The sequence below is a fragment of the Esox lucius genome, chromosome 11 (genome assembly GCF_011004845.1).
Source record: "Esox lucius isolate fEsoLuc1 chromosome 11, fEsoLuc1.pri, whole genome shotgun sequence".
Classification (NCBI taxonomy): domain Eukaryota; kingdom Metazoa; phylum Chordata; class Actinopteri; order Esociformes; family Esocidae; genus Esox; species Esox lucius.
In genome coordinates, this window is record NC_047579.1 from 9,135,813 (window position 1) to 9,257,912 (window position 122,100).

The 122,100-nt window shown below is 44.3% G+C and overlaps 6 protein-coding genes across 11 annotated transcripts; 3 read left to right on the top strand and 3 right to left on the bottom strand.

Moving 5' to 3' along the window:
* Nucleotides 1-330: 330 nt before the first annotated feature.
* rogdi (rogdi atypical leucine zipper) lies at nt 331-11,403 on the top strand. The gene is made up of 11 exons (XM_010873874.3): nt 331-589; nt 1,417-1,488; nt 3,341-3,423; nt 4,169-4,223; nt 4,782-4,862; nt 5,098-5,193; nt 5,441-5,539; nt 8,171-8,284; nt 8,404-8,453; nt 9,115-9,241; nt 10,506-11,403. Exons 1-11 carry the CDS (start codon nt 515-517, stop codon nt 10,545-10,547), a joined length of 894 nt encoding a protein of 297 aa, XP_010872176.2. The 5' UTR covers nt 331-514; the 3' UTR covers nt 10,548-11,403.
* A 4,512-nt stretch (nt 11,404-15,915) lies between these two features.
* smim22 (small integral membrane protein 22) lies at nt 15,916-20,366 on the bottom strand. 3 transcript variants are annotated; one of them, XM_010873875.4, is made up of 4 exons: nt 20,130-20,366; nt 19,054-19,204; nt 18,764-18,831; nt 15,916-16,566 (listed from the first exon to the last, which is right to left on the bottom strand). In XM_010873875.4, exons 1-4 carry the CDS (start codon nt 20,241-20,243, stop codon nt 16,519-16,521), a joined length of 381 nt encoding a protein of 126 aa, XP_010872177.3. In that variant the 5' UTR covers nt 20,244-20,366; the 3' UTR covers nt 15,916-16,518. The 3 variants fall into 3 exon arrangements, with proteins under 3 accessions (XP_010872177.3, XP_010872178.2, XP_034151433.1); XM_010873876.3 differs by having other exon boundaries at nt 19,054-19,188; nt 20,130-20,207; XM_034295542.1 differs by having other exon boundaries at nt 20,180-20,201.
* Nucleotides 20,367-20,642: 276 nt separating this feature from the next.
* On the top strand, nt 20,643-37,972 carry cog1 (component of oligomeric golgi complex 1). 2 transcript variants are annotated; one of them, XM_020050775.3, is made up of 17 exons: nt 20,643-21,005; nt 21,501-21,611; nt 21,719-21,852; nt 21,964-22,145; nt 23,227-23,403; nt 26,365-26,521; nt 27,055-27,265; nt 27,480-27,834; nt 28,140-28,612; nt 28,852-28,998; nt 29,154-29,315; nt 29,681-29,805; nt 31,460-31,568; nt 35,837-35,946; nt 36,159-36,240; nt 36,369-36,406; nt 37,614-37,713. In XM_020050775.3, exons 1-16 carry the CDS (start codon nt 20,697-20,699, stop codon nt 36,375-36,377), a joined length of 2,853 nt encoding a protein of 950 aa, XP_019906334.3. In that variant the 5' UTR covers nt 20,643-20,696; the 3' UTR covers nt 36,378-36,406; nt 37,614-37,713. The 2 variants fall into 2 exon arrangements, with proteins under 2 accessions (XP_019906334.3, XP_019906333.3); XM_020050774.3 differs by lacking the exon at nt 36,369-36,406 and having other exon boundaries at nt 20,644-21,005; nt 37,614-37,972.
* A 115-nt stretch (nt 37,973-38,087) lies between these two features.
* rgs9a (regulator of G protein signaling 9a) lies at nt 38,088-58,155 on the bottom strand. Of its 2 annotated transcripts, none has more exons than XM_010873879.4 (17): nt 57,900-58,155; nt 54,107-54,203; nt 53,162-53,212; nt 52,823-52,929; nt 50,986-51,037; nt 49,030-49,088; nt 48,854-48,930; nt 48,585-48,666; nt 46,318-46,380; nt 43,966-43,995; nt 43,523-43,584; nt 43,085-43,198; nt 42,130-42,245; nt 41,180-41,267; nt 40,886-41,047; nt 40,403-40,485; nt 38,088-39,392 (listed from the first exon to the last, which is right to left on the bottom strand). In XM_010873879.4, the coding sequence occupies exons 1-17, from the start codon at nt 57,963-57,965 to the stop codon at nt 39,337-39,339; spliced, it is 1,365 nt and encodes a 454-aa protein (XP_010872181.1). In that variant the 5' UTR covers nt 57,966-58,155; the 3' UTR covers nt 38,088-39,336. The 2 variants fall into 2 exon arrangements, with proteins under 2 accessions (XP_010872181.1, XP_010872180.1); XM_010873878.3 differs by having other exon boundaries at nt 40,909-41,047; nt 57,900-58,153.
* Nucleotides 58,156-59,059: 904 nt separating this feature from the next.
* On the top strand, nt 59,060-86,960 carry gna13b (guanine nucleotide binding protein (G protein), alpha 13b). The gene is made up of 5 exons (XM_029123555.2): nt 59,060-59,469; nt 69,922-70,148; nt 80,423-80,473; nt 82,293-82,493; nt 82,590-86,960. Exons 1-5 carry the CDS (start codon nt 59,187-59,189, stop codon nt 82,959-82,961), a joined length of 1,134 nt encoding a protein of 377 aa, XP_028979388.1. The 5' UTR covers nt 59,060-59,186; the 3' UTR covers nt 82,962-86,960.
* A 7,314-nt stretch (nt 86,961-94,274) lies between these two features.
* Nucleotides 94,275-103,124, bottom strand: slc16a6b (solute carrier family 16 member 6b). Of its 2 annotated transcripts, XM_010873881.4 has the most exons (6): nt 102,365-103,124; nt 100,615-100,867; nt 99,358-99,501; nt 97,960-98,088; nt 96,862-97,800; nt 94,275-96,641 (listed from the first exon to the last, which is right to left on the bottom strand). In XM_010873881.4, exons 2-6 carry the CDS (start codon nt 100,850-100,852, stop codon nt 96,349-96,351), a joined length of 1,743 nt encoding a protein of 580 aa, XP_010872183.2. In that variant the 5' UTR covers nt 100,853-100,867; nt 102,365-103,124; the 3' UTR covers nt 94,275-96,348. The 2 variants fall into 2 exon arrangements, with proteins under 2 accessions (XP_010872183.2, XP_019906349.2); XM_020050790.3 differs by lacking the exons at nt 100,615-100,867; nt 102,365-103,124 and adding an exon at nt 98,395-98,449 and having other exon boundaries at nt 99,358-99,493.
* Between the last annotated feature and the right edge of the window lie 18,976 nt (nt 103,125-122,100).

The following is a 122,100-nucleotide window of genomic DNA, read 5'->3' on the forward strand; positions in this document are numbered from 1 at the left end:
ATAATTGTGACTAACGCATCTACAAATAATTATGAGTAGTAATCAATTATAATTGTAGACTGGGCATGCTACAGTCGTTTGAATCCCTTTGAACAAAGCAAATTATGTGGGGGGGTATAGTTTATTTAAATAACTTCTATGTAGATTGTGGTTGAACGTGTAAATATCTAAATCTACATCAACTGTAACTGTACATCAACTGTAAGTGTAAGTAGATTAATGTGTTTCTCCCAACAGTGGCATCATTAGACGAACCACAATTTGGGTGTGTACGTTTACTTAAAGAATAAAGATGACTCTGATCTGATTTGGGAACGGGCCTCTTACCTCTCCTAGACTGCTGCAGAAAACGTTTTGGTGTGACGCAAACCAGAAGCTGAAAGGGATTAGGGGGCGGGACCAATAATAATTGTAAATGTGTGACTCGAAGACAGTTTTCTAAATGTAAACACAGCCTAATAAAACGGGTTGCAGATCTTCTGTTTTACTTATTCTCAGCTGTTTTACAGCGGGGATGCTTAATCAACAAAGGTCTTTATCTGAACTCCCAAAGATGTCGGGTGCAAGCCAAGCTGAGAGAGCTGTTTTGGTAAGCAAATTTGCAGGAGGTCGGGATCATGACAAGCTAGCTAGCTAACGACATGGGTTAACCTTGACTGGCTAATTTTTCATTAACGTGTTACTAGATATTTGTTTACCATACTACGTCATTGTTAAAGGTGTGTGTTTTCTTTTGCTGTCTATTGCATGATAGAAAAAAAATGGTACATTGCAAAGAATACATCTCTTTCTGCCGTTCGTCTCCAGTAATACCCGGCGTTACTGATGTTTGCGAGGCATTTTTTAAGACAAGCAATGAGTCTTATTATATTCCTGTTGAACAATTCTGCAGCCTACCAGATGCTCGGTCACTGTTGTCCTCCCAACCCTATATATTGTTAGCCTGCTGTACGTAGCTCTACCTACCTACCAACCTACATACATCCATAGGTGCAAAGTGTCACATTCAGCCAACTTGCTTCTGTATACGAAACAGCTTTCTGTTTAATATACAGAAGCAAGCTGTCTAATTTCAGATAGTAATGTGTAAGCCTATATATATTGTACTCCAGAACATCAATCTGCATGTTTGTGTGTTGCATCCTCTCAGAGAATATTCCTAGCATGTAACTAGGATGAATCATTCTAATCCTATGATTCCTCTATTCAGGGTTGAGTCACCTCAACTTTGACATTCTCTTAATGCCAGTGGAATTTGAATTGTAATCATGATAATGTAATCATTCTTAAACAGGACAAGTCTATCTATGTATCTCCTATCTCTGCTGAACACTGCAGCAAACATCCGTTTCTTACTCACAGTTCATCTGTTTTTCCCTCTTCATCTCTCCCCTCCCTTCTTCTCTACCCATCTAGGAGGAGGAGTTTAACTGGTTGCTGAAGGAGGAGGTCCATGCCGTTCTGAAGCAGCTCCAGGATATTCTCAAGGTATTGACTCCATGCAAGCACCAGACATGTGACTCACCTCAAGTGACTGTAAGAGGATTTGAAAAAGTAACTTTTTGCCACCCCAGGAAAAGAATGACATGCTGTCCTGAAGCTGCTTGTAACACAATTCCAACAGGATGCACGTGTAGACAAGTCAAAGACAGATGGGAATGTGACTTAAAGGAATTTCAGGAATCCTAACCTAACAACGAATGGGGTGAAATGGGAAAGTGACCTGAAGATTGGTGTCCAGTGGCACCTTCTTACATACATTTTTGATTTCTCTTGTGGATTGGACCTAGTTGTGATACAGTGACCTCGCAGGAGGAGTCTAGAATGGATTATCATTGTTAATAATGAACCAATGTGGAACACAGCTGCATTCCAAGGCATTTCATCATGGTTCTGTTGATTTAACTAATGGTGTTGTGAGTGAGGTTGTTTTTACTCAAGAATATATATAGTGCCTTGAAAAAGCATTCAGACCTGACCAATTCTCTGATTTGACTGAGTTACAAGTGGTACATTGACATTTTATACTGTTCGATATTTGAAAACACTCAATTATTGAAGTTTTATGTTTGGAAAACTGAAAAGTATAAATATTCAACCCCCTTTGCTGTGAAAGCTCTCAGTTTACCACTGACCTCAATTTGAATCATTACATTTGCTGTAAGTTTCTGGAGACAAAACCTGTGTTGAAAGATCCATGGTCAGGCTGTGAATCTGAAGGAAAATGAAGACCAGTGAGCATTCTAATAGAGTTAGATGAAATAAGTAAGGTGCATAGATTAGGAAATTGTAGAAAATAAAATCCAGTTCTTGGATATTCCAGTTGGATCAGTAATCAGGATGTAGAAGCTGCATTACACCACCCAGGCACTATGATGAAAAGGCTCTCCCTCAAAAATCTGCATTCAAACAAGGAGGCTTGTGAGAGAAACCACAAAGAGGTGAACAATCACTTTGAAGGACCTACAGTGTTCAGTGGCTGAAAGTGGGGTAATGGTGTACTGGTCAACCACGAAGAGCTCTGCATAAAACCAGCCTATATTGGAGGGTGTCAAGAAAGAGACCATTACTTAAAAGGTATTATCTGAAAGTGATGTGGAAAACCATTATGTGTAGTGCAAACCTAGCACTACCAACACCTGAACAAATACCAGGAATGGAGGTGGAAACATCATACCATGGGGATGCTTTTCACCAGCAGGGACGGGTATTTTGTTAAGATTTAAGGAGGAATGGTTGGAGCAAAATACCAAGTTAAGCTTGGAAGGAAATTCACCTTTCAGCTTGATAATGATCACAAGCACAAGACCAAAGCAACATTGAAGTGTCTGAAAAACAGGTGAAGGGGAATGTCCTACAGTTGCCAGATCAAACTCCTCATTTAAATCCCATTTAGAATTGGTGCCACTCTATACATTGTGGTCCACAAGCGTCATCCATCCCACCAAAACAACCTGAAGCAGATCTGCAAAGAAGAATGGGCCAAGATCACTCAAACATTGTACAAAAGCTGGTACCGGCAGTGAAAGGTGGCTCTACATAACGTTCTTGTGTAGAAGTTAAATACTTATGCAAGCAAAACAAAAGTCATTTTGTTTTTGCTCAAGTTGTCAGTACAAATGAGAATTTCTTCTCAGTAGGCTTACCTAGTATATTTTACAAATACTTACATAGGAAATGACCTTACAGTAATTCATTTTCAGTAGTAGTATTTCAGTGTAGAATGACATTTCAATGTACAATTTGTAATTGCATAAAATCTGAGATTTGATCAGTGGTATGAATACTTTTGTATATGTTTGAAATCATTTTGTACCTAGACTGCGTACTGTGTTTGCAGGAGGCCTCCAGACGGTTCTCCATGCCCAGCCCTGGTCTGGAGAGTCAACTGAAGCAGGAGAACTTCATCCTAGGCAGCTCAACGTAAGAGTTGGCAGGGTTGTTTAGTTGATGAATTTGTCGGTTTGAGGGATTGATAACGTGAGCGTGTTTCTATGCCATAATAACAACATAGCATGTCTTGATTTATAACAACACAACAACCAATCTAAGGCCTAAGAAATAGAGCCTACATTATTACAGAACAAAACACAGGACATTTTAAGAGTGCCTAAAGATGTGACATAGATTAGAACAACGTTTTATAATCTTTCATTCCTTTGCATGTGAAATCCACTGTCCAAGCATCCACTGTCCAAGCATCCACTGTCCAAGCATCCACTGTCCAAGCATCCATTGTCCAAGCATCCATTGTCCAAGCATCCATTGTCCAAGCATGTTTTTTCGTTCTTCTGTGACTAACATGAATTAGTTTATAGAACAGGAAAATAAATCCTCATTGATGCCCTGTCTCAATGCTTTTGTGTACGTACATACGCAGGTTCGTGTGCGTTAATGCGCATGGTTGTATATGTATTTGGTGTCCTGTAAAACATAAGTCTGTAAAAAAATAACTTACAAAAAAAGGGAACCACACATTACACCACTTTTTTTGGTTTGCAAGCCAACAACAATAACAGCATTTTCTTATCTGCTTCAATCAATGAGATGAAGTCATACGACATGGGTCAAAGGGAGTGCTGGGCATTAGGGTAAAATCTACTATTTCGGACATGACCAGTGCAATCGCTTCTGTCTTGTGAGTCCTGCTGCCATGTGCTCTTTTCAGCATGGACCAAGTGAAGGGAGTGCTGACACTACAGGGAGAAGCCCTCACTCAAGCTGTGAGTACCTTGTCAATATTGCTGCATGGAAGGGACAAGTTAGTGTTTGCGGCCTCCACCCCAATCCCACTATCTGAAAACCTTGTGAAGGGCTGCCTTAACTGCTCGCCAGCCTCCATTTCCCACATCCAAAAGCCGTGAAGCTAATTTCCTTTGATTGAACACACTTTGCTGTAGGGTAATAATGGTACATAACTTTAATGATTACATTTATAAATACAGCGTTAGTACTTTTTAATACGACATTTGAGTGTGACTAAATCAATGGGGAGCATGATTTCTAGAACTCAAAATAGCTGGTTGCTTATGGTTGACTTATTTACTAGTCCAAAATTCTTTACCGGGGGCTAATTTACTGCCTGTAAAAACTGTAAGTGGACAAATAAGTGCTCAGGTACATTTTTAAATTGTAAGTTGTGTATTCCAATTGTACAGCGAGTTGAGGCAGACTGAGTCCCAAAACACTTTGCACGCATTGGGATGTTGACCATAACTTCCCTGTTAAACAGTTTAAAGGTCAAGTTCTTTGTATAATTTCCCTCCTTTTGTCTTTCACAGGACATAAACCTAAAATCTGCTAAAAGCAACCAAGTAATGCATTTCACTTTCAGGGAAGAAAAACAGTGGAAATTGCAACAGGTGTGTTTTTGTGTCTTACATTTCGATAAATGATGATAATGTCTTTTGTGAGTAAAATATACATTCACAGTTGTAGTATTTGGTAGATTGACTTACTTGCTCAAGGACAGAACTTTTTTCCCTTGCCGACTCAGGGATTTGATCTGGCAACCTTTTGGTTACCGGTGCCGGGATGTAGTATGTGTATAATACAGTCGCTGTCTGTACCGACTACATTTCCGATCCCCCCTCTCAGATCCAGGATGCTAGAAACCACGTAAACCAGGCCCTGCAGCTGCTGAGCAGTAGAGACGACAGCTACCATTTTAAGACCGGGGCTGAGGTTAACAAGGTTGGACAAACACACACTAAAGTCTACCACGTTATCTCTGGGAGGGCAGTTGGGCAACTTTTTTAGTTTTAGAAAACAAACTGATAATTTCTGTAAGAAAATGATTGATGGCTTTCCTACATGCTGGAGCTGGTAGTTGAATTGAGGTCAAGACACAACGATGGCTCCACCAAATACCATTTTGTTAGGCCAGTACATGTTTTTCTCTCTTACTTAGCTTGCGTTTATTCTTTTGCTGTTGTTGTAGCTGATGGATGCGGTGATGCTCCAGCTGACGAGGGCTCGTAACCGCCTCACCACTCCCGCATCCATGACCCTGCCGGAGCTGGCCACCAGCAGCCTCATGGTCAGTTTACCGGTCCACTACGCACACCAACGTCTCTCTGTCTCTCTCTCTCGTCAGTATTCATTTTCAATTTAAAGGGCTTTATTGACCTGGTGAAATTACATTGCCAAAGCAAGTAGGAAATTAGAAAGCTATAATAAACGAGAGAGAAACTAGGCAAGCCTAGTTCCACTGGCACACGAGGAGAAGTGAATGTGGTCAGCCAGGGAGGGGGCTTGAAGATTTATTTACTTAAATCTTAATTTTAAGCTGTATTAGTTCTGGTTTATTTTACTGCTATAGGTGGTTTCCGACAGCAAGCAGTGGACGGGGCGGCTCATTAATTTTCATGGGTCCTTAATGGTGAGCGGAATACTTCCTAGGCAATGATGGATCTACATTCTATGAGGCCCCAGGGCACGAATGTCTTTGGAGGCCACGCTTCACTCCCGATCTCCCACGTTTGTCCCCCCATGTAAAACCGCTTATTTTCCTCACGTTGATAACGTGGAAATTATTGGGACTTTTTCCCCTAATATCACCTTTTGTCCATCTATAACTCATGATTAGTCTCTAAGACAAAAATTACAACACTAATATTACTTATTGGATCGATGCTAGATTAGACACTTTCACAATTTATCAACTTTAATTTGATTGGAAAAAATTTACTTATCAGAACGCTTTTATTGGTTTAACACAAAAACATGATTTATCTTTCATTTAAAATTAGTGGCCTAAAGTGTTCTTCCTGCATTATGTCTGCACAATTTTACTGGTGTTAGGAAATTACAAGGCATAATAATCAGAAGCATTATTATAGCGTACATGTTGAAAATTATATAATGTACTTTTATATCAAGTTAATATCAGGTAAAATATTAGAAAATACATTTACTGTAAGTCATTTAGCAAATGCTTTGCTTTATCCAAAGTCACTTGCAACTAAGGCTGAGAACAATCATAGCGTATAACACTTACAAAATAAGTTCTAGACACCAATAATAATAATCAATATATATTGTTTATTATTATTCGCTCAAATTCATGGAAATAAAGTATCTTATAAAAATGTACTGTGTATATATATTATTAAATGCATAATATTAAGTAGATATCTAACAAACACTAGTATTAGTTGTTGGGGCCGAGGGGCCCCTGTATATGCTCGTGGAGCGACCCTGGTATGGGTTGTGGAGGAGTCCTGCTAAGAGTAGCTGGAGGGCCCAGGTCTGGTATGGGTTGAGGTGGAGCTGAGAGGCCCTGGTCTGGTATGGGTTGAGGTGGAGCTGAGAGGCCCTGGTCTGGTATGGGTTGAGGTGGAGCTGAGAGGCCCTGGTCTGGTATAGGTTGAGGTGGAGCTGAGAGGCCCTGGTCTGGTATGGGTTGAGGTGGAGCTGAGAGGCCCTGGTCTGGGTTGAGGTGGAGCTGAGAGGCCCTGGTCTGGTATGGGTTGAGGTGGAGCTGAGAGGCCCTGGTCTGGTATGGGTTGAGGTGGAGCTGAGAGGCCCTGGTCTGGTATGGGTTGAGGTTGAGCACTGGTAGTCAGGGGTCACTTGATGGGCAGAAGGGTCCACATATTCAAATGCTATCGTCAAAATATCTACATTTTGCATTCACAGTAGATTTTTCCAGAGGCCCCTAATGGTCAGAACTACCTGGGCCAAGGCCCCGTTTGCCCGGTCCATAATCTGGCCCTGTTCTTAGGTGGAGAGGTCGGCAGTGCCCTTGAACCCTGCTTGCCATGTGGGGAAAATAGAAACATTTCCATTAGGAGAAAATGGTGGAGAAGCTAATCTCAGTTAGCTTTCGTCAGTGGGGGACAACATGGACGATGTTGTCAACACGAGCAGGGACTTTATCCTACATCACCTTGATAATGCAGAACCAAATTGATTAGCTTAACATCATAGTATATCAAAATGATCACTGCAATAACATTGTATTACAGACAAGTTAGCCTGCTAACTGCTGCCCCAAACCTAACTAGCTAACATCAATAGCAGCTATATCCTGTAAGTTAGTTGAATGGACTGGGTCCAAAAAAACACCAATAACAACACTCATCAGTCATTATATCAGACTATATTCAAGTGCTGATTGGTCAATAGGCATATTCAACTTAAATAGTGTTATTTAACACGTTTATTTTGAGACTCCGAGACCCAAACGGCGTTCCATGCTTGTAGATTTTAGCTCTACATTTCAAGGGCCTGTAAACAGGACTATATTTTCGGTGAATTTCATTCCACTGCAGAGAATTCAGCCGATGCGATGCGGCTGTACTTTCCTTCTGGCTTGTTTGCATGGTTTGCTGTATGTAGCTACTGATGCCAGCTTATCCTCAGCTAATCTTTCTTGTCCAAGGCCAGATTGGATACCCGGTCTACTGGGTGGCGGTCTGCGTCTCTAACCACTACGCTTTTTTTACAGTGGGTAGTCAGTCAGTCAGAGAGATTTTCTCTTCTTGGCCAGTTTTGCTTAAGCAGTCAAACACATTTTTTTTAAATCTATAAAGTAACGGTTCTGAAATTCCAGGTAAAAATTTGTTTCCACTATTTGTGAAGGATAAAGTCATTTTGATTGTTATTACAAGCTGTCTTGCTCTCTGCCTTCCTTTTTTCCCCGCTCTCTCACACATCCCTGCTCCAGAAAATGTTCTCTCCCCCGATGCCAGGGGACGTGATGGTGAACTTCTACATCAACCTGAGTAAGCTGTGTCTGACCGTCTACCACATCCACGCCATGCAGCCAAACACAACAAAGGTAAACCCCGCACAGACTTGCGTACAAAACAATCCCACTACTTTTGTCTGTCTGACTGGTGTGTGTTGTTCTGTGTGGATGCTTCACTGTTTATTTCTTTTCCTCTTTTTCTTCAACAGAACTTCAGGCCATCTGGCAGTTCAGTTTTACACAACCCCGGAGCGATGTTGTAAGTTCCAAATCACCCCCTATGCCCTTTCAAAGCCCACTAGCTCCGGTGAAAAGGAGTGTTTTACATAGTGGTGCCTGGGATGTGCGTCACACCACTGAGGAATACTGCGGTGTTTAGGTGAACATCCCCTGTGAAAAGACTGAGGTTCTCATTTCCAATTTTTTGGCCCTTCTCCAGTATCGTCATGTAGAACCATATCTATAGCCCTGTCTCATCTCAATGGATTGAGGAGAGTTAAAACAAACAGGCGTTCATCCTCCTAGGTAATCCCCATCGGGCCATAAATCCCCCACCCCTGCTCTTCCAAACAATAATTTTCGGAAATCAAACAAGGGAGGGCACATTCACCAACCTGGCAACCTCACCTGAAGAAGTCACCAGAGGATAATGAAACCAGGAAATCCCTGCAGACGATTCCTCTCTGCTTCCTGGGCTATTCTGGCTAATATCCAACGCTTGTGTGGTGTTCCCTTCGCTCCTCTGCCATCGGCGCAGTCGAGGCATGAACCTGATTTTATTCATTCCCTCATCAACATACGGTTCACTTTTCCCATTTCATTTTCAGCCTCTCAGGATTCTAACATTTTATCCACAGAGTGACAGACTATTGCACTTTTTTCCCTTATTTATTTTCTCATTCCTCTCTCACTCTCCCCAGTGAGCTGAACAACGCCAAGTTTGAAGTGAGCCATGTCCAGAAGGTGGAGTGTGTGGTTCCCTGGCTGAACGACACCCTGGTTTTCTTCACCATTTCACTGCAGCTCTGCCAGCAGCTCAAGGACAAGGTGAGACGGCATTTTCGGCTTCTGCCATATAGAAAGTCACTCCTTTGGTTTTGGAGCTGTTTGGCTAATTGGTTCTGCCTTGTGGATGGATGCATGGAAGAACACAACACAAAGACATGTCAGCAAATATATATACACACACACACACACACACACACACACACACATTTAGGAGAATGTAAGTCGTGACCTACTTGACCTTTAGTCCATTCAGCTTTCACTGGGGCAAAAGGGAAACCGGCATTCGAAACAATAACAATGTAGCTCCCTGCCCATGTTATTGTAAAAAGCTGAGGAATGGTGCTGGTGAAATATAACCATTCTGTGATTAATAGGCATGCTTATAGATACAAATACTGACCATCCATGATATCATAATTATAGTTTAAACCATGTTGAGGCTGTATAGTATGTGTACATTGACTGTGTTTCAAGACTTTAGAGTTAAGCAGGCCGAAATGTTGGGTTCTGATAGGCTACAACAGATGAATTACGGTCATGAGATACAAGTTACAAGTTATATTCTTCCAGAGTCAATGATTAATACACATCCAAGTCTAAACATGACACTTGCCCTTTAAGATGAAGGAAGGAAGAGGCTCTTCAACATTCAGTTAGGACACACATAACAATGTCTTCCTGTAAATAACTATTTATCCTAGAATTGGTACTGCTGTCAGAGAGTTAGAGGGACTCCACGTGTCCAGAAGAGATACTAAGGAAGTGAATAAGTAACTAGTATTGATGCAGCAATGGTGGCTGTAGATTATTAACTTTGTTCAAGCTTGTAGGCAATGAAATGAATGTAACCTGTAGAATTAGAAAATAACAAGTGTTGTTTTGCTTCTGTGGAAACTACGTTATCGACACACATTGGGAAGAATCTGAATTGATTGAAAACCCAAGAGGTTGCATGAAACAAAAACCATGGAGATGCTGCTTTTGTGATCTGTATCATAAAGCCTTGCATTCAAAAGCTTCTAGTTTATGGATGCAAAAGCTAGATAAGCTTGCATAATGATTATACCAAAGTTTAAATGGATAACAGAAACAATGTTTGAAGACCAGGCTAACTGAGTGACTAGTGCACATGCTGAAATGCACCTTGGGTATTCTAATACTTCTTAAGTCAAGAAAAGTTACAGGGGCCCTGGCTGCAATGGTTGTACACGCAACAATTTGTCTACGTTTAGGTAAAGACACTTCTGATTGGCTTACAATGTCATGCTAAACTGGGATCATCTCTCCTTTTTCTGTCTTGTAGATTGCAGTCTTCTCTAGCTTCTGGAACTACCGGCCTTTCTAAGCACCTGCAGCTGTCTAAAATAAGACTTTGAAATGGCCTTCTTTCTCCATCCATCCAATCAACCAACCAGTGCAGATACAAGGGATGTGTTGACCATTGATTAATTTAATTAAGGCACTTAAAAAGAAAACTAATATTATTTTCATTGAATTAATTGTGAAGACTTGAAGTGTTGTTTGTATAATTTACAGAATAGCCGGATCACCATCTATGTACATTACCAGTGTTTCATGTCCCAGGTTTCAGGGACCATTAAATGTTATTGCTGCTTTAACCCCCTACTAAATCTTACCTCTGGACAGGGTCTGGGTTAATTCCAAGTCAGTAGTAGTGTATTGAAATGTATTTTATTTTCAGTATTACACTCCCTGAATGTAAATGGAATTGACCCTTCATAGCCTTGAGGTCTGTACCCATCTGTTAAGATCTGAGAAGGATTCAATGCCAAAGAATAGGTTAGAGGACACATTCCTATATGGCCCATCTTTGAGTCTCTGAGGGCAGGGACATCGTCATTTCAGGCATATTCCAGTTTAATGTAGTCAAGTGGGTGGGATATATAACTTCATCCTTTCTGATCTGACGGTTGGACATGACTCAGACTGGGTCATCAGGCAGAATCAATCAAAGTCCCACCCAGTTTAAGCAGTTAGGGTTAAGTTGATTATTAAAATGGAGGATGCCATCAAAAGTGATTTAGATGCAAAGATTTTAAGAACTACTGCCCTCTGACCAACTCTGTGGAGTAAGCAATATGGCAAAGCTTCTTCCTAGCCTATCGGGTGAAAGCAGTATGGCAGTAGGTCCTACCTTGCACTCCGATAGGCGAAGTGGATGTTTCATGATATTGTCTACACCAATCAAATCCTCTCAGAGGTGCATAGGGAGGGAGTAGGGACTAGTACTTTTAATTGGTGTAAGTGCATGTATCTCCATCCCTGTGTAACCAAGGTTTTGTTGTACAATTTAAAACTCTGACCTCTTTGTTGTATGTTTAGAATTTGACCTTATTAATCAATAAGGCAGCTTGTCCTGTTGTGTTGGCCTGAAGCACTTCTGTTACTATTCTTCTTCCTCTCCATAGAGGTAGATGTTATTACCTGTACCATAACCATACGCTGCTGGCTAGCTTATTTCTCATTCAGTTTGTTTATTTGGGATAGGGACTGACACCCACCCACTGACACTTCACTTGGGCTGCATTCACAAAGGCAAGCGAATTCCAATTCTTTTTCAGACTAGTTGGTTATTTGACGAAGCACATCAGACACTACTCAAAGGAAACCGGTTTGTAACATGGTGTTGATGTTCCATTACAGAACATAAAGCAGAGATTCAAGGAATAAAAAAGGAAAACCTTGATTCACAGTTTTAAATGGTACATACTGTGTTCATACCTTAATGCTAAGCTATATTTCTGTTATGACTCGTTCTGTTCGTTTTAATATTTCCTTGATTCTAAGAACACTGTCTGCTACTGTTTTTATTATTTATTGCATTTTTTCCTTTTGCACATATGTTACTTTGCCTCCTGTGAAGGGAATATTAATTCCAGTGCTGAACAAAATGACGACTTATTACTGCAAGTGTTATCTGAAACTAGTTTGAGATGCGTATGTGTAAATGTTGTGAAGCATAATCTTATCTGTGCAATAAATGTTACACAAAATGTGGGAAAAAAGGTTTAGTATTTATTTTGCCACTCAGAAGACAAACATTCAATAAGTATATAGTAATATTCAAATGTACCTGTTTTTTGAGGACTAAAGGAGTCAAATAATATTTATTATTGACAATGCCACTTTTCAAAACTTTTTTTTCATAAAAAAATTACTTCATAATATCATGTGGTTTTCCATGAGCACAGGGGATATGTCCATCACTGCAAGTGCGAGGCCTTTAGCCGCTGATTGGCCAAACCTTTTACCTTTGCTGGTCATGGCTAGAAGAATATATTTTAAACTAGCGATAGATTTCTCTGCCAGTGAGCACATGTACAAACTATGTTGTCTTCTGGGAAACACCTGTTCAAAACTATATTAAAAATGTTTCTTTCAATTGGTGAGCAATATATGACTTGGAATAGTGACACATCAGGTAGCCAACGTTAATGTCCCTGGGATACATAACGACGTTGACCAAAATGTGTGACCTTGAGCGCTGCCTGTTAGTGCAGCCAGTATCAAGGCAACTAAAGCGCTGTACACTTGGCTGCGGCAGCCACGTCTGTTGGCTCAGCCCCCCTAATGGGATTCTGAAAGCAGATTTTATTTCCATTTGCATTCTCCGCTATACGCAAGAACGATTTAATTCCTTCGTGAGTCATACTGCCAAAAGAGCGCTACGTTCTGAAACGAGCAATATACAACTCACCGCTATTAAACAACTTTGTTTTCGCTTTATGAAAACATCTGCTTTCGTTGCACTTGTTTCTTAAATCTACACTAGGTAGGATTTTCAATAAAAAAAATAATTACATCATTTTGCAGTTACTCACCAGTCAGAAACCCTAACCCAATGCCCGATAGAGAATGAAGTTCCGAATAATATGTAAAATAGAATTTCCTGTTCCAAAAAAAAAACGACCTCCGAGTTCTTAGCCTTGCTAACGTTAGCTTAGGGTTCCTGGTTGCTAGCTATAGAGAGGTCTCTAGCTGCCATTAGTTTCTTACAGTGAATGAACTTTGCTCCCTATGGCGTACTTATGCTATAGTGTACACCGGTCAACCATAGCATTATGATCACTGACAGGTGAAGTGAATAACAATGATAATGTCAGTGAGTGGGATATATTAGGCAGCAAGTGAACACTGTCCTCAAAGTTGATGTGTTAGAAGCAGGAAAAATGGGCAAGCATAAAGATCTGAGCTAATTTGACAAGGGCCAAATTATGATGGCATGTGGGAAGCGAAGGCTGGCCTGCGTGGTCCGATCCATCAGACGAGCTACTATAGTTATACTATAATTACTAAAAGTTAATGCTGGTACTTATAGAAAGTTGTCAGAATACACAGTGCATCACAGTTTGTTGCGTATGGGGCTGTGAAGCCGCAGACCAGTCAGGGTGCCCATGCTGACCCCTGTCCACCGCCTACAATGGGCATGTGAGCATCAGAACTGGACCACGGAGCAATGGAAGAAGGTGGCCTGGTCTGATGAGTCATGTTTTCTTCTACATCACATGGAGGGCCGGTGTGATGGAAATTCCATGTATCGACACTCGGAGTAAGGGACACAGAGACAAAAAGTTCTCTTGGCACATTCTAACAGTTTTATTAACTATTATGCACATATGAGAGACGCATCAACCGCTTACACACACATAATCGTCTGAGGAGTCTCTAACTCAATATAGCTCATTCAATCGTATATATCACAGGAAAAGGGGTGTGGTTAAATGCTGTCATATGTCAATAAAACACCTTTGTTCTATCACACAAGTCAAATGCTATCTTCCCCCACCTTATCCTTCCTGCCATAAGTAACTTCTTCAATTCTAAGAATTCCAACCGAACCCGAACATACAATAGATGTCCTGATGAGTTATACAGATGAGGAGGTAAAGAGTAACCATTTCATCAGCTGATACCAGTCAATGATACCCCCTTGGCAAATGCCAGATCCCCCACATTCCTCTACCTATCTAAGCAATGGGACTCAAGTCCTTTAATCAGTAAGAATGCATCAGGCTTCAGAAACTTCCCCAACAAGTGTGTGTCACTTACCAGGAGAACACATGGCACCAGGATGCACTATGGGAAGAAGGCAAACCTGGCAGAGGCAGTGTGATGCTTTGAGCAATTTTCTGCTGGGAAATCTTGGGTCCTGCCATTCATGTGGATGTTACTTTGACACGTACCACCTACCAGAGCATTGTTGCAGACCATGTGCACCCTTTCATGGCAACAGTATTCGCTGATGGCATTGGCATCTTTCAGCAGTTTGTGCCCTGCCACAAAGCAAAAATGGTTCAGGAGTTGTTTGAGGAACACAAGTTCAAGGTGTTGACTTGACCTCCAAATTACCCAGATCTCATGCTGGAATACACATCCACGACCCATGTTTTAATGCCCTGGCTGAGGGAAGGAGGTTCTCATCCAAGATTTGACGGTACATGGCCCTGTCCATCGTCTCTTTGATGCGGTGAAGTTGTCCTGTCCCCTTAGCAGAAAAACACCCCCAAAGCATAATGTTTCCTCCTCCAAACACAGCGAGTTGAGTTGAAGCCAAAGAGCTCGATTTTGGTCTCATCTGACCACAACACTTTTACCCTGTTCTCCTCTGAATCATTCAGATGTTCATTGGCAAATTTCGGACAGACCTGTACATGTGCTTTCTTGAGCAGGGGGACCTTGCGGGCGCTGCAGGATTTCAGTCCTTCATGGCGTAGTGTGTTACCAATTGTTTTCTTGGTGACTATGGTCCCAGCTGCCTTGAGATCATTGACAAGATCCTCCCATGTAGTTCTGGGGTGATTCCTCACCGTTCTCATGATCACTGCAACTCCACGAGGTGAGATCTTGCATGGAGCCCCAGACCGAGGGAGATTGGCAGTTCTTTTGTGTTTCTTCCACTTGCGAATAATCGCACCAACTGTTGTCACCTTCTCACCAAGCTGCTTGGCGGTGGTCTTGTAGCCCATTCCAGCCTTGTGTAGGTCTTCTTGGACAGCTCTTTGTTCTTGGCCATGTTGGAGAGTTTGGAATCTGATTGATTGATTTTTTTCTGTGGACAGGTGCCTTTTATACAGGTAACAAGCTGAGATTAGGACCTCCTAACCTCCAACCTCCTAACCTTAGGTTGACACCTGTATAAAAGACACCTGGGAGCCAGAAATCTGATTGAGAGGGGATGAAATACTTATTTCACTCAAAATGCAAATACATTTATAAAATTTTTGACATGTGTTTTTCTGGATTTTTTTGTTTTTACATTGCTTATAATGTTTTTGTGATTTAATATACTTGTTTAAAATTTTATATCTTTATTTTTGATATTCACTTATTTTTTTGCAGTTCTTAAAATTCCTTTGCAATTCCTTGTGACCCCAGAATAAATCTCATATGAATGCTGCAAAATCCTGTTTGCATACCCACAAGTGAGTAACTGTTGGTGAAGATAGTGTTGCTGGATTAGCCAGTTAGCTTCAAAAGACAACCCACTTACACTGATTGATTATGATATTATGAAACTGACCATGTAATTATGAAATACACCACTATTTCATAAAAAAGGTCCCAAAATTATGAAAAATAGCAATCACATCTTAGGATGAAGAAAATGCATTGGGAAATACAATGTATTATTATAAAATATACCATTATTTAGAAAAGTGGTATTATAAAAAATATTTCATAATAATGTGCCACTTAAAATGTATTTATTTATATAAATGTATTCATTTCATTATGATTCCTTTGGTTCGACATAGTTTAACCACATCATCCTATTACATACAACTGTTGAACATTTTATTAAAAGCATTCTATTGTGTTCTATTCACTACTCTATCAGATTATTACAAAGTTGTGCAGCAGAAATGGAGCAGTGCTTATTTTCCCATGAACCCACAGTAACACCCCTTTCTCTTCCTGTTGTGTCACCTAGTGGCTCTGCTTTCACTCTGCTCTCTGTTCTGGCATCCTAGCAACAACAGCTAGCCATGCAGAGGACGTGCAAACAAACTGATTCATGTCACCTCCAATGACTTCCCACCAGAGGCGGCAACTAAAACCGGGTAAACACAGGGAGTTCAACATTTTCCACCAGTCAAAGTAAATAAATGGGATGGTACAAGATCAATGAGGAAAATCTGTTAAATAAAACAGGATTTGGCACACAGATGAAGTGCAAATACATTGTAAAACTAAAATGAATAGAATCAAATATAATATAAATAAAAAAAGGTGTAATCGTTTTTTTGGTGGGTAACCAAAGCTCTCATAATCGTGGAATCTTTAGCAGGTTGGTTTCACGGTTCCATCCCGAGGTTGTCATGGCCAACCTTGTGTCTTTTAGGCTGTTGGGAGAAAAAGAGAAATGTAATTGTCAGCCAAGACAATCTTCCCCAAATGACACTGTATAGAATTCCATTTGTTGTGCACCAGGGCTCTGGTTCAAACCACTGCACTGTATAAGTAACAGGATGCCACTTGGAATGCTACATCTTAATTCCACATTAACGTCACTGAAAGAAAGCCTGCCAACTCAGAACCTTGCTCAATCTGTAGTCACACTAAAACAGGCCCTGTATTGTGGGGTGAACAGATTACACCGATCAGTATATCAATGCCATGATGCACAACAGAACACTGTGAATGGTAAGACTGGATTCTGAATGGGCTAAAAGTCAAAATCTCTCACAAACGCCATGTGTTGTTGAAAAATATCTGAACTTAGGCCTATATAAAATAGCCTGAGTGCAAGGATCTGTGTTATCGTGCCAACAGAATGTCAGGGAACTGATCTGGAACCAAGCTATACCTAACATTTCTCAGTGTCAATAACCAGACCCTAGGCAACAGTCACTCAAGGCAACAGTGACCCGTTTCTGGTTTCAATAACAGGGTGTTTGCGCATGGTGTATAGAATATAAAACATAAGAGGTTTGTCATAGGATGTTTCTGAGCTCTGATCTCTGAACTCACACTTTATGAATGTATATGTATCAGTATAATCATCACCGGATCATGGATCATTAATGTATCAATATAAGGTGATCAAGTGTAATAATAATGCATGGGTAACAAATCAAATATAATAATCAAGTAACATAAAGGGCCCTAATGGCTCTATTATTTTATACACATTCTGAAAGCCTGCGCCTCCAATATTTAACAGGGAACGGATCTTGGACGTTTGCGAAACAATGGTGGCGGATGGGGAGAGATCCGCCCAGGAATTAGCATAAGGGGACGGCCAGGAAAGTTATGCAAGATATCCCCGTATAAAAATGTGTCCCCCGAGTTGGCAAGACAGTTGTTCCTGCAGGTCAACTCGGCTTTTATGATTGCTCATTAAAAGTCTAATTTGAATCCACAAACTCCTGAGTTTTTGCATCCTTCTGAGTTGTTGCATCCTTTTTGGCGAGAAGATATTTTTTCCAAGACAGGTGGGGGTCCCTTTGGTTGATGCTTGGCAATGTGGGTGGATTGATTTCCTGCCTGTTGGGCCCTGTCCGGGGCCTCCCCCGAATCCTTTTGGCAGAGACTAAATATGCCTACCTACCTCACCCACTTAAATGATCTGAACGCTAGCTGACTTGAAAACTAGCTTCACTAACACCACCATCAAGGTTTAGCCTGCAGACGCTGGTTTCAAATTGCTGTGTACCTAGTCCAGGGATATGTCAGTTACTTTAAACTATACGTATATATAATAATCAATTTACAGTAACATTTAATACTATTATCAGAGCTGATAATAACGTGTTACAATGTTTTTTGAGCATGTTCTGTGTGTCTGTTAATACCAGGGCAAGTTGTCACATGTGAAAACTTGCCCCAAGGTCATTGAAACAACCTGCCCCAAGATCATTGAAACAACCTGCCCCAAGGTCATTGAAACAACCTGCCCCAAGGTCATTGAAACAACCTGCCCCAAGGTCATTGAAACAACCTGCCCCAAATTGATGTGTGTTGAAGTTGAGCTCAACATAGGACTGCAGATAAAATATCAAAAGACATGTTATAGGCTCCTCTACTCAGTGCAAAATTAAAATGTTCTACATTCATACCTAACAAGGTTTTCTTGAATAAAATTTAAAGTGGCACATTTGTACTATTGAAGGAGAAAAATAAGAAACTTGTGCTCACCTCAGATTAGAGTGTGATCACTTGTGAACAGGAAGTTGACCATAGAACTTGTAGTCACACAAAGTAGCTATTTGATTTTTGAGTGAGCACCTCTAGTGTTGGAGGTATGAGCAGTGTGACAACTTAATATGGTCTCCCCTACTTTTTGTGGCGCTACCAGCAGGGGGCTTTATTTCGGTTTAAACACCCTGCTGAAATGGACCAGCCACAAAATTATTTTCTATTTTCCCTTAAAAAGTCTGTCATTAAAACCAGACCGTAGTCTATGTTACATAAGGTCAGATTCAAATCCAAGAAAAAAGACCTCCACCTTGTAACACATGAAATTTAACTGATTGTTTATCCATTACCTGTTCATCACAGCAGCGGATCGACAGAATGTAAAACAGATTGATCCATTACCTGTTCATCACAGCAGCAACAACAGCAGCAGCGAATGAGAACCAGCAGAACAAGCAGGAGAACCACGCCTGGAATTACCAAGAACTATAGTCAGTGTGTGATCCAGTTCTTTCTCAAAGACAGTAATACCGGTCACCACAAGTTTTATTTTGCCTGTTCTCACTCAGAAAATGACTACTTGAGTTTGGGCTATTTTAAGTTTAGGCACACATGTTACATTAAGATACGGCTGGCATATCGGGAAACATTTTTTATTAGAAAAACAAATGTGTGGGTCTACAATTTCTTACCAATAAAGATGAAGAAGACAGCAAAGGAGACAATATCCCAGTCAGACTGGAAAAGCTGTTTAGACTCTAGCCTGGAGATCACGTCGACAAACTGGTCCTGAAACTCCTTCTGTAGGCTGCTCTTGGCCATCTTATCTGGGTTAGAGGTGGTCTTTAATCAAGCAGGTTTAAAACCCACCACAGACCGGAAGAATATAGTAATGGTTTATAATAATAAAATACAAGGCTTCTCTGGTCTCTCTCTGTAACCGCGTTATGGTTAATGAGCAGAGCAAAACAAAATCCTAGATAACAAGGAACTAGGCTGCCCTCGTGAGATGAATGGTGCGCGGCCAGTAGGACCGCAGAGGCCTTGAGGTGGGCCAGCCGATTTTAGGTGTACATTTCCCAATCAGAGAAGCAAACTGGATCAATGTAGGCAAACTCCGTTAACCCACCCCAAGTCTAATTTTATATATACAGACTTCTTCGATAGGAATCATAGCAAGTGGGAGATATTTCTTTTTAACGCTATCTGGGTATGTGCTACTCTATATTGCTATATTTTGGTTACGGCAAATGTGTTTACAGAAGCCGTCTAATTCTGATGTTTTTTGACCAATATTAAACGCCTCTGAATATTTTGTGTGAAATGACTCTGAGAGTTTGTTGAAAAGACAAATTATTTGGAAAAAATAATAAGGCCTGTCTGTATTTAACGCAGTCAATTTGGATTTGGATCTGCTAAAAAAAAATAATTATGATCACAGTATCATCATTCCGGATCTGGAAATATATATGTCAGCAAAGACACTCGAAAGTAACGATAATGGATTAAATCTCCTTACAAAAATGTAGAAATCGCAGTTATTTCGAGCCATGCTTAAAATACTTGAACCTATAAGTAAGAATATTTCAATCCACAGTTAAAATGAAGGAACTTAAAGTTACATAGTTCTTATCTGGACCTTTTCAAGGCTTCTAAATATTAGTTATTGGCTCTTTTAACAAATAACATCTGACACAACATAAATACACAAATAATTTCGGTAATACCAAATACCTTTTCAATATGTCTTTTGATAAATTAATTTTACCTGTAACTCAAACAAGCTGTTGTAAACTTTCTCAATGTTTTTCCGGGTACCTGTTTTGCTGACGCACCTGTCTCTGTGTGAGTGTGGGTGTGTCAGGTTATGTGCTCTGCACATAACAAAGTTGGAAATCCTGCTTTATTTCCTCACGGCCCATCCTAAGGTTTATTGGGATGCTTAGTTGGACACGAGAGTGAAATAATTCCAATCCGTGCCATTGGCACAATATAAATAAAAATGTACAACTAAAAGTCAAGACAATTCATTTGAAACTAGAATGTTAATCGTAAATAAAATAAAAATTCATTACACATATCTTTCCAATCACTTTAAGATCCGTGCTTGTAACTATATTTAATAGCCTATATATAGACGATACATTTATCGAACAACGACTTCTTACAGGGTTGCAGTCATAATGCAGTGCATTTTGTTCCGCAGATGGCGCTGTTACTTTTCTTAATTTTGTGCTTTTCCCCTCTGACCCATTGTTTACGTGGTGAGTTTTGCGCCTTCTTCCGGGTTGTAGTTTATTCCATTTGGCATCTCGCGTTCTGGAAAGCAGCTGCGATGTCTGTGGTTCCTGCTCAATCTCTCCGGGTTTCGGAGATCCGAGACCCAGCGGTTCTGTTCGAGCGGTACAATACCGAGGAGATTCGGGTGATCGAGCGGAAAGTCCGGGGAGAGATCGAACAGAAGAAGGAAGAACTCCGTCAGATGGTGGGCGAGCGGTACAGAGATCTGATCGACGCCGCAGACACCATCGGAGAGATGCGGCAGTGTTCAGAGAGCGTCGTTAAATCCATCCAGGACATGCACCGCTATTGCCAACAGCTGAAACAGGGGAAATGTGTTCCCCAAACCAACAGCAAAAAAGAGGTTTGAGTCTGGATAGCTTTGTTAAGAAACCAGCGCACTGGCGTTGATATTGGCTAAATTCAACAGCTAGCTAGGCTTTAGCCAATTTTTAGTTGCGGAAAGTTACATAGGTTTACAGAAAAGTTAAACATGTACTCTTTAGATACCTGCCTCTAACGTTTGGAAGACTGAATTTTAAACTATGACACGACTCCTCGACCCATTCTCTTTTAGTTTTTGTTGAACACAGGGAAACCCCTAAGTGATCCATCTTTTTTTAACATTGTGAATGCCGATGATGTCCTGAAATGTAACGTTAAGTGCCTTTGTTGACACGAAATGTGTTTTAGTAAGTTTTGATGTAATTAACCTTTCTTTTAGTCTATGCAGTTAAAGATGAAGTAATCTAGCTATTATAGTTGCGGTTGAAGCGTGACACCATTCAACTGTCATTGTGTGTGTCGTCTTTGCCTGTCCATTTCGTTTATTATGGATCTGCGTATTATCCGTCTACAGATCCAGAGACAGAGCCAGGAGAAGTTCTACACCATGGCCTCTCAGATCAAGCTGCTGCTGGAGATTCCAGAGAGGATCTGGAGCTCCATGGAGGCCTCACAGTACCTGCAGGTAAAACCACATCACTTAAGACATTTAACTGTTATGTTAGACTAAGCAACCTTGCTAACACTAGATGGGCATGACTAATGTTATCAGTATTTTTCTGTTTTCTGCAGGCCACCCACCTCTACCTGCTCTGCTGCCACCTGCACAGACAGCTCCACCTTGAGGGTGGAGGACCACACTACAGCCCAGTTCTTGCTCGCTTCCCCATCTTGGTCCGGCAGGTGGCTGCAGCTGGTCACTTCAGGTTGGTGTGTTTGACTGTGTATTAACCGAGTAGACGCAGGTTCATGATTTATGAAGACGAGCAGCAATTTCTGTGGTCCGACTGGAGTTTTCCCTCCTCCTTTCTCTCCAGGTCCACCATCTTAATGGACAGTAAGTCAGTGCTGCGCGGTCGGGCGGTATCAGACCAGGCGATTGCAGAGGCCCTAGTGTCCACCATGCTCTTGGAAGACAGCTCTCCACGACAGGCCTTGGCTGACTTCCTGCTTGCCAGGAAGGCCTCAATACAACAGCTACTGAACCAGCCGCAACATGGTACTGATTCTACACCCGTTATAATTCAGCACTACAAAATAATATCCCACATTTTTCAATTTGGCTATGAAGGCCGGAAAACAACACTTCTAAAATAAGTTGAGATAAAACAAAGCCTTTGGAATCCAATGTGTCAATGGATTTTTAGAACCAATTAAATTTAAAACGTTTTACTGTGTGTCTACAGTTTGAATTTAATAGAAGAATACATGGTATGGACAAAATAATTGGCACCCCAAAACTAGTACTCTGTGGCACAGCCTTCAGGCCCAGATAACCGCCATGAAATGCATCATGTAGCATCTATTTTTTGATCTCGGTGTACCTTACTACTAGCAGTTTTGCCCTCTCTAAAAATGCTATAATGTTTTCAGGGTTTGAGGGTACCTCTAGAAGTGGTTGTTAAACCTCTCCTGGGAACCCCAGCCGATTCAAACATTCAATATGACCCTGAACAACTGACTTAACTGAATGAAGCAGATAAAGGCTTGATGATTGGCTGACAAATTGATTCAGGTGTGCTAGCTCTGGAATACATCAAATACATGGACTCGCTGGTGGTCCCCAGGACAGGTTTGAGAACCACTCTCTAGAGTAGGGTTTCTTCTTGAACCTATCAGAAGGTTTTTTGTGTGTTTGTGGTTCTGCTGACAGAACCATTCCCTTCAACAGAGGAAGTATTTTTGGACACTGGGTTCAACATAAGAATCCAAGACACCTGATCATTTGTTCGATAAGCAGTAAAGCAACACCACATTACTAAGCCTCCCAGTGCAGAATGTGTCATTTTGGGATGCCAACCATTTTGTTCATGATAGTTGGCTAATATAATCATTTATTTTGCAGTGTTGAAGATCCAATAACATTGTGTCAGGACCAAATGTTGTTTTCAATGGTGACTTATTTTATAGGAAAAATGTATTATTTTGTATTTTCTAATTAAACAGAAGTGTTTAATGGTTATGGAAATATTCCAGTTGCATCACACTTCCAATTTTGCTTGTTGGGATTGTGTGTAAATCAATTTGACTTCATGATCTTTAAGTGGTGTTAAACCAAAGGAGCTGTGTTTTGGTTCCAGGGGCTGGTATCAAGGCCCAGGTGTGTAGCCTAGTGGAGCTTCTGGTGACCACCCTGTACCAGGCCTACGCTGTCTTCTATGTACCCCCAGAGGGAAGCCCCCGGCTGGGGGACGGCGGGTTGAGCTCTGGCCTCCTTTTTACCACCTTGGAGAATGTCACCTCCCCTACAGCTGGAGGTACATGGCAAAGTTTTGCCTAATGTTTTTTCTAACGGCTTATAATTTTTATGTATTCTGTATTCTACACTCTCTATTTCTATGGTAGCTTCTCCTCAATAAAGTATTAACATTTTAATAATTGGTTCTGCTTTGGAAGAGCTCTTACAGATGTAGTCTGGGACTTTTGCAATTAATATAATGTTTTAAACCTCCCATGGGCTATGTAATAAAGCGGTCAGCCACAACATTATGACCACCTGCCTAATATTGTGTAGGTCCCCCTTTTGCCACCAAAACAGCCCTGACCTGTTGAGGCATGGACTCCACTAAACCTCTGAAGGTGTGCTGTGGTATCTGGCACCAAGACGTTAGCTGCAGGTCATTAAAGGCCTGTAAGTTGCGAGGTGGGACCTCGATGGATCAGACTTGATTGTCCAGCACGTCCCACAGATGCTCGATTGGATTGAGATCTGGGGAATTTGGAGGCCAAGTCAACACCTTGAACTCATTGTTGTGTCATAAACCCCGCCCTCCCCATGTTATTCAATGGGACGCGAGACCAACTAAACAATTAAATTACCCTTCAAATATATTTTTTCCGAAGCTGGTTTCTGTCATTTACTGTAGTTTGTATCACGCTAATGTAAATTCAAGAGTTTGTTTTTAAAATAAGTTTGTTTTTAGTTAGTTATTTAATGCTCTAAAAACGGTGGTGTGACGTCGTGATTCACAGCTGTGATTGACAGCTATCTGAGCCGAGGAGCCACTGAATCTTCGGAGGACTGAGGAGATTGGAACTTTACATTTAATCTCAAAATTTCTATAATTGATATAATTTCACACGGACATAATGGGTTGTTCTGCAGTACATTGTGCTAACCGATCTGGCATTTCCAATCGATTTTTTCGGTAAGTTAAATTTATAAGCTATTTAATTAGTAAATAAATGTAATGGACTAGCTAACGTTAGCTAAAAGACAACAAGCCTCGTTAATAGCCTTGTTAATAGCTAGCAGGTGATCGTTAACTAGAAGTTACCAATTATTTTTGTATTAGGCCTATTCTAAATTAAGGTTAAACATGATGTAAGTTAGGCTATAACATATCGTCTAGGTTTAACAAGCAAAGGTTGTACTGTATTTGGTCTTGCGATTGATTACGGTATGCGCATTCTGCGAGGGAGAGTGAGGGCGGGGCACAGGGGTGGGGCCGTTGATTTTCGCGGCTTTACTTCCTGCTCGCTACTGCGCATAACTACTGCGCAGAACTGGTCCCAAGATCGCTATCTGCGCAGACGCAAGTCCAAGATGTCAGCGCCGTATCAGGACACTGGTGGCTTCAGTTTTCACCAATGGAAAAGAGCGAAAGGGCGTCGTCCATTATTTATACAGTCTATGGTCTGCAGCTACACAGCCCCATACGCAAGAAGATGAGATGCACTGTGTGTTCTGACACCTTTCTATCAATACCAGCATTAACTTTTTCAGCAGTTTGAGCTACAGTAGTTCATCTGTTAGATCAGACCACACAGGCCAGCCTTCACTCCCCACGTGCATCAATGAGCCTTGGCCACCCATGACCCTGTCGCCAGTTCACTGCTTTTCCTTCCTTGGACCACTTTTGATTGGTACTGACCAATGCAGACCGGGAACACCCACAAGAGCTGCAGTTTTGGAGACGATCTGACCCAGTCGTCAAGCCATCACAATTTGGCCCATTTTTCCTGCTTCTAACACATCAACTTTGAGGACAGAATGTTCACTGGCTGCCTAATATATCCCACCCACTGACAGGTGCCATGATACGATTATCAGTGTTATTCACTTCACCTGTCAGTGGTCATAATGTGATGGCTGATGGGTGTATATATTTATATAGATTATCAGTGTTATTCACTTCACCTGTCAGTGGTCATAATGTGATGGCTGATGGGTGTATATATTTATATAGATTATCAGTGTTATTCACTTCACCTGTCAGTGGTCATAATGTGATGGCTGATGGGTGTATATATTTATATAGATTATCAGTGTTATTCACTTCACCTGTCAGTGGTCATTATGTGATGGCTGATGGGTGTATATATTTATATAGATTATCAGTGTTATTCACTTCACCTGTCAGTGGTCATAATCTTATGGCTGATGGGTGTATATATTTATATAGATTATCAGTGTTATTCACTTCACCTGTCAGTGGTCATAATGTGATGGCTGATGGGTGTATATATTTATATAGATTATCAGTGTTATTCACTTCACCTGTCAGTGGTCATAATGTGATGGCTGATTGGTGTATATATTTATATAGATTATCAATTTTATTCACTTCACCTGTCAGTGGTCATAATGTGATGGCTGATGGGTGTATATATTTATATAGATTATCAGTGTTATTCACTTCACCTGTCAGTGGTCATAATGTGATGGCTGATGGGTGTATATATTTATATAGATTATCAGTGTTATTCACTTCTCCTGTCAGTGGTCATAATGTTATAGCTGATGGGTGTATATATTTATATAGATTATCAGTGTTATTCACTTCACCTGTCAGTGGTCATAATCTTATGGCTGATCGGTGTATGTTGTTTATATGTGAATAAGTAGAATCACTATAATTACTCAGTTAGCCATAAAATTGATTGGTTTGGATGAAATTGGGCACAAATAGAACCCGTTTTAGCTCAACAGCACAAGTTTTACAACCAGTGACCAAAATGTACGAATATCCTCTTTAATATTGTATGGTCTGCTATGGTATTACCTCATTTATTCGCGGTGTACCATCGCACCTCACTAAATGCTCCTGTGTCCCATCCTGTGTCCCATCCTGTGTCCCATCCTGTGTCCCATCCTGTGTCCCATCCTGTGTCCTATGCTGTATTCTATATCCTGCTTGTCTTTCCTGTTTCTCTCCCTCCTATTTTCCTCTCTTGATTGTTTCTCTCTCTAACTCTCCATGTTGCCTGCTATCCAGGTAAAGGTAAACGAGTCCTACAGGAGGAGGTCAGCACAGGGAGCTGGTTGAAGTACCTCCCCGTATCTATTGCTGAGTTCCAGCCCACCCTCCGCACCCTGGCTCAGCCAATCCAGAAAGAGCAGCTCCGAGACACCCTGCAGCAGTGGATCGACACGTGGGTCATCAACTCAGCAATCCCCTTCGTTTTGCATTTTGTGCAATTCTTGTGCTTGTTGTTTTCAACAAAACTTTTCTTTTTTCAGTTCTGTTATTATAAATAAGAATATTCTTTGGGATGCACACCCCTCCCAGATAATTTCTCTTGATCGATCCGATGACCTGAAAAGATATGTCATTGGTCAAACTAGTGTTCAGATATCTGATTTGTCTGCCTGTGTCAATGCAGCCGAGGACAATGGTGTCTGCAGTCGTCTGGTCTATATAGAGTCTGGATGTCTTTACTTATAGAGTCTGGATGTCTTTACTTATAGAGTCTGGATGTCTTTACTTGTCCTCATGCTGTTGTGTAATCTAGTGGCTGTAGTTTGCAACCAAATGGTCAGAGTTGTAGGCAAGTTACTGAAAGGTTTCAGGTTTAAATTCCCAAGCCGACTATGTGAAAAATATAGCACTTAACCATCTTTTCTGTTGTAAGTCACTCTATAAGGTGCCAGATGACTGACATTTTGAGGGCCCTGTTACTTCCAGGTGTAAGGAGGACATCTGCAGTGGCGTCAGCGGCCTGCTGGTCTACGTCAAGAGTCTGAGGGGCCTGGCCTCCATCAGAGATGCTGTGTGGGACCTGCTCTCTACCGACTCCATCAGCCGACACTGGAGCTCCATCTGCCAGCGCCTGTTAGAGCGCCCCCTGGCGCTGTGGGAGGACTTCCTGCAACAGCTCTTCCTACACCGCCTGCAGGTATTTTCAATTAAATAGTGTTCCAATGAAAGGTCTGTTTCCTTGAGGTTTTTGTTTGAGTGTTTGTGTCATTTCTATTGTATGCTTTGATGCATATTTCATTGCTAACTCTTGGACAGAGAGTTAACCTTTACCTGTCCATGTTCTCCCTCTCTTCTGTCCTTCCCTTTTCCTCTTTCTGCGCCCCCCCTCCCTATCACCCCTCCCTCCTCAGGCCATCACCCAGGAGAGCACTGAGACCATCTCGGCCAGCTCCAGACAGCTCCTCTCGGCGGCCCTACGAGACCTAGGCCAGCCGGCCCCTCCGGGCTCCGGCCCTCCCCTCCCCAGCCGAGGGGCCCTCTACGAGGCAGACGTGGCGTCCTTCCTCTGGTCAGAGGCCCAGGGGGACCTGCTGAGTGACGCCGCCTGGGTCAGTGTGGCCCAGCGGGGGACGCAGCTCCGGAGCGGCCTGGCCATGAAGACCCAGGCCCTGACACCCTGCGTCCAGAGCTTCTGCTCGTCGCTGGACGCCAAGCTCCGAGCCAGGCTGGACGACCTGCAGCACTACCTGCCCTCGGACAACGCAGGTATGGGCTGATTCAGGGCCAGTTAGTTAACACAAACCACACGGGGTACGGTTCTTTTGGTACTCTAACGATGTGCGTCCAGATGTTTGTGCTACACAACAAAAAACATCTCTTAAGGACTAAGGAGGCAAATGAGATTCAAGTCTTAATAAATGCACTATTCTAGTTCTGCGTCGTATATTGTGGTTATTAAGTTATACTTAACCTTTGGAGTTGTATATGAAGGGATTGCAGCCAATCAAGGAGCAGCGCTTTCTCTCCTTTTTGTCTGTCTCTCTTCCTCACACTCCCTTCCTCTTCCTCAGACGCCCAGGCCTTCCCTTCCACCTCCACAGTTTCCTCTGGTTCCAGTTCCAGCACCACCTCATCGTTTGACCGGTTCACAGACGCCGCTGCCGTGGAGGAGACCCTGCGCCAACGCAGTCTGGAGTGTGTACGGGACATCATCCGCTGCGTCCGCTCGGAACTGGGGGCGGACCTGCCTGTCGGCGCCTGCCCCAACTCCGCCCATCTCAACTCTGTGCTCTTCCTGGCTCGCCTTTGCCAGTCCATGAGTGAGCTTTGCCCCAACCTCAGGCAATGCATTCTGGGTAAGCAGGGCGGGGCCGCTGCCGACCTCATCACCAGGGGAACACCGCGACAAAGCAGGAAGCTGGGAAAGACGGCTGCGAAAGCAATTGAGGTTAGCCCTGGACAGGCAAAGTGGGCTGGTCTTAGGGAGGAGCTTCTGGCTGTCAGCATGGAGGCTTATCAGATTTGGAGCTCCGCCCTTACTAAGGTGAGCCGCATTTAAAGGGATAGTTCATCAATGAATCAGTCTGTCAGATAAATTCCAGTTAAAGATGGGGGCTTTTTGGGACCTGAGAATATCTGAAAATGTTTCACTAATCCTTGTTTTGAGGTTATAACACACTCTTTACCTAGTCATTTTTAGATCTTGTTTTTAGAAAGGACTTCTGTTCGTTAATAAGAAATTCAGTGTGTGATTTAATGTTGTGACATCCCCTTCTCTCCAAGACGCTAGTGGGAAGGTTTGCTACATCACTGCATTCTGAGTCTGCTGGGGACATCCTAGCAACTGCAACCAACTGGGAGGAGTTAGAGATTCAGGAGGAGGCGGAGTCGGGGAGCAGTGTCACCTCAAAGATTAGACTTCCTGTCCAGGTGAGTGGGGGTGTGACCTAAAAGTTAAACATAATTACTTTTGAAACAGAGACAGTTTCTTTACCAATAACAGCCTACAATAAAATACAAAACAGTACAGAAAAACATCATTGTCTAATGCTAATTCAATAATATGACGCTGTTATTTTTTGTAGCCATCTTGGTTTGTTCAGTCCCTGCTGTTCCACCTGTGTCTGGAGGTGAATCGTGTGGGGGGCCACGCCCTGCCACGCCCCACCCTGCAGGAGCTGCTCCGAGGCTGCCTCGACCTGGTGCTGCAAGAGTACCAGAAACTGACCCATATTTCACAGGTCAAGGTATAAACACACCGCATAGGATAAGGCAACACACGGGTAGAATTGTCCTCGTAAAAAGGTGATACAAAAGGTGTAGAGGCTGTACATGATCATGTCTCCGCTCAAGGTGTAAAATCAGCTTGCTGTGACGACAATCTCTGCTTGATCAACCTCAGGCTCTTACAAAAGACATCCACTGACAAGTCCCTAAGAAGTAGCTCATATAAGGTTAAAACACATTGGGCCGGTTTCGCAGACATGTAGAGCCTAGTCCAGGGCTAGAAAATCTAGTTCAATAGAAAACGCCATTGAGCTTGTTTTTTGTCTTAGACTAGCCTGTGTCTGTGAAAGCGGCCCAATGTCGGATGATGTTCCTCTCCCTCCAGGAATGTCCGTTCCCGATGACCCAGAACCGCTCTCTGCAGCTGCTGTTCGACCTGAGATTTCTCAGTGCCACCCTGACTACTAGACTGGAGGAGGGCAAGGGCTCTCGGTCTTACCAGGACCCCAGGTACACACACACACACACACACACACACTGTCGCTATCTTTTTGTCTCTGTCCCATTCTCACGGTGCCAAACAAATAAATTGACTTTTTTAAATGGAAAGTGTCAGAACAAAATAGCATTGTTTACTTTGAGATAGTAACTTTAAGATAGTTGACGTCATTTACTCCTACTTCATGTTTGCTTACAATTTGTTCTGGCCAGATTGTCTGACTTGGGAGAGTTGTTGTTTGTAAACTTTACCTCGGTACTATCTGGATGACTGGACGTCTGTATTAATGTCAGGGCTTTGTAGGGGAAGGGGTGTGGTCTTCTATATTAATGTCAGGGCTTTGTAGGGGAAGGGGTGTGGTCTTCTATATTAATGTCAGGGCTTTGTAGGGGAAGGGGTGTGGTCTTCTATATTAATGTCAGGGCTTTGTAGGGGAAGGGGTGTGGTCTTCTATATTAATGTCAGGGCTTTGTAGGGGAAGGGGTGTGGTCTTCTATATTAATGTCAGGGCTTTGTAGGGGAAGGGGTGTGGTCTTCTATATTAATATCAGGGCTTTGTAGGGGAAGGGGTGTGGTCTTCTATATTAATATCAGTCTCACTAGCAATGTCTCAATTCTTATGACTATTCCCGTTAGTTAGTTAGTAGATACTAGGTAGTCTATTACTGGCTAATAAGCTGTTAAAACAGCCACAGGCAAAAGCCATACATTTCATAGATGCTATTTGTGGTGGAGGTAAACTTAATAAGAAACGTTAGTCAGTTTAACACAGTGGTTAATGGTGATTAACGACTGGTTGAATGTGTATCACTGTGGCGTTGTGGTTCTAGACGCAGCCTCTTGCATGGGAGACCCGGGTACGAATCCAGAGAGGGCAACATCATTTATCACCTTTAACTGCAGGCCGGCTGAACTAGGCTTGCCTGGTTCCTTTTCAGTTTTGAACAGCCAGTTGATCCAGATAATGTTAGAATATAACCAGGTTGTGCTTTTTAAGCATTTAGGCCTGGATATAATTTGTCTAATGGTTTACACAAAGTCCAAACCAATAGAATAAATACTTGTAGAATAAATACAAGCAGAAATCCCCAATAAAATCAGCAGTTAATGTTTTTTGTTATTGTTTCAAATCATATTTTTTTACAAAATGTATCTGAGTGCCTGAGTTATTCCCCAGTTAAATGTTCTCGATGTTCTGTCACCTTAGTCTGTCTATCAGTTTGCATTGATTATAGTATCCCTTTAACTGACTTCCCAATATTTTGCGTGTCGTTACCCTCTAGTGGACACAATGTTAAAATACATTTTTCACACATACAGCTCCAGAATTTTTTTGAGACCACTGCACCTTTTTCTTTTTTCTCCAAAAAAGTCAACAAGGAAGGTTTTGAGTGAGGAACAGAAGGGTTCAGTTTGCAGTGGTCTCTTAATTTGAACCCTTCTGTTCCTCACTCAAAACCTTCCGTTTGGAAACCTTCATTTATGTTTAAATAAGGTCTTACGGGGGTCTGAAAGATTGGCAGGGGATTTCAGTCCTTACATACAACCAAAAGCTGCTCTTTCAGAAAAGTGTGTAGACTTTTGATATCCACTGTAGATGACAGTAGTTTTCAGTGTGTCCTTTTTCTGTTTGTAGTTTAATCCTCTGTTCTTCCCGTGTTGCAGGGTCCAGGAGGTTTGTGATTTATTGGAGAGCTACATTGACCCCTTTGACCTGGATGTTTTCACGCCGCCACTCAACAGCAACCTCAACCGCCTATCACAGAGAACTTCGGTAGGAAAGGCCCCGCCTCCTATCATATACCCTGATATAATTAGCTCCGCCTCTTGACATTTTACCATCACATGATAAGCCCGCCTCCTGCCACTGTACCCGAGAGGTCTTTGGAAATATCAGATTATCCGGGATCCAATGGCAACATATTTCGCGTTTGTGTGATATGTAAAATACCAACTTATCAAAAAATTGGTTTATAAGAAAATACCCTGATAATAATAATAGATATCATATTCACTTTTGCAGTGGCTTTCTGACAGGTTATTTGAACTTTCATCTCTCTACTCCACATGTCTTGTCTGGTTTGACCTTAACAAAGCCTACTGAACTATTTTCCAGGGTTTAGGTCGTCTTTTTTATAACACTTTCAGTGGAGATTTGCACTCAGATACTTTAATGTTACAAGGCTTGGGGGTTATGACAGTTGTAAATTAATTTGAAAGATATTGTTCACAGTTGCAGTGGATAGTGTCCAAACACGACCAACTTTCTGTTTGTGAGCTGACAACAAATTTCTTTCAGAAACTCGGCAGCTTTGCAGGGCAGTTCAGTTCTAGCCTACTAAAGCATGTGCCACATGCACATTTTGTAGACCTACATTTGTGCACAGGCCAGGTAATGCTTGCGCTCAAGTAGCCTGTTTAAATAAATGAAAGCACAGATATTAGCGGAAGACAGAGAGCGCATTTTGGAGAGATGTGTATGTGTTCTTACAACACCGACCACTTGTCTCAACATTTCAAATTAGAGAACTTTCTGAATAAACAAAACGGTATAGTATATACCATGTATTTGACTGGCCCAACTATAACAAAAGCATGTGAAAAGTTTATATCCATTGCCAGTCCATCCATCCATCTTCTTCCGCTTATCCGGGGCTGGGTCGCGGGGGCAGCAGTCTAAGCAGAGATGCCCAGACTTCCCTCTCCCTAGACACTTCCTCCAGCTCTTCCGGGGGGGACATCGAGGCGTTCCCAGGCCAGCCGGGAGACATAGTCCCTCCAGCGGGTCCTAGGACTTCCCCGGGGTCTCCTCCCGGTGGGACGGCCCGGAACGCCTTCCTGGGATTCATCCGAAACAGATGCCCAAGCCACCTCAGCTGACCCTCTCGATGTAGAGGAGCAGCGGCTCTACTCTGAGCTCCTCCCGGGTGACCAAGCTTCTCACTATCTCTAAGGGATCGCCCAGCCACCCTGTGGAGAAAGCTCATTTCGGCCGCCTGTATCCGGGATCTTGTCCTTTTGGTCATGACCCAAAGCTCATGACCATAGGTGAGAGTAGGAACGTAGATTGACCGGTAAATCGAGAGCTTCGCCTTGCGGCTCAGCTCTTTCTTCACCACGACAGACCGATACATCAACCGCATTACTGCAGAAGCTGCACCGATCTGTCTGTCAATCTCCCGTTCCATCCTTCCCTCGCTCGTGAACAAGATACTTAAACTCCTCCACTTGAGGCAGGCACTCTCCACCAACCTGAAGTGGGCAAGCCACCCTTTTCCGACTGAGGACCATGGCCTCGGATTTGGAGGTACTGATTCTCATCCCCACCGTTTCACACTCGGCTGCAAACCGTCCCAGTGCATGCTGAAGGTCCTGGTTTGAAGGGGCCAACACGACAACATCATCCGCAAAGAACAGAGACGAAATCGTGTGGTCCCCAAACCTGACACCCTCTGGCCCCTGGCTGCGCCTAGAAATTCTGTCCATAAAAATTACGAACAGAACCGGCGACAAAAGGCAGCCCTGCCGGAGTCCAACATGCACTGGGAACAAGTCTGACTTACTGCCGGCAATGCGGACCAAGCTCCTGCTTCGGTCGTACAGGGACCTGACAGCCCTTAGCAAAGGACCCAGGACCCCATATTCCCGAAGCACCCTCCACAGGATGCCGCGAGGGACACAGTCGAATGCCTTCTCCATATCCACAAAACACATGTGGATTGGTTGGGCAAACTCCCATGAACCCTCCAGCACCCCGTAGAGGGTATAGAGCTGGTCCAGTGTTCCACGGCCCGGACGAAAACTACACTGTTCCTCCTGAATCCGAGGTTCTACTATCGGCCATATTCTCCTCTCCAGTACCCTGGCATAGACTTTCCCGGGGAGGCTGAGAAGTGTGATCCCCCTGTAGTTGGAACACACCCTCCGGTCCCCCTTCTTAAAAAGAGGGACCACCACCCCGGTCTGCCATCCCAGAGGCACTGTCCTCGACCGCCATGCGATGTTGCACAGGCTTGTCAACCAAGACGGCCCCACAACATCCAGAGACTTGAGGTACTCAGGGCAGATCTCATCCACCCCCGGTGCCTTGCCACCCAGGAGTTTCTTGACTACCACTGTGACTTCAGCCCGGGTGATGGACGAGTCCACTTCTGAGCCCTCATCCTCTGCTTCCTCAATGGAAGACGTGACGGCGGGATTGAGGAGATCCTTGAAGTACTCCTTCCACCATCCGACGACATCCCCAGTTGAGGTCAACAGCTGCCCACCTCTACTGTAAACAGCGTTGGTAGGGCACTGTTTCCCTCTCCTGAGGCGCTGGACGGTTTGCCAGAATCTCTTTGAGGCCAGCCGATAGTCCTTCTCCATGGCCTCACCGAACTCCTCCCAGGCCCGAGTTTCTACCTCCACAACCACCCGGGCTGCAGTCCGCTTGGCCTGCCGGTACCCGTCAGAGTCCCACAGGCCAACCAGGCCTGATAGGACTCCTCCTTCAGCTTGATGGCATCCCTTATTTCCGGTGTCCACCACCGGGTTTCGGGATTGCCGCCTCGACAGGCACCAGAGACCTAACGGCCACAGCTCAGAGCGGCCGCTTCAACAATGGCGGTGGAGAACATGGTCCACTTGGACTCAATATCTCCAGCCTCCCTCGGGATCCAGTCGAAGCTCTGCCGGAGGTGGGAGTTAAAGATCTCTCTGACAGGAGACTCGGCCAGACGTTCCCAGCAGACCCTTACAGTACGCTTGGGTACGCTTGGGTAGTCTGTCCAGCTTCCTCCCCCGCCATCGGATCCAACTCACCACCAGGTGGTGATCAGTTGACAGCTCCGCCCCTCTCTTCACCCGAGTGTCCAAGACATACGGCCGCAGGTCAGATGAAACGACAACAAAGTCGATCATCGACCTACGGCCTAGGGTGTCCTGGTGCCACGTGCACTGATGGACACCCTTATGCTTGAACATGGTGTTCGTTATGGACAAACTGTGACTAGTACAGAAGTCCAATAACTGAACACCGCGCGGGTTCAGATCAGGGGGGCCGTTCCTCCCAATCACGCCCCTCCAGGTGTCACTGTCGTTGCCCACGTGGGCGTTGAAGTCCCCCAGTAGAACGATGGAGTCCCCAGTCAGAACACTTTCCAGCACCCCTCCCAGAGACTCCAAGAAGGTCAGGTACTCTGCACTGCGGTTCGGCCCGTAGGCACAAACAACAGTGAGAGACCTATCCCCGACCCGTAGGCGCAGGGATACGACCCTCTCGTTCACCGGGGTAAACTCCAACACATGGCGGCAGAGCTGGGGAGCTATAAGCAAACCCACACCAGCCCGCCACCTCTCACCATGGGCAACTCCAGAGTGGTTAAAAGTCCATCCTCTCTCAAGGAGTGTGGTTCCAGAGCCCAAGCCGTGCGTAGAGGTGATCCCAACTACCTCAAGTCGGAACCTCTCAACCTCACGCACGATCTCAGGCTCCTTCCCCGCCAGCGAGGTGACGTTCCACGTCCCTAGAGCTAGTTTCCGTGTCCAGGGATCCCCCGCCTTCGACTGCCGCCCGATCCTCTACGCACCGACCCCTTATGGTCCCTCCTGTGGGTGGTGAGCCCACTGGAAGGCGGCCCCACGTCGCTCCTTCGGGCTGAGCTAGGCCGGACCCTGTGGGGAAAGGTCCGGCCACCAGGCGCTCGCATACGAGCCCCAACCCCGGGCCTGGCTCCATATTTTTGTGGGCCTGAATTCTGTTCGGCTCGGAAATCCATTTCAGTTCCGACGAAGTCCTCTACTGCACCATAACTTGTTGATGAGTGAACACAGCAAAGTTAAATAGAAACTCTCTAGTATGTAAATAGTTGGTTCTACACCATTGGTATGTGTATGATAGTGTTGTGTTAACAAGGCATTGTGTTTTGGAAAAGTTATGATTGTGTCGTGGGGCATGTGATGTAATGTAATGCAGTGTTTGTGGTGTGTGTGTTTAGCAAAGTGATTCTATGTTGTGGGAACTTTGTCATATGATTACGTTAACATTTTGTGGGGTTGCAGGTGTTGTTGGGGCTGTTGACTGGGACAGAGAAACAGTTTGTCTCACGAAGCCCCAGCGTCACTTCACAGGAACCCTATAACATCCTGCCGCTGGCCAGCAGTCAGATCAGGTGATCACTCACTCACTCATTCACTCACTCATTCTCATACACACACACACATTTACATAGCTATCTAAACAAGGTTAACTTCAATTCTTACTTTTACTACTCCTTACTCTGACCATAATCTCATCTAATATTTCTCACATAACATAGTTAAGAGCTAATCAAACGTTGACAGTGTTTTGACCCAGGCCTCTCCTTTATTTCTTATGCTTCAGGTTTGGACTGTTGCCTCTGAGCATGACTAACTCCCGCAAGAACAAGTCCTCCACACGGGGGCCTGACCCCACACGGCCCCTGGTGAGTTGGCAGCAGTATGGGTGCAGGAGGGCGGGGGCAACATATCGTTTTTCTTTGCCATTTCTGTTGTTATCCAACAGTCTGTGTACATTCTGCTTTAAGTTGTTTTATGTTGTCTGTATTTCCAGCCATTTTGAGGGCATCACACCCAGGACTGCTGCAGCAGGTCAATGTGTGTGTGTGTGTGTGTGTGTGTGTGTGTGCGTGCGTGCGTGCGTGGGTGTGTGTGTGCGTGTGTGCCTGCGTGCGTGTGTGTACACGTCTGGCATAATCATTTGTAGACAGAATGAGTGTGTGTGTCGGGGTTTCAGTTTGGAAAAATATGTCAGAGGACACGTGACAGACATTTTAACGTAACAGATAATTGAGAAATGTACTGGTCACGCAAATGCATTGGCTATGTCACCCAATTCTCGGCTTGTGGAATTTAAATCTGAATCTTACCAGTAAAGATATTGTCTTGCCTGTTCCTTTCAAACATGTCCTACACCTGCCTGGAAATATTTCTTGAAAATTTTCTGTCTATTTATTATTTACAATGAATTAATGGATTTTAGTGATGAGAGCAACTGTCTGCTTCGTCACACTTTTCTCTGTGAGACTTCGTCCAGCAGGAGTTTTATATACTGGTATTCCATTCGTTTTTGGACCAAACAGAAACCCCAGTGTGTGTGTGTGTGTCATCCATCTTCAGTGTTTAAAGTTTAGTAAACCTTTTTACTTTTATACTCCGTCAAGTTTTTGCAGTGAGTCGTTTGACAACGTCCTAATTGCTCTGCTCCACCTTGGTTCCTCATGTGGCTTCTGGTTTGGTTTGATGTTACTACACACTAACGTGGGGCACTTTGAGATGACCAGTGGTTTTGCTCATAGCTAACCTAGTTTGACATTGCCGTAATATGCTCTCCTTTCAGGAAGTACATTGAAATTATATTCATGAGTTGGAAAATGCACATTGACTTTCAGTAGTATTTTTCAAATCTGCTGACTTGACCTTTTTTCTCATAGAAATGCAATTAACTCGAAACCAATGGTAAACCATTCAAACCCTTAGACAGACACTGACATGTAGAACAGACCTGTTGCTGAGGGTTAGATGGCATGAATACAGCTCTTTGGATCAACTTTTTTCCCATGGGGTGCTTCTCAATGATTTGACATGGCTTCCTCTTCTTGTCTCCTCTGCTACATCTGTACTGATCAGACCCATCAGGAACGGTCTTCCACGCAGACTGAGACAAGGACACGAGGCCATGGTTGTGTTCATTAGGACACACAATGGATTACCAGAATAATCAGTGTTACATAAGTCGGTGAATTCTCCTGTTACCTCTCGTTTAAATCCTCTCCTCTGTCCCCGCCCTCTCTCACAGGCCCCACCCACCTCTAAACCTGCCCATGAAGACACCTTCCGCCCCGGCAACCTGTTCAGACAGCTAGCCAATCAGGAGGAGGAGCCAGCAGCGCCGTCACTATTCAAGCTGGGCTGGCTCTCCGGCATGGCCAAATAGGGCACTCGTCCCAAACGGCCACCCATTCCCTACATAGTGCACTACTCTTAAGGGAGCGCTGGTCCAAAGTAGTGCACTGTTTATGGAATAGGGAACATAAGCATCTGGAACGTAACTAAAGAGTTTTAATGAGGGGCTTTTTAAACATGTCCAACTGTACAGAGAAAAGTATAAAACATGTATGAATGAGTGTGCAATATAAGAGTAATGTTGTGAAATGAGTTTGTGTGTTTTATTTCATTATCGTGGTTTGTACAAATAGATATTTTAATATAATGAGTTTGTGGGACTCGAAATAAGCCTGTGTATGCATACAGACACAAACACATTGCCAGGTTCATTTTTGGATTGTAATTTTATTTAGCTATTTAACACTGGGTAGATGTTTAACAAAACGGTACTAGCACAAGTAGGCTGCCTTACATGGACAGGCCAATCCAATGGGTCTTTTAACCAATCAGATCTGCTCTAAAACAACATGTTAAAATATCTGATGTGATCAAAATACAAATGAGTGAACAACAGTCAGAATTGGGCTGCTTGTCTAAATGCAGCTGTAGTCTAATGAGTGTTAAGCCTTTAATGAATTGAATCAGATGGGCCAGTTCAGGGTTAAACTCAGATCTGAAAACAAATGATGACAAAACCAGAAAGACTCCTACACAAAAAAACATTTTGCATTACTTCCGTGCAATTTGTGGAAACTAACGGCTACTTATCTGTAACTAGCCACTTATCTTTGAGGTAGGTACATTTTAGTCTTATTTGTAAATGTCATTTATCATTTCCCACTGCAACAGTTGTATTAAGTTGAAGATAAAGCAGAAAATTCATGTTGCGGTATTGTTTCAGAAGATACCGTTTAGTAGTACTTCTTACGTAGTTGTTTTCCTGTTTACTTTAAATCTAACTCTTGTCAAGCTGCTTAGTTTGAAAATGCCATTTCATCCTCTGGTCAGCAGATCAATGCTTTGTATTGTTACTGGCAACAGTAGCTGTACACTTATGTATACAGGCTTGCCTGATTCAACATGTGAATCAGATATGAATCAGGTATGTTTGTCTGGGGCTACAACACAAACATGGGTTGTTGGCAGGACTGGAGTTGAGAAACAAACTAACCCTTCCCTGAGTGAACTATGGATCTGGGCTTGACCACAGGAGGCTGCTGAGGGAATGACAGACAGTCGTTCTGTCTGGAACAAAGTCAGTGGAACAGTTCTTTAAACAAGAATACGGTGGGTTTTGTTCGACTCCAATCATTCTGTTCCAGCAATTACTATGAGCCCTTCCTCTCCCATTAGGATGACCCCCGCCACCTGTGCTGTACACTCAATAATTCTAAACAGTGTGCCTACATCTAGCCCTAGTCCATGATTAGGGATAGAAGTTAGCTTATATAACACCTTGCACAGAAAACAATACATCAATGGATCAGCGGACCAAACTCCATATCCCATAATGCCATGCAGGTTGTCTCTTTACTTCCTGTCTAGCTTGTTGGTGGCCACCATAGCTTTGACATCGATGGGCCGGGCAGCGACAGCCGCCGCCGCCTTCTCCGCCTCCTGCTGCTGCCACAGCACTATGGGGCTGATGCCTGGGTTGCGGTTCTTGGCGTTGGCCTCCAACTGGGCGTCGCTGGAGAGACGGAGAGAGTGAGGAATGTCACTTCCAGAGTACCTGAGTCTTTTTGGGTCATTTAAGCTGCTGCTTCCTGTACTGCTGTAAGTGTTTGAATCCTGCTCACTGCTTTCACAATCTGTCCCCAATGTTTCCATCAATAAGGCATTCATGTCTGACAAATATACACTGACTGTCTACTTCATTAGGTACACCGAGCCGTTTAACTCAAATAACCAAACAGTGAATCATGTGGCTGTAATCAAGTGGATTTAAGTGACCTAAGCGACTTTGATCGTGGTATAATTGTTAACAGACTTGGGGGGTTTCAGCATTTCAGACACAGCAGATCTCGTGGGATTTCCACACACTACAGTGTCTCCAGTTTAAAGGGAATGGTGCAAGAAACTAAAATATCCAGTGTTGGATGAGCAGAAATATCCAAATGAGAGAGGTCACAGAATGGCCAGATGCCTACAATCTGACAGGAAGGCCACAAACACTCAAACAGCCACTCTACAACAGCGGCGTGCAAGAGGGCATTTCTGGAAGCCCAACGTGTGAAACCATAAAGCGGATGGGGCAAAAGGGGCTCCTACCCAAAACCTGACTGGTGTATCTAAACAGTGGCAGGTTTAAATCTAGCCCACTCAGGGGTCATTTTAATAATGAGGTTGACGGTTCACCATTATCCTTCCAGATCTTTTACTTGGCTTGATGCAGGCCAATAAATTCAACCTTCTGAAACACAGTAACATATTTTCCACAACCACAGGATATGTCTTCTGACATGGTTGTTTAAGAAATGAGAAGCTACTCACTGCATCAGTCAGGGTTAAAATAATGTTGCCAGCTGAAAGATATTAATCACTGCAGTCATTTTTGAATTGTAGTACTTATTTAAATCCAGACAGTGCCTTTTTTTGGCAGGCAGAGTCTCGTCTATAAATGACATAGTAGGTCAATGTGCAGTACAATCCAATATACGATGACATTTTGAGGGATCAGAATATCCTGTGGCATCTTACGTGAAGTTGTGAGGAGCTGGAACCAGAGCCTTCTTCTGCATGTCTTTGTAGACTGGAGACTTGAGGTAACGGTAAAAAGTATCCTGAGACAGAGAAACGGAGGGGACACAATGAACGCATGAACGCCATTCAGAAAATGTACACTTCAGTTTTCCGTAAACTGCATTTCAAAGTTAAGGAAGCTTTAGCCACGCCAAAATATTTTTTATTTGCCAAATCAACTTTGAGTTACGTCAGTTGAGTAGATTTCAGGTGATTTTGAAAGAGAGAAAACATTCCATTCATACAAGCTCTAATTACATCCATGGAGTTTCAGCTGGTTGAAGGTTGTAATGGTTTGTAATGCTTTCATCACAAGCCTAAAATAGCCCTTCATAAAAAGTCATCAAGGTCCTCACTATTCCGCATTAACCATGGCTTACTATTCTTGTGAAGGCTTCTATTTCTCACAAGTATAGTAATAAACATACATGATATACTCACAGTAAATACAACACAACACACACCTTCTTCATGAGCAGAAATATGTGTGTCTGGGCGGCATCCAGGACGTATCTGTGAGGACAGTCCAACCCCTTCACAGTCAGACCCATGGTACGACCGTCGATGTTGATCCACCTGGGGGCTCCAGGCTTCAGGAAAGTGCTACACACAAACACACGTACACATGCGCGGGTTAGAACCCCAACATTAACTTCCCCACATACCCCTACTCAGTCTTTCACTCCTGTTAGCGTCACACATGCTAACACACCGACTCACCACAGTGGAACTCACTTAAAAATGAACTGTGACTTCTCTGGAATGGCTGTGGCAGCTCCCCATCTCATCTCCTCAGCTGCCTCGTAAAAAGCCATGTTCTCCCCTGGAGGGAACGGACACAAGGACCGTGGAAGGAAGAAATGGGAGAGAACAACAAAGACCGTAACATTTGGGTGTGTTCTTCTGCTAGGGTCTGTGAGTGTGTACGCATCTTTTTTGCACTTTATAAAATATCATTAATTAGTTTAAGGGCCATACCACTGAATTCAAACACCCTTGAATGCAAGAAAATGTACTTGCTTGAAGATCGCAGCAAAGCGTTGTCAGACCATGGGTATGTCAGACCATGGGTATGTCAGACCATGGGTATGTCAGACCATGGGTACGTTAGACCATGGGTCTGACATAACCAAATTTTGTGACCAAATAACTTCCACAGACACAATCTGACATTCAGATACATTGTAGAACAATTTCAGTTGGCATCATCTGTTGCCAAATCAGTGTGGGTTTGTGGTAAGACACTCGCTGCTGAGAGAGACATAAGTAAGCCAGACTGCAATTTGCCAAAACACACCTGAACACCAGTGTCACTTGAGACCAAACTAGAGCTTTTTGGTAAACCAAACAACATATAAGTTTCCAGAAAACATAATGAAGCCTTCAAAAAAATAACACATTTCCCATGGTCAAACATGGAGGAGGTTCAGTGATGTTTTGAGGCTCCTTTGCTGCCTCTGGCACTGGTTGTCTTGAATGTGAGCAAGGCATCATGAAATCAGGACAAAATCCAAATGAGTATCAGAAAGCTGGGTTTATTTTGAAAGTCGTCAGTCTCCTACGGGGACAGTGACCCTAGAAACATTTCAAAAAGCCCAAAAAATTGGTTCATCAGAAAACACTGGACATTTGTGTAGTGGGCAGCATATGTGAGAGTGTATGTGCTTGCGTGAGAACACACTGACCACTGTGCTCCTTCTTGAGGAACAGCTTGAAGTCAGCTCTGCCTCGTTGGTCACTGATCAGCTCCCAGAAGCTCAAAGCCCATCGTTCCACACTTAACTTAGTGGGTATGTCCACACTATTAGACAACGGACAGGTGGGGAAATATGGTTAGAGAAAGAAAGGCTAGCTGAATCAGTTGAAATCCTAAATCTTCAGTAAACTTGGATTCATATAATCAGGTATATTTTAAAAGGGTGGTGTAAATGATGTTTTGCCAAAAATCTGTTTTCTTCTGTTATGTTGCAAGTATTTTTTTTATTGTGTAGTGGCAAATATACAAAAAATTCTTAATGCCACTGGTCAGTAACCAGGAGATCATTTCAAAGCAAACACTCAAGGAATAAGGAGAGGAATCCAAATATCCTGATATAATCATATTATTTAATAATTTTCTGATTCTTTCTTTGGCTGAAAATTGTTAATGCTCACTGGCACACCTTGCAGCTAGATACAATAATACAAGAAAAAACAAGAGGATGTGGTCTGCAGGTGCAGACAGTGATAAAACAAAGTGGGCGTGGTCTACACGTCCCAAACAGCGATAAAACAAAGGGGGCGTGGTCTACAAGTCCCAAACAATGATAAAACAAAGGGGGCGTGGTCTACAAGTCCCAAACAGTGATAAAACAAAGGGGGTGTGGTTTACAGGTTCCAAACAGTGATAAAACAAAGGGGGTGGGGTTTACAGGTTCCAAACAGTGATAAAACAACAGGGGTGTGGTTTACAGGTTCCAAACAGTGATAAAACAAAGGGGGTGTGGTTTACAGGTTCCAAACAGTGATAAAACAACAGGGGTGTGGTTTACAGGTTCCAAACAGTGATAAAATAAAGGGGATGTGGTTTAGAGGTCTCAAACTGTGATGCATTCAAAGAGATCTATGTAAATTATAATACAATGAATTACTAGAACTTACTTTCTCATGTTAAGTTGCCAGAACTCATCATTGTCCGTTATCCAAGGATTGCTAGGGACAGGGTTTGTCAAGAGCGGGTCGTGGGTGTGGTGAGTTGTCACATACTTGACAAAGCTACAGGATCACAGGGAAATAAATATTGTGAATCCTCATTGTTGTTTCGAACACTTACATGTATAAGAAGCCCAGAACTATCAAAAAATGACAAATTCATTTTTAAGTGAGTTTACAATTTAGTCACTTGACCAATTAGATCAGCTCAGATCAAAAGACAATTTAGAAGGGAAAAAAGATCTGACTGAGGGTACAGGTGTGAACGAAGCCAAACCATAATTAATATTTGGGGGTTCATTTTATTTTGGACATCTCAATCAATCAACCCATCAGTCAGTCAATGAATCAAATCAGTCAATCAAACAGTTGAACGTTTTGACTTACGCTGTAAGGGACACAGAAGATTTGACAGCTGACCTCATCAGGGCTTGTGTGAGGAATATGTTCTGAGGAGGTGGAGATGAGGGGCAAAGAGGAGGAGCAGAGAACAGAGGGAGAGAAGAGGGAGACAGAGAACAGAGGGAGAGAAGAGGGAGACAGAGAACAGAGGGAGAGAAGAGGGAGACAGAGAACAGAGGGAGAGAAGAGGGAGACAGAGAACAGAGGGAGAGAAGAGGGAGACAGAGAACAGAGGGAGAGAAGAGGGAGACAGAGAACAGAGGGAGAGAAGAGGGAGACAGGGAACAGAGGGAGAGAAGAGGGAGACAGAGAACAGAGGGGGGTGAGAATTTGAGAGGAGAATGACAGAGGATAAGGAGAAATGATACTTCTGTCATGTCTGCCCTTTTTGTTGGCTTGTTTGTGTGAAAGTCTTGCTGATCTCTTACCGTTCTCCTGACCATATCGTAGGTTAAGACCTGAAAAACATGTAGGTTTAGACAGAACAACATGTGAGTTTGTTATCATATGTAGGGCTCTAAGGTTCCACTGCTATCTTTAGCTACATCAGAACAGCTAACACAAACATGTACACCACACACACGCACACACACACACACACACACAACACTTTTTCTCTCATAAACAGGCTGCGTTGTACACAGTTTATTTACGACCACAGTCGCTGGCTCAGACCCGGCGGCAGGATGACATGACTGAGGGCGCATTTTTTATAAACGAGGGGCCATGTCTAATCACTGAGGGGCATGTCTAATCACTGAGGGGCATGTCTAATCACTGAGGGGCATGTCTAATCACTGAGGGGGCATGTCTAATCACTGAGGGGGCATGTCTAATCACTGAGGGGGCATGTCTAATCACTGAGGGGCATGTCTAGTCACTGAGGGGGCATGTCTAATCACTGAGGGGGCATGTCTAATCACTGAGAGGGCATGTCTAATCACTGAGGGGGCATGTCTAATCACTGAGGGGCATGACTAATCACTGAGGTGGCATGTCTAATCACTGAGGGGGCATGTCTAATCACTGAGGGGGCATGTCTAATCACTGAGGGGCATGTCTAATCACTGAGGGGGCATGCCTAATCACTGAGGGGGCATGTCTAATCACTGAGGGGCATGTCTAATCACTGGGGGGGCGCATGTCTAATCACTGGGGGGGGGGCATGTCTAATCACTGGGGGGGCATGTCTAATTACTGGGTGGGCATGTCTAATCACTGGGGGGGCATGTCTAATCACTGGGGGGGCATGTCTAATCACTGGGTGGGCATGTCTAATCACTGGGGGGGCATGTCTAATCACGGGGGGGCATGTCTAATCACTGGGGGGCATGTCTAATCACTGGGGGGCATGTCTAATCACTGGGGGGGCATGTCTAATCACTGGGGGGGCATATCTAATGACAGGGGGGGCATGTCTAATCATTGGGGGGCATGTTTAATCACGGGGGGGGGCATGTCTTATCACTGGGGGGGCATGTCTAATCACTGTCCAACCAATTTCGAAGCGGTATATACACTTTTAAAGCCAATCGTAACGTTTTACTGTGATAACTGGACCCGGTCCAATTCGTATACCATCATACGTGTATATGGGGAAACAAGCTTACATCTGTTTCTATCTGAGGGGGCAATGCCCCCTCATGGTGCCGGAACTACTCTGGCTACAGCAGAAGAATCTGTTGTAGACGGGCATATTTAGCCCAAAACAATGAGGGTGTATGAGTGAAGGGAATAAAAGCCCACAGGAATCTGATTGTGTGCTTAATACATTGGTTGGTTAGCCCCTGTGTGTGTACAGACACATCATTTGTTTGATAGTTTCTGCATATATGGACACTCTTCTGGGAAACAGGTGAAGGATGAGATGGAATAGAATCTGCATGAAAGGAAGAGACAAGAAGACAAACTATCAGTTACAGACGGGAGGTGTTAAAGGACCACTAACACTGTATACACACTCAATAGATACTGCAGCAAGAACGAGTGGAATTACAGACCACATGACGTCAGGAGAGGAAGCCACACTAATCCTTCTCACTCTCTACCTCGAACCAAACCGGGGCTCATAATCGTCTCAGTGAAGTCTCAGTGAAGCCATGTGCAAACACACCCAGGCTAGAACGCGCCTAATTCGTACTACGATACAGAGTCCGAAAGAGACAAATGGAGGGAGAGGGAATGAGGAATGGATGGATGAAAGACTGTGTCAAGAATCCTCTTAAAGGAGTAAGCAGATTGGTGAAGGGAGGAGGAGAGGGAATGTGAGATGGAGTGCTGTACCGTCGTAGCCTGGGCGCTAATCCTCAGTAATGTTCTTAGAGCCATAAGCTGAAGGTGGTACTGACCTCTCACAGTGACCTGCACTGAACAAAGCCAGCCTCTCTTCTTACTGTCACCATCCACTCTCTTTCTCCCTTTCCCTCACGCTGTCCCTCCTTTCTTTCCCTCACGCTGTCCCTCCTTTCTTTCCCTCACGCTGTCCCTCCTTTCTTTCCCTCATGCTGTCCCTCCTTTCTTTCTCTCTCGCTCTTTTAGACACTCTGTTTTCTCTGGGACACTCCCCCGGTTTCTCTCCTTGCTTTGTTCCTCCGTCACACTCTCTCTCCTCCCCACATCTCAGACGGCTGAGGTGATGGCATTTGCCATGTTATAACACCGCCGTGTTGTCCACGGTTGCACCTTTTCAGACGTTTCCAAAACGTCCCCACTACATACCCCACTAACAACGCTACATGGGTGCTATTTGGGTCCGGGCTTAGACAGTACCCACCGGTTACCTCCTCTGCGTTGGGGTCGATGAGGCGGTCCAAACCATAGTCCATGCCACTGTGGGTCCGGCGCTGTGAATACAGATCCCCCCACAAATAGCTTTACTCTGATGTGCTTTACCACTGGATAAGAATCGAATAAAAACCAGAGAACAGACTCTGGGAAAGAGACCGGGGAAAGTGTTGGGAGCTGTTAGTAAGGAACATAAACGGAGGTCTATTTGCATTGTTTACAATGAGCATATGGATGTGTTTATTTACAAATCGATCTGGCACTTTACTTTGCTTCACTTTGACATAAACCATTTTATTATCAAATCAATAAAATGTATTTATAAAGCCCTTTTTACACCAGCAGTTTTACAGTGGCTTACAGTGGCTAGGAAGAACTCCCTAAAAGGGACCGGAAATTTGGAAAAAACCTAGAGAGGAGCCATGCTCAGAGGGGTGGCCAGTCCTCTTCTGCTTTTATTACTCAAGTAAGTCCTTTTTCTAATGGAACCCTTATATTGGATTTTCATCATCGCTGTTGAGCTCCCCTTCTGTTTTTTTCTGTTTGCTGCAGGGCTCAGGCCTGTCTTAAGTGAGTAATGACTTGATTGTCCCATGTCCTTAAAACACCTCCAATCTTTATCCTCCTTTCCATCACATCACACATTGTATTCTTTGGCAGTGTTCACCAAAGGTTCAACTGTTTAAACTTCCAGGTTCCCGTGTATTCGCTCACCAACACCCGTGTGTAAACGGTAGATGTTAGAATGGACATTCCTGGATGTAGACTTCATTCTCTCACAAAGCCCTGGTTCTCCAGCTACTTTTAGTTCTCAGTGTGAGATACTGCTTCTTTAGCCCGTTACTGAGAAACTCCTTATTGGAAAACCTCCCATAGGAAAAAAGTTAAGCAGTCAGTTAAAAATTACCATTTGTGGATGCACAACAGATATTTTTTACTATCAACAAATTCTCCAAAAAGTGATAGGTTTAGAAAAAGTGTTTGGGAAAGAGTTAAGGTTTAGAAAAAGTGTTTGGGAAAGAGTTAAGGTTTAGAAAAAGTGTTTGGGAAAGAGTTAAGGTTTAGAAAAAGTGTTTGGGAAAGAGTTAAGGTTTAGAAAAAGTGTTTGGGAAAGAGTTAAGGTTTAGAAAAAGTGTTTGGGAAAGAGTTAAGGTTTAGAAAAAGTGTTTGGGAAAGAGTTAAGATTAGGGATTCGATTTAAGGTCTGTGTTGTTGTTAGTAGATGAAATGTTATTGATAGTTTGTTGATCTGCAGATTGACTATCCAAATAAAGTGTTACCAAGCAATCCTCTCGAAAAGTGATCTCCTGACTTAGATGAAGTCAACAATCTTCATTACATTTAGGAGGCAGGCTCTGTAGAGGTCAGACATCCTTACCCACTAGGGACAATGGACAGACCAATTCTTAAGACAATGGAAATAAAATATGCTGCCTTGTGGATATTATTGAATTGATGGACAGTCCCGTGATCCTATCAACAATCCCCATTTCTTGTTCAATCTTCTTACATCAGAGGTGGGACATTAGCTCCCTGTTCTTAAAACACACAAGTTCATCATTACCTCAACACTTAAGTTAATCAGTGTTAAACAGTTAGCATCTGTATCATTAGGTTAATCAGTGTTAAACAGTTAGCATCTGTATCATTAGGTTAATCAGTGTTAAACAGTTAGCATCTGTATCATTAGGTTAATCAGTGTTAAACAGTTAGCATCTGTATCATTAGGTTAATCAGTGTTAAACAGTTAGCATCTGTATCATTTGGTTAATCAGTGTTAAACAGTTAGCATCTGTATCATTAGGTTAATCAGTGTTAAACAGTTAGCATCTGTATCATTAGGTTAATCAGTGTTAAACAGTTAGCATCTGTATCGTTAGGTTAATCAGTGTTAAACAGTTAGCATCTGTATCATTAGGTTAATCAGTGTTAAACAGTTAGCATCTGTATCATTAGGTTAATCAGTGTTAAACAGTTAGCATCTGTATCGTTAGGTTAATCAGTGTTAAACAGTTAGCATCTGTATTGGGGGCTAAATGGACTAGATGAGCTTTGAACCAGTATTGTTTCGGACTAAGGGGTGGTGTAGCTGTTTGGTTGTTGTTTTTCTGTTTTTCCATGCCATGGGCCTAAGATGTGAGTGGAGGGGTCAGAGACATCACTAAACAGGGTCAGTGAAGGAGAAGGAGGGGCCATGGGTGGGCTGACAGGAGCAACACCCTTCAAATGTGCACACACACACACACGTCTCTAGAGTACTCACTGGCGGTCTGTGTACTATCCAGTAAGCTCTCTCCTGACAGTCAAGAACCACCCGGTCTGGCTTCTTTCTTTCCTTAGAGGCCCTGACAGTGAAGAAAGAGATGAGTCAGGGAGATGGACAGGGTTAATAATAGCAAAAAGGAGGTACTTGGTAAATGGACAATATGGGCTGTGTCCAGTCATTGTTTCGTGCCAAGCCTAAGAACAGCCCTTATTGCCTACAAACCACACCCGCTTATGCTCTATTGTGCCTTTAGGTGGACAACATACTTGTACTGTTCTGTAGCTTGCATGACGATGAAATCCCACTTGTAGTTCATCCATTTGTGTAGGTTGTTGTAATGTTCCTGTGGAAAACAAGAGGAGAGCTTTACTTGTATATTAAATTCCTCTTGTTTGGGATCAGTCCCAACTTAAGCTTCCGACGTGAGGAAGCTCCACTGTACCTGCTCATAGGGCTCCAGCATTCCCTTCTTACGGATGTTTCTCTTGGCTAAGTAGATGGCTTTGAGGAGATGAGAAAACAGAAACAGAAAATGTACAATTACATAAATCTCCAAGCTTTATCAGTAGAAATTACTTTATTTTACGTCTCAGCCATGAACAGTTCCTACAATAACATTTTCTATGTGACAGGACTGAGAATGGATTAAATAAACAACAGAGCTAAACTGTTTTCTTTAGTATATGCATTGCATTGAAAAGTATTAGCCCCCTGTCTGATTTTTCACATTCAATGTGGTCAAGTCTATTTGCAGGTTGTAGTGGGGAAGGAATGACAGTGAATTTAGGTGCTTGTTTAATTTCTTTTGTGTGTTAGGTAATCATAATACAATCTTCAGGTGTAAAAACCTTGTTGCCCCTTTAATTAACTCCACCCAACAAAAAGGGATTATTAAAGTCAGGCGTTTCAAAACCTTAGTGCATAATCAGGTCTGATTTGGGCCAGCCCTGTCCAAGATATTTATTTGATTAATGTTGGCCCTAGCCATGAGATTATAATTGTGAGCACATATGTTGCAAAACCACATCATTCCAGGTTGAATGAGAATATGCATCTCCAAAAAACAGTTGTTGCATATCAGTCTGGAACATGTTACAATGCCATGTCTAAGGCTCTGTGGCTTTCCCAAACCACATGTAAACCATACTGTCCAAACTGAGATTGTTTGGAACAGTAGTTTATCTTCCCAAGACTGTCTATCCTCCCCAAATCTCTCCAAAAGAAAGGCGTAAAAACAAACAGGAAATCACAAAGAACCCAAGAACTTTATCCAAGAAGCTGCAGGCCTCACTTGCCACAGCTAAGATCAGTTTACATGACTCCACCATCAGAAGGACAGTGGGCTAAAATAGGATTTATGGAAGATTAGTGAGGTGGAAATCCCTGCTCACTTTAATGATTATTAATGCTTGTTTGCCAAAGTAACTGGATGATCCTCAAGTGTTCTATGGATGAGTCAAAGACTTTAGGTGGCCCCTTTGGGCTTGGTTATGTCTGGAGAAAACTAAACACTGCATTCCACAGAAAGAACCTCATACTAACGGTCAAGCAAAAAACATGCAGGCATTGAAGGAACCATGAAATCTACAGGAGAAGGTCAGGCTATGAAGCTGAGGCACAGCTGGGTCATGCAGAAGAGGTGCTGTGAGAGATGGATTAATAACAACAGGAAGTGTTTGTTTACCATCATTGCTGTTAAAGGTGGTGTGAATTGTTTTTGAATCTAAGGGGGTGATTAGTTTCACCAAGGGCATTCTTAAATATATATATATACTTCATGAAATATGTAAGGTTAAAATAAATAAGGTTTACTTTTGAATTGTTTGTTCACTCAGTTTCCCTTTTATCTAATATTAGGTTCTGGTTGAAGACTGAACAATCAGGGTCAGTTTCACAAACACGGCTAAACCCTAATCCCTGACAACAACAAAAAATCAGGATCAATAGAAAATTCAGGACTAGTCTTAATCTGCAAATATGCAAACATGCAAATGCATGGTATATAATAATTTTCAGTGACCTTATATTATTAACTTCTACTTGATGTAAGTATATGTGGATCTTTCTACTGTTTGTACTTTCCACACCCAAGTAACCTACACTCTGCCTCTTCCTGCTACTCATCTCTTAAAATTAATATTTATTCCCTGTACAGAAGGGAAATAAAATGAATATTTATTCCCTGTACAGAAGGGAAATAAAATGTATATTTATTCCCTGTACAGAAGGGAAATAAAATGAACTGCAACATATTTGGCTTTGTTTAGTTCTATTGTTCTTACATGCTGTTTAGGGACCATTTCACCACTGCCCTCGTCTCAACAGCATGTGGTTAGGGTTTCACTGATTTGCTGAAGCTCAAATCAGTGAAACACAGGTACTGAATAAATGCACTCACCATAGTCAATGTCCTCAGCAGGCCACTTCTGCACAGGCCAGAAATAAGGAGTCTATGGAAGGTTGGTTAAAGGGAGAATAGGACTATCAACAGCTGTAACCCAGGTAAGACTATAGACAGCAGTTGAGAAGGTTAGTGCTCCATGTAGACATTTGTACCTTAAAATGTTAGATAGTGCTGTGTACACTACCTATAGGCTACAGGGAGATACGGGAAGTATACGGTCAGTTACAGGGGGATATACGGGCAGTTACAGGGGGATATACGGGTAGTAACAGGGGGATATACGGGTAGTAACAGGGGATATACGGGTAGTAACAGGGGATATACAGGCAGTTACAGGGGGATATACGGTCAGTTACAGGGGGATATACGGTCAGTTACAGGGGGATATACGGTCAGTTACAGGGGGATATATGGGCAGTTACAGGGAGATATACGGTCAGTTACAGGGGGATATACGGTCAGTTACAGGGGGATATATGGGCAGTTACAGGGAGATACACGGGTAGTAACAGGGGGATATACGGTCAGTTACAGGGGGATATACGGTCAGTAACAGGGGGATATACGGTCAGTTACAGGGGGATATACGGTCAGTTACAGGGGGATATACGGTCAGTTACAGGGGGATATACGGTCAGTTACATGGGGATATACGGTCAGTTACAGGGGGATATACGGTCAGTTACAGGGAGATACACGGGTAGTAACAGGGGGATATAGGTAGGTACTGTCAGAGTGACACAGGTAGTGAGTTAGGTAGTTACAGTCAGGGTGACACAGGTAGTGATATAGGCAGTAACAGTCAGGGTGACACAGGTATTGATATAGGTAGGTATAGTCAGAGTGACACAGGTAGTGAGTTAGGTAGTCATAGTCAGAGTGACACAGGTAGTGAGTTAGGTAGTTACAGTCAGGGTGACACAGGTAGTGATATAGGCAGTTACAGTCAGGGTGACACAGATAGTGATATAGGTAGTTAAAGTCGGGGCGACACAGGTAGTGATATAGGCAGTTATAGTCAGGGTGACACAGGTAGTGATATAGGTAGTTAAAGTCGGGGCGACACAGGTAGTAATATAGGCAGTCATAGTCGGGGCGACACAGGTAGTGATATAGGTAGTTAAAGTCAGAGTGACACAGGTAGTGATATAGGCAGTAACAGTCAGGGTGACACAGGTATTGATATAGGTAGGTATAGTCAGAGTGACACAGGTAGTGAGTTAGGTAGTCATAGTCAGAGTGACACAGGTAGTGAGTTAGGTAGTTACAGTCAGGGTGACACAGGTAGTGATATAGGCAGTTACAGTCAGGGTGACACAGATAGTGATATAGGTAGTTAAAGTCGGGGCGACACAGGTAGTGATATAGGCAGTTATAGTCAGGGTGACACAGGTAGTGATATAGGTAGTTAAAGTCGGGGCGACACAGGTAGTGATATAGGCAGTTACAGTCAGGGTGACACAGGTAGTGATATAGGTAGTTACAGTCAGTGTGACACAGGTAGTGATATAGGTAGTTACAGTCAGGGTGACACAGGTAGTGATATAGGTAGTTAAAGTCGAGGCGACACAGGTAGTGATATAGGTAGTGAAAGTCGGGGTGACACAGGTAGTGATATAGGTAGTGAAAGTCGGGGTGACACAGGTAGTGATATAGGTAGTGAAAGTCGGGGTGACACAGGGAGTGATATAGATAGTGAAAGTCGGGGTGACACAGGGAGTGATATAGATAGTGAAAGTCGGGGTGACACAGGTAGTGATATAGATAGTGAAAGTCGGGGTGATACATTTAGACATTCAGGTAGACATGCATGTAGATCAGAGGTGGTTACCTGAAAGCGGTAAAGTGTGCTGTCAGCAACAAGGACCAACTTCCTGTGGTTCTGGAGGGGGTAAATGTATCCGTAGGCCACAAGCATCGTCCCAAACGCCTGGGCCTCTAGTAGATGGGGGAGGGGAAGAGAGTAGAAGGAAGTAGGGTAAAACGGAGAAGTGGGGAAGAAAGAATGAGTATTATGCCTATTGTACTATCAAAGCTTCACTGTTTTTGTTTTGCTGATGTAAGCATGTGGCAATGACATGGTAATTACATAAAACAAATATAGGTTTATATTGTGTAAGATTCATTGATATGAGTACCAATGTGAATCTTATAATATCCAGTTACTAACCTTCTGTGGTAACCTTCATTTTGGTTACAATCCAAGCCAGAATGTCCTGACCTGTGTAATGACAATTTAATGTAAATATTCAGAGATGACCAGTTGTTACACATCTGGCCTTCACACATTGTTTCTAGAAGGCAATAAACCTGGCTCAAACAAAATCCAAATATATACAATATATGGACCAATGTGTAAGGCCATACTTCTTTAGGTTGTCATTGAAAATCAAATACAAAAGAAGACAAGCACAACCAAAGCAGGAAGTCCAGTGACTGGACTACGATGACAATCACATGGCATCACATCACATGGTCTGATCTCCAGCGACTGTCTGTCCAGCCTGCATCCCAAATGAAAGGCCATTCCCTACAGTGCACTGCCTTGGGCGAGTTCCCAACACAGCTAACAAGGGGAATTTCATAGGGAATAGGCTGCCATTTGGAACACACACTTGAACTTTGCCTTAGCCGTGGTCTAAGCCATGGATTAGCGGGACTCTTGGGAGAACAAATCACCAAACAGATCTTTTCAGATCTCATCCACTTGACAGCAGCCTTATATAGCCTCAGGTAGCAGCTTAGCAGACAGACAGTGACAGTCTGCAAGAGAACTGGTTAGTCGAATATCTTCTTTGTCTGACTCTTGATACCAACAATGGGTTCCTGCATTACTGGTGAAAATATAACTAATCGCACAATTACGCATAATCAAATACCAACATGAACAACCCTTGCTGGGATTGAAATGCTATGTCTAATGTGCACCATGCAACTGCGACAACATCAGCTGGCACACATGTTTATGCTATTTGGTGAGTTGAAATAATGGACGTTGGTTGCTGATGTGGCCAGTAAGTCATCACACTGATGCGACGCTGAGTGCAAAGCAACGCCACGCAAAGTGGAGATGTAGTTTTAACGAGGCTGACATCTTGTTTTAGGAGGCCCTCACCAGTGATGACATGTGGAATGCTGGTGATGTTGAGTTTCTGGTCGGAAGCCTTCACCCCGCTCTTAGGGTCCTGCATCTCCACCACAAACGCCTCCACCTGAGGAGAACCGTGAAAGGAGAAACAGTGACTACGTACACGTGCAAATACACCCTTAAAGAAACGTTCGCACGACATCTCACCGGCTCAGGTTTAGTCACAATAACATGTCCAGGTGTCCTTAGAAGAAAGCTAAGTATTTTGTCATGAAAGCTATCTTTGATAAAGATGTCGTCGAAAAAGTATGTTAACTGAAAATGCACCTTACATCTGTCATGCAATAACGGGATGCTTGAGATAATGAGCAGCCATGGCTCTGGTGTTTATTTGGACCAATCACGATTTCACAGCCATTAGCATCTCTTTCATTTCAGATGGGGCGGTGCATTCGGGCCATAGACCTGTTTGTTATGTTTATAAGGGAATGGTGCAGCCCGACTCTCTTCCCACACGCGGAGCCCTGTCCTGGGGGGATCCAACGGTCCACGCTGCTGCCTCCGGTGCACATGTCCTGCTGTGGGGTGGCTCTAATCCCGTCCCACTGCCCTATGAACAGAAAGTCCTCCATCCTTCTCTGTCCTGTCCTACGGGGCATAACAGTGCCTGATGTGTTGGGTGCATGGAGCAGCGTGAATGTACACAAGGCTGCTGGTCCTGATGGCGTCCCCGGGCGTGTGAACAGAGCATCTGCTGGGCAGCTGGCCGAGGTCTAAACAGGCATTTTCAACCTGCCACTGGCCCAGGCGGTTGTCCCTACGTGCTTCAAGGCTGCATCCATTGTGCCAGTGCCCAAGCAGTTGACTGTGTCTAGCCTGAAGGACTTCTGACCTGTCGCACTCATCCCCACGATCATGAAGTGCTTCAAACCACTGGTTCTGGCCCACCTTAAGTCCTGCTTCCCCCCAACATTGGATCCCTACCAGTTTGCCTGCAGGTCAAACACGTCTACAGAGGACGCCATCTCCATGGTCTTACACTCTGCCCTGACCCACCTGGACAAAACCAACACCTGTGTGAGAATGCTGTTCATAGACTGTAGCTCAGCATTCAACACGGTCATCCCCTCTAGGCTGGTCATCAAACTCCATGATCTGGGGATCAGCCCCTCTCTCTACAGCTGGACTTTGGACTTCCTAAGCAACAGACCCCAGTCTGTCAGGTTAGACAACTTCACCTCCTCCACCCTGGTCCTGAACACTGGTGTTCCACAAAGCTGCGTGCTGAGCCCCCTCCTGTTCTCCCTCTTCACCCATGACTGCATTCTTATAGACAGTTCCAACGGACAACACCACGGTGGTAGGCCTGATCAGTGACAATGACAAGCCAGCCAACTGGGAGGTCAAGTGCCTGGCAGCATGGTGCGCTGACAACAACCTGGCCCTCAATGCAAAGAAGACCAAGGGGCTCATTGTGGATTACAGGAAGTCTAAAGGCTGGAGTCACGTCCCGGTTCTCATCAATGGCACTGACGTGGAGCGTGTGTCCAGCTTCAAATTCCTGGGTGTCCAAATCTCTGAGGACGTCTCCTGGACCCTCAACACCTCAGCCCTGGTCAAAAAGGTGCAGCAACGCCTTTACTTTTTGAGGAGGCTGAAGAAGGCTGCCTGTCTTCAAAGATCCTTGTGAACTCTTACCGCTGCACAATCGAGAGCATTCTGACTAACTGTGCCACAGTGTGGTTTGGCGGATGCTCTTTAGCCGACCGGAAGGCCCTGCAAAAGGAGGTGAAAACCTCCCAGCACATGCCCACCGCTTAGTACGGCCTTCTCAGTGCCTTGTTGCACTACTCTCTTTGTACTACTGGACTCTGACACTGCTTCACAAAGTCTGATAAGAACGTTTTCAGTCGCTAAATGTACATGTCTACCTTGGGAACCTCACTGCTGCAATCCCTGTATTTCAGTTGCACATGCTACCTTCCATTTGCCTTCATTACACATATAAAATTGCCATTTGAACTGCATTTGACTTCATTGCACATCTATACATCCCACTATACACCACTTGTAACACACATTATACCTAATACTTTTCTGCCCTCTTATATTTGCACTTCTGGTTAGATCCTAACAGCAATTCGTTGTCCAGTACTTGTACTGTTCAGTGACAATAAAGTTGAATCAAATGGAAGTTTCTTCAAAGCACACATGGATCCAGAGCTGGAAGTGATGTGGTGATGTATACCGTACGACGCTTTGGACCAATGACATGTGGAGGACGTGATTGGCTCAAAGCCATGCACCCCAGCTGTCCAAGCAGCTAATTGGTTTAAATGTTAGACTGAGCTATAAGTTTGGATCTCTCAAATGTCTGAATCTGGTGAAATTAGGACATTTTGCCAGTCCCATCTTTCAAAAACAATCCAACAAATAAAAGGTATATTCTAGGTTTGGGGTTAGGGATATAATTTGTTTTAGGGTAAGGAGTTAAGGTAAGGATTAGATTCATGGTTAGAGTTTAGGGGTTAAGTTTAGTGTAACAGTTTATGTAAAATATAATTCCAAATGGAAATCGATTTTGGTGCCCAATTTGTAAAAAGAAGTGTGGCTGTGAAGGTGTGGGTCCTTAGTTGCAAATCAGAAATAGAGTTGCATTGGTGGGGAACTGAGGATGTGTGTGTGTGTGTGTGTGTGTAAAAGAGTTTCTTTTGATGAAGCTACACAGACAGGGTATGACAACCGTTTCCTGATGGCATCCCAGCTGGTACAGCTACTGATTAGTGCCAGCCAGGTAGTACATAGGTACAGTTAGTACAACCAAAGATCTGTCAATGCTTCTCACTCATATAGGATGAGAATTTGATTTTTATTAGGATTAGATTTTTTATTAGACATTCCATAGAATACAACATAATTTAAATACATTTTATATTTCTTAAAACAAAATAATGGATGAAAATTGAGAAATACTGGGTTAACTGAAAAACGTCTCATCTGTCAGACTGAGGTATATACTTGATTAGGAATGATTAGTTAATAGAAAGTCTGTTCTTTTCATGAATACCATTAAGTGATAAATGGAAATGGCCCATATTCCACAGGGAGGAACTGATCTTAGAAACCACACACAGATACAGAGTTTAGCTGAGGTTTACTGGCAATACACCACATAGGAGACGCTATATTGCTATAAAAAATCGTTACCAACCAATTAGAACAGTAAAATGTGTGACGTCATACCCGTGGAATAACATCTCTCATAAAACTATTGGTTTGAATCCTAAATGCTGATTGGCCAATAATCATTGTATATGAGACTGTATACCCTGTGTATGATATTACATAACTTTTTACTGCTTTAATTGCATTCGTAACCAGTATATATGCGCAATAAAGCATTCTAGGGGTTTGTGATATATTGCAAATACAGTACCTTGGCACACTCCGCAATGCATCGTCCCTTAGAAAAACTCTTGGCGTGGTATATTGGCCATATTCCACACCACCTCTTGCCTTACTGCTTATATATACACAATATATCTGCCAATCTGCATTCAGAATTTGAACTACTTGGTTTATAATGACAAATCACGTTGAAATGTACAGGTGGGTTAATATATTATAGGCTATTATGCATTAGTGAGACACTTCATGTTACTGTAGACAATAAAAATGATACTGACTGACATCATTTTAGCGCATGGTCTCCAATTTTAGATGGTTTTTAGATGGAGTTTTACACAAACTACAATGATGTCACACTAATCAATACCACTACGCTTAATGTCCGACCACTGGTGAATTCACCCTAACTTACCTTTTTGAGGCATGCCATCCGTGGTCGGTAGTGTTGACCATGATCTCGAAGGGTTCTAATTGTCATATTTGCGGTTAGTTAATAAGGTTCAGGCGTGAAACCTCTATTAAAAATATTTATAATACAGCTTACTCCGGGGCTGGGATCTTGAGAACGTATTCCTTAACCGCGTCCCTCCGGTATCGGGATTGAAGGAGAGGTCAGAAAGCACGAGGACGGATTCATCAGCCAATGAAAATTCGGCTTAGCTCTGTTCTCATGAAGTGTTGCATGAGATAGACTAGCACCTCCAGACTAATCAATCAATTGGGTGTCAATGATGCCTTGAGTTTAGTTGAACGTGACATTAATTGGAATTGGCCTATCATTAAGTTAGGCTTATATAAGCCTAGGCCCTAGGGCAATATAAACTCAATAGCAAATTAATTTGGCAAAAGACAAATATTCATTTTAGAGGACAGTTGGTGGGTAAAGTATCTAACCACACCACTCGACATTTTATAAATATCGGGACAATGGGAGTTTTTGGAAAATAAAATGAAAGTTATAAATTTTAATGTATCGCTCATACATTTAATCTTGGAAAGAGATGGTGCCTAACCGATATACCTCATGTGATGGTGCTGGACTAACTTGGGCTGCTTGGACTAGCGCTGGGTCGTGGACTTCCCAGGTATTAACTGCCCTCTAGCGCACCCAGGTGTCATTACACAAATGCCTTCGAATGAATCCTGAAAGTGACATGCCTCCATGCACACCTCTATTTATGTGATGTCATACCACTGACATTTAATAGTAGGCCTAGACTACTGTTACGTGTTAGGCAGAAATGTGGAAACACGTTTTTGTGCATGGAACAATATACTGTCGTTTTAATATGAAAATAAAATATAAACCAACTACTATGTTTAAATAACTGTAGGCCACGTACGGTCATAATAAATGTATAGACCGAATCATTAATTTAATATAAGTTATTCTAGCAATTACAATTAAGTGGAATCTTAAAATGTGAAGAAAGATTAGACAGATGTTGGCCAAAGTGGACCGAATTGTAGGGTAGCAAGCAGTTAAACATACATTCAATGTTAGGCCACCCCGACCCGCCCAAATGTTCCTTCACTTTGTTGAAACCCTGTGCGCGCTCCCACCAACACAGACACACACACTTCCACACAGACACAGATACACACAGCCGTAATCGCGCCCCGCCCGTGAGTACACTCTGGTCGCGAGTCTCCTACCAACCCTGCTTACTGCTACAGTATCGATGAAGTTGTTTCAAAGATGGCGGATTTCCTGCCGTCCCGGTCCGTTTTATCTGTATGTTTTCCAAACTGTCTCCTCACTAGTAACGAGGCAGAACAATTAAGGAAATCTAAAGAAATAGACAAATGTATTTCACGGGACAAGACGTATGTGAAGCGACTAGTGAAGATTCTGCTACTCGGAGCGGGTGAAAGCGGCAAATCCACTTTCCTGAAGCAGATGCGCATCATCCATGGGCAGGACTTCGATCAAAGGGCCAAAGAAGAGTTCAGGGGCACGATTTATAGCAATGTAATAAAAGGTACGATACTGGCGAGTGTTGACCGTAGTTTGTATAATGTCTGTGGCGAGTTTTTAGGCACCTTTCGGGTGTTATTCGGTCAATTCAAGAGTTGACTGATTGGGAAGTAGCGAGTTAGCATGCTAACGTAACGGTAGCCGTAATATGTGCTTGCTGTGCTAGTCGGCTAGCGAGTTAACGGATCCGCTTATGTTTTCTTGGTTAGCTTAGCGTGCTAACCAACTAGCAAGCTAACACACAAAGCTAGAAGAAACGCCCATGTTATTTGAAAGTGATTGTGCACTGTGTGGAGCCTGACAGTTACATAGCGGTCCCAGACACACCAACACTCTGAAAAGTATTCCGTTGTTTCTGATTTTATTCGTTTATTATCACGTCCATTGTTTTCCTAATCTAACTGACTAACCTTAATATTCAGGCGTAGAAAATGCTTGAGACATTTGTGGCTGTTTTTTATCAAGTGGTTTAGCTATCGTGATTAGCTTACTATAATAATGTATTTATAAACTTCTTTGTATGTAAAAGTTTAAAACATGTTCGTATTAATGAGTTGTTAAATCATTTTACAATTAAGTTTGGATGAAGCTCAGATTTTTTCATCACACCGGATATACTGTAGCTAGATATATTTTTACCATTGCAAACATTCTTGAAAGGCACCAAGCATGGCATGCGTCTGGCCATGTTATCTAAATCTTGACGTTTTGAAACCGCACTAAGTTGGGTACAATCACTCTTATTCTGGAGAATATGTATGTGAGAATATGAAGTATGTGAAAGTTGCTAAAATAGACAGATCATAAACTTTGATTCTTAGGTTTGGCTGGTTAAATACTGTACATTTTATTGGAACTGTACCTAACTAGTAGCTACACAGTATTTGTCAAATGTTGAGTGTTACGTTGAAAGTTCACTCCTTTGGACTTCAGTCACAATTTATTCCTGCAATGCTGAGACATAATCTATTTAAACTCTCAAGACGGACAGAATGAGAGGGAGGTTTTTTCCCCCTGTGAATATGCGGGGTCAAATCAAGCATAGTTATCTGGTAGTCGTGGGAACCTTTATGATAGTATTACAGTGGCACCAATAATGATCTGAAAGGGCCTAGGCCCGCCCATCAAAGTCAGCGATACTAGCAGAGATCTACAGCAACACTGCAGGCTGATAACTCATGTTTTGCAAACAAGCAATATGTTGTTTTGGGGTTGAAGCTGCAAGCTTTGATGGCCTTGCAGTTTCCACTGGCTAGGTATGGTACTATTATTGTTTAATGTTGTTTGTTACCATAGTCTTTCTATATTTATCAGGAATTGGCTAGTGAATCTGTGTAGTGTTTTGTTTGTTAATGAATCGTGACACTTTCTACGCTATGTGAAGTCTAAATGGCAATACTCTGTATGGGCCCCACTTTTGTCCAGGGCCCTATTTTGAGACTTAAAGGACCCAGATGCATTTGCAGTTGTTTGTCAACTTTCAGATCTTAAGCGGTTGGTTATTACTGAGCTATGTATCTTGGATATGATAATGGTGTGAATGAATCAAATGCTTCCATTACATCTCCCCACGCGTGCACACACACACACACACACACTGTTACACCCTCTCCAAAGCTTTACTTAGACTTAATTTCAAACGGCAGAGTTGAATCATTGTGTTATTTCGGTTCTGGGTGAGAATGGGTACTTTACCAGGCATTGTCATTTGACAGCTGGGGAGAGAGAGGATGTCCCTGTCAGATGTGTGGTTGGGGGGTTTGTCTGTCACTGGGGGCTTCCCGCTACGTGTTTCCATTCACGATGATGTCATAGGCCGCTACTGCGAAACGCATGAGGGAAGACAGAGACAGACCACATGTCCGCATTGGTGGAGCCCCAACAGGGTCCCCCGGGAAACCCTGTGTGTTGTTCTCTGTGAGAGATGGGCGTCCCCAGTTTCATCCCAAGCCGTACCCCAGCTCCCTGAACCCTTCAGGGGCCCTGGTCATACTGTAGCGCTCTGTTAAGGACCCCGGTTTCCATTAGTGGCGGCGTGCTGGGGGCTCATCGCATAACCATTGAATTACGTCAGCCCTTTTCCCTCCCGATCATGTCAAGACCTTGGTTCAAGAGTTACAAGTGTTTGCAGGAGTCTGCTTGGCTGCGACACCAGACCAGCTCAATCACGGCCCGCTAGTGTTTTCTGGGATGTCAAATAGCCTGCCTGTTTGATTGTCATAGATGCGTAAATCCCATCAGAGTAGAAGTGGGTTTGATGAAAGCCTGCTGACTGTAGTGACAGACAGAGCATGTGACCTTTGACTCGCTTCATAAAAGCCTATTAACGATGATGGGAATGGTGTATTTGAGCATTGGGAAGGGGGTTCTCGGTTTAGCTGAAACCTGTCACGGAGGCGGGTAGCGTTTGGGTTAACCGTCGGGCCGGTCACCGTATGGCCCCGGGCTGAGAATGGGAGAAATCCACTGTTGCCTCTGAACGACTCAAATGTAAATGTAAACCTGCCCCTTTCCTTCTGTCTGTGGCGCTCAGAGCAAACCCCAGGCCGTGAACCCCCCCCTTATCTCAGTCGCCCTTCTAGGTGGGAATGTGTCTTTAAGCTGAATCTTTTTAGGCCTATTTACATTCTGCAGCAGGCCCGGCTTGTTTTTCGGCTCTGCATTGTTATCCCTGAGAACACGATACTCCCCTCCTCTGTCTTTGTCCCTGGACGTCTTTGAGGGCAGTCCAACGCACGTCGCGGTGGTTTAGACTAAGCCCCGGCCTACGTTACTCGCGTGTCCTGAACGGCGCCATGTTTCCTTTTACAGTGAGCTTGTTTAAAGGTTGGGCCGGCTGGTTGAAGCTGGGCAGAATGGCGCGTCTTGTTCGGGACTCTGGCATGGTCTTGCATTGATGGTCAATGACAGTGGCAGACTGGAGTGTTGCATCAGGGAGGCGGAGGGGCGTGGTTGGATCTGGGTCCGTATGTTCAGTGTTCTCAGCGAACGACCTGCGGGTCATTTGAGTGGCTTAATGGGAGATATCCCTCGTCTCTCCCTCTGTCTGTTTCATTCTCTCCATCTTTCTCTCTCGCTCTCTCTCTCTGTGTTTCTCTCTCTCCTCACCCTCTTTTCTCTTTCTTTCTCTCTCTCTCTCTCTCTCTCTCTCTCTCTCTCTCTGTTTGTCTGTCTGTCTCTCTCTCTCTCTCTGTGTGTGTGTCTGTCTCTGTTTGTGTGTGTCTGTCTCTGTGTGTGTGTGTGTGTGTGTGTGTGTGTGTCTGTCTCTGTGTGTGTGTGTGTCTGTCTCTGTGTGTGTGTGTGTCTGTCTCTGTGTGTGTGTGTGTCTGTCTCTGTGTGTGTGTGTGTGTGTCTGTCTCTGTGTGTGTGTGTGTCTGTCTCTGTGTGTGTGTGTGTGTGTGTGTCTGTCTCTGTGTGTGTGTGTGTGTGTGTGTGTGTCTGTCTGTCTCTGTGTGTGTGTCTGTCTCTGTGTGTGTGTGTGTCTGTCTCTCTCTCTGCCCTCCCCCGTGTTCCCTAAAGGCAGCAGGCTGTTATTTGACTGCCTGTTGTTGTGTGGCACGCTGCTCTCAACGCCCCATAAGCCCTGGTCTGATCCTGCCCTGGCCTGGCAAATGGCACCACATTCTCTACCTAGTGTACTTCTGTACAACAGAGCTGGTCCAAAGGGGCACCCTAAACAGGGTGTAGAACGCCGGTTTGGACCTCAGGCTCATGCGTCTGTTTGCATCCTGCTATTGTTTACCCACCCTCTGCCCGTTAATGACCACTGTTAGGTGTGTGTGTGTCTGTGTTGTGTGTGTGTGTTGTGTAACTCTGTGCCAGAGGGTGGTATAGCGGGATGGGCAGTCCAACTCCAGCATTTCAGATTGAAACGGATCGTTAGCGTGTAGTCGACCAGCGTATCGCGCCTGTAGAATACAAGCACCTCCCCTACCATCGAGAAGTCCCGAATCCACCCTTACACAAAGTAAAGAACCACTTTCTGCAGGATCCTTTAAGTTGAAACTGGTCAGGTTTCCCCCAGACCGTAAAGTTGTTTCTGGTGCAGCCTTGCGATGCGTGACTGGCCTGTAAATCCCTTACGGGCTAGTTCATTGTCCGGACACGGCGGCGACGAAAGACGTTGTTGCCAGGGTTTGTCTGTGGCTGTCTGGAGTTCAAAGGTCACCTGGAAACAGGGGCTGGTGATTACATCAACAGAGAGTGTACATCCGGTTCCCTGTGTGTGTCTGTGGCTCAGGTGGCACGTCTGTGAGTCTAACCCTGCCTTCTGTACCAGTCTGTGTTTGGGCACAAAGAGAACCTAGAATCTAACCCTGCCTTCTGTACCAGTCTGTGTCCCAGTCTGTCGCGTCTGTCCCAGTCTGTCGCGTCTGTCCCAGTCTGTCGCGTCTGTCCCAGTCTGTCGCGTCTGTCCCAGTCTGTCGCGTCTGTCCCAGTCTGTCGCGTCTGTCCCAGTCTGTCGCGTCTGTCCCAGTCTGTCGCGTCTGTCCCAGTCTGTCGCGTCTGTCCCAGTCTGTCGCGTCTGTCCCAGTCTGTCGCGTCTGTCCCAGTCTGTCGCGTCTGTCCCAGTCTGTCGCGTCTGTCCCAGTCTGTCGTGTCTGTCCCAGTCCGTCGCGTCTGTCTGCATCAGGTCTCTGTTAGAAGTCTGTCCTGATGCGTGGGCGGTTGAGGCAGTTCATTCATCTCCACAGAGAGGAACTAAATGGTGATTAGAGTGTAGAAGGAGGAAGCTGTTATACGACACCCCCGGCCCTCTTCCTCCCAGGGCGGCTGTGTGCTCAGAGCATTAAGCTAGGGGCTGTTGTTCATTAACATCGGGGCTAATGTATCTCTCTGGATGCCGGCCATTGATCGTTAGCATCAGGGCTAATGTATTTTGGCGGATGCCAACTATCGATCATTTGCATTGGGGCTAATATGTTTCCTAGCTGGTCGGCTATTGATCGTTAGCAACGGGGCCAATGTGTGTGATCAATGTTCTGCCATTGATGTGGAGTGAGGTAGTTACATCACCAGCCTCTGGAGACTTGACCTGGTCTAACCCACGGGTGGAACTGGGAAACATTGGGTAGAGAGGAGGAGTGAGTGTTTGTGTCTGTGACTGCACAAGTCCAGGCGTATCCTTTCCTGATGGAAGCAGATTCCAGTGGAATTCTTTGATTTAATTAACTGAATACGCTACACTTTATACACCGCAGACATTTAAAGTGCAATACTCACAATCTGTATCAACCATCTAAAAGTTACATTGGTGCGCCCTTAGTTTTAATACAAAGGCTTAATAGGAATGCGAAGTGTTGACAATAAAAAAGGACAAAGCTTTTTCAAATCAATACATTCAATGGAGGTAGTGATAAATATAGTCTGGAAACTACAACACAATGCAAAGTGTATATTAATCATTATTTTCCATTTACACAATGGTCAGGGGGGGCGGGGCAATTTGTATGCAAGTGTTCCATTTCAGCCCATCTGAAAAGTGCTATTTCCAAATAATCAGTAAATCAATTAAAGTTTCATTCACCAGTAAAATGTGAATGATCTTTGCTTGATATGTAGCATGTTTTTGCAGTACACTAAGCTATGGAGCTACTGTGTTGGCTCTGATATGTGGTGTGAGTGCTAGCTCATAATCTGTATTTGACAAATTATATCAAGTGAAATTGCAATACGCACATGAATAAATACTTGAATCACTCTTAAAAATACTTAATGCTAAAAAGCCCAGGCAGTATAGGAAAGATGTGATTAACTACAGGCAGTATAGGAAAGATGTGATTAACTACAGGCAGTATAGGAAAGATGTGATTAACTACAGGCAGTATAGGAAAGATGTGATTAACTACAGGCAGTATAGGAAAGATGTGATTAACTACAGGTCTTGTACACACCAAGGGTTTGCTGCAACTTCTATTTTGACGTGCAGGAAATAGTCACACTTGGAAATCCGTAGTGTATTAATGGCTGATCTGATTGGCTCTAAATAAGTTGACCTACATTTAACAAGCATATATATTGGTAGAAACATTTAACATCACAAAAACGTATATTTTCAATAAAAAAGATGGTAGTGGGCTTAAAGGGTTCATGGCCTTGATAGGCACACTTACTCTAGGTCATGGTATGGAAAACTAGCCCTGTGGCAACCAGGCAGCCTAATACTACTCCTTATCTGTGCTCCTCGCCCTGCTGTGCTGTTATCACCATTGTTAGCACTGTCTATGGCTGTAGAAGCAGTTCAGCAGCGCTATGGTTACTGTGGGTTCCGTGTCGGGCCATTGGTAGAGCACAGAGCTTTACCAGCCAGCGTTTTGGGGTTGGGTCTCAGAGGGGTGACCTGAATGGGAGAGTTTGTGCACTCTGTTATCAGTTGCTCTGGATGTAGAGTCTGCTGATCGACTTCAATGGAAATGGAAATGTGTGTCCCAAATCCAATTCCCTTCATAGCACACTGCTTTTGACTGGGGCATCTGATGATTTATTCAACACACTGCACGTCCGGTGACCTTGGACCTCTTTGTGGGGTTTGGAAGCCAGGGATTTTTCTGCTATAGAAACCCTAAACGTTTCTTCGGCCCACCCAAGAAGAAAATGCTGAAAATACATCCAACCATTACTTCTGTAAGGAAACCTATGCCTGCATTGTCTAGGGAGTACGGAGCGAAGTTGGACCTGGTCGCCGATCTTAAACCTGTTCTTCGGCTCTTGGGCAGAATCGTCTGGTAGCTACTAGCTAGCACCATAGGAAGATTATCGTTTCTTTAATGACGTGAAACGGTAAAGGTATTTGAAGTGAGAAATCTCCCAGACTGAAGACTACAATTTCTAGAGGCAACGTGGTCTATAAGTTTAAGAGTTGGCTCTGGTAATGATGCTGCCTGCATTTGTTTGGTTAATAATTAGACAAGTAGCTAGATAATAAGTTCTTATTCTGCCTGTAAAACCATTGAAAAGGCAGAATAGCGTAATTTCTCACCTCACAGTAAGAGGCCACAAAGGTAAACATTTGCAATGTGACGACAAAGCCTAAACATTTCACTGCCAAAACGTTTTTGTTAATCATTTTAGTAACCCCCTCTAACTGCTATAGACAATTCAAATACATTTTTTGTTTTGTAAAATTAATTGTAAACTAGTGATCCAGTGACTTACGGTGGATGTGATGGAGGAGCAGGCTGAGGGACAGACGGCGGGAGTTGGAAGACAGAGACCAGTGAGACAGTGACTGAACCAACAGAGACACAGAGACCAGTGAGACAGTGACTGAACCAACAGAGACACAGAGACCAGTGAGACAGTGACTGAACCAACAGAGACACAGACCAGTGAGACAGTGACTGAACCAACAGAGACACAGAGACCAGTGAGACAGTGACTGAACCAACAGAGACACAGAGACCAGTGAGACAGTGACTGAACCAACAGAGACACAGAGACCAGTGAGACAGTGACTGAACCAACAGAGACACAGAGACCAGTGAGACAGTGACTGAACCAACAGAGACCAGTGAGACAGTGACTGAACCAACAGAGACACAGAGACCAGTGAGACAGTGACTGAACCAACAGAGACCAGTGAGACAGTGACTGAACCAACAGAGACCAGTGAGACAGTGACTGAACCAACAGAGAGACACAGTGACCCAGAGACCAGTGAGACAGCGACTGAACCAACAGAGACACAGTGACCCAGAGACCAGTGAGACAGTGACTGAAACCAACAGAGACAGAGTGGCCCAGGGACCAGTGAGACAGTGACTGAACCAACAGAGACACAGTGGCCCAGAGACCAGTGAGACAGTGACTGAACCAACAGAGACAGAGTGGCCCAGAGACCAGTGAGACAGTGACTGAACCAACAGAGACACAGTGACCCAGAGACCAGTGAGACAGTGACTGAACCAACAGAGACCGGTGAGACAGTAACTGAACCAACAGAGACAGAGTGGCCCAGGGACCAGTGAGACAGTGACTGAACCAACAGAGAGACACAGTGGCCCAGAGACCAGTGAGACAGTGACTGAACCAACAGAGACCAGTGAGACAGTGACTGAACCAACAGAGACCAGTGAGACAGTGACTGAACCAACAGAGACACAGTGACCCAGAGACCAGTGAGACAGTGACTGAACCAACAGAGAGACACAGTGACCCAGAGTCCAGTGAGACAGTGACTAAACCGACAGAGACAGAGACAGATAGGGAGGGGCCTCATAAATTATTACAACAATGGGGTCACCTATCGCTGCACACCTTGCCACACCCCCTGACATGCCCCTGACCACGCTCACCAACTAAGCCACTTTTTGATCTAGAAAAAACCCTGGGATCTTTTGGAATCCTGTTGGAGGATTGAGTTTAGGAGGCCTGTACAGTCACAGGTCATTTGAGCCCTGCTAATGTAACTCCTGGGGGACAACCCGTCAGAGATATCCAGCAGAGGTCCATTAACCCCCACAGACACTACCTGGACTGAACCATGTCTCCACCAGGACAATGGTGGGCCAAACCACAATGGCACCCAAATTGGGGGGGGTCCAGCCGGGTCCTCGGGACAGGCTGAGCTGGCTGCCCAATCTATATCTCAGCGAGACGGTGGTTCCACGGCTGTTCTGTTTGTCCTGTTTCTCCGTGCTTCTCTCCCAGCGGAACATCCCACCTCCAGGCTTCATCCCCAAAATAGCTCCCCGCTTGGGCCCACTTCTTCCTTCCCCTGTAGCAGTGCCCTGGATGGGGGATAAGGGTGGCCTTTGGGACACAAGGGCTCACTGTGTTTATATAAACACGTCTTAGCTGTGTGAGCGTGTGCGTGAGCGAGCTTTGTTCGCGAGGGAATGTGTGTTTGCTGTCACTGTGCTTACTCTGGGTGGGGGGGGGTTCTGCATTAGTTCAGGCCCCACAGTGTGTGGCCCCGTCGCTGCCTGACGCCTGTTAATGAGCACCGTGTCGAGGTGAGATCATTCCCAGACACGGCGTCAGACGGCGGCGGCCCAAAATGCGCTCTCGGCCACAAAGTCGGACCAGGGCTCCGTGAGGGGAGCGGGGTGAGCGTTCCGGCTTCGACCAGCGGGCGGCTTCCCTCGGCCTAGACCAGATACATCACCGCCTCGTTCACCAGCACCTCACCACCACACATGACCTGATGTCTGTCATTCAAACCACATGTGACCTCACACAAGCTCTATTCACACGCGGCCAGTTGATACTGACTGCACAGTGTCATTAGGACTGTCTGTCTGTTTGTGTGTCTGTTTGTGTGTGCGTGTGTCTGTTGGCGTTGTCTGTGTGTATCTGTTTGCATGCATGCGTGTGTGTGTGTGTGTGTGTGTGTCTGTTTGCATGCATGCGTGTGTGTGTGTGTGTCAGGGCTATTAGGCGATCCAGCCAAAAGATCATATCACTATATTCCCCAGAAGTATTTGGATTTATAGATGAGTGGATAGATAATTCCTGTCATTGTATTTATTGAGAGGAGCGTGTGAGTTGGTTCTTTAAAGGTCTGATAGGGCCGTTCCATGTGGACTGAGCCTGGGCTCAACTGCGGGTGAAGTCATTATGTGGGTAACAGATGAGCAGAAAAGGTGCTTTTCTGTTCTTTAGATTTTTTACCACATCCTGGCATTACCAGAATTGCTTGTATTTTTGGTGCATTTTTGTAATCGTTTAGTAGACGTTCTTAATCGTCTTTAAATCGCTGGCTGGGATCAACCACGAGGGTTCAGTCTTGTTTCTGCAGGAAGTAGACGGAATATTAAGATCACTGGTGCATTTTGTCGATGTCTTATAATTCAATACGTTCGTCTGAGTTCTCAGCACAGCAGTTCGTACACTTCCCACTTTGACATCAGCTGCCCCATAAAACGCCATTCCTGCCGGAGTGGCTGCGATGACACAGGGCTTTAGTCGTGACATTGGGGGTTGGTTTCTTGTGGGTTGTGGGTTTTGTTCTAACTGTAAAGATGTGCAGTAAGTACAGGACATAAAACAACCAAGAATGGTACACTGCTGCTTGTATTCTCTGATCTAATGCTGACATCTCTTCCCCCTCCCTGTCATTCTGTCTGTCTCTCTGTTCCCCCTCCCTGTCATTCTCTCTGTCTCTCTCCCTCCCTCCCTGTTATTCTCTCTGTCTCTCTCCCTCCCTCCCTGTTATTCTCTCTGTCTCTCTTCCTCCCTCCCTGTTATTCTGTCTGTCTCTCTCCCTCCCTCCCTGTCATTCTGTCTGTCTCTCTTCCTCCCTCCCTGTCATTCTGTCTGTCTCTCTCCCTCCCGCCCTGTTATTCTGTCTGTCTCTCTCTTCCTCCTCCCTGTCATTCTGTCTGTCTCTCTCTCTTCCTCCCTCCCTGTCATTCTGTCTGTCTCTCTCTTCCTCCCTCCCTGTTTTTCTGTCTGTCTCTCTCTTCCTCCCTCCCTGTTTTTCTGTCTGTCTCTCTTTTCCTCCCCATGTGTCTAGGGGTGCGCGTGTTGGTGGACGCCAGAGAGAAGCTGCACATCCCGTGGGGTGACGCGTCCAATCAGAGCCATGGAGAGACCATGATGGCGTTCGACACGCGGTCGTCCCGGGTGGCGAACGGCATGGTGGAGACCCGGGTCTTCCTGGAGTACATCCCCTCCATCCAGGCCCTGTGGGCCGACTCGGGCATCCAGCACGCCTACGACAGACGCAGGGAGTTCCAGCTGGTGAGTGGCAGGGAAACACACGTGTTTTGGTTTTATGGGGACCAGAGGAATTACTGCTTATTTTCCCTAAACCTAACCTTCATCTCTGAACTTGACTTAAACCTAAAGCAAACCCCTATTCTAACACTAACCTCAATGCCTAAGCTGGAAATAGCCCTGTTCCTTTACCTTGTGGGGACTTGTACCATCTATGGGGACCGTGTACAGAGATACGCAAGGCCTTTATCATGGAACTGGGGAGAGAAAATAGTTAAAAAAAATATTCTTAATATGTTTATGTTTCAGTGTTGCTGAAGTGCTAAATGTTAAAAGTAATAAGACTAGAATGTTTGGATTATCATTCTCTCGATCTCGCTCTCTCTTCTCTTTTTTCTGTCTGTTGCTATCTCCCTCCATCTCTGGCTCTTCTCCATTCTCTTTCGTTCGGTCTCTGTCTCAGTGTTATGGTTAGCTTGAAAAACAGTGCCTGGGTCTCTGGGTCATGATGTATGACACTAAGACTTTTCCAAAGTACTACAGACTGGAGTCCGCTGTCATCAAACCCCGTCACTCATTCAGCTTAGTAGCCAAGTTTCATCTCCCTGATTCTAGAGGATTGCTGGTAGAGAAAACAAACATTTTTGTTTGGATGGAAAACATTTTATTTGTGGGGTGGTGGCAGGAGAAGAGTGTTGTGTTTTGGCAGTTTTTCTGTCCGTTTGCAGCAGTAGATTGCAGCTTTAAATTAAGTGTGATAATAGGCTTTTCTGTGTAGGAATGGTGCCCACCTGGCCTGACAGGAGAGTGGAGGCATATAGTGGTCTTTAAAAGAATACTCATACAAGGCCGCTGATTGGCCAGATCATATTTCTCTCGACCTGCAATTGGTCAGTTGATCCTTCTCAGGATTCTGACAAAAAAATCAAAATTTTCAAGCCAACATTAATTGGGTCGCATTGACACGATCGAACCATTTACATTTATCTTCTTTGCAGTGCCTTTCCTGTATACATTTACAGTTATCTTCTTTGCAGTGCCTTTCCTGTATACATTTACAGTTATCTTCTTTGCAGTGCCTTTCCTATATACATTTACAGTTATCTTCTTTGCAGTGCCTTTCCTATATACATTTACAGTTATCTGCTGCATTTTCTGATGTTTCATTCGTTTGGTTGAAGTTTTCTGGACTCTGATGGAAGCTGAGTGTGGGACTCTAATACATTATTTCTACTCTCTAATGTCCTTGAATCAGTGTTGGTGTAACCAGACCTTGGTGTTTGGCCCTGGGATAAACATGTTGATTCATGTGGAGTAGGATTAGGGTTCCGTCAAACATTGACTGTTTTGCGGCCCTCTAGTCTTCGTTTACAATACGACTCTGTATATTTCGATGGAGATAATTGAGATGTTCCAACAAGTCGTCAGTTGAATCCAGTCTGGTGGTGAACAAACATGCTACGAACCCCTGACTCCCTGAGGCCACCAGTCAGAGCCCTGACTCCCTGAGGCCACCAGTCAGAGCCCTGACTCCCTGAGGCCACCAGTCAGAGCCCTGACTCCCTGAGGCCACCAGTCAGAGCCCTGACTCCCTGAGGCCACCAGTCAGAGCCCTGACTCCCTGAGGCCACCAGTCAGAGCCCTGACTCCCTGAGGCCACCAGTCAGAGCCCTGACTCTCTGAGGCCACCAGTCAGAGCCCTGACTCTCTGAGGCCACCAGTCAGAGCCCTGACTCTCTGAGGCCACCAGTCAGAGCCCTGACTCTCTGAGGCCACCAGTCAGAGCCCTGACTCTCTGAGGCCACCAGTCAGAGCCCTGACTCTCTGAGGCCACCAGTCAGAGCCCTGACTCTCTGAGGCCACCAGTCAGAGCCCTGACTCTCTGAGGCCACCAGTCAGAGACCTGACTCTCTGAGGCCACCAGTCAGAGCCCTGACTCTCTGAGGCCACCAGTCAGAGCCCTGACTCTCTGAGGCCACCAGTCAGAGCCCTGACTCTCTGAGGCCACCAGTCAGAGCCCTGACTCTCTGAGGCCACCACTCCGAGCCCTGACTCCCTGAGGCCACCACTCCGAGCCCTGACTCCCTGAGGCCACCACTCCGAGCCCTGACTCCCTGAGGCCACCACTCCGAGCCCTGACTCCCTGGGGCCACCACTCCGAGCCCTGACTCCCTGGGGCCACCACTCCGAGCCCTGACTCCCTGGGGCCACCACTCCGAGCCCTGACTCCCTGGGGCCACCACTCCGAGCCCTGACTCCCTGGGGCCACCACTCCGAGCCCTGACTCCCTGGGGCCACCACTCCGAGCCCTGACTCCCTGGGGCCACCACTCCGAGCCCTGACTCCCTGGGGCCACCACTCCGAGCCCTGACTCCCTGGGGCCACCACTCCGAGCCCTGACTCCCTGGGGCCACCACTCCGAGCCCTGACTCCCTGGGGCCACCACTCCGAGCCCTGACTCCCTGGGGCCACCACTCCGAGCCCTGACTCGCTGGGGCCACCACTCCGAGCCCTGACTCGCTGGGGCCACCACTCCGAGCCCTGACTCGCTGGGGCCACCACTCCGAGCCCTGACTCGCTGGGGCCACCACTCCGAGCCCTGACTCGCTGGGGCCACCACTCCGAGCCCTGACTCGCTGGGGCCACCACTCCGAGCCCTGACTCGCTGGGGCCACCACTCCGAGCCCTGACTCGCTGGGGCCACCACTCCGAGCCCTGACTCGCTGGGGCCACCACTCCGAGGCCTGACTCGTTGACTCGCTGACTCGCTGAGGCCACCACTCAGGTGCTGTTTGGGTTTGGAGAGAAGTTCCGCTCTAGGCATCTTTTACGAGGACCACCTACCCCCGGGAAGACAGGAAATCAGACATTAAAGTTGCCTGACAACACTCATCTGAGACGCTGAAATCCCATGTCCGTGTTGAAGTGGTTCCTGTGCTTTCCTGTTCATTCCTAATACTTTCTTGTCTTTCCCGGATAAAAAACAAATCACTGCTGGCCCATGTAACTACCAATAATCTGTTTGCAGCTGGTCTGTTGTTATTATTACTGAACCCTCTTACCTCCCTGCACGTTGCTATGTGTGTGGCTTTCCATGGCGACGGCTCTGTTTTGGGCTGTTTGTATTAGTGTTAGCTTGCCACTTGCCCTGCTGATGAAGAAGACATTGTTTTCGACAGGGATTGAAGGCTGAAGAGCACATTTGATACTGTTGGGGAGGGAGGGGGCATTTCAATTTGCATCCAAACTGTTGTGTGGACCCGTAGTCGAGTGTCAAGTGGTAAATCCGCCAGCTCCAACACCCTCCTCCACCCAACACTGCTGTCTCCTCTTCAACACCCCCCTCCACCCAACACTGCTGTCTCCTCTTCAACACCCCCCTCCACCCAACACTGCTGTCTCCTCTTCAACGCCCTCCTCCACCCAACACTGCTGTCTCCTCTTCAACGCCCTCCTCCACCCAACACTGCTGTCTCCTCTTCAACGCCCTCCTCCACCCAACACTGCTGTCTCCTCTTCAACGCCCTCCTCCACCCAACACTGCTGTCTCCTCTTCAACGCCCTCCTCCACCCAACACTGCTGTCTCCTCTTCAACGCCCTCCTCCACCCAACACTGCTGTCTCCTCTTCAACGCCCTCCTCCACCCAACACTGCTGTCTCCTCTTCAACGCCCTCCTCCACCCAACACTGCTGTCTCCTCTTCAACGCCCTCCTCCACCCAACACTGCTGTCTCCTCTTCAACGCCCTCCTCCACCCAACACTGCTGTCTCCTCTTCAACGCCCTCCTCCACCCAACACTGCTGTCTCCTCTTCAACGCCCTCCTCCACCCAACACTGCTGTCTCCTCTTCAACGCCCTCCTCCACCCAACACTGCTGTCTCCTCTTCAACGCCCTCCTCCACCCAACACTGCTGTCTCCTCTTCAACGCCCTCCTCCACCCAACACTGCTGTCTCCTCTTCAACGCCCTCCTCCACCCAACACTGCTGTCTCCTCTTCAACGCCCTCCTCCACCCAACACTGCTGTCTCCTCTTCAACGCCCTCCTCCACCCAACACTGCTGTCTCCTCTTCAACGCCCTCCTCCACCCAACACTGCTGTCTCCTCTTCAACGCCCTCCTCCACCCAACACTGCTGTCTCCTCTTCAACGCCCTCCTCCACCCAACACTGCTGTCTCCTCTTCAACGCCCTCCTCCACCCAACACTGCTGTCTCCTCTTCAACGCCCTCCTCCACCCAACACTGCTGTCTCCTCTTCAACGCCCTCCTCCACCCAACACTGCTGTCTCCTCTTCAACGCCCTCCTCCACCCAACACTGCTGTCTCCTCTTCAACGCCCTCCTCCACCCAACACTGCTGTCTCCTCTTCAACGCCCTCCTCCACCCAACACTGCTGTCTCCTCTTCAACGCCCTCCTCCACCCAACACTGCTGTCTCCTCTTCAACGCCCTCCTCCACCCAACACTGCTGTCTCCTCTTCAACACCCTCCTCCACCCAACACTGCTGTCTCCTCTTCAACACCCTCCCCTGAGTTCGGAGAAGTGGCACGCGACGCTCCTCTGGTACTTCTGCTAACCCAAACTTTCACTTCCCAAAGCCAGCATTCGCACTCCGATTCCCACTCTCTGGTGGCTTTCAAACTATGTTTGTTCTTTTCCGATGCGTACACGGAATTTGCACGGAACTTCCTTTTTAATGGTGAGAGTTCAGAGAGGCTGGATTCTGGGTTGAATGTGTATCTTTTCACAGTGAGTGGCCATCTCATCCGTTCTGTTGATATCAAATGGATGTTGTTCTCCCTGAGTTCTCAGACACATCGTGTGATTTGAAACAGACCACTGCTGTTTGTGTGCGTAGATCGTGTACATTCACCGGTAACAACAACCATATAGGGCAGGGGACAGCTTGGTGGTTAGCGTTGGCCCAGGAACCAGAGTTGAATCTCTGAGGTGAACAGTTGAAAACCCTTATTGGGCCTGTCAGTCGCTCAATGGGAGCGTCTGCCAAATGACTTTAGATCCCTGTTGTTCTTGGAACTCACCATTGATTGGCCCCTCCTGAACTGGGGTGTTGGTCACATTAAGCGTCCAGATCAGGGCTTGCTCAGCAGGGTGAGACACGTGTGTGTCCTGGGGCTTGTGAAAGCAGGAAACCCCACATGTTGGTCACTCAGGACACGGGTCCCTGGATTACTGCACACAGGGCTGTTTTGTTTAGCTCTCTCCCTGTCCCTCTCTCACTAGTATAACCTGGTACTCAATCTGGATCAGTTCATAAGTCTGTGGGGGATTCAGGGGCTGTGGAGGATGAATTGGTGTTGACGTTTTTTAGTTTTTTATCTGTTGGTTGTATTTTGAGTTCATGGTACCTATAAACATATTTGAAAACTCAACTCGCTCTGTCTGTCGCTCTGTCTGTCGCTCTGTCTGTCGCTCTGTCTGTCGCTCTGTCTGTCGCTCTGTCTGTCGCTCTGTCACGCTCCCTCTCTGTTGAAGTTGTAGTCAGAAAAATATTGTATACTTTGAGCATTGCCCATAGATGCTACACACCAAGTTAAGTGCAGATTGGTCAATCTGTTCCACAGGAGTAGGGAATTTGGGGCAGAAAGTACAATTTAGCAAAAATTCATCATGGTGAACTTTGTGTTCTAGAGGGGATTGTGGTACTTTGTGTAGATGGACTTGTATACCAAATAATACAACAAACACGGGGCGTCACACCGGTTCAATTGGCAATATTATACGTCACACACACCATGAGCTTGTTATAACATGGTGCCAATTGGCAATATTATACGTCACACACACCATGAGCTTGTTATAACATGGTGCCAATTGGCAATATTATACGTCACACACACCATGAGCTTGTTATAACATGGTGCCAATTGGCAATATTATACGTCACACACACCATGAGCTTGTTATAACATGGTGCCATGTTAGGATGGGAATAGTAGTATAATACTGAAATGGTAGGATGGGAATAGTACTACAGTGTAATACTAAAATTGTAGGATGGGAATAGTACTACAGTACAAGACTGAAATGGTAGGATGGGAATAGTAGTATAATACTGAAATGGTAGGATGGGAATAGTACTACAGTACAAGACTGAAATGGTAGGATGGGAATAGTAGTATAATACTGAAATGGTAGGATGGGAATAGTACTACAGTGTAATACTGAAATGGTAGGATGGTAATAGTACTACAGTGTAATACTGAAATGGTAGGATGGAAATAGTACTACAGTGTAATACTAAAATTGTAGGATGGGAATAGTACTACAGTACAAGACTGAAATGGTAGGATGGGAATAGTAGTATAATACTGAAATGGTAGGATGGGAATAGTACTACAGTACAAGACTGAAATGGTAGGATGGGAATAGTAGTATAATACTGAAATGGTAGGATGGGAATAGTACTACAGTGTAATACTGAAATGGTAGGATGGGAATAGTACTACAGTATAATATTGAAATGGTAGGATGGGAATAGTACTACAGTGTAATACTGAAATGGTAGGATGGAAATAGTACTACAGTGTAATACTGAAATTGTAGGATGGGAATATTACTACAGTGTAATACTGAAATTGTAGGATGGGAATATTACTACAGTGTAATACTGAAATTGTTGGATGGAAATAGTACTACAGTATGATACTGAAATGGTGGGATGAGAATATTACTACAGTGTAATACTGAAATTGTTGGATGGAAATAGTACTGCAGTATGATACTGAAATGGTAGTATTCTAGTATTACTGCTATTGAAATGCCTCAAGGTGTAACATGTAACACCAAACAAAATGAAATGATCTGTTCCTCATTGTGGTATAAGGCCAAACATTTGGCTGCTCTTTATCTCCCTCCCTATCTCCTTTTCTCCTCCTCTGTCTGTGGATGCTCAGGATACGTCTCTCTCTCCCCGTCTCTCCTTTTCTCCTCCTCTGTCTGTGGATGCTCAGGATACGTCTCTCTCTCCCCGTCTCTCCTTTTCTCCTCCTCTGTCTGTGGATGCTCAGGATACGTCTCTCTTTCCCCGTCTCTCCTTTTCTCCTCCTCTGTCTGTGGATGCTCAGGATATGTCTCTTTCCCCGTCTCTCCTTTTCTCCTCCTCTCCTCCTCTCCTCCTCTGTCTGTCGATGCTTAGGATACGTCTCTCTCTCCCCGTCTCTCCTTTTCTCCTCCTCTCCTCCTCTGTCTGTGGATGCTCAGGATACGTCTCTCTCTCCCCGTCTCTCCTTTTCTCCTCCTCTCCTCCTCTGTCTGTGGATGCTCAGGATACGTCTCTCTCTCCCCGTCTCTCCTTTTCTCCTCCTCTGTCTGTGGATGCTCAGGATACGTCTCTCTCTCCCCGTCTCTCCTTTTCTCCTCCTCTGTCTGTGGATGCTCAGGATACGTCTCTCTCTCCCCGTCTCTCCTTTTCTCCTCCTCTGTCTGTGGATGCTCAGGATACGTCTCTCTTTCCCCGGGGTCCGGATTTCGTCAGCCCCTTCTCTCTCTTTCTTTGCTTGTGAGCCTTTCAATATTGATGATCTTGTTCCTTCACGTCCGGACCAGCATACTCCCATGTGTGTGTGTTCACGCGTACATGCACGTGTGATGCACCAACACTAGTATTTGGTGAGCGGTGTGCAGTGAGGCCAGATGTTTTGGTGATAGACTGGAGAATGTCTTGTTAAGTCAGCTGGGCCCGTTGTGAGGAGGAGTGTCCTGCTCCATGCCCAGATCCTGCTGTCCTCCACATTCTCTGACCAACAGGTGGACGGGTGCAGATCACAGAGGATGGACGGGCGCTGGGAGCAGGCCCGCTGTGGGTGTGTTCTGTTGCCCCCACCCTTCTGTCCCCCCTCTCATTCTGAGCTGCTTTCTGTTTCCGTTCTCTCTCTCTCCTGCCTGTTCTCTTCATATCTCCTCATCTATTATTTTGACGTGAACCGACAGACAGATAGAATCTGTTTTTTGCGGGCCTTGTGACGCCAGACAGGTTGATCTGCGTAGACAGCTGCCTGGGCCGTGCCGCCTAAAGTCTTTCAACGCCCCGTTCAGACGTGACCCGACACTCGCCCAGGAAACGAAACCACCACCTGGCAAACGCCCCCATCAGACAGCGTGACGTCATTGGCTGCCGGGTGATCCTATTCGCTCTTAGAAAGTGTCAGTCACTTCCCTCTTCGCCCCGCCCATCAGCTGTACCGGCGCCAGAGACTGTTGGTGGATTCGAGTGACGGCCCCCTGGAGCGACGGTGAACAGTGGGGACTGATTGGCGACTTGCCGGTCAATCACCCCCCCCCATTCCCTCCCCTTGGGTATTAAGGCACTCTGATTTAGCTGTTCCTCCTGGGGAGGGACATGCCCGTGGTTTGCCAGTTCCTGCCGCGTCTCCCCGCCTCCCAGTTCATGAAGGCGTATTCTGGCGTGCTGCCGCGGCCCCACTCCAACCTTCTACAGCGTGTTTCCACGGGGAACTTCAACATGGCATTCTCTGGCAGTTTGCGGCGGTCCAGATTTGGCTGCTCCGGTGCTCTGTTCCCCTATGTGGTTTCTGGGAAGAAGAAACCCCCGCCCACTCTGGCAACTCCAAGTCATGTGACTTCCTCTTTTTGACTAACGCTCCGTGGTTCCCTTAGTTCGCTCTCTGCGTGCGTGTCTGTCCGCGTGCGTGTGTGTGTCTGTATGGGTACGTTTGACACTTTCTGCCTATCATTTCATGCCGTGACTCATTTGGTTCCTTTGAGTCAGTAACGGCCAAAACACACCAGGCCACTCGCCAATGATTGATGAACTCCAAGCCATAGTTACGTCTCTATGAGCCTTCCATTCAACGTAGGCCTCCCGCTGTCATGTCTGCCTGACAGTTCAAACAAGGTTTTGTGGTGTTTGTCAGGCACACTGAGAAACCTAGGCTTTGTGTGTGTTTTGGTTCTCCAACGACCTCTCTGTCAGAGTTCAGAGTTCAATGACCTGCGTTGGCTGGCACCATGTGTCATCGGCTCTTCTGTCTTCCTGCCGCTTCATCTGTGTTTCCCTGCAACAAACCGTTGTTGCTCGGCGTGCCGCCGGTGGCCTGGCTGTAGAACAAGCCGTTTAAACAGACCGTCTCAATTGAACGAAGCTCAGAAGAGAAACCCCCCGTCTCACAAGTCAGTAATAATAGTAGTTTCAGAAGTGATTGGCTAATTGCCTGTCACTGTGTGTGTGAAGGGGGGTGGGCGTTTCATTCTCATCACTGTGTGTGTGAAGGGGGGTGGGCGTTTCATTCTCATCACTGTGTGTGTGAAGGGGGGTGGGCGTGTCATTCTCATCACTGTGTGTGTGAAGGGGGGTGGGCGTGTCATTCTCATCACTGTGTGTGTGAAGGGGGGTGGGCGTGTCATTCTCATCACTGTGTGTGTGAAGGGGGGTGGGCGTGTCATTCTCATCACTGTGTGTGTGAAGGGGGGTGGGCGTGTCATTCTCATCACTGTGTGTGTGAAGGGGGGTGGGCGTGTCATTCTCATCACTGTGTGTGTGAAGGGGGGTGGGCGTGTCATTCTCATCACTGTGTGTGTGAAGGGGGGTGGGCGTTTCATTCTCATCACTGTGTGTGTGAAGGGGGGTGGGCGTTTCATTCTCATCACTGTGTGTGTGAAGGGGGGTGGGCGTTTCATTCTCATCACTGTGTGTGTGAAGGGGGGTGGGCGTTTCATTCTCATCACTGTGTGTGTGAAGGGGGGTGGGCGTTTCATTCTCATCACTGTTCTCTCTGTCATGGAGCATTACACACATGTACACACGTATGTATGTACACACACTGTCTCGTTTGTTTGTTTCTTTATGTGCGGTTTCTGTTGCTTCCTGAGCAGCTTGCTTCGATTACTCACTTTCAGTTGCAGATGGGGGGTGTGTGTGTGTGTGTGTGTGTGTGTGTGTGTGTGTGTGTAAAAGTGCGTGTGTTCGGAGTTCTGCATTTCCTGTTCAGTCAGGCTGTGACAGGAAGTGAGTCTCTCCACATCGCCTTGATTTAAGCACAGCACTGCTTTGTTTGTGTATGTTGGACTGAGTGAGTTTCTGTGTCAGAGGTCGACGCACGTCTCGTGTCTTCCTGTCGTGACAGCGTGTTTTAACCGAGGCCATGTCAGTGAACCATCAGCGGGTGCCACCTTCATAACCCGAGCAACATTCATGTGCTAAGAATGGCATCTGTGTGAGATCACATCGTAATGAACGACAGCAGTGGCTGTGTTTGTACTACGAACAACCGAACCAATCGGATGGTCTAATGTTCTGTTTCTTTCCTTCCCTCAGGGGGAGTCGGTGAAGTATTTCCTGGATAATTTGGAAAAGCTCGGACAGCCGGTAAGTACCACCCATCTCTCAGCCACAGATGAATATAAAAGGAATAAACAGAGGTGCTCCAGTCGATGGGAGATAGTGTTCTGGATGAATCAGTCGCTGGTTACCGTCACCCTCTGTCATTCTGTCCGGTCACCCTCTGTCATTCTGTCCCGTCACCCTCTGTCATTCTGTCCGGTCACCCTCTGTCGTTCTGTCCCGTCACCCTCTGTCGTTCTGTCCCGTCACCCTCTGTCGTTCTGTCCCGTCACCCTCTGTCGTTCTGTCCCGTCACCCTCTGTCGTTCTGTCCCGTCACCCTCTGTCGTTCTGTCCCGTCACCCTCTGTCGTTCTGTCCCCCCACCCTCTGTCGTTCTGTCCCCCCACCCTCTGTCGTTCTGTCCCGCCACCCTCTGTCGTTCTGTCCCGTCACCCTCTGTCGTTCTGTCCCGTCACCCTCTGTCGTTCTGTCCCGTCACCCTCTGTCATTCTGTCCCGTCACCCTCTGTCGTTCTGTCCCGTCACCCTCTGTCGTTCTGTCCCGTCACCCTCTGTCGTTCTGTCCCGTCACCCTCTGTCGTTCTGTCCCGTCACCCTCTGTCGTTCTGTCCCGTCACCCTCTGTCGTTCTGTCCCGTCACCCTCTGTCGTTCTGTCCCGTCACCCTCTGTCGTTCTGTCCCGTCACCCTCTGTCGTTCTGTCCCGTCACCCTCTGTCGTTCTGTCCCGTCACCCTCTGTCGTTCTGTCCCGCCACCCTCTGTCGTTCTGTCCCGTCACCCTCTGTCGTTTTGTCCCGTCACCCTCTGTCGTTCTGTCCCGCCACCCTCTGTCGTTCTGTCCCGTCACCCTCTGTCATTCTGTCCCGTCACCCTCTGTCATTCTGTCCCGTCACCCTCTGTCATTCTGTCCCGTCACCCTCTGTCATTCTGTCCCGTCACCCTCTGTCATTCTGTCCCGTCACCCTCTGTCATTCTGCCACGTCACCCTCTGTCATTCTGCCACGTCACCCTCTGTCATTCTGTCACGTCACCCTCTGTGGTTCTGTCTGTGTGTGGTTGTTGTGTCATGTTGTGTGTGTGTGTGTGTGTCTCTACTGGTGATTTTACCAATTGCTTTTTTCTGAGAAGCCGTGCCTTTGTGATTTACTGCGTCTGGAATGTCAGGAATTCTCCTCTGAAAAACATGCACATAATCACTCTCAGAAACACTCTCAGAAACACTCGCACAAACACTCGCACAAACACTCGCACAAACACTCGCATAAACACACTCAGAAATACACGCACAAACATGGAACTTGTTTTGATATATCTGTGGGGACAAACATGAATTCCTCTTAAGCTTATTGTCTGTAAAACAACCTTAACCCAAAGACTGAAATATATTTATTTTGACAAATTTGGACATACACAATGTATCAATATATTTTCCAACTTAGTCCATTCCCTGCCCCAACCCCCAACTCGCCCCTCGGGCCTGCCCCCCCAGCCCTCGGATTACGTTCTGAATCTTCACATCCGGGTGTACTTGCCCAAGTCAGGCAGAGTGAGGATCAGTTAGCAGACACCCGACAGAGTTCACTGACTCAGCTCTGCACCACACAAGGAATCTGACTCAGGAACACAGGGGTTTCTGTACATTTTCTAGACACCGTTAACATTCTATTGGGGTTAAATCAACCCCGCTGATTATAAGTGCACCCCCCCATCTTCCTTGAGTTACTTCCCACACTCCCAGTGAATAGACCAACCATGTTAGAAAGCTCAGGCGTCTCGTCTGGGCCTGATGAAAGAGACGTGTGTGAGGAGTGGGAGGTGAAGCTCTGTTCACTCCACCCTCCAGGACTACCTTCCAACTCAACAGGACATCCTTCTGGCCCGTAAGCCCACCAAGGGGATCCACGAGTACGACTTTGAGATCAAGAATGTTCCCTTTAAGATGGTGGACGTCGGGGGTCAGAGGTCAGAGCGGCGGCGGTGGTTTGAGTGCTTCGATTCGGTCACCTCCATCCTCTTCCTTGTCTCCTCTTCGGAGTATGATCAGGTGGGTGGACACGGTCTCTCACACACACACACACACACACACTCAGTCACACACACGGTTCCCATTTAACCCCCGCTCCTGGTCTACCCTCTCCAGGTCCTGATGGAGGATCGCCAGACCAATCGGCTCAGCGAGTCCCTCAACATCTTTGAGACCATCGTGAACAACCGCGTCTTCTCCAACGTCTCCATCATCCTCTTCCTCAACAAGACGGACCTGCTGGAGGAGAAGGTGCGCTCCGTCCCCATCAATGACTATTTCCCAGAGTACACCGGGGAGCCCCACTGCCTGGCCGACGTGCAGCGCTTCCTGGTGGAATGCTTCCGGGGGAAGAGGCGGGAGGCGCCGCAGAAACCCCTGTACCACCACTTCACCACGGCCATTAACACGGAGAACATTCGCCTGGTGTTCCGAGACGTCAAGGACACCATCCTCCACGACAACCTCAAGCAGCTGATGCTCCAGTGATCGTTGCCGGGAGGATTGGGGGGGAGGGGTCAACTTGCACGCTCCGCGGTGTCGCGACCTTACAGAGGTCTCGACCCTCGGGGCCCGACGAGCGTGTGGAGCTACGCTGCATTTTGCCTCATGGCGACCTTTTAAAAAAGAGAGAGAAAAGTCACCTTTCAACCGTTAACCCCGTGGCCTCCAGTCACCTTTGACCTCGGTGCGGTCGCTTGCTACCTATGACGCGTGCCCCTTAACCACTGAACTGTTACCACTTCTAATGAACTTCTCCCCAGCCTTTGAACCCCACCCACACACACACACACAAAACCACTGTAAATGAACTCCGCCCCGCTCACTGTAAATGACACTGAGAGTCTCTGTCAGTCTGTTGATGGGCTCTGTTCACCCTTTGGAAGCGGGTGAAGTTGCCCAAGGATGCTGACCTCGGGTCAGTAATACGTGTTCCCTCACTAACTGCTGTAGTTGGTATTCGGGGAGGTTAACCTGATCCCAGATCTGTCCGACCCCCCCCACCCAGAGTAGAACTGATGAGCCGGTTGTCTTTTGCCCTGGGGACGGTTAAGGAAAGGGCTTCACAGCACTGTACTGAAACAGATCCCAATGAGTCTAGGAATAAGGCTTTCACCACTGCCTGATACTCACCAAACAGGGCTGGTGTGAGTGTTGAGGCCCACGTGCACACGCCCTGGTTAAGCCCCTGTTATAGGATTTCACTGGGCCTCATTTTCTAATCCCTCATTTGATTTCTTGAAATGTTCCTCCTTTGTTTCACTTTATTTTCTCCAATGTATTTCCTCTGCCTGGTCTCACATTTCATTTAGGACGGTTTGAGACTTGATTTGTGACTGCTGACGGAAACTGTTACAGGCACGGTAGAGGGTGTGTGAGCATCAGCACGCACCCACACACACACACACACACACACACACACTCCAGCAGCTTCATAATTGACGTAGCTGATTCTCAGGGCACATTGTGGACCACTTATTTGTGTATTTGAAACAATGAATTACATGTGCCTAAGCCCCCTCCCTCTCACTCTCTCACACACACACACTCTCTCACACACACACACACACACACACTCTCACACACACACACTCCATTAGAGGCGGGTAGTCTAAACAACTAGCTGAAATCCCGTCTCCCATCTCTGCAGTGACCCTTTTTTCTGCCTCCCTCGTTCTCTCTTTTTGTTCGCTAAGCGAGGAACGACAAGTCTCATTTAACCCTGTGGAGTCTCAAGACATACATCTTCCCCTCAGTGTGAAATACTTCTTTTTTTTCCTTTTTTTCTGCAGCCTCACTGACAAAACGGCCTTTTCTATCCTGCCAAGCCCAGGCCTCGGCCAAATGGAAGAGTCCGACGTTTGGTTTTTACCATTAAGTCTTTCTATGTGTGTCCTGAGTCTTAAAGAATTTCCTGTTGAGCGCCAAGTTGTCTCCACGGTCCCACTTCCAGTTATCCTGGAGACATGCCTCAAAGACCCCACCTCCATGTGCCCTAACAGGTGCCCTGTTGGGATGTAAACCCTGCCCTCTTGTGTTTCCGTGGTAACCAAAGGGGATGGCACAGTGGCAGAGCCGGCCGAGCGCCTGTTGCCAGGAGGGTTGGCGGCTGTCGTCTGCGTCGTTTACAGGTGGTTGTGGAGTCGCTGTGGGGGTTCCTTGGCCTCCTCGGCCTGTTGTCTGATGCGTATGTGTAGTTGTCTCTCACCCCACCCCGCTCAGCTACCGAGTCCCAAGACACCCGCCAGGTGAGTCGGACGCAGTTCGGGAAGCTGTGTCTTCTAACGGTCTGATGTAACCACGCACGTGTTGTCATGTCTGTAGGGACCAATCTGGGGGTGGTTTGTTCGATTGCCGTGGCCTGATTAGTCGATAGGGCATATTTACTATGAAAACCAGCCGAGCGCCTTTAGTGCCCTCAATCTCTCTCTCGCTGTCTCCCTGCCTACTATAGCCAGTCTGTGTCCCATTTGAGAAGCCTTGTCCCCAATGGAGTCCTATTCCCTATCTAGTACCCTACTTTTAACCATGGTTCTGTTCACAAGTACTTCACTATGTAGGGAATAGGTTGCAGTTCAGGAGGCTCCCTGTCCCCCCACCCCCCAACACTGTGTCAGCCTTATTCTTGTCCCGGCCGATGGCTCCAGGCGACACCCCTGTGCGTCTCCCAGTCTTCCGAGGCACAGAGCTCTTTGTCTGGACTTCAGACTGTGTCATGGCCCTTTGGCTGGAGGCCCGGTGCTATGGCCCTGGAAAAGAAGGGCCACCATTACATCCTCTGTCCCAGTCGGCTGAACTGGTTTGACTAGATACAGTGTCCCCTTCCTCCCCACACACACACACACACACACACACACACACACACCAGAGCAGTGGCCTCTAAAGGTCTTTGTCCGTTCAAAACAAACAGGTTTTTCAACGATACAAGTAACCACGCGGTTCTTTAACAGGGAGAACTGGTTTATCCCGGTGGATGTACATTTCAGACCACACAGACCAAGATGCAGCAGAAACTAACCCTTATGGGTCACATGTGTAGCCTTCCACTGACAGAACCAAAAGTGCCTATTCCAGAACCATTTTCCTGGTGATACTGTGTGTGCCAGAACTCTGTCCCCTCTCAAACGTCCGACCGGCGTGGTCTCCCATCAGGCTGTGCTTTGTGCCAGACTTCCGCATGGGTGTGACTCAGCCTCAGGACAGACAGAGACATGGGTTTCTTTGGTCTTATCTGGTCCGTTGAGGGAGAGCGGGAGCTCTTTGTCACGTATTCTCCACTCCAGTCGGAGCGAGAGCAGGAAAGAGCCCGTCGAACAGTGTAGCGGGGGCAGCTTGTGTGTTGGAGAGAGTCTGTCGCCTCGGGCCGCCTGGCGGCTCTGCTTGCTCTGCTGCAGTTTTCAATGTGTGCCAACGGGCCTGTTCCAGCACCCACACAGGCACCACGTAGAATGAAGCCATATTATAAAGTGGCCGTGTGTTCTGAATGGCACACTATTGCCCAAGTCAGGACGCAGCGCCCCCGAGTCAGTGCAGATTCACTGTCTAGCTCTAGAGGTGCGCTTTGAAGGTGTCAACAAGCCTTGTGCCATTTAGCGTCTTAATATGCGGTAGTGTCTTTACGGAATGAAAGCTCTACACCTCTTTTTTCTACACACAAATGAATCTACAACTCAGGCTAAAAAGGTCTGTAAGATGCCAACGATTTAGGGATTTCATTGTGTGAAGACCACTGTCTTAAGTGTTTTTTTTTATGATTTTTGTTGCTTTTAAAGGATTTTAATGTGTCCTTTGAGGACACACCTTAGTCAACACACCTCCATCCACTCTGTTTTATCTCTGTCGTTTTGACTGGTGTCACAGGGGATTCCCAAACACACTTTTAATTCTGTGGGGAGTTTGGGGGGGCTTGGCGTGTAAACGAGATGCCTGAGTGCTACGGTCCACCCAACAACAAGATGTATTAGAGATCATTCTCAGTGATTCGGATGATTTCTTACAATGTTGTTATTGTTGTTTTTGGCTGCACCATTTAATCAAGTTCCTTGTTTTCTTAGAGAAGAAATATTAATATGCAAATAATCTGGCAAAATATTACTGATATTTTAGTGCCTCCTGTTCCGAAACTGCCTGTACTTTTTTTTTTTTTATCCCCAATCAAATCGTTTAGTGTTTGTACTTAGGTTTTTCAGATTTTTGCCATAGAGGTATTTTTATGTCCTCATATCAATGTGTTCCAAATGACACCCTATTCCTGTTCCCCGAAAGTAGTGTGCTACATTATGAACTAGGGTGCCGTTTGGGACAGAAGCCAAGAAGATAAATCACATTACGACGATTACAGACCTACTGTTTTTCTTGCTTATACATTTCAAAAGTTTTTTTTTTCTTGGGAAATACGATAAAAATGCTTTCATTGTACAGTCTCTCTAACTTATACTATCTTACCCTGTACTATTCTCCCAATAAAACAACAAACAATTTTTCAAATTGTGTGGTGACGCGTTTCCTTGGTTCCATCCCATGTTATGTCAATGTTTTCCGCTTTCACAACTCATTACATCCATGTTTGGGGTAGTTCTTTTAGTATGTCCGTCTAACCGTCCTACAACGCTGGTAGTCACGTATTTTAATATTAACATTCTGTATTAGGTTGTTACATAGGAAATGGGACTACCTGTTTTATCCACAAACATGTCTAACGTATCTGTCATCGTCAGGAGGTAGTGGTGTTATCGGGTGGTTTGTATCCCAAAGGATTAGCAAAGGTAGCAGGAAATCTAATTATTACGTTAAATCGCTGCCTCCGAAACAGCCACAAATGGATTGTATTTTGTGTCTTAGCCGTTTAGCCGTCTGTCCAGCTAATTAGCTCCGCAATTGGCCAGCAGCTGCTGCAGATGGGAAGAAGAACTGAACTGAACCGTTTTTCATTGATAAGTTGTAATTATCGGGGTAGTCCCTCTCAGGTGGTTCTTTTTAAAAGACATATCAACGTTATGATCTACTAAATACAATGCAACTGTTGTTTTTGCTCTGTACTCCAGCACATTGGATTTGAAAAAGTAGTACTGCCATTCTATACATAGTCCTTTCACTTCACCTTGTTCTAGTCCTTCCATCTTCATTTCCTATTTTATTATTTATAGGGGCAATGGGATGTAATATTTTTACTGTATGAACAGCATAAATATAAGCACACTTGACATCTGTGGTTAATGTTTCAAATATTTTTACAAATATATATATAAATACAAATAAACCGGTATTAAATAGCAATTCCAAGTGGTACTCGTACAAAGACGAATAGGGGATTCAGCAGCTTGTCAGCTGCTCTCTTGTCAACGGAAACTGGTGCTGCCTAAAGGAAGGTTTTGCATTCAGTTTTGTGTTTAGCGGGTGAATTGTATTCAGGACAGGGGATTGATCTAGCCGATAGAGAACATTCCACTTTTTTGGCCGAAGAAAAATTGCTTCAGCAGTTTCTCTGCGTTCATTGTACTGCTGCAAGGTGACTTGTCCAGTAAGTTTAGAGGAATCTGGTTGATCTGAGTTGATAAAATGTTTCTGAGCACTTCAATCAATCTGCTGCTGCCGTCAGCTGTCACATCATCAATGAGGATACTGTGATCCAGTTGCCATGGCAGCCACACAGGCCGAAGCCGTAACACTAATCTCCATGTTTCACTGACGAGGTAGTATGCTTGGAATTTTGAATAGTTCCCTTCTAACTAATACACCTCAATCTTCATCTGGTCTGTCCTTAAGTCTTTGTACCAGAAACCCACAGGTTTTTAGTTACCTGTAACATGTCTGTTCTGTTATTGATGCTTATCAGTGCTTTGCATGTTGTGATGACGCCTCTGAGGTTATGCTGGTGTAGACATGTCTTTCTAGTCATCTTTTACAAATCAGTGATTTCTGTGTGAGTTAAAATGTTTTTTTTCTTCCCAATTGCAAGCAGTCTTCCATGGTGTAACGTGATTTGTCAGTTTGTTCTGGCTTGTTAGCAATGTACTAAACAATAGATGCTGACACATTCAATGTTTTGGCTATGTCACTGATTTATTTTTCAGCGAAAATGGCAGCCTACTCCAAATAAATGCCACACTTAGAATGGCTCTAGACATTTGGTCCCTGTCACAATGTCTCCATAGAATCATACAGTAGAATACACATGCATGACAACGCTCCTGATACCAGAGGAATTCTCAGCAATGCCACTTCATAGTTATAATAAAATAGAATCATACAGTAGAATACACATGCATGACAACGCTCCTGATACCAGAGGAATTCTCAGCAATGCCACTTCATAGTTATAATAAAATAGAATCATACAGTAGAATACACATGCATGACAACGCTCCTGATACCAGAGGAATTCTCAGCAATGCCACTTCATAGTTATAATAAAATAGAATCATACAGTAGAATACACATGCATGACAACGCTCCTGATACCAGAGGAATTCTCAGCAATGCCACTTCATAGTTATAATAAAATAGAATCATACAGTAGAATACACATGCATGACAACGCTCCTGATACCAGAGGAATTCTCAGCAATGCCACTTCATAGTTATAATAAAATAGAATCATACAGTAGAATACACATGCATGACAACGCTCCTGATACCAGAGGAATTCTCAGCAATGCCACTTCATAGTTATAATAAAATAGAATCATACAGTAGAATACACATGCATGACAACGCTCCTGATACCAGAGGAATTCTCAGCAATGCCACTTCATAGTTATAATAAAATAGAATCATACAGTAGAATACACATGCATGACAACGCTCCTGATACCAGAGGAATTCTCAGCAATGCCACTTCATAGTTATAATAAAATAGAATCATACAGTAGAATACACATGCATGACAACGCTCCTGATACCAGAGGAATTCTCAGCAATGCCACTTCATAGTTATAATAAAATAGAATCATACAGTAGAATACACATGCATGACAACGCTCCTGATACCAGAGGAATTCTCAGCAATGCCACTTCATAGTTATAATAAAATAGAATCATACAGTAGAATACACATGCATGACAACGCTCCTGATACCAGAGGAATTCTCAGCAATGCCACTTCATAGTTATAATAAAATAGAATCATACAGTAGAATACACATGCATGACAACGCTCCTGATACCAGAGGAATTCTCAGCAATGCCACTTCATAGTTATAATAAAATAGAATCATACAGTAGAATACACATGCATGACAACGCTCCTGATACCAGAGGAATTCTCAGCAATGCCACTTCATAGTTATAATAAAATAGAATCATACAGTAGAATACACATGCATGACAACGCTCCTGATACCAGAGGAATTCTCAGCAATGCCACTTCATAGTTATAATAAAATAGAATCATACAGTAGAATACACATGCATGACAACGCTCCTGATACCAGAGGAATTCTCAGCAATGCCACTTCATAGTTATAATAAAATAGAATCATACAGTAGAATACACATGCATGACAACGCTCCTGATACCAGAGGAATTCTCAGCAATGCCACTTCATAGTTATAATAAAATAGAATCATACAGTAGAATACACATGCATGACAACGCTCCTGATACCAGAGGAATTCTCAGCAATGCCACTTCATAGTTATAATAAAATAGAATCGTACAGTAGAATACACATGCATGACAACGCTCCTGATACCAGAGGAATTCTCAGCAATGCCACTTCATAGTTATAATAAAATAGAATCATACAGTAGAATACACATGCATGACAACGCTCCTGATACCAGAGGAATTCTCAGCAATGCCACTTCATAGTTATAATAAAATAGAATCATACAGTAGAATACACATGCATGACAACGCTCCTGATACCAGAGGAATTCTCAGCAATGCCACTTCATAGTTATAATAAAATAGAATCATACATTGGAACAGTGATAAGAACCCAATAATAATACTAAAATAAAAATAGAGAACAGGGCTATATTGGAATTTACAGAATAAGTACAGGAGCAAAATGTTTTGTTAGCTCTCCTGCTCATGAACTAACGAGGTAAGAGTGCTGATTGGTTTTCATTTAACTTCAGATCCACAGCCTGACCAATAATCTTTTGACAGCAGGTTTCTATTTTTTTATATTTAGTATTTCCTAACATCGATCCAATGGCACCTCACAATTTGTAATTTGAGTGTAAGAGTTTTATATAAAAAGAGCAACATTTCAATACACAGTTTGTAATTCAATACAATTAGACGATTGGTCAGGTTTGAATACTTCTGCAAGGAACTGTATGTACAAATAGGCAGAATATTCCTATATGGTTCATCATTTATGAATGTAAATATCCTAAAATGAAGTCTGTCAGTCTGCACTTTATCCTCGTGGGTTTGTTTCGTGGAAGAATTTCGGCACAAACTCTCAGAAACCGTCTCGGGCATCCTCATATGCACCTTCTGAAACACGGCCCTTACGCTTTTTAAGGTATTCGTCGCCAAGAGACGCGTACTGTATCTATATTCCCAGTCATGTGGATTCCCAAGATTAGGGACTAATTACTTAATTGGAATTGACTGATTTCCCCATGTGAACTGTAACTCAGTAAAACCTTTAAAACCTTTGTTTCATTTTTCATTTACATTTTTGTCCAGTGTACCTTTATTATGTTTGTTTTTCTGCTTTGCACCTGATTTGTTTTAATCTGATGGATCCCAGGCAGCTGGTGGTTCCTTAATTGGGGAGGACATGTTCATAGTATTGGCTGGCCTGTATTATAATACATATTTTCTATGTGTTTGATGCAGTTCCTTATACAGTAATGAACTTGATTTCTAACACTCTAGTACTTCAGTATCAGGGATTAGTATAATTTGTACTGTAGCACTGAATACCTTGGTATAATTAACGTCCAAGTATGCAAGTAGGATAAAGTCCGATCAGCCTCAGTTTGGTAGTGTTCAACAGTTCACACCACAGCAAAAACACTTTGCAACGGAACAACAACACAGACTTTTCCTGTTGGAAAACTTTGGTCTCTGTTTCAGTGAGTTTTCTTGCATTTTGTGCTTAATGAATGTGTCCATGTACAATGGAAGGAAGATTGGAGAGCTACATTATGGTCAGCTGATGGGGTTTGACTTAATTATTTCCCCTCTCTTTAAATTAATCTATGTACAAAAGGGCCCCTATTCCCTACATAGTGCCTCCTTTGACCAACAGGCCTCTGGGCAGTGGTAGGGCACAGTGCAGATTAATGGGTATGATTTTGGAGGTAAACCAGGTTGTTTCTATGACCTTGTTTTCTGGTAGATGGGCAATGGTATTCCTTGTATTATATAGCTGCCGAACTAGTGCAGCTGATATGCCATTCACCTCTACTTAGTTTGTGGAAAACTCATAACAAAGGATTGTTTTGGGGTTATGTCCTGTATTTGGGATGTATACAACGGAGCGCAGCTGTGGACTTGCAACAGATATGGGTTTTTAGTGTAATGAGAAATGTCTGTTGAGGAAGAGTGGAAGTGTATTCGAGGAAGAGGAGCGTCTGGCCCGACCAAGTCCCCAACAGACCCTTGGTGATGTTAATCAGGGGTCCTGCATAACATTTGCATCTCTAAATATCCCTCAGCTCCAGCCTCCTGAGCTCACCTGGGGAGATGTGAAACGGAGCAAACTGGAATGTAACTAAATACATGATGATATTTGTCTGTAGTGTTTGGGTTTCCCCTGTTCCCCAAAAAGGGCAGAATAGTCTGGTATGCTTTACTGTTCTGTACAGGTTATGGATCAAACTTGACAAGAACACTGTAGAATGTTTGTCCGTGTAACATGTCTGACAACGGGCGGCAACGCCTCATCCATTCTGTAATTTTGCATTGGTTAAGTGGGAGAGTTCCTGTCCTTTGTGTTCATTGTATTTGCCAAGGTGAAGTAATGCTAATGACTGTTTGGGGGACTGTTTTAGATATGTCTGATTTTAGGATAAATAGCCTTATCTCAAACAGTGATTTGACCTTGTTCTCGTTAAACAGACCTCCAACACGATGTGTTGAAATGCTGTTTAGGAGTTTGTTTTGGTTGAAGAGACCTCCCGACATGTTTTGTGGTGAAAAGGGTTAGGGGTCGATCGTTAGCGGGAGCTCCTAGCACACGTTGGTGCTATAGTGGGTTTTAGACACTTATGGTATAATTGGTAGATTTGGACGCTGAATATTGCTGGTATGTAACTATGTTTGGTATTTGTAACTTTATTAGTTGATTGGGATAAATTGTATTACTTTGAAATATGGCATTCCTTGTTTATTTTCATACTCAAGTTTGTAGGACTAATGATAATTACATTTGAATAAGTAAGTTGAAGCAAGCAGACTTGTCATCTGAGTCCTGGGTTTCGTACCATTCTGTGTAGACCCAGGAACACATGCCGTTTTAATGTTCTGTGATAAACAACCTACACCATGGGTGCTTATGATAAAATAAGTATAAGTGCACACACACATGTAATTTTAAGTCATCAGACTGGGTATCCCTGAGTTATGGGTCTCTGCCCAGTCTGGATGAACCCAGGAACACATGCCATTTTTATGCATGGTTTCTGACAAAAGGAGTAGCTACCTTTACTAAGCACTTGCTACATATTATGGTCACTTATGATCATGTATATTTATACACAATATGGAGTTAGATTATGTATATATTTATCATGAATGTTATGTTCCATTGCACTCATTTTCCTAGCTGTCACCTCAGTAACCTTCAAAGTGGTAAACTTTCAGTCACTCATATTACAGGTTCGTAATGCTTATAATAAACATCTTGAATATATAAGTGTATATATGTACATGTGGTTTGAAAACATGTTGTGCCTTTGAGCAAGGCACTCAACATTAGTCTCTTCTGTAAGTTGCTCTGGATAAGAGCATCTACTAAATAACTCAGATGTTAAGTCTGACTCAGCAGTCACACTCTAAGATTCATTAAATAAGATCCCTAGTGTCTGAATTTCAGATGATGTTAGTGGCGTGGGACAGGAAGAGGTTTGTTGAGCAAAGTGACATATTATTGTTAAAAAAAATCAACCAAGTCCAATTCAGGCAACATCAGGTTGTAATGTCAGGACAGAACCACTAGGTGGCGGTGAAACAATAGTTAGCACAGTAGGCCACTCCAGAAGAGAAGCGTGGTATTGGAAAGTAGAGTTGCATAAGCGGAGCGTTAAGTGGTTAGAATGTTGGTTCCAGTAACTGAAAGGTCACTGGTTCAAACACCAGACCCCACAAGGTGAACATTCGTTGTTGTGAGGGTTAGCAAGGTATTTCCTCCAGATTATTAACAGAGGGTTCAGTGAAGAGATTAGAGAGATAGAGTGTGCGTGCGCCATATCGTCTGGGATCTGGTTTCCACACGTGCTGACGTTGACACCAAACTGGGTTGTTACACACACACACAAGTTTGTATGGCTATCCTCCTATTCTACCAGAAAATAGAAATTGCATGCTCCCTCACCCTAAACCTAACCCTTACCCTAATATAAACCTAAATAAAGTAATATTTATGCCTAACCTTAACCCTAAACTTAACCAACAATGCCTGGACCTTATAGAAACCCCAATTCTAACTCTAAAATGAATTGTAAATTTGACCCTAAACCTAAACCCTGAGCCGGAAATTGACTTTTGCCTCATGGGTACTGACAAAAGTCCCCATGAGTATAGTTAGGGTAAAACACACACACACACACACTTATTTTAGTCAAATGTTATGCATATTACTACCTCTCCTGAAATCAAATGAGAAGATGAGCAGGTGTTGAGATACTCATTTATTATCAAGAAATCAACTGAATTTGAAATAATAAAAAAAAATCTGCTGGGGGTATTGCAGCTTCAACCAGGTATACGACTGGCTTTACATTTCTGTAAAAAAAAAAACATGACAGAGAAAGACGCATCTGAACATATTTTCCAAAAACAGATCATACCAGCAGAAGTTTCAAGTCGTAGTATGCTCATGAGCCCTGTTCAGACATACTGCTAACATGTGTCCTTGTTTCCTAAACTTGTCCACATTCAGGTTGTGAATACATTTGCAGACAGTAAATGGCTTAGACAGTGATCTGCTACCTGTGTGAAGAGGTGTAAAAGGTACAAAGTAAAAGTACTCAGCTGAATTTTGCTGTGTTCACCAGTTTAGGGACGTTTTTAATTAAGACCTCAATTACCAGGTAAAGGGAGTTCATAAATAACCAGTGGGTCATACAATAAAAATGTGTGGAAAATTATAAATTTAGGTCACTGGTCAGTTACAAACTACTTTTACCTGGTAACGTTTGTCTTAATAAAGAACTTCACAAAAGTGTTTAACACAACCAAGTACTTCCACCTCTCTGCCTGTGCCAGTTTCAGAGGTGGTCGGAAGTCCTGCTTATACCTGGTTCTAACGGGTCCTTGGTTCTCATCCTGTTCACACGCTGAGTGGCCCACGTTAGACAAGTATGCACGATTAAAAGTTTTCTGACTGAATCTTTCCTATCACCTTCTGTAGTAGTCAAGGCTTACATTAGGCCAGTTTTGCTGACAACGATTGACCCTAGTTCTGGATAGAAAAACGCCACAAAGCTTAATTTCTTTAGCTTAGCACAAGGGTTAATCTGTACCCACAAAACTGGCCCTATTGTGTTTTTATCCTTACAAGTGCTGACATTTTTGGACAGTCATCCCACCACGTAGAATGATTGACACGTAAGAGTATCCACATCAATATGACTTGAAATAAATAAATAAATAAATAATACTTTGAAAGAATATCATAAATATGCATTGGCAGAAAGAACGGTAGCAGGATATCGGGTCAGAATGTGGACACAGTAAACAAATATATGAAACATCTTCCTTCCATGTGTAGAAGGAGCAGTTACAATGTGGACACAGCGTGGATAAGATCAGGAGAAAAGGCACATGATAGAACAGCTGTAGAGAATACTAGAGTCAGGGTCTTTGAGTGAGGCGTTTAGGCCAATATGACCACAAAAACAAAAAGTCTCCCTCAGCAAAACAAAGCTTATGGAAGATTTGTCTTGTCACCATGGGTTGCTCAAGCACATGAATTTCGACATAAAAATGGAAATGGTGTATACATCAGAAACTTTGATTGATTGATTGATTGGCAGACTGACTGGTAGAGTGTTCGACAGAACTGAATCACAGTCGTTCATATTACAATGCATGCATCTTAGTCTCGACCATACTGTCGGAAGATTTAGAACATATGTAACATACGTACAAATGGACTACATGAAGTAGACTGTTGTGTCGTTTTCTAGGCTCTGTAATAACTACTGTTAGAGGATAGTGCTAGGCTACCAGTACATTCAGACAATAGTGAACATTATGACAGTACCAGACCTGTTAAAACCAGACCTTTGGCATTGGTCAGCGTACGGGCAGACCCTGTAAACTGTCGTTTTGGGATTAGAACTTCAAACAGAGAGATCATATCCTGGTCGCTGACATTAGTTATAACACTTAATGCCCGTCTCAGCCGTGTGAGGAGTTTGATTCACTCTGCGGAAAAAGACAAGGAATACACTGAAGACTACATGTTTCTCTGCATTACCAGTCTGTGAACTACATCTGAGAGGCCATACAAGTAAGAGCTGTTTGTGTGCATCTGTTCCACTGAGTTGATCCAGCACTCAGCAGCACGCGGGTTCTCCAGGGGGTGAAGGAGAACCGTGAGCTTTCGGTTACTTGGTCGATATATTCGATCAGGCAGCAGTTGGCCAAATCAGGTCGTATCGTTCTTTCATTCAACCTTGAATTAACTGAGTGGTCCCGCTGGGGTCGGCCGGCGTAGCCCGTCCCGTTACAACGCAGCCACGTTCAAACCCCGCCGCCGCTCTCCCGGTCAGCTGACCGCTTGGGCGGACTCGTCTCGGCGAACAAGTCGATGTCCAGGAAGTCGGCAGAGCCGCTGTCCTGGGACACCTTCTCCAGGTCGTCCCCCATGCCGTCCCCCTCCCTTCCCACCACATCCTGCTTCCTGGTCGTGGCACGGCGGCAGAGGCCCGACTTGGCAGGACCCACCATGGCAAGGAAGACAGCACCCAGCCCCATGCCCACAGCGCAGGAATAGAAGGCCGAGCCGTAGTTATGGGTCACATCCACCAATAAGCCTGAGGAGAAAACACACCGGAATACGGGCAACGTTAAAGACGCCCAAAGACAGACGTGGAACGGACATGACAGGAAAACAGGGGCGTCGGAGGAATACAGAGAGCATACGTATTTACTGTACTGTGTATTATCATCCATGTCCATCCATCTATTATATTCATTAGAACAGCTCTGCTTGGGCGACAGGTCCCACGACCATGCCGGGGTGGCATCTCTTACCTCCCAGGGGTGGTCCGGCCAGCCCCGCGAAGCTCTGAATGCACACGTAGACCCCCACGGACGAGGGCATGCGGTCGATGCCCACCACGTCCTCCTCGGCCAGCATGGGGATGTGGGTGGAGCCTACGGTGCCCATCAGGAAGCCGTAGAAACAGCAGCAGACCACCAGCCCCCAGAACTCCGTCACCAGGGTGAAGGCCACCAGCACGAGGCACAGCAGGACGACGCAAACCAGGAGCACCCGGGTCTTCCGCACCCGCAGCTTGTTCAATATGACTCCGATGGACAGGCGTCCGCACACCTCGGCCACCGCCATCACGGACAGCATGTAGGCCGCCTTCTCCGAGTCCACCCCTCTGCTCTTGCTGAGTTCTATGATGTAAAGCGACGGGGCGAAGAAACCCAGGGTGGCGAACAGGCCAAACAGGGAGTAGCAGAGGAACGCTCCGTCTTTCAGCACAGTGACGTCGAGGAGTTTAGGCCTGGGCGGTTGAGCCACCACGGGGCACGACTCGCTTCGCTCCTTCCCCCCGGCCTCGAGCTGCTCCAGCGGGGTTAGAGGGATTTCCTGGCCCCCTTGATCATGGCTCCTCTCGCCCCGGGCCTCCATGAGGGCCAGCGTCTCGGATGGGTCGTGGGAGGCCGCTGTGGCGGCCTGGAGGTCGGCAGTGGAGGCGGACAGGGAGGTGACCCCGGAATCGGCTGAGTCTTCAGACTCCCCGGCACTAATGCTGGTCTGGGCGTCTTCATTCTCGAGCTCGTAGACCGTAGCCAACGGAACAAACGGCTTCTTACTGAACACATCCTCGACCTCTTCCTGGCTGGGGCTGATGACGATCGGTCGTAGCAGAGCGCCACAGCCAATCAAGGAGGCCTGCAGGAAGCCGATGAGGACGAAGCAGTGACGCCAGCCGATGCTCTCCTTTAAGGCCATGAAGGCTGCAGAAGGGATGGGAAACCGTTTTAAAATGAGTTTTACCATTCCACAAGGTTACTTGGAAGCAGATTGGAGGACAAAATATGAAACTGACATCTTTTTCCTAAGGAAGTGCACTACTTTTGGGAATGGGGTGCCAATTGGGAGGGACATGGACGAACCTGGTGCAAAGCCAAACATGGCGAAGGACTCTCCTGATGATGCCAGGGAGGTGACCAGAGACCTCCTCTTGCTAAAATACTGGGACAAGATGGTGACCGTCGGGAGGAAGGTCAGGCAGTAACCCAGGCCTGAAGATATCAGAAATGAGAAGAATATTTTTTAATAAACACCCAAAATGTGCAGTGTGCGTGATCAGGGTTGCCTTGTCATCAAGGTCTTGTCAAATAAGGTTTACGAAGTGTCAAAGGGCAAAATGCCGTTTCACTCTTTTCTCAAATCCATGTCATCGGTTAGACGTCATTGATCAAACACGAGCGTGCGGGAACGTGATAGCCACTGGCCCTGCAGCGAGGTCAGAGGTCAAGAGGTCAGGGGTGACAGGTCTCTGTGATGTCAAAGGTCAGGGGCTGACGCGTCACTGTGACGTGACTCACTCAGTGGTCGCTTGGCCGAGGTGTGATGGGGTCGGGCTGGTTGTCGTGGCGACTGCTAAAATAAGACGCAGTTAAAAAACAACAGAGAGAGAAAAGAGAAGAGGGGAAGAGAAAACAGGGATTGTTAAGTTAGCTGCTGTCTGTTTCAAAAGGAGAGCTGAAGAATCGTCATTCAGAAGGAGAGCTAGCAGTGTTTCGTTCTGGGAAAGAAAAGTTATTCCCATCGGATCTGGAAGGAAATATTTGTTTATTTTTGGATAATTTTGATATCATCAGTCCTTTTCTGCGGTGTCAATCCAGGATGGATCACAGTGCAGGACGTAGATTCAAAATAGTGGTGTTTAAGCCTCATTGTTAACACAGGTTTCATTGATATGCAGTAAATACAGGTTTCATTGATACAGGCTTGGCAGCGGAGTTATTCTTGAGCACCCCACAAGCAAAGACCTGGTCTGGAAGATGTTGGTCAATGTCAATCAGGGCACTGCTAGTCATCCCTTCCCTATTCTTTACTTTGTCAAATGGTTCTTCACTCTGAAACAAGTCTGTTGGCCAGAAGGAACGGTACAGTCGTATAAACAGCCACTACAAAGAGTGTTCAACTTAAGACATCGCTAGAAAAAAGTAATGGAAGTAATCAGGAGATGTGTAAGCACGGTTAAAATGAGTCATCTGCATTGTTTGCTAGTGATGGCAAATGTTAGCTGAAGTTTGTAAGAGCCGTTTAAAGACAACTGAACAACAGATTTCTCTTGGCCATATACTTATTTCATTGTGAGAAACAAAGTGAAAACCTCCCTTAAGCATGAACTGACCATTACTCTTAAAAAAGAAAAGGATTCAGTGTTTTCCAGATCATTTGATGCCCCTCACAAGACAGGCCGCAGTGTGCAACGATGGGGGGGGTGTATGTGTTAGCTTGTGTGCTTGCCCATCCGCGCGGGCCGTCGATTAAATGGTTACCTGAGACAATACCGAGGGTGATGTACATCTCATTGATGGAGGACACGAAAGCCGAGGAGATGGTTCCCAGACTGATGAGAAAACCTCCCAGCATCACCACAGGACGGTACCCAAACCGGTTACTCAGCAGAGTGGACAGAGGGGCTGGAGGAAGAAGGGAGGGAGTCGACACATGGAGAAGAGAGAGTGTGGTTTAGTTTTAAAAGGTAGAGATACGATTGTTTTGTTTTGCTGGTAGAGATATGTCTTATATATATATATTAAATATTACTCCTCTTCACTAAGTGATCATTTTTATATAAAATGATGGCTGTATGAAACAAATACCACTCCTCCTTACATCATCTTTTAAGATCCATTGGTTAACAATACTGGAATTAATTTTGGTTGAATTAACAATTTCTTTGTGGATTGTTAAGATCCACTTTCTGACAATTGTCCTGTCAGAGGCATAGGATGCCATTCACTTTAATAATGGCTCATGGTTCAGTGGAAGCCAAAGCCGTATTTGACAGTAGGCATGTAGGGGTTCCTACTTCCTCAAGCCTTCTCATGTCCACGGTAAAACGACTACTGTCTACATCAACTGTCCTGACCAAAGCACTGGGAACAGTCCAGGTGTCAGGGCATTTAGAATGACACATCTCTGTTTAGTTACACAGTAAACGGAACACTCCACCAAATCAACTAAACAGGATAGAAAAAACTGGTAAGAATTGATGAATCTGATATTACAAGATACCAAGGCAATGGTGCAAGCAGCTTCAGTGGGGTTCAGTATTCACCCAATTTTGCATTTATACATTTCTCCATAAATACAACAAATGTTGCATGGATGTTTTCTCTTGGTGCCCTCTTACGGCCAAATTTTAACATTGTTAATTAGCTAGACTCAAACCCTGAAAATGTGTGCCAAATTTATCACAGTGAGTAAATGTATCAAGAGAGTAAATGTGGTTGTTATGGCCCAAGTATGAGGACAAATTGAATACATACTTTGATTAGATACTTTAGTGTTTTGGGCATCAACTGATGTTATAATATGATTATCAACATTTATGTACAATTCACAGCCACATGAAACTATGTTTGAAGCCCTTTGCACTGTTCAAAATCGCAGGAAATCCAATATGGAGGCTCCCATTGGCAGATAATGACGATGATCACCACGACGACGATGAAGAGCATGATAACCATGACCACCATCACACCGATAATAATGATAAAAGGGGTGCTAAGACCGACAATCCGACCCACCTGTGAAGGCGAGGATGAAGACGCATATGGAGATGACCCAGGACACTCGGCTGTTGCTCTCCCCAAACTCTGTCATGAGGTCCTGGAGGAACACCCCCAGACTCTTAATGGTCCCGTAGGTGAACACCTCCACGAAGAAAAAGGCCCCGGCCACCACCCAGCCCCAGCCCCCGTCCGGCACTGCCTCGTACACACACGGACCGGCGCAACCCTGCATGGCCGACTTGAAGCCCTGCATGGCTGGATCGGGGCCCTGGGGGCGGAGAGAGACAGGGAAGGCAGGGTTAGACACCTGAGGGAGCCAGGGAGCACAAACACAGTGAGACTGTCATAAACACCATAGCCTGCAGTCCCAGCACTTACTGGAACGCTGCCAGAGGAAATCAAAAAGCAGCCGGCATTTTTGAGCCTTACGCTGTTTTCACAGTTTTACTGCTGGAAATCGGAGTTCCTAAATGAAACGCCACCCTCCTCATTCCCATGCTCTCTATATACACTGTATAGTATCTATTTGGCTCGCTGCTTTGTTCTTCTCTTACTTGACCTCATTCTGAGCTTTAAACAATGAAGCTGTAATATACAAGCCATTCACGCCTAACTGGAGATCTGAGGATGTTCTGAGGATGTTCTGAGGATGTTCCTGTTCTATATGGGCCTAGTCTGCCTTTCAGAAATGTCAATATACAATATTTAAAAAGAACGAATATGATGCAACATATGTGGACATTCTCAGTCAATTGTCAATGAAGCCATGTTGCACTGGTTTTATTTTGCAATGCTCACAGTACTTTTGACATGCTTGTTTCTCTTTTTATAACATTTCTTTCACTATTACTTATTCAGGCTGCCTCATAAATAACCGCCTAGTTGTTTGGTTCCCCTGCAGATATTATACTGTTTAAAATAAAGTAGGATTAAGTAATAAAACACAAAGGGGTGTGGTGTGTGATTAATCTGTAAACAATTGTCAATTATAAACTAGTTACCAGAGAACTAAGAAATATAAAAGATAACTTGATGTGGATAAGAGCGTCAGCAAAAATACGTTTTGTCAAACCCGTGACACCAGATATAACCATGCTTTATTATGCAAGGTAATGTAGAATAATGATGATTACATGTAGGTAATATGATTTGACATTACGTTTATTTATTTATATTTTATAGCGACAACAGAAGCATTTATACAGAATGAACAAATGTGTAACTACGGAGATGACCCATGTCAGTTAAAACTTTGAATCCACCCTCTGGTAGCTACTGATAGCTACATTGCAGAACGCCATCCTTCTCTCTTCCGCTCTCTCTCTCTCTCTCTCTCGTGCAGACTGTACCTTGACTAGTCTTTACAGCATTGCGGTTTTGAATGTATTGGGCAACCATTAAAATGCTGTGCCAATACAGTAGCTGTGCCTATTAGTAAAGTAAGACCCCCCAGTAACTCCCTCGTATATTTGCGATTACATGCTTTTTATACGCGTTTTATTTTAATTTCACGTTTATAGTATTTAAAAAAAATAAACCTAACACTAATGAAAGATCTGGACTTTGGTGACATCACATCTTACTTGCAACTAAGTGGTTGGGAGAGTGATTCATATCGAACACTAGAAGGCTACTGATGTACTGTAGTGGTTAAAAATGGTGGGTTAACAATGGTCGCCGGATGCAGTGACAAAACTTTCAATGCATGTTTATGCAAAAGGTGAGTACAAGTGAAGCCCCCAAAAAGCGAAATATAAATACTTACCAACAATTGCGACGACCAGTCTAGTGCGAAAAATGACCGGCAGAAAATCGCCTAGAGTCGTCTAATAATTGTACTAAAAATGTGATAATCAGCCGCTATCTTTTGTCTATCATTTCAATCTACTCCTTGTAACGGATTACCAGCTCAGTCAATTTGGTTTCAGACGTTACGGTTGGTTATAACCCTAACATTAAAATGTCCTCGTGTGTGATCCAAAAGGAGAATCATAGCTTAATATGTTCTCCTGTTTACTGTAAGCCTATCTCTCTCGTTTTTATCATCTGCGAGTGAACCGTTTCCTTCCTTCCAGACCGTCCCAGCCGGGCTTTATAAGGGCCTACCGGCTTGAGCCGGTCTTTTAGCGAGGACGCGCAAATTCTGCTGTAGCATTTTTCTCAGGAGCGCGCAACCAACGACTGCACTTTTCACATCTGTGAAGTGTCTGTTCCAACAAATACATGACCTCTGTCATTATTGTATGAATAAAAACGAAAACATAAAAAAGAGTAACAATCATTCATTCCATTTAGAGTCTCGGTTAATGAGCGGTTATGTCTTTATATTTAAATGTTTACTCGATTGTGGATGCTCCTCTACCTAAGTGACGTTGCCAATTCTCGAGGTTCAGTCGTGAACGCGCGTGGAGAGGAGACACAGCACGAGCACACGCGGCTCAGTCATGGCGAAACAGGTTTATTCCAGTTTGATCCAGGAACACACGTTGAGAACATCGAAAGAACATCCTTACCTACCCGCTGTTAATGTGATTTCACGCAGAAACCGATGTGAAATTTTCCGGCCAATAAGAGCACTCCAACAAGTCACATGCACAAATGTGTTACCAGCGTAAAAGTAGGTTAGTGGGTTTCGTAGGCCCCACCCCAGTAGTAAGAGACCCCTTTGACATGTCGCCGGATGACGACGCTATGACCCAACCGGGCAAGATTATAGCACGTTTATTTATATACCACAATTCATACATCGAAGCAATTCAATGTGCTTTACAAAGAAAGAAAGAAAAAAAATATATACAAATACAATAACATAAAAACAAATACTCAAATGAAAACATCAAAACAAATGAAAACATAATAATAAGAAAAAATACAATAAGAAAAATATGTAAAGATTAAAAATGGGATAAAATACATAGATCACAAGTGGTGCTGCAGTCCAACTCTAGGTCAGGGCTACATGTTTTCATAGGGTGGTGCTACACTGAAAACACTACCGTGTTTGTATCAGTCAGCCTGGAGTCAGGAAGGTCTGAGTGGATTGTCACTTTTCGCCACAAACACATGCTCATTACATGCGTGGGCATAGAATGTCACCACCCGAAAAACTTTCATCATTTTGTTGCCTTCCAACCTGAAATGAAAACACAATGTCAGAATAATTTGCACGCAGTAACACACAATACCCACGTTGTCAAGAAAAAAGAAAAAAAGGTTTAAAACAGTAAAATACCCTATTTGGATGAGTGAAGGCCATCCTGAGTAAATACTTGGTTTGAATTACAGCCATGGATCACTTTGAATACATATCTACTAACATACCACACCTAGACTGTGCAATATCTGCCCATTCCTCCTTGCAGAATTTTTATAACTTTTATAGCTCAAATTGCATGGACTTTTGCATGGACAATTACAGACTGCACTCTTCAAGTCATTCCACAGATTATTTATGCGATTTAGGTCGGGCTAGGTCAGTCAAAGACATTCATTGTCTTGTCCTGGTTGCTTTAGCTGTGTGCTTTGGGTATTGTCATGATGAAACATGAACCATCTTACCATTTTCAACTTCCTGGCAGAGGGCTGCAGGTTCTCCTCAAGAATCTGTCTGTATTTTGCACTTGCATTTTCCTTTAGATCCTGACAAGTGCTCCAGTCCCTGCTGAAGAGAAACACCCACACAACGGGATGCTGCCGCTGCCGTGCTCTACTGTAAGCATGGTGTTCTTTGATTAGATTTGATTCAAATTAGATTAGATTCAACTTTATTGTCATTGAACAGTACAAGTGAAGTACAATGAAATGCAGTTAGCATCTAACCAGAAGTGCAAATAGAAGAGGGCAGGACATTTACAAGTAGTTTTCTTTGGGTGGAAAGATATTTTGGTTTTTTGTCAGACATATCATTTTGTGTTCTGCCCAAAACGTTATATTTTTGGTCAAATTAGACTTCATGTTTTTTCTTGTTGTAGTAAAATTCAAAGTTGCCATTGGCTTTTAGGTAGCCTCTCTGATCTGTCTCCTCCTTGCTCTGTGATTCAGTTTGGAGGGACAGCCTAAATTATATAAGGTCCGGGTGGTGACTCCACTTTTCAATAAAGGTCTTAATTGTGCTAGGGATAGACAAAACCTTTGAAATATATCCATCCCCTGACTTGTACCTTTCCACAAATTTTTCTCATGGATCTTTCTCAAGTTCCTTTCCACCCATATATACCATAGCCATACAGAAAATTCCACACATCACGAGTGGCTCCCACATGAAGAAACAACATTTTCTTCTAAAATACAAGGCAGGAAACATAATCATTTTGACTGTTGTCATGAAAAACACAAATATGTTTTGCAACTAAGATCGGTAAAGATAGACTAAATTGACAACAGCGTGAAGGGCAAACATCTCCACAAGCATCAAATCACAGCAATGGAGAAGAGTGTTCCTGCAAAAGGGGGTACGAGTTTGGTTTTCAGCACAACACTGGCAAGAGGGTAGGTGACATGGAATATATAGGGTTTGTTGTAACCTAAAAACTATTTGAAAACTATTTTGTATTCGTGTTCTTGCACGTATTTAAATATTCAAGTATATTTATCTTTCTTAATTCAATATAAAATAACATCAACTTGATCCGAAATGCAGTGCTAATTTTGTAAATGACTATTGTAGCTGGAAACGGCTACCTAGAGGTAGGAGCCCAGTATCAGCAACCACCAGTGCGGTGTTCCATTGGCACGCAGTGTTTGTTAATCCAAGTTTATCATTTTAAAAGTCTTATTGATCATTACAAAACCCCTTTGCAATCATGGTAGCACAGCTGAAAGCTGTTGTGCTGATTAAAAAAGCAATAAACTAGCCTTTTTTAGACTAGTTGAGTATCTGGAGCATCAGCAATTGTGGGTTTGATTACAGGCTCAAAGTGGCCAGAAACAAATAACCAAAATAGAAAGAGGAGTGGTAGGTCCCAGTGCACAACTGAGCAAGAGGACAAATACATTAGAGAATCAGGTTTGAGAAACAGATGCCTCACAAGTCCTCAAATGGCAGCTTCATAAAATAGTACCTGCAATACCCCAGTCTCAACGTCAACAGTAAATAGTTGATTTTGTTTTGCTGGCCTTCTAGGCAGAGTTGAAAAAAATGGCCAATAAAAAAAAAAATTAAGATGGGCAAAAGAACACAGACACTGGACAGAGGAAGATAAAAAAAATGTAATGGACGGGCAAATTTGAGGTGTTTGTAGGTGCGGACTGGGGTCAAACTCTGGCCCAGGAATCTGAAGTGGAACATCCCGGGGGGGGGGGGTTATGATAATAACATGTATTTGTGAACTCAAACGATGTAATATTGAAATATTGTGTTTGTCCATGTGAGTAGTCGTTAGTCTGTACGACTGAGAGATAGAAACAGAGAGAGAGAATTAGACGTCAGGCCAAGTGGCCCTCAACATTTCCATCATCCTGGGAACAATTGAGTGGCTGCTGATGAGTGACTGACTCACATAATGAGTGGCTGCTGATGAGTGGCTGACTCACATAATGAGTGGCTGCTGATGAGTGGCTGACTCACATAATGAGTGGCTGCTGATGAGTGGCTGACTCACATAATGAGTGGCTGCTGATGAGTGACTGACTCACATAATGAGTGGCTGCTGATGAGTGGCTGACTCACATAATGAGTGGCTGCTGATGAGTGGCTGACTCACATAAGGAGTGGCTGCTGATGAGTGGCTGACTCACATAATGAGTGGCTGCTGATGAGTGGCTGACTCACATAAGGAGTGGCTGCTGATGAGTGACTGACTCACATAATGAGTGGCTGCTGATGAGTGGCTGACTCACATAATGAGTGGCTGCTGATGAGTGGCTGACTCACATAATGAGTGGCTGGTGATGAGTGGCTGACTCACATAATGAGTGGCTGCTGATGAGTGACTGACTCACATAATGAGTGGCTGCTGATGAGTGGCTGACTCACATAATGAGTGGCTGCTGATGAGTGACTGACTCACATAAGGAGTGGCTGGTGATGAGTGGCTGACTCACATAATGAGTGGCTGCTGATGAGTGGCTGACTCACATAATGAGTGGCTGCTGATGAGTGACTGACTCACATAAGGAGTGGCTGGTGATGAGTGGCTGACTCACATAATGAGTGGCTGCTGATGAGTGACTGACTCACATAAGGAGTGGCTGGTGATGAGTGGCTGACTCACATAATGAGTGGCTGCTGATGAGTGGCTGACTCACATAATGAGTGGCTGCTGATGAGTGGCTGACTCACATAATGAGTGGCTGCTGATGAGTGGCTGACTCACATAAGGAGTGGCTGCTGATGAGTGGCTGACTCACATAATGAGTGGCTGCTGATGAGTGGCTGACTCACATAAGGAGTGGCTGCTGATGAGTGACTGACTCACATAATGAGTGGCTGCTGATGAGTGGCTGACTCACATAATGAGTGGCTGCTGATGAGTGGCTGACTCACATAATGAGTGGCTGGTGATGAGTGGCTGACTCACATAATGAGTGGCTGCTGATGAGTGACTGACTCACATAATGAGTGGCTGCTGATGAGTGGCTGACTCACATAATGAGTGGCTGCTGATGAGTGACTGACTCACATAAGGAGTGGCTGGTGATGAGTGGCTGACTCACATAATGAGTGGCTGCTGATGAGTGGCTGACTCACATAATGAGTGGCTGCTGATGAGTGACTGACTCACATAAGGAGTGGCTGGTGATGAGTGGCTGACTCACATAATGAGTGGCTGCTGATGAGTGACTGACTCACATAAGGAGTGGCTGGTGATGAGTGGCTGACTCACATAATGAGTGGCTGCTGATGAGTGGCTGACTCACATAATGAGTGGCTGCTGATGAGTGACTGACTCACATAATGAGTGGCTGCTGATGAGTGGCTGACTCACATAATGAGTGGCTGCTGATGAGTGACTGACTCACATAATGAGTGGCTGCTGATGAGTGGCTGACTCACATAATGAGTGGCTGCTGATGAGTGGCTGCTGATGAGTGACTGACTCACATAAGGAGTGGCTGCTGATGAGTGGCTGACTCACATAATGAGTGGCTGCTGATGAGTGACTGACTCACATAATGAGTGGCTGCTGATGAGTGGCTGACTCACATAATGAGTGGCTGCTGATGAGTGGACTGACTCACATAATGAGTGGCTGCTGATGAGTGGCTGACTCACATAATGAGTGGCTGCTGATGAGTGACTGACTCACATAATGAGTGGCTGCTGATGAGTGACTGACTCACATAATGAGTGGCTGCTGATGAGTGGCTGACTCACATAATGAGTGGCTGCTGATGAGTGGCTGCTGATGAGTGACTGACTCACATAAGGAGTGGCTGCTGATGAGTGGCTGACTCACATAATGAGTGGCTGCTGATGAGTGGCTGACTCACATAATGAGTGGCTGCTGATGAGTGGCTGACTCACATAATGAGTGGCCTGCTGATGAGTGACTGACTCAACATATGAGTGGCTGCTGATGAGTGACTGACTCACATAATGAGTGGCCTGCTGATGAGTGACTGACTCACATAATGAGTGGCTTGCTGATGAGTGGCTGACTCACATAATGAGTGGCTGCTGATGAGTGACTGACTCACATAATGAGTGGCTGCTGATGAGTGGCTTGACTCACATAATGAGTGGCTGCTGATGATGACTGACTCACATAATGAGTGGCTGCTGATGAGTGGCTGCTGATGAGTGACTGACTCACATAAGGAGTGGCTGCTGATGAGTGGCTGACTCACATAATGAGTGGCTGCTGATGAGTGACTGACTCACATAATGAGTGGCTGCTGATGAGTGGCTGACTCACATAATGAGTGGCTGCTGATGAGTGACTGACTCACATAATGAGTGGCTGCTGATGAGTGGCTGACTCACATAATGAGTGGCTGCTGATGAGTGACTGACTCACATAATGAGTGGCTGCTGATGAGTGGCTGCTGATGAGTGACTGACTCACATAAGGAGTGGCTGCTGATGAGTGGCTGACTCACATAATGAGTGGCTGCTGATGAGTGACTGACTCACATAATGAGTGGCTGCTGATGAGTGCTGACTCACATAATGAGTGGCTGCTGATGAGTGACTGACTCACATAATGAGTGGCTGCTGATGAGTGACTGACTCACATAATGAGTGGCTGCTGATGAGTGGCTGACTCACATAATGAGTGGCTGCTGATGAGTGACTGACTCACATAATGAGTGGCTGCTGATGAGTGGCTGCTGATGAGTGACTGACTCACATAAGGAGTGGCTGCTGATGAGTGGCTGACTCACATAATGAGTGGCTGCTGATGAGTGACTGACTCACATAATGAGTGGCTGCTGATGAGTGGCTGACTCACATAATGAGTGGCTGCTGATGAGTGGCTGCTGATGAGTGACTGACTCACATAAGGAGTGGCTGCTGATGAGTGGCTGACTCACATAATGAGTGGCTGCTGATGAGTGACTGACTCACATAATGAGTGGCTGCTGATGAGTGGCTGACTCACATAATGAGTGGCTGCTGATGAGTGACTGACTCACATAATGAGTGGCTGCTGATGAGTGACTGACTCACATAATGAGTGGCTGCTGATGAGTGACTGACTCACATAATGAGTGGCTGCTGATGAGTGGCTGACTCACATAATGAGTGGCTGCTGATGAGTGACTGACTCACATAATGAGTGGCTGCTGATGAGTGGCTGACTCACATAATGAGTGGCTGCTGATGAGTGACTGACTCACATAATGAGTGGCTGCTGATGAGTGACTGACTCACATAAGGAGTGGCTGCTGATGAGTGGCTGACTCACATAATGAGTGGCTGCTGATGAGTGACTGACTCACATAATGAGTGGCTGCTGATGAGTGGCTGACTCACATAATGAGTGGCTGCTGATGAGTGACTGACTCACATAATGAGTGGCTGCTGATGAGTGACTGACTCACATAATGAGTGGCTGCTGATGAGTGGCTGCTGATGAGTGACTGACTCACATAAGGAGTGGCTGCTGATGAGTGGCTGACTCACATAATGAGTGGCTGCTGATGAGTGACTGACTCACATAATGAGTGGCTGCTGATGAGTGGCTGACTCACATAATGAGTGGGTGCTGATGAGTGACTGACTCACATAATGAGTGGCTGCTGATGAGTGACTGACTCACATAATGAGTGGCTGCTGATGAGTGACTGACTCACATAATGAGTGGCTGCTGATGAGTGGCTGACTCACATAATGAGTGGCTGCTGATGAGTGACTGACTCACATAATGAGTGGCTGCTGATGAGTGGCTGCTGATGAGTGACTGACTCACATAAGGAGTGGCTGCTGATGAGTGGCTGACTCACATAATGAGTGGCTGCTGATGAGTGACTGACTCACATAATGAGAGGCTGCTGATGAGTGGCTGACTCACATAATGAGTGGGTGCTGATGAGTGACTGACTCACATAATGAGTGGCTGCTGATGAGTGACTGACTCACATAATGAGTGGCTGCTGATGAGTGACTGACTCACATAATGAGTGGCTGCTGATGAGTGGCTGACTCACATAATGAGTGGCTGCTGATGAGTGGCTGACTCACATAATGAGTGGCTGCTGATGAGTGGCTGACTCACATAATGAGTGGCTGCTGATGAGTGACTGACTCACATAATGAGTGGCTGCTGATGAGTGACTGACTCACATAATGAGTGGCTGCTGATGAGTGGCTGACTTACATAATGAGTGGCTGCTGATGAGTGGCTGACTCACATAATGAGTGGCTGCTGATGAGTGGCTGACTCACATAATGAGTGGCTGCTGGGTGACCCACGTAAGTTGAGTCGACCCAGCCCGAACCTCCCGTTGGTCAGTCTATCCCTGGGTGTTTGGATTACAAAGAAGAAAGAAGACCAAATGAAAAGATGCTGCAGGTGTGCTTGTCACCATCTGTCAAGCATGGTGGAGGCAATGTGAAGGTCTGCAGGTGCTTCTGGGGTGGTAAAGTGGGAGATTTGTACAGGGTTAAAGGGATCTTTAAGAAGGAAGGCTATCACTCCATTTTGCAACACCATGCCATACCCTGTGGACGGTGCATTATTGAAGCCAATTTCCTCTAACAACAGGACAATGACCCACAGCACAGCTCCAGCAAGAACTATTTAGGGAAGAAGCAGTCAGCTGGTATTCTGTTTACAATGGAGTGGCCAGCACAGGCGCTGGATCTTTACTGCTGAGCTATTGTGGGAGCAGCATGACTGTATGGTATGTAAAAAGTGCCCATCAAGCCAATCCAGCTTGTGGGATGTGCTTCAGGAAGCATGGCATAAAATCTCTTTAGATTACTTCAACAAAATGACCACTAGAATGCCAAAGGTGTGCAAGGCTTCACATAATGAGTGCTGCAAATTTCGGATTCTTTGACAAAAGCAAAGTTTAAAGGACACAATTATTATGTCAATAAAAAAAATCATAATTTCTAACATTGTCAATGAAAACATTTCTATTAATTGTCCTGTATTTCCTATTCAAACTCATTTCATGTATGTCTTAATGGAAAACAAGGACGTTTCTAAATGACCCCAAACGTTTGAACTGTAGTGTATAAGGCAAAGGTGAACTTTTTGTTCAAAGGTGAACATTTAGATGTGCCATACCTCATAGGGTTTGTGTTATGTAAGTAAGAAGTGATTATTTTTGTTAATGCAGTCTGCAACTGACAGATTACGATGTTTGCTTATCTGGAGCACTACGCCCAGAGTACAACATGTTCTTGACCCCATGTTAAATCAGTCTGGTTACGTTGAACTTTATTAACACCCTTCAGGCTATTAACATCCTGTTACGTCAAACCTTTTTTCTACTAAATCAATCCAATCCAAAAACAACAAGCTTTCATGGGTGCTTTTTTCACACACAGTGCTGGTCTAATGGTTTGTTGAGATTACAATGTCTAAGATTACATGATCCTGTATCCAGACCCACAAATCCACAGCTGTTACCGATGCATAAACACTATTATATTTAGGTATTAATCAGCAGTTGCCAGAGAATGGCATGTACCTACAGTGAATAATTAATAATACAATATATGTAATAATAAATATAACTATATGAATATAAACATACTGTATGTAAATAGTTAAACTTGTGGACAACAAACTATATTCAGAATTCAGTTGTGCAAAACCGGTTCTTGTACCAGACATACCAGTAGCAGGCTTGAATGCAGCTGCCACAATCAGCAACCTATTGAAAATAAAACTGACTGAACCTGTCCAAACGTTCATCACAAGATGTATTTCATAAAATTATGGTATTTTTAATAATATCATTACCTATTTCATAATTTCATGCTGTATTTCAAAATTTAATGGCGTATTTCATCATTTAATGGCATATTTCATCATTTAGTTTTATGAAAAAGACCATGATTTTATGAAATCTTATGATGAAAAATAATTTTGGGAAATACAATATATTACTATGATATATCATTCCAATAAAAGGGGTATTATAAAAAGATTTAGTAATGTGCCACTTAAAATAATATATTTATTTAATGAATTCATGTAAATGTTCAAGTAAATTGGTTCTCCAAAAAAACTGCAAATAAAAGAAATAACAACGAGCGATTAATATAATTTGCTAATTGCTAAATGTTCCTAAAAAAATATTGGTTAGTTCTCAGGTCATCACCTAGACCACACCCATAATTAATTAAAGTATGCTGATTGGCCCATTTAAACAGTAGCCAGCTCCAAACTTATGCATACTCATCACAACCAAGGAGGCATCTTTTCATTTTCTGTGTAATCTACTCACTGTCACATACCATACCTAGGGCACATACCATTCAACTAGTTCCTGTTTCACGAGGCCATTTCCACTGAACTGTAGTACGAGTGCCGTAGCACTGGAGCCCTGCTGAGCCCAGCGTGAGTGACGTGAACCTGATCACGACCAGACGGATATCCGTGTAGTGTCTTAGTGTACGCTCGCGAGATCAGGCGGCTGTGCTAGGCTGGTGGGGTTGTGTGAACAGAGGGAGAATATCTGAAGGTCCAGCACTAAATCCTTTTTCTAGCTTTTTCTCATGGCCCATAGTAGGGTGCATACTGTGATTGGTCAGAAGGTCTTGCAAATCCTATGTCTGTGATTGGCCAATTGAATGGGTGACGAAAGCTTCTTCATATCTGATATTTTTTCTGGCAACTTAAGAGTTTTGAAAATGGCAAATAAAGAACCCGTTTGATCTCGATGTTGCTGAACAAACACTCTTTAGCGCTTTGTTTGGAGTGGACATGCTGACCGTCTTCTCTGCCTTTGTTTCATTTAGTTTAATACGCCTAATAACGGCATGACATAAGTTAAACATTCAATACTGTTGTTAACTTGCTGAAGTTCCCTTTGAACGTCCATTCCCTGGCCAGTCCAATCTCTGCTTAACACGAGGCTACACTGATTTCCTGACATGTACCTTCCCTTCCTTGTTTGTTGTTTTACGTGTCAACACTTCGGTTTGTCTGAAGGTTTTTGGTATTCATGACAGATACCAACTGTCTGCCAATGTCTTGGGGTAATATTATTGCTTTCCTCTCTGTCGCACTTTCTTTTTTGTCAAAATGAAAGTTTAGAAGTATGCAGATGCGGAAGATGCAGCAGACAAACCAATAGGAATGGAAGTGTTAGCCCAGTATACTACAACACCAGAGAGCATAATCTAACAACTGTGGGAAAGTGCATGTGGTCTAAGTATCAAGCTGTTATCATAACCTTCTCCAAAGGCTATTTCGCAAAGCATTTAGATGTAAGTGTCTGGTTCATATTTCTAAAACCAAAACACCTGCTAGTTTCTCCCATCTCATTATGAAACCTCAACAGCTGTCTTAAAGGAGAATTTCATGTTTAAGGACCTAAGTCAAAGGTAGGTTTTTGGTGTTCTTAAACGCTCAATTTGGGGACCTTTTGTTGATGTCATTCAGAATCAAAATGTCATTGTTCACTACCATGTGGACCATTTCAGGTGAAACATGGAAAAGTCCCCACATTACCGACCCTGGAATCTTGTGTTTGAAATGAAATGCTTATTTTAAGACCCAAAAAACTAAGAAATCTCAGAGTAAACCTCAATGGTTGTACAGTCATATCCCCAAAAACTCAGAGACCTCAGCATTACCCTAGACCCTAATCTCTCTTTTGAAGAACATATAAGAGCGACTTTTTTAACATCATTGGACCATTTCCAAAATCTGAGACTTTTCATTGAAAAATAATGCAGAAAAGCAAATCCATACCTTTATTACTTCAAGATTACACACTTGCAATGCTCTTCTCCCCGTTATCCTGACAATAACTATACTTCAATTAGTGCTGAACACGGACACTAGAATCTTAACTAGAACAAAAGAAAATGATCACAATACTCCTCACCTGTCCGCTTCCTCGATGCATGCGCATCACGCAGATGGGCGAAGCATGCGCAATTGAGAGAACGATGCATCATGCAGATAGAATGTTGAGTCTGAGGGCAAAGGGCAGGGGCTCTGTGCACGTGCCTGTTTTAAGGTTTTACTGTTCACCTATAAAGCATAACCTGGACTTGCTCCAACTTACAGTTAGGTCTGGAAATATTTGGAAACAATTTTCATAATTTAGGCTCTGTACAATAGATTTGAAATTAAACAAGTTCAGACTTTTTAGCTTTAATTCAAGGGGTTGAACAAAAATATAATTTGAAATGTTTAGGAATTGCAACCATTTTCATACGCAGTCCCCCTATTTATGGGCTCAAATGTAATTTAACAAATTAACACAAATATAAAATGTATTAATCATAAATAAAATAAATCATAAATAAAATGTTCATTTATAAAACTTTGTCGAGAATCCTTTGCAGGTAATGACTGCTTGATGTCTGGAATGCATGGGCATCACCAAACATTGGATTTCCTCCTTTGTGATGCTTTACCAGGCCTTTACTGCAGCTGTCTTCAGTTGTTGTTTATTTGTGGGGTCTTTCTGCCTTAGGTTTTGTATTCAGCAAGTGAAATGCATACTTGATTGGGTTGAGATCTGTTGACTGGCTCGTCCATTGCAGAATATTCTTTTTTGCCTTGAAAACCCCTTGATTGCTTTCCCAATATGTTTTGGGTCATTGTCCAAAGTGAAGCAGACAATATATCCCTATAAACTTCAGAATTCATCCAGCTGCTTCTGTAACATCTTCAATAAACACTAGTGACCCAGTGCCATTGGAAGCCATGCATGGCCAGGCCTTCCCACTGCCACCAACGTGTTTTACAGATGATGTGGAACGCTTCGGGTTATGAGCCGTTCCAAGCCTTCTCCATACTTTTTTCTTCCCATCATTCTGGGACAGGTTGATCTTAGTTTAATCTGTCCAAAGATTGCTGTTTCAGAACTGGGCAGGCTTTTTAGATGTTTTTTGGCAAAATCTGGCTTTTCTATACTTGATGCTTATGAATGGTTTAAACCTTGTGGTGAATCCTCTGTATTTGCTCTGGTCAAGTCTTCTCTTCATGGTAGACTTGGATAATGATATGCCTACCTCCTGGAGAGTTTTCACTTGGCTTTTCTATGGAAAGGATCCTACGATCATCCACCATCTTCTTTTTTTCTCAAAATGTACAAAACTGTCGATTTGGCCACTCGTAATGATCCTGCTCTCTTTCTGATGGATATTTTTTGCAGCCTAAGCACTTGCATTGAGAGCTCATTTGACTGCATGTTGTGGGTTCTCAGCAACAGCTTCTAAATGTATATGCCACACCTGGAATGAACTCCAGACCTTTTACCTGCTTAACTGATGAAGAAATAACGATGGAATAGCCCACACCTGTCCATGAAAAACCTTTTGAGTCCATTGACCAATTACTTTTGTCCATTGAAAAAGTGGGGGCTACATATTAAAGAGCTGTAATTCATAAACCATTCCTCCAATTTTGATGTGAATAACTCAAATTAAAGCTGAGAGACTGCACATTAAGCCAATATGCATTATTTAACTGTAACCTTTGCTAAACAACCAAAATAACAAAACTTGTTAGTGTCCAATTATTGCCGGACCAAACTGTACCTGAATTTGTCGAGCCATACATACCTACATGTACCATAATATCACAAGATTCTGGCCTCCATACTGTGCCTTGAATTTCTAAACAAACAGCTGGAGGCAGGACTCTTTCTCCCATCGAGCTCCACTATTGTGGAATGATATGGTGATTCATGTGAGAGATGTGGACTCAACCTTTGAGTGTCTAAAAGGTTTGCAGTGGTCTCTTCAGCAAAGTCTATGATTACGTTTAGTTTGGCCCAGGGGTGTGAAGGGGAATGGAAAGGCACTGGATTTACAAGCCACCCTTGCTCTCCTGACTGGCTCTCCTTTCAACTGGGAAGTCCTCACTTCAATGCCATTCAGAGTCATTAGCTTATGGTTGTTCTCAGTTGCCACCCTTGTGCAATGGAAGTGAACTCTGTGGGCCTCTTTAAAGCCCTCTTTAAAGGTGGTTGTGGTCGATTAGTGTCCCTTTTGGTCAGATACCTAATATTGGTTTATTCCCAACCTTCAGATAGGGCCACAGTGTCTCTGGACCCCCCCCCCCCCCCCGTGTCAGACCCTAGTTTTACACTGCAATATTATTGTGTCAGTCTGTCCTGTCCCAGGTGCTTCTTGTCATCTGAACATGCAAACATATTGACATGGCCCAAAAGGTCTTATAATCTTCACCTGGCACAGCCATAAAGAGAACTGGCCACCCCTCAGAGTCTGGTTCCAATCTAGGTTTCTTGCTAAGTTTCAATAATACTAGGGTGTTTTTCCAAGCCACGGTACATCAACTCTGTTAGGTTTCACTTAGCGTTAGGTTTATGCAAAGGTCCTTTAGTAAGCTATTTAGCTTGCTACTGTAGTAACATTGTTTTATCACCATAAAATGTTTATAATACAGTAACTGCCTTCCCAAAATGCATAATGGGAAATATAAAAATTACACTACTGTTCAAAAGTTTGGGGTCACTTAGAAATGTCCTTGTTTACCATGAAAATATACATCTTAGTTATTGCATGGTTTGGAGATGTGCTTTGGGTCATTGTCCTGAAGTAGGACGAAATTGGCTCCAATCAAGCGCTGTCCGTGGGGTATGGCATGACATACCCTGTGGTTAGCCTTCCTTCTTCAAGAACCGCTTCACTTTTGACATTGAGACTAGTGTTTTGCAGGTACTCTTTAATGAAGCTGCCATTTGAGGACCTGTGAGGTGTCATTTTCTCAAACAAAAGACTAATGTATTTGTCCTCTTGTTCCGTTGTGCACCAGGGCCTCCCACTCCTCTTTCTATTCTGGTTAGAGACAGTTTGTGCTGTTCTGTGTAGGAAGTAGTACACAGCATTGTACGAGCTCTTCAGTTTATTGGCAATTTCTCACATGGAATAGCCTTCATGTCTAAGAACAAGCATAGACTGATGGGTTTCAGAAGAAAGTTATTTGTTTCTGGACATTTTGAGCTTGTAATTGAACCCACAATTGCTGATGCTCCAGATACTCAACTAGTCTAAAGGAGGTCAGTTTTATTTCTTCAGCTGTGCTACCATAATTGCAAAGGGGTTTTCTAATGATGAATTAGCCTTTTAAAATGATAAACTTGGATTAGCAAACACAACGTGCCATTGGAACACAGGACTGATGGTTGCTGATAATGGGTCTCTGTATACCTATGTAAATATTTCATAAGACATCTGCAGTTTACAGCTAGAATAGTCATTTTTAGCTATACATGTCTACACTGTATTTCTGATGGACAGAAAATATATATATATTTCGAAAACAAGGACATTTCTAAGTGACTCTAAGTGACAAACTTTTGAATGGTAGTGTATATGAAATTAGTTTGAATAGGTAATACAGCAAAATGAATAGGAAACATAGCAGGTTAGAAATAAAGATTTTTTATTCAAATATGCTTTGTTTTTTTGTAGCAATTACAACTGTGCAGACCTTTGGCTTTCTAGTTGTCAATTTGTTGAGGTAATCTGAAGAGATTTCACCCCATGCTTCTTGAAGACCCCAAACTTTTTAACCTTACTGTTTATACTGCATATTTATAACATAGTTATTCATGGGGTATGTACATATTCTGGCAATCAATAACATTGAGTCAGGTGTTTATTTGTCCGTCTTTGTAATTTGAACTAAAATGAACTTAACTGTAGCTAGCTACATTATACAGCCAGCATCCAGTCTATGTCAATACTATTATAACTATCAAGCATATTAATGAACAAATTATGTATGAAACCTGGATGTAGATTGGATGCTCAATTAAATAAAAATGTTGTTCAAATTGATTGTGTATTAGCAATTTATTAACAATGTTGTTCAAATTGATTGTGTATTAGCAATTTATTAACAATGTTGCTTGATTCCATGTCATTTGCAATGTGAATGTGAAACAGAAACTGACCAAACTGCTTTGACACACATTTTAAAACAATCTCTTCTTGATAGATACAAACATGAAGGTTCATCTATCCTGTTTTGCATAACCTACCCTACTCTCCCATACAGATAGAAAATGTTGGATCGTCAACATTTTCATTATCAATGAATAAAAGCAAAAGTACTAAGGTAAGGTGAAGGTAACATTTGTGGCCATAAGGTTAGCATTGTAGTTACCATTTAAAATGTTTAAAATCAGATTCATAAAAAAAACATTGAAGAAATGTCCTTTCAATATGTGTGCACACAACAATGTGTGTGTATGACCGTAAATAAAAGTAGTGTTTGAAATGTTACTACTGTAATGACTGCACGCAGAGCAGGTTGGATGGAGGGATGGACCCAAGCAGAGTGGCAGGCAGATGGTTGGTAACTGGTGATCAGCTTAGATAGGAGGCTGAAGTACAGTGAGGAAAATCCAAAGAGGCGGTCAGGTAGGCATGCAAAGGTCATGATACCAAAACAGACTTTCAAGATTCTTAGATCAAAATTGAATGCTCAGGGGGGGAAAAAAGGTGTTGCACACACACAAACAACAACACTAAACACAGAACTCGCAGGTGCAAACGATAATGGCAAATGAATAGGCTACGTTCAAAAACAAGACAGAACAGGGCACATTCAAGATCAAATGCAAAAGCAAAACCAAACACAGAATACATTATATATACATATAAACATGAATTATTATACCAAGCACAATACATTATAACAACGTATAAGACCTATACTGCGTACAATTAAGAGACCACTGTACCTTTTTCTTTACTTTACAAAAAGGTCAAAAAGGAAGGTTTTGAGTGAAGAACAGAAGGGTTAAAATTAAGAGACCACTGCAAATTGATCCCTTCCTTTCAACTGTTTTGGAAAGTAAAGAAAAAGGTGCGGTGGTCTCTTAATTTTGTCCAGAGCTGTATATAATCTTCAGTCTATACCATCAATTAAGTTAATTTGCAATAGCCTAATAATGAAGATTAAATAGTTAACGTACAAATTCCATTACATGGGACCCTAGACAGCATGCTGGCTGCACTAGGCGCTACTGAGCAGTCTGGCTTGTGTACAAGAAAGCATGATGTCTGTGTGAAGAGGAAAGGTACAAAAGGGCAAAGGACACAAAATAAACAGACATCTTGATTTTATTCACTTTGGTGTTTATTCTTCACTGGTTGTTTTCTTATCGCCAACACGTCACATTTTCCTGTGATGCACACTGGGGTAGTTCACATGACAGAAACACTCTCAAGTTACAGTCAAAGTAGGGAGTATTGGCACCCTTAAAAGCATTTTGCAAATGTGAACGCAAAAAATAAAGAACACAAAAACGTCATATTTTGTCTTCAAACATAAGGGAGAGCCATTTACTTTTATTTCAACACAGCATGTTCTCAAAGTCAAAACATAATATTATTTCAATAAGAAAAAATCTAGATTTAAATGTTTTAGGCCAAAATAATATTTTAATAAAAGATCCTTGATAGTCGTAGGTTTGAGCTTGTTGACTGCCCTCTTCAATTCAGACCACATGTTTGAAATTGGATTCAAGTCTGGAGACTGAGGCCATTGTCAAATATTGATTTTGTGGTCCTGCAACATTTCTGTGTAGATTATGATGAATGTTTCAGGTCATTGTGTTTTTTCCCCAAAATTCTGTCTCATTTGACAGTAACACACAAGTCCAAGTAATAATGCTATAATAATGTAGTAATAATCCTTGACAATGCTCTTATGCTGCAGTTTTTATGGATTGGGTAACGTAGAGGCTTCTTGTGTGCAACCCTTCCAAAGAGCATGTTGACACAGAGGTGGGCGGTGCCTAAAGTCTTCTTGTGTGCAACCCTTCCAAAGAGCATGTTGACACAGAGGTGGGCGGTGCCTAAAGTCTTCTTATGTGCAACCCTTCCAAAGAGCATGTTGACACAGAGGTGGGCGGTGCCTAAAGTCTTCTTGTGTGCAACCCTTCCAAAGAGCATGTTGACACAGAGGTGGGCGGTGCCTAAAGTCTTCTTGTGTGCAACCCTTCCAAAGAGCATGTTGACACAGAGGTGGGCGGTGCCTAAAGTCTTCTTATGTGCAACCCTTCCAAAGAGCATGTTGACACAGAGGTGGGCGGTGCCTAAAGTCTTCTTGTGTGCAACCCTTCCAAAGAGCATGTTGACACAGAGGTGGGCGGTGCCTAAAGTCTTCTTGTGTGCAACCCTTCCAAAGAGCATGTTGACACAGAGGTGGGCGGTGCCTAAAGTCTTCTTGTGTGCAACCCTTCCAAAGAGCATGTTGACACAGAGGTGGGCGGTGCCTAAAGTCTTCTTGTGTGCAACCCTTCCAAAGAGCATGTTGACACAGAGGTGGGCGGTGCCTAAAGTCTTCTTGTGTGCAACCCTTCCAAAGAGCATGTTGACACAGAGGTGGGCGGTGCCTACCACTTGATTTGGAGACTTGCTGACCCCAAGATGCCACAAGACAATGCAGTTCTGAAACTGTGATCCTTGGATCCTTCTTTGCCTCCCTCACCATCTTGTTCACCGTGCGTGGGGGCAACATGGACATGCGTCCTCTTCTTGGAGAATGTACAACTGTTCGAGACCTCCAAAACATTTGGATTTCAGACTGTGCTTAGTAACATTTTCAACTGTTTATGTATTTTTATATATCCATTACCTGATATGTGTAGGTCTGCAACCATATGTCTCCCTTCAACTGACAGCTCTTTGGTTTGACCCATGTTGATAGATGACAAAAGGATTTTACAACCTCATATTTATACTCCAGGGAAACAGGAACAGGTGTCAATTTAGTTCCTGGAGACTGAGACCAACTAAAAAGCATGGCGTTCATGACAGACCTCACTTTGTTTGGATATATTTAAAATATTCTTTATATTGGTTTTGGGGTGCCAATACTTTGAAAACTATGTTTTTAAGAAAAAAATGTAGTACTCAGTAAAATGTTACCTGTTGGAATTTTGTGGTGTATGGGGAATGAATGCAAATAGCTCCCCATATGTTTGAGCCCAAAAAACATATCATTGTTTGTGTTGTCTTTTGGAATTACATTTTGTTCAATTTAATTAAATGGGGCCAATACTTGAGTTGACTCAATACAGCTGTTCTTTATAGGCAACCATTGTTTGCATTGCAAAAGCAAATGGAAAACAAGAAAAGAGCAAATAAAAAAAAATAATTCTCAGTGGGCTTTCTAGGAACCAGGTGCCCTTGTGAGGAACATGAGTCAACAGTCAGATAAGAGGTGACCTCTTTCTCTGTGTTTCTCTCATGCCCTCTCTGTTCCTCTTTTCTTCCTACAGTTACGCACGTATTTGAGCAGAATCTCCTACCTAATCACTTTTTTCCCCTACTAGTCCCTTTTGGGAATAACAACTACAATCCTGACATTGCAAAAGCCATGTCCTACCAACTAAGCCACCTCAACAACTGCCTGATAATACAACAGTGTCGTTGCATTCTGTGCGTATGTGCTGGCTAATACCTCCTGGTTGAGTGAGCGGAACAGAGATTTACATCAGAGGACAGTCACAGATTTTGTCATTTTTTAATAACAATGTGCAAACGCTAGTGCGTATGCTGTGGGGAAATAAGATAAATGAACACAGATCAATAACTCCCTCTCGCTCACCAGCCAGAGGCCGTTGAGAGTCATGTGTTCTGCAACACTGTTTAGTCATGTGAGGAAATTAATAAACTCAAAGCCAACAATCTTTCTGACATCTGTCATCTTTAGAATTATGTTAGAACCCTGAAACTAGGGACCCTGTGTGCTGGTCGAAATGTAGTGGTGGAAATGCAGTGGTGGAAATGCAGTGGAGGAAATGTAGTGGTGGAAATGCAGTGGAGGAAATGCAGTGGAGAAAATGTAGTGGTGGAAATGCAGTGGAGGAAATGCAGTGCTGGAAATGCAGTGGTGGAAATGTAGTGGTGGAAATGCAGTGGAGGAAATGCAGTGG

Excerpts from the sequence above, each read along its gene's own strand:
- gna13b (XM_029123555.2), top strand. The coding sequence starts at position 59,187 with ATGGCGGATTTCCTGCCGTCCCGGTCCGTTTTATCTGTATGTTTTCCA. Across the intron at positions 70,149-80,422 it reads GACGCAGGGAGTTCCAGCTG|GGGGAGTCGGTGAAGTATTT; the intron begins GTGAGTGGCAGG and ends TCCTTCCCTCAG. Across the intron at positions 80,474-82,292 it reads TGGAAAAGCTCGGACAGCCG|GACTACCTTCCAACTCAACA; the intron begins GTAAGTACCACC and ends TCCACCCTCCAG.
- rgs9a (XM_010873878.3), bottom strand. The coding sequence starts at position 57,965 with ATGACAATTAGAACCCTTCGAGATCATGGTCAACACTACCGACCACGG. Across the intron at positions 52,930-53,161 it reads AATGAAGGTTACCACAGAAG|AGGCCCAGGCGTTTGGGACG; the intron begins GTTAGTAACTGG and ends CCCATCTACTAG. Across the intron at positions 40,486-40,908 it reads TATTTCTGCTCATGAAGAAG|GATACTTTTTACCGTTACCT; the intron begins GTGTGTGTTGTG and ends TCTCTGTCTCAG.
- cog1 (XM_020050774.3), top strand. The coding sequence starts at position 20,697 with ATGTCTGTGGTTCCTGCTCAATCTCTCCGGGTTTCGGAGATCCGAGAC. Across the intron at positions 29,806-31,459 it reads CGGTCTTACCAGGACCCCAG|GGTCCAGGAGGTTTGTGATT; the intron begins GTACACACACAC and ends CCCGTGTTGCAG. Across the intron at positions 36,241-37,613 it reads CTGACCCCACACGGCCCCTG|GCCCCACCCACCTCTAAACC; the intron begins GTGAGTTGGCAG and ends CCTCTCTCACAG.
- rogdi (XM_010873874.3), top strand. The coding sequence starts at position 515 with ATGCTTAATCAACAAAGGTCTTTATCTGAACTCCCAAAGATGTCGGGT. Across the intron at positions 1,489-3,340 it reads AGCTCCAGGATATTCTCAAG|GAGGCCTCCAGACGGTTCTC; the intron begins GTATTGACTCCA and ends CTGTGTTTGCAG. Across the intron at positions 8,454-9,114 it reads CACAACCCCGGAGCGATGTT|TGAGCTGAACAACGCCAAGT; the intron begins GTAAGTTCCAAA and ends CACTCTCCCCAG.
- smim22 (XM_010873875.4), bottom strand. The coding sequence starts at position 20,243 with ATGTGCAGAGCACATAACCTGACACACCCACACTCACACAGAGACAGG. Across the intron at positions 19,205-20,129 it reads ACAGCTTGTTTGAGTTACAG|ACCACCTCTAACCCAGATAA; the intron begins GTAAAATTAATT and ends GCTTGATTAAAG. Across the intron at positions 16,567-18,763 it reads GTTGCTGCTGTGATGAACAG|CCTAAAAGACACAAGGTTGG; the intron begins GTAATGGATCAA and ends TTCTCCCAACAG.
- slc16a6b (XM_010873881.4), bottom strand. The coding sequence starts at position 100,852 with ATGCAGGGCTTCAAGTCGGCCATGCAGGGTTGCGCCGGTCCGTGTGTG. Across the intron at positions 98,089-99,357 it reads CACCCTCGGTATTGTCTCAG|GCCTGGGTTACTGCCTGACC; the intron begins GTAACCATTTAA and ends TGATATCTTCAG. Across the intron at positions 97,801-97,959 it reads CATGTTTGGCTTTGCACCAG|CCTTCATGGCCTTAAAGGAG; the intron begins GTTCGTCCATGT and ends TCCCTTCTGCAG.